The sequence below is a fragment of the Podarcis cretensis genome, assembly GCF_951804945.1.
Source record: "Podarcis cretensis genome assembly, chromosome: 10".
Taxonomy (NCBI): Eukaryota; Metazoa; Chordata; class Lepidosauria; order Squamata; family Lacertidae; genus Podarcis; species Podarcis cretensis.
Genome location: NC_137179.1, coordinates 34,551,305 through 34,662,307, shown reverse-complemented (window position 1 = coordinate 34,662,307; position 111,003 = coordinate 34,551,305). Strand labels below are relative to the sequence as shown.

Genomic DNA, 111,003 nt, shown 5'->3' with positions numbered 1-111,003 from the left:
CTTGAAGGCAGCACAAGGAATCTATATAGCTTGTTTCAAAGCCAAATAAACCATGTTTTATGCTTCCAGTTTCACCCCAGGAGAAAGCAAGAGTGAAGCAGTTTTATGTATTGTTTTATCCATAGATTCTAAAGTGAGATTGCATATGTGTCTGATAATCCTACATAAAAATATACATCTTGCATTTAGGCACCCACTTAATTCTCACTAAAGACTGAAATCTTACCTTGGAGTCAGCCCAGCCTTTCTGTTATGAGGAATATATTGTTTTATATCAGGATGGCATGCCCCATAGAGCATAGTTAGAGCTCTATAGGACATGCCACCATCATCCACCTCTAAGATGAGGGCTACCTCTAGTTATGGCAAAGTTTAAAGTTGGTATGTACTCACCGTGTGCAAATAAGATTTGCATATTGTGTGCCTTTTTGGGAAAAGTTAACATTTAAAACCCAGGCATTTCTGTTGTTTACATTTTTAATTTGGTCTACACAATTTATATACAGGAGGTCTAACTTTTGTAATGACATTCATTTTTATGAACATTTTTCTTGAATACAGTATTCTATTTCTGTGCATGTACAGTGTTGAATAGCACAGGCCAGAAGTTAAAGAAAGTCTGGTTCAGATCAGATTTTCAGCCACGAAACACTTTGTGTGGACTTAAAACAAGCTGTTAGGCATTAGCATCTGATTCCATCTTCTATAATGGGGATAATTCTCAAAGTTCTCAGCCTGTTGTAAAGACTACTGAGAATGTGTGAAGCATTTGGGCACTTAAAATTTGTGTGTGTGTGAATGTGCACATACAGTCTTTCCTATTCAAGCTTTGATAAAAGCTACTATCTATAAAATTAGCAAATATACTGGATATTCAAAGCAAGTTTTCTTTACATGAATTCCAAAACATTTTATCCAGTATGGTCACACTTATGCTTGCAGCCATAGAGCCATTGAAGATGCTTAGAAAAAGCCATGTAATCTTAGCTTACTAATGAACTAGCACTGAGAACAGAATTTAATAGAAAACCGAGTTTATATAAAATAATCCTTGCATAATGAATGCATAAGCATTTGATACATACTGTGTATAACAACTTCCATGTTTGTTTAGCTGTAGTTGATTTACACACCAATTGACTTGCTTGGTATTACCAGAATTATTATTTTTTGGCCCCTGCTTTTGTTTATTGCTTTATGCATAAATTTAGGATGTACATCTTCTCCGACTTTGATGCATATCTATATATAGATTTGAAAGGAATGGATGACACCCGTTTTAGTTCTCCTGTTCAGTTTACATTCTCTTCCTAACAATTATAGAAAGATGGTGGTACATCCGGTAGATGATGAATGGATTCTACATCACTCTGGAAAATATAGGTATTTAACCAAGTCCTACAATTCCACTTGTTGCTCACAATTCACGGTTTGGTACGAGTTGTTTTCTGGGTCCAGAGATTAAAAAGTAACCAAGTAAAATGTGTTAACATAAATGATAAACATTCTATTGCATTAATATAATGTGAATTTCAGAATTTCAAATTCTGTGTCTGAAAGGGTTGACATGCAGGGACCTATTCAGCTGTATCCTAGATAATTTTTGCTGCCTAAGGCAAATTCTTAGTCACTTTGTGTAGATGTGACTCCTCACAAAAGGTTGCTTCATGTGTTGTATATAGCTTGCATTCGGCAAATGTAGATAAGTTCCAAGTTGTAAGCACAACACAGCAAACATTGAGCGTTGTCAGTGCAAGCTTTGGCAGCCTCTACCTATTGAGATTAGAAAGACATGCTCCTTACTGAACTTCAGGCATGTAACAAAGACTTTCTTTTTACAGCGGGCATCATAAGTGTTCAGGTTTTTGCTGGTTGAATTTGTTTTGTGTATGGTTCATTTTCATGTGCACTGCTTAGGAATGCTAATGATTAAGCAGTATATAAAGTCTCAGGGATGATGGGAGTTGTTGTTCACCAACATCTAGAGGGTGATAATGTCCCCACCCCTTCTTTAGCAGATGATCTCAATAGGGACTTTCCTTGAGGATGTAGCAAGGTACCACGCTAATTCTTATACCAGTTACGTTTCTGCTTTTAGTGAAATGTCACTGGGCAACAGTCATTATTACCACTTTCTCCCAGTTGTCCTTGGTGCAGCAGAAACTAATCTGTCTGTGCGTCTTTTCCTGTCCCCATCTTATGACTTTGGGCCATAACAATTTGCCCTACATTTTCTCCTCCCCACCCTGTCACCTTTTATTTAAAATTCCCGCCTGAATAAGAGATCTGGAGAACTTGAAATACTGCTTGTGAGTTTGATATTTTGGTTGATCCTAAATAAGGTAGCTTCTGTGTCTTTTGGTTTTGCCTCCAATAGACCAACACAGCTATCTGGTTTTGTGCAAATTTGTAGACACCCCTCCCTGGTTTCTTTTTATGGTTTACTTGGCTAGTTATGTTGTTTTGCTGAGGGTGAGGAGAGGAAATCAATGACATGCCCCATTTTATGGGAGTATGGAATTACAAGGTTTGGCAGCGTTTTGGTATGTGCAATTCTCTTGTAGCACCCTTGAGCCCCAGTTTTTACATTCATTTTTGGGAGGAGGAAGGCAGAAGATAAAGTACTAATCAGTCTCAGAGTTCCCTTGGTGGTGACAATTCTGTGGGGCAGCCCAGGTGCTGATGCATATCTGCAGCAATGTTGTCAGGATCCCTAGGAGTGGCCTCACTTGTATGCGCCAGGTGAGACAACATAATCCCAGCATAATGTAAGTGACTATGAGAAGCCAGATATCAAAAGAAACTAGCAACTGAGGCGTAATAATACCACTTAACCTGTTGCTGGTCACAAATCTAAGAATGAGTATGTCTGAACTTAGACACATCTTGTGTTTGTCATATGGCTTGCAGTCACCGGTATTACTAAACCATCGAGTGGTATCAAGCTAAACAGGGCAGCTATAGTTTTTCACTTTTAACTATGCAACAGAATTGCCCCTCACTCTCCCATTTCCATTTGCCCCTTGTGTATCCCATAAATCCAGTCTCCAGTACAGTTGTACCTTGGATCCCAAATGCCTTGCGAGTTCACTGTTTGGGCTCCCAAATGCCACAAACCTGGAAGTGAGTCTTCCGGTTTGTGAACGTTCTTTGGAACCCGAACGTCCGACGCAGCTTCCAATTGGCTGCAGGAGCCAATGTTTTCCGAACGGAGTTCTGGAACAGATTCCATTCGACTTCCAAGGTACCACTGTACATATTTAGGAGGTACACAGGGGAAGGAGAAGAAGATGAACTTCCATTGCCCAGTCAGACGTGCTTGCACTAGGAGAAGTATTTAGTTGCATACTGCCCCGTGGTATTACTTCTCAATAAATCACTTTGTATAGGAATTCTGTAGATCTAGTCATGTATTCTGTGGAGAAATAACATTCAATCTGTTTCCTACTTCCTCAGTGAATAAGACTAGAGATGACATGAAAGGTTGTGGCTTTATTCTGTCAAGTTGTCCACCTGGCTACAGAAGAAACACTTTACTAAATAATAGTACTATGAACCTATGCCTTGAAATAAAATAAATGTTAAAACTCATTTTCCTTTTTAGAGCTCCCACTGTTACCTGAATAGATGGTACATTTTCAGTAGTATGTTTCAATTTTGAACAAGCAGCCTATATCATAGGGTTGCATGCTTCAGATTATACATGTTTTCTCTATTGTGTTTTACATAAACTGACCTATAATGACAGGTTTCATAAATGGGCTATGTATGCCATAAAAGAGCAAGAAGGCAGTTCCCACAAACTTCCATGAGTGCATTGCTGTTGGTTCATTACAAAGCGATTTATCTCGGATTCCAAAGTGCTGTCTTATTCAAAGGGTTCAGTCCTTCAGATCTTCTGTAATAAACAGAAGGCAAGGCTTGGGGGAGATTGCGATGGCAAGGTTTCACATTCAAGGGGGCGTCTCCTGGTTTCTGAAGCAAATGAACAAACATCGAGGCAGATGGGGCAGTTCCTGGCTTCAGAACAACCTGCGGGAAGATGTGGATTTCGGAGCATAAGCTTTGTGGTGCCCATTTCTGCAGATTCTCCTGGCTCCTATTAGAAATGGAACACAGTAAAAGAGATGGTGAGAGGTGTTGGGCAGTAATCAAAATCACTCTGAACAAAATGTTCTAAGACTAAAGGGCCACTGGAACATAATGATCATGCTTTTTGACATTATGAATTTCACTCTCTCCAGTCTGTGAAAGTGTCATTTGCTGCTTAGGAGGACATCTGAATCACCTGCTGTGTGGATCATAGAATTGTAGAGTTGGAAGGGACCCTGCGTATCATCTAGTCCTGCAATGCAGGAATATGCATCTGTCCCATATGAGAATCGAACCTGCCAGCTTGGTGTTTTCAGCACTGTGCTTTAGTCCTCCAGATGTTGGACTTCACCTTTCATCATCCCTCACCCTTGGCTGTACCAGCTGCGGCTGGTGGGAGTTGGAGTCCTACAACATCTGGAAGGATCCCCTTACTCTCATCTGGTGAATCCCTCCTACATATTCAAAACCTTGGTTAAGACATACAGAGAAGAGGATCAAGCCATGCCATATCCTAGATAGCTGCTTTTCCAGCTATGTAGCTCAAAATAAGAAGTGCTTTTAGTATTGGGAGCTTGGCATGATTTAACTGATTTTATATAATTTTAGCTGTGCCCCATTTGTTGATATTGTTGGTCTGTGTGCTGTGGGTAAACAGGGATCAACACTGTTCCCATAAGATTTCCTGGCTATTGTGCCAGGCACTCTCAAATCCTCCTGAGAGCACCCGTCTGTATAATAGGTCCCTCGCAATACAGCTGAACAGTGAATAGGTGAAATTACAAGAAAAGTAGCCTTCTACAATATAATTTGAGGGCTATGATAACTGAAGAACCCTCAGCAGTCATAGAAGGTTTAAGCCAATATGCTCCTCTTCATCTTCTGGGCAAGACTGAGACAGAACTTGTCTATCTGTCTTTCTGTGTCTATATGCTAGGAAATATTTCTTTCTCTTTTTTTTAAACAACCCTGAAATATTTAACAAATCTGGTTACAGTTTAGCATGCACTGAATTATGTCAAACATTAAAGAGTTGTTTCAGCTAGCAGTGCTCCAGCTGTGGACTAGTTACCAAACAACCCATCCTTTTAAGCAATGATTTCTTGGATAAGGCAAGAACAGTCACTTGGATTTAGATGGAAGAAGAATTTTCTTTGAGTTATACCAACCATGGTATAACTCAGAAAAGAAAGTCAAAGGCATAACTTGCTTCTGATAATTTGGAATAGAATTAAAGTAATAATATTCTCATTGATATCTCCCATGGAAGGATCTTAAATATTGGACAAAGACTAGGAAGAACACCTACTTTCAAGATCTTAATCCTATCACTTGATTCCTTCATGGTCAGTCTCTAGAATGAACAACTGCCGAAGATTGTTTTCTGAAATTTTAATTGGCACTTCTTTTCTACATCAATATGGTAATACAAGACAAGGTTTGAAAAACTTCAGCAGGTCAGATAGTTTAAACTTGTCTACTTGAGAAAATACAGTAGAGACAGGCCTGGGCTGAGTGAAGGAGTCCTTAGTAGATCCAAGAGGGGACTCTATTAGGATTGTAATGCTTTGTGGTGGATAAAGGAAGGGGAGTGAGTACAGCATCAATTGGTGATAGTAGCTTTCAACATGCAGAGCAGTTTCACTAATGCAGTGTAAGCTTCTAGGCAACACTTGTATATTACATCCCACCCCCCACTAAAATGAAATGCACTCCCACAAAAGTCAGCCAATGTTTGCACGAAATGTCCATGTGTGCACGCACAAGCACACTCCAGCTCACCATACTAGGAAAGCCTGGCTAGGCGACCTGTTTGTGCCCTGCTGTGTAGGGGCTGGATCCTGTCCTCCCTTCTTATGGTTCTTCATTCTTAAACCAGGTTGAGACCAGACAGCCCATCAGATGGTTTACTGCCAGCCCTCCAAATAGACAGCTGTGCTCTGTAAGTGGAGCCCGCGGCCACCCTAAGGGGGAGAATTGACTGCAGGGTACAGGCATGGAATACCTTTGGAATCCCTGGTTACTGCATCCTGCCAGAGCCCCAGGGTACGCGCAACTGTAGAGGGCAGAGGTGCGATATTGAAGCCTGCGATTGTGCTTCATTTTCCCCAAGCGAGTCCTGCTCTTCCCCATCTCCTGTTTAGCTGAGTTTCCTCTCCCAACTTTGAATTTCCTTCTCGGTCGTTGCCTGGAATATGAGAAAATGTGCTACATTTGTTCTAGTTTATCAAGGTATTCACTACGTTTACAATGGCAACATATATTTCAGGTCAGGAGAGGTTGCTGGATCAGGCCAGTGGCCCGTTTAGTCCAGCATCCTGTTCTTTCAGGTGCCTGTCCTGCAGATTCTAGCCCTTTCCTTCAGTTGGATATCAATACCATCACTGAAATGTTTTTCTTGTTAAAATGTCCTTTCCGGAAGAGTGAATAAATGAAAACAAAAGGTTTCCTTCCCTTTGCTATGATGTAATCAGGCTTCAGAGTCTATTTAACAACATTAAGCTCCTAAGAGGGGGTTTTGTGGTGGGACATTTAATTGGTTCTGGTTTTTCCCCCAAATGGATGCCTTCCTCTAGTGGTACATCTAAAATAGAAAAGTCCATGTGGGATATGAGGTATATCTTTATCACTTCTACTAAACCAGAGGAAGCTTGTGCAATCATCTACTAAAGCAGGGCTGATTTAACAATATCGCAACGTTTGCTGCACAAGAAAGTCCCTGGATGCCCTTTTTCAATACTACTTTAGTGTTTGCTTTCACAAAACGGCTAGTGAGATTTTTCTGCCCCGTAGAATTTGAACACACGCAGGCAAATGCAAAACTGCAATGCAGATGCCAAAAAATTACAATTAATTAGAAAGAAGTGATAGATTGGTGGGTGTAAACAACTGAGTTGTTGAACAAACAAACAAACAAACAAACAAACACCCCCATGTTTTCCCTTTAGGTGGGAAATGGCTTCCTTCAGGCCTTGCTATGAGTTCTATCAGCGAATGAGAAAGTATTTGGAGACCCCCAATTTATGAAATGTAGTAAAAACACAAAAGAAGTCTTTAAATCTATACCATGTCTGACAGCAAGTAGTTGGCGCTGCGTGCTTAGGCAACAGCATATTCCAGTCCTTCACTTTTACACAATTTCTGTCATGGAATCGTAGAGGTGGAAGGGATCCTAAGAGTCATCTAGCCCAGCCCTCTGCAATGCAGGAATCTCAACTAATGCATCCCTGACAGGTGGCCATCCATCTTCTGCTTGAAACCTCCAATGAAAGTGAGTCCACCATATTCTGAGAGAGTCTGTTTCACTGTTAAACAGCTCTTACTGTCAGAAAGTTCTTCCTGATGTTTAGTCATTCTGTATTCACGTATGTATTTTGGCGGGGGGGGGGTGTGGCTTTCACAGACCTCTCAGTGCGGGGATTATAGTTCGGAGTGTGTGGCTTTTGGTTTGCTCCTCTTGTGGTACAGGAAACAACAACATAAAGCTGAATTGTCTACCACCTGGCCCTGCCTTCACCTGCCTAGTGCCTACCTGCTGTTTTGGACCACATTTCCCATCAGCCCCTGCTAACCCATCTTCAAATTAGAGAAGGTTTTTGATTTGACCTCTTGGCCTGCAGATGGCAGCACTAGCTTAGTAATTTGCTCAGTAACTCAGAAGAAGTTTGATGCAGGAGAAATATACGATAAAATGCACCCTTCTCATGGTGTAACACTTTGCAATGCAAGAGAAAAGGAACCAGTGATTGAGAGTAGCAATGGAACTACAACAGAATCTAGAATTCTCCCAGGCTTACGGTCATATTCAATGCACTAAAGAGAACATTCCATCAGTGCAAAGTTTTCTCCTTGCACAAAGGAGATTTGAGGGCAGCGCAGACACTGGCAGAGGAAGAGGGGTGCGGGGGCAGCGCAATCCCGGTGGGGTGCCATTGCGGCTCCCCCCCCTGCACTGGGTGCCACGCCCCCGGGACACGCACCAGCCACACCCCCACCTGTTCTCCATCCCCCCACCTCCTCCACTGAGCGCAGAGTGTGTGCAGAGGAAGGAGAGCGGGGAATCTTGTGCTAGTGCAGAAAAAATATATTTGAATACTTCCCTTAGTGTTTTTAAGGCTGCTGAAATCATAGAATTGTAGAGTTGGAAGGGACCTCAAAGGTCATTTAGTACAACCCCCTGGAATACAGGATTCTCAGCTAAAGCATCCACGACAGAAAATAGAGCACAACATTCTTGCCATGACTCACGCTCTCTCTCTCTGTATATATATCCTTTGCAAATACCGCATTCTACCAGAGATGTGATGGGTTTGGTTAATATGAGACCCTTCTCTGTGAATACTAAAAACAAACTACAGGGAGGAACCAGAGGTGTTACACTGGCGCAGTGACTGAGTCTATTAGAGCATACATGCATAGTATTCAGGAAAAGGGTAAGCACTTGAATGGTATATTTTGATGGTTGTACATTTATATAGCTGTCTCATGGGGAACATATAACCAACAAGGACTATATATTTTTTCTCAGAAGGAAGTCCTACTGTACTTAGTGGGATTTATGCCCATAAAGGTGGGATAGGAAGCCAAGAGCAGTGTGGTGTTGCTCTAATACTCCTAATCCATATGGCAATTCCATATGGACTTAACCAGCAGAGGGAGCTTCATTCTATACGCGCCATAATACGCTGGACAAATGCTTAAATAAATGTCCTGCCGAAAGCCTATTGCACTGGATCCAACTTTGTTGGTTGCAGAAAGGGAACTTGATTTTCACAGCCTACCCAAAACCCAAAGATACGTGTTCTTGGATGAGGCCCAGCCCTGCTCCCTCCTCTCCCTAAGTCTGGAAAAAGTGTAGGAGGGGATGTGGGGCCCTTGCAACTGATCAAACTGCTTTGAATCACTGGAGTGGTAAAATAGCTCATGAAGCTGGACCTCAAAATGTAAGTGAGGGTGTAGCTCTGGAAACACCTGGTAGTTGGCTGCTGAATTCATCAGCCACCACCCTTGTGACTCCCTGCCACAAATATTGTTCTTGCCGAATGCACTGTTTTTCAAATAACCCAACAAGCCAATCTGATCCCCAGACTTGCTCCCTTTCCTGAGCTCCTATAGCTGCCAATGATTACTCAACCAAATTTCAGCCACCATCTTTCCTAATGTTCCCAGGCATTCCTGCCATGCCATGCCATGCCATTACATGTACATACACATAATGCTTACCCAATTTAAGTATGCAGCGCTTTCTTCTGGGGATATGCCAATGGAACGGGAAAGCAGTGGATTCCCTCAGAAGCAACAATCAAAGGGTGCAAGGGCACAATTAATGGGGGAGATATGGAAGAGGTGCCCCAGTCACTGTTGTGAGTATTGAATGGGAAAAGAGAGAACCATCTGTGCCAAATTTTCCTCCTTTGAGAGAGGAGGGGAGTTAATTTTAATAAACTATTGAGGATCAGGAGTTGGATGAATGAACCTAACCAGAGGTGTCCAAGAAAGCAATCAGAATATATATATATATATATATATATATATATATATATATATATGCACACCTGCCCCTGACAAATTTGTGTTTTCCTACTTAGAGAAACTGCAGGGCACAGATGAGAGGAAAATGGGTGGTGTAAGAATAGCTACTTCCCATCTTGCTGCTTTGGGGCCAAGAAAGAGCTATAATACTTATCTGAAGAAGTGTGCATGCACACGAAAGCTCATACCAAGAACTAACTTAGTTGGTCTTTAAGGTGCTACTGGAAGGAATTTTTTTATTTTGTTTTGACTATGGCAGACCAACACGGCTACCTATCTGTAACTGGAACTATAATACTTATTTATGCTTAACTCCTTATAACATTTCTACTAAAGCCATATAATTTCATTCCAACATTTTTCTAACACTCATTAATTTTACAATATTTCTATAAATAAACTTTAAACTTTTTCCAGTCTTCTTCCACCGTCTCTTCTCCCTGGTCTCGGATTCTGCCAGTCATTTCCGTCAATTCCATATAGTAGTGGTGGAGCCACTTCTCACTTGAGAGCCTAATTCTGGTGGTGAATGGGCCTGACTGAGGTTACAGGCGGAATCTATTCAATACTTACCCTCCTCTGGTGTCACTGCTTTGTTCATTTGCCCTCAACATCCTGTCTTGCAGGCAACAAACAGCAAAGGAGATTGACATGGTAACAATGATCACTCCACTGATGAGAGAGGCGATTACTGCCACCCGGAACCCTTTGTCCAGGGGCTTTGGGATCACTAAGGTGACAAAAACAAAGCATGCTTGTTATGAGTCACACGCTGCAAATGGCATTAACTAAAGGGCACCTGGAATATTGCCAGTTCACTCCTTAGATTTTCCATTTAGAATCTTTATTTTTGCAGAGAGATTGATCTGAAAAGATGCATACTTTCTTGATCCACATTTGAACAGTGCAATATTCTGTTCATACAAAGCCCAGCAATGCAGAAATAAGTTTAACCAGTAGCTTACCTTCACAGTGAGGTGGGGGTTGACTCCAGTAAAAGATGCTTCCTTCTAGCAAACAGGTCAGTTTTCGTTTGCCCACAAGCTGATAGCCATCTTTGCACCAGTATGTGACCACTGAACCCAGGGAGCTGCCAGAGCCCTCTTCGGTATAATAAAACCCATAGCTTGGAGGGAGGAGAGCTGTGCACTGAGCTGCAACAGACACAGGGAAACTAAATATGGGTTATCTGAAGAACACATCTGTACGAATCAATGGCGTTGGCAGCTCAGGTCTGCAAATGAGGTTCTGCAAAGTGACTTGTGCAGCAGCAGCTTTTGTCTGCGTGGGAGCTACTGTAATGTGATGGAATCACAAGAGGGTGAATTGATGGAGGATGAGGCTACCAGTGACCCCTAGTCATGATGGCTACATGCCCAGAACCAGCGTGCCTTGAATGCTGGTAGCTGGGGAACAACAGTGGGAGAGGGCTGTTGCCCTCTTGTGTACAGTGGTACCTCAGGTTAAGTACTTAATTCGTTCTGGAGGTCCGTTCTTAATCTGAAACTGTTTTTAACCTGAGGTACCAGGTTTAGCTAATGGGGCCTCCTGCTGCCGCCATGCCACCGGAGCACAATTTCTGTTCTTATCCTGAAGCAAAGTTCTTAACCTGAAGCGTATGTAACCTGAAGTGTATGTAACCTGAGGTACCACTGTATCTGATTGGCTGCTCTGGTAAACTTTATGCTGGGTTAGATAGGTTTTTGAATCAGACTAAGGAAAGTGGCTCTTATAACTTGGTGCTTCTCATATTGAACTGTATGTATGAAAGAAGGGTACTCCCTGAAAAAAGTGGGTGTTTTGTATTGTACAGCTGTGCAAACTGTCCATACTATGATAAGCAAAGCCAGATGTATTGCATTTGTGCATTCCATCTCTTCTCTCCATACGCCACATTTTAAAGCAAGGGAAGGAAATCAGGACACATGGTAAGGTCTGAAGTGTTCCCAGGAAAATGCTGGTTTTTCATTATTGTACTTGCTGCCTCTTGAGGGTAAGTATGGTTCAGCGCTCATAAGAGGGTTAGCAAATTCCTTCAGGCTGGAAACTAAGCAGTAAGTACAGATTTGGCATCCAGTGTAACTGGGACAACACAGTTCCCTGTGTCTACTCAGAAGTAAGTCCCACTAAGTTCAATAGAATTTGCTCCCAGGTAAGTGTGTGTAGGATTGCAGTCTAAAACAACGGAACTGGCTGGCTTTGAAAATGTAGTGGCAGCTCACCTAAGGCTAAATGTAAACCTAAATGTAAACAGCTCACCTAAGGCTAAATGCTTAGTTTCTCAAACTGACATCCTTTTGCTAGGCTACTTGTTTGTTTCTACTGAGAGGTCATGGTTAGTTTGGGAAAGAGACATAGACAGCCATATCTCTGAAGATGACCAGAAGAAAATTTGGCAAAGATATGCCATGAAGGTAAATTTGCCTAGAGTTCATCTCAGTCCACATTAAAATTAGTGCACCAGAAGCACCTGCCACTTCTAAGGTTTGTTTGTTTGTTTGTTTGTTTGTTAAATTTGTTTACTGCCCCATTCTCATAGATCCCAGGGAGACTCACAGCATAAACTTCCTTCACTTTGGAGTTGGAGAAAGCTTGGACCTCAAAGCTTGTGGTAGAGCAGTTTGATGGACTCAGGCATACAATATTAACAAAATAATACAGATAATTTGTCTCCCAATCACAAGCCTTTTCAACCAGACATACCTCATAACAGTAACTGCAACACTGGAGGCAGCAGGATTCAATAGGGTTTAGGGCTGTTCTCCAGTGGCATAAGTGAAGTACCATGACTGTGTGATCAATAGCTTCTCTAAATCAGGTATCTTTAACATGTAATGGTTTCCATTCATTGCATTCATTAACAACAATTCATCAATATAAATATACACCTCTCATCAATTTTGGACTGGACATGTTTCTACATTGTGCGTTGATTTCATTCTAATGTGGACAACATATTCGTGCCTACTCCTTTATAGTTTTTATGCCGTTCTATTATACTTTGCTGATCTTTAAAAATTCTCTAAAAACACTTCAATAAACAGTTTTTAAATAAATAAACATACTATGTATAGTGCAAGGGAGAGAGAGGGACCTGTTCACCAATTCCCCACTAAGTGCCCCCTTTCCCTGCAATTGCCTTACAGAGAAAACAACTAAAATCACGAATCCTAAGTTTTCCTCCTAAGATAATGTTATCCCCTTGGTACCAGCTCTGCTCCTCCCAAAAAGTTTATCAAACTACCAATATCCCCACCCACAGGAGGGGAGAAGATGTAATGATGCACAGTATAAAAGAAATATTTTTGCTCAAAAAAGAGAAGGAAATTCAAAGAACATCTAGAACATATGTGGATTAAGATCTTAGTTGAAGATGCCATAGTGTGCTTCCTAGTGAATTTGCACCATGCTTACAAAACAACACACTTGTACTTGACATTTACTAGCACAGAATAATCGCCACCACATCCCTCAACATTTATATGCACTAAAGTAGGTTAAATTCTTCATACCACTTATATGTGTGCATTGAGTCTGTGAGAAAAAATCCATAGCTTTGATCCTCAGTGATGCTTAAGAGTTAACGTTGTGGTTTTTGTAGCAGTTAATATGACCAAGTGGTTAAACTGGGATTCTAAGGGGCAAGTAATGAGTGACCTATTATATGCCCCTTGAGCGATGGTAGGAAGAATACCCTTTCAATAGCAAGTTGTACATATTAGACACACAAGATGTGACTTCTGGCTGAAGATCTGAAGACACAAACACACACTTAAACACAAGACGTTTCAGAGTACCTGAAAGGTTGCCTTGAACAATGGTCCCATTTCCAGCATCTCTAAGAAATTTCTTTACACCAGCTTCCTCTGCAGGGATGGTGGTCAAGGGTTCCAGAGCTTCACTCAAGGTAAACTCTAGGCAACTCCAGGCTAGTAGGCAGAGGGCTGCGTGTTCCTGGGATGGTTGCTTCTTCATATCTTGAGGCTTTGCTGTGGCATCCTGGAGTTCTCCCAAGAATATTGAATGTGTGTGTGCATGTTTTCCCCTTCTTCACTCAAAATCTGACCTGGCAGCAGTAAGCTGGATTTGAGGTCTTTAAGCCTTGAGGAGGAAAGCCTGTTTGTTCCCAGAGACCAGCTGCCATTTCACCAAATCTTACAAGACTGAAGGAACCTATTTCTCTCTCTCTCTCTCTCTCTCTCTCTCTCTCTCTCTCTCTCTCTCTCTCTCACACACACACACACACACAAATATCTCTTTGAATTGTTTTCCTCTGCCCTCACTATGCATGTACATTCATTTTTTCTTGCATGCTCCCCCCCCGAAGATAAAATACAATGATGTCCTGTTCCAGTGTTGGCTCAGTGACCAGTTTCTCCTATGGGGAAACCAGGGCTAATAAAAGTAAAGATGAATACAGTTTGCATGCAAAGCCTTTGGGAGGCCTCTTATACATGCTAAATAGTGCTGGTGCTCTTATTCAAGATAAGTCATCTGTAATGACTTCTCTGCATATAAGGAGTGTTAATGCCATAACTATAATTACTTCACTGTGGATTGCAGGGAGGCAAATGGATGGCCTTTCTGCAAGTATTTGCTTTGCTTCTTTCCTTTCTCTGTCAGTGTATCATGTGTGACCATTTGTTTGTTTGTTCTCTGGTGGTGTTTTTGTTTGTTCTCAAAAATTTCAATAAGCATAAATGTGTGTGTGTGTGTGTGTGTGAGAGAGAGAGAGAGAGAGAGAGAGAGAGAGAGAGAGAGAGAGAGAGAGGGATGCTCTTCTGACAAATAGCCAGGTTGCCATGCTACGCATGTTTGGGTGTGCTAGAAACCAGCCAGGTGAAGAAGCCATCGCTATTGCATTCTGTTGCTCCACAAGGTAGGGCCTGAATCAGTGGGTTCAAATTGCAAGTGGATTTCAGCTTAGCATTAGGAAGAACTTCCTTGCAGCTCAAGCTTGTTTGACAGTGGGACAGACGGCCTCAGGATGCATTGGACTCTATTTTTGTTAGAGGTTTTAAAGTGAAGACTGGATGGGCCCCCTGACATTTCAGGGGTGCAGTAGCAATGAGTATCCTTCATCAGCTGCAGGGGTGGTGGTTGGACTAGGTTACTCTCGAGGTCCCTTCCAATTCTACGATTCTATTATCCTGTTTTTCTAGGGCGCTTCCTTACATGCATAACATCTGGCTGTGATGGAGTGGAGCCTCCTGGCCTGTTCGAAGCTGCAGCTGGCTGCCACAATGAGCGTGCTGACGACTTTGCTCCCCCATGATTCACAGAGGTGGGGCAGCAGAAGGAGAAGGAAGTGAAGGGCACTATAAAAGCTGCTTCTTCCTCCACATAGCAGGGCAAAGTCTAATGTTGGATTCTCCCTGCCCTGAAGCTAATGGGAAGGATGACAGGCAGACAGTAGCAATTCCAGGAAGTTTTTGCTTAAAGTGAATCAAGGGTTTAGCACTGGGATCTGTTTTCTTCTAGGATTGAGACACGGCACTGAAGTGTGTGTCTGAGTGTGTAGTTTGTTAAGGAGGCCTTGCTTGTTGGAGAGTGCAACTTCCAGGCAGGATTGAGGACCAGTGTTTCAAATTTTTGAGATGAAGCATTGCTGTTTTCTAAGCCCCTTGGGTCTGACTGTTTCTCTGCCAAGGCTTGCTTTGGTGCTCCCACTGGGTTTTCACTTTTGGCCATGGGGAGGAGGAGAAAATAGGCTGGACACTCAGAATTTGCTAGAAAAAGAGGAAATGCACCACCTACAAAGAAGAGGAAAGTGTATTCAAATTGGGCTTGGAAGCTTGGGGCTAATCAGAGGTGGCCCATCCCGTTTCACCACCTGAGGTGAAACAGGAATGTACTGCTCCTGCCCTTCCCACTGTATTCCACCCCTCACTTGCCCCACCACTTCCACTGCCACCAAAATACTACCCCTCTACCCAATTCAGTGAGAGGGGGATGCATTCCAGCTGCAGAGGCTGTGGGGCAGGTGGTGCCTCTTGTTCTTCTGCTGCCTAAAGCATCTGCTCCACCTTGCCTCATGGGTGGGGCGACTGTGGGTCTAAAATAGTTCATCAGTCCTGATATTCTAGTTACAGACTCCGCTAACCCAGAAGTAGTACCTCGGGTTAAGAACTTTACCTCAGGATGAGAACAGAAATCGCACGGTGACTGCACAGCGGCAGTGGGAGGCCCCATTAGCTAAAGTGGTACCTCAGGTTAAGAACAGTTTCAGGTTAAGAACGGACCTCCAGAATGAATTAAGTTCATAACCAGAGATACCACAGTATGTTGAATAGTTAGGTCATGTCTGAACTGAGCCACAGAGTGAAGCCATTTTATACCCATAATAATCCTACTTTAAACAAAAACAACAACAACCTTGGACAGCCCACTTATTTCTTAATTTATAGTGCCAGAGACACAAACTGTCTGAGCAAGATGAGTCAGCACTTGTGACCCCTGTATAAATGTGGTTTTAAAAATCCCTCCCCCGTGTCTGCTGGGTGTTGCTCCCTGCCAGATGATGCCCCTGGCTGTAATCAGAATTTGGGAATTTCACTCCCTTCTGTTACCCAATCTTTACAGAAGCTCCGGCTTCAACCTGCCCGTCACATGTGCTTGTTGCGCTTGCTGATACCTTGCTTTCTGAGGATTAGTCAAGTGTGAACACAACAAGGACCAAGGGAGAAGCAGTCAGAGATGTGAAGCAATGGCACAGGAGGAAGTTGCTGTTTGGCACCTCACTGTACTAGGCGAGGCAAGTAAATACTGGCAGTGAAATGTCACCAAATCGTTTCACCGGCTGATGGCATCTCACTGCCAGCTAGGCTATGGGAGATAAAGTCCCCTGGCATTTAAGTTGCCAGAAAACAGAGCACATGTTTCAATTAAGGTCCGTGCTGCAGAGCCAAGGCTGAGTCGCATCACATGTTCAGAGAGTATCAGCCCAGCTAACATTGAGTGACTCCAGTTACTGTTTTAGGCTGTGAAGTTGTAGTATTTTAGGCTGAAAATGCTGATTGGATAATCAGTGTGCATTTCCCCCCTTTTAGAAACATTTTAAAGCAGCCAAGAGAATACAAAGGCTTGTTATTTTGGAATTAAGACTCAAAAGGCTCATGCCGGCAATTTGCTTTTAGATCCCTGTTTTATCAGCTCTGAGCCTAGTAAAATGTGGCTCAGAGATGTGGGTTCAGTTGGGGCCAGTTGGGGCGATCTGGCCTTGTATACAAAGCTTGGAATGGCAGTGGCAGTGGAGGGAGAGTTTTTATAGAGTCCTCCCACCTATCTGATGTACCGTATTTTTCGCTCTATAACACGCACCCGACCATAACACACACATAGTTTTTAGAGGAGGAAAATCCGTAGGCATGCCACCCGTAGGCATTCCCTCCATAACACACACAGACATTTCCCCTTACTTTCTAGGAGGAAAAAAGTGAGTGTTATGGTGCAAAAAATACGGTAATTTAACTGAATGACAGTGCAAAAAAGATGTGTATGGCTGGATAAGGAAAGTGGACTAACCAGTTGAACAATCACATTTGGATTAGATTTAACCACAGATATTTTAAAACTATTTTAACCCATGTATATTTATTAGATGGCCTCGTCACAGAATAAAGAAAACAAAATGGATGTATCTAATGAAGCAAACCTGGCCTCTTACATAACTTTTCCCAGTATACTTTCCCTTTCCTGCTAGCTAATGCTTCCCTTCCTATTTCCACATTTGACATCACATATCCTTTTATTGAAAGCCTATATTCCCTGAGCTCAGGTGTGAGTGCCGTTGCTTGTGTAGCCCTCAATGCACAAGAGAGAAGCAGTCCCAAGATCAGAAGAAGAAGTAGAAACTTTAGGGGGAAAGTATAAGGGGGTGAGACCCCTTCAAACAACCCAGTCATGACTGAGCATGCTCGGTGGTTGTGGAATGCTCCCATGGTTGTGGAATGCTCCCATGTCTATTTGCAGGGTGAGGCAGGTGGAGAGAAGATAGTTGGAGTATCATAGAAAAGGGAATAAATAGGTCATGAGTGGAATGCTGAACAGAAGCATTCCACGTGGCAACATTTTTGTTGCAGGTCCCACTCGTCCTTTCCTAAAAGCTTAATTGGTCATTGCTGCTCTTCCTCCATTCTGTGATGTCTTCACTTATTGGTTAGAATGCTATTCTCCATTAACAGACTTTTCCTGATTCAAGCATTCTCCCCCAGTGGGTTATATCTAACTGAGTTCTGCTCTAAGTAGCCCCATTGAAATGAATGGACTGAAGTTAGTCCTGCCTTTAATTTCAAGAGGTCTACCCTGAGTAAAATTCACATTAGATCCAACCCAGCAGCTCTTCTCCCGTCATGAGGCCATGCGCCCTTTGCTCTTCAACACTCTTTCCGCAAGTGCTGCTGCTGTTTAGTGACAAGCATGGAGCATGCACAGCAAGAGCACCCATTCCTTCCTATAATGCTCCCCTGTGCTCTTTCATTTCTGGAGAGAGAGGGGGGGGGGAAAGGAGCATAGCCTTGTGGTGGAGCCAAGTGGGACCCAAGTGATTTTGGGCAATGCCTGGACTTGAGGAAGACCCCTGCTAGAGAGTGCCATGGGAGCCTTTGGCAGAGCACACCATCCTGGACCAGTACAGACTTGAAGCCAAACTAGACAAGACGGCAGATGAGAGAGGGAAGAGGCAGTGAAGGTGAAGATGCATTAAGGAAGAGTTGTAGCCTGGTGGTAGAGCATTTGCCTTGCATGTAGAAGGTCCCAAGTTCAATCCCCTGGTGCTGGAGGAGACTCTTGAGAGTCCCATGGACTGCAAGAAGATCAAACCTCTCCATTCTTAAGGAAATCAGCCCTGAGTGCTCACTGGAAGGACAGATCCTGAAACTGAGACTCCAATACTTTGGCCACCTCATGAGAAGAGAAGACTCCCTGGAAAAGACCCTGATGTTGGGAAAGATGGAGGGCACAAGGAGAAGGGGACGACAGAGGACAAGATGGTTGGACAGTGTTCTTGAAGCTACCAGCATGAGTTTGACCAAACTGCAGGAAGTAGTGGAAGACAGGAGTGCCTGGTGTGCTCTGGTCCATGGGGTCACGAAGAGTCGGACATTACTAAACAACAACATCTCCAGGTAGGACTGAGAGAGACCCTCACCGGAAAGCCTAGAGTGTAGACAAAACTGAACAAGATGGACCAATGGGATGACTCGGTACAAGGCTTCCTATGTTTTCAAGAAGAATTGGGGGATTTTTTAACCCTTTCCTGCCTGTGCTTTCTGTGAAAATGGGTCCTTCCCCTAGCTGGATTATTAGGGGAAGCGTACATTCACACCTACTTACATTGGTGTGAAACAGTTTCATATGTGCTGCTGCTTCCATTTGACATTTCACTTTGCTGGTCCTTCCTGCTTTAGCTGAGCGCCTGCCTCCTAACTTGCATGGAATGTGTGACACGGGCAAGCCACAGAAAAATGTGGAGCAAGCTGCTTCCCTCTTTTATTGCAGGTTGAGTAGTATAGATATATCTTCCTCAGCCCATCCCATGTGTAAACAATCCAGAATCTTCTTTAATCTTCCATAGCGTTTTCCCACCTCCCCTCTTCCTTTTGTCCCCTCCTTTGTTGTATCGGTGCCACCTACACCCACGTACAAATCGCCTGGTGTTGACATCCTGGCAGCTCTTCAATTTATTCTTGTGCTCCAGCCCAGAGCAGTTTCAATGACGCCAAAAAGCATAAGCCCTGGAGGAGAGCAGCTACCTCTGTGACTCGCATCTCAGCGGACCAAGAACAGCTGGGCAGAGAACTGTCTGAAAAGCTCAGGTACCCTTTATTTAACTCTTCATAGACGGACAGATAGATAGATCATCCCAAGAGGAAATGCACAATCCTTCAGTCCCTGCTCCGAAGCTTTTCTGCCTGCTTGGCTGTCGTGAACTGACAGGTAGTGGGAATAGGTAGCACTAAGACAGGACAAAAGAGCCCTTTGAGGAATCTGGCTCCTGTTGCTGTAGAGGTGCAGGTCAAGCTGCTAAGCTATTATGACAAACCCAGGATGATTGATAGCACCTTCTGGGGTCTGGCCTAACAGGCAGAGGGACAAGTTAGCAACAAAGCCCAGTAGGAGAATAAAAGAATTGATGTTGCAGGTACTAAGTTAGAGTTGCCTTCTGCTTGCTTTTGTTGGTTTGCTACATTCCTTGAGTTTGATCAAAAGGATTTTGAGAGCTAGCTATGGAAATAGGCAGGTGGGAAAATAGGAATCCAAGGCAGTTTTACTTAAAACTAGGAATGGAGTGTAATGAAAGTACCCCATAGCAGATAAACACAAAAGTAGTACAAAGTTAACATGATCAAGTGTAGCACATAACTAGCTTTTCAGATGCTATGAAGTGAACTTCTTTGACTGAACTTCAGAATATGTGTGTGTGTGTGTGCGCGCACACACACACACACACACACAGTCAAACCAGAAAAGAGCTATTTATATATCTGCATTAGCATCATGATACCTTTGAAGCACACTGTGGCAGTCCCCCTTTAGACTGCTAACTCACGAATTAGTGGTGGAAGTGGGGGTAACTCAGCAACAAGGTAAAATCTCCTTATGGACCAACTTGAATTAGCATAAGCAGGATTTCAGATTTCCTTATCCCTGGCTAATTCAGCGTATAGCATTACACAAGTCTGCATTTTTGTTTTCTAGGAAGAGTTGGTCTGCTGATAGGTATATTAGGGGGAAAGCATTAAAAGTAATGAATTGCTGGTTTGTTTGTTTGGGGTTCTTTTATTTTTTAAAAAAGGCCTTCACCCTGCCCTCATTTGATTAATGGTATAGCCTGCCGAATTACATGCAATGTTGACATGAGATGGTCTGCTGATGTTCTTCCTAAGTGCCATGCACTTTACATGGTCAAACAACACCAAAGTAAAAAGGAACTCCAGCTAATTAAGCTTTCTTCACAAGCAGATGCTGGCAGGGTTGTGCTTTCATGACTCAGTCCACAGAGAAACACTAAAAAGTTTTGCACGTCGCACTGGTTAAATAATGCCCTTAAGACTTTAGCGATCCTTTTTAAAAAAGTATACCTTCTTGTTTTGGAATTTCAGATGCAAGAGTGCTTTGAAATATTAACTGCAGTGGGAAGGCAGGGAGCACTACATCGTTTACTTTCTTTCGGATGAGAGAGTATTGGCAACTTTCTAATACAGTTCCATCATTTTGAGTCAAAGCTGCAAATTGAGTATGAGAAAATTAAACCTAGTGGCTTTTGTCTAAGACGTCCATTTTATTCTGAGATAGGATGCAGTATCTTAGAGGATAAAGTTTTTGCCTTCTATTCAGTAGATCTGGTTTCACAATTTTGGTCTAGTATTAATGACACATTAGATGATCCTGGAGAAACCACAATATACTCTGTTTCCCATCTATAAAATGGGAAGAACAATTAAATAATGAGGCTGAGCAAGCAGTAATGAGGAAGAGCATAAGATAATAGCATATGAAGTGGTGTAAATACCAAAAGCAGTGAATGCACTGTTACTACTTTATTAAAGAAAATATAGTATAAAAAGACCCTGGGCAAACGTCTACAAATGCACCATTCAGGTAGCCAGAAATTTAAGGAAACTGCAGCAACTATTTTATATCATGCTATTTTTAATCTATTCTTTTTATAAATATCCTATAACAGTTCTAATAGGTTTTTTTTTACCTACTTGATCATCTATTGTGATGCTTAGCTCTTTCATTCATTTTCCTATTCCTTTTGTGACCTTTAATTTTCTCTAGAGTTAAATTCCATATGACTAAAGAATCTGTTCTATTCCCTGGATTACTCACTCATCTCTCTATGTGGGGTGACCACAACTTCACAGAGGTGCAAAGTTATCAGTGCATGATTGATTTATGCAATAATATTTAACTTTGGCCTTGTTGCTGGCAATAACTAACCTACCTCACAAGGTGTTTGTTCAGATATAATGTAAATGAAGTGGAAGATAAAAATGCAAGGAACTCTCTGTGTGTGTATTTGTCCATCTCTTCTTCCTAGTACTGAAGATCCTGTTTCTTTTTAGAGCTACAGTGCATCAGACTGATTTAAAATCAAATCAATTCCAGAGTGACTTAAGAACTCTTTGTTTGCATGTAACAGTTGATTTTGAATCTAATGTTGGGTGCACACAAATAAACAACATTTTCTTGGAAGGAAAAGGCAGTCTGCCATGTTTGTGTCTCTCAAGTGAATTACCTTTTATTCCTCTGCAAGAGAATTAATCTAGAGAAGCTGCAAAACTCGGTAGAGGCTGCAAAAAGAACGGTAGAGGGTCAACAACAGAAGGTGTAGGCTGAAGATTTATTGTAATGAAAGCATACAAATAATCACAAACAGATTTTATATAGGTATAGTTTTAATTCTATTAAAGTGTGTTCTCCTTCATGGAGAGCACGTGTTGCGGTGGGGGCTGCCAGGACACTCCAAAGTTGGGGGCGGGCTAATTGATTGTTGGCCACTGATGCGATTGGGGCTTCCCTTGTTGTTGGGAAGAAGTTAATGTTGCCATTTATTGATTGACAGCCAGAAATAGTAAAACTCCTTGCACGAGGCTAGGGCTTTCTCTTTTCGCCAGTGCATCGGATTGCCCATCCCCCCTCTCTATATTTAGGGTTGTTTGCTTTGACCTTGCTATGCCTGTCATGGGGTCGTCTGCTTTGGAGCGGGGGCCTGGTAGGAATTTTGTCCATCTGGCTGATTGGCTGGGGCCATTTGGTTTTTGCCTACTGCGTAGCAAATTGTCACAACTTGTAAGGTTCGCGGTTAGGCATTGGTTTATGGTTTGGTTGGTTGAGGGGCATGGATTGGCTGTGCCTGCCCCTCTAATGCTGCTGCTGCAAGGGATTCCGTTAAAGGAATTGGGAGCTAACTATTGCTTGTCAAGGGGGCTCGGGCCATAGCAATGAGCTCCTGGTTGCATTTGGGGTGAGGGCAGGTTCCCTGCTCCGCGTAACCCCCAAGTGTATTCCCCCATTCTGACTTTCGCATCGTGCGGAATGTCAGTCTGTCCCCCATGGTGGGGGCAGATAGTCGCAACCAATGCCTACGCAACCACTCACAAATTTGTATTTTAATAAAGTTGTAGCCAAAATTATGCCAAAAATCTTAAACAAAAATTTCTGTGTGATGTGTGAGTTATTGGGGTGGACCTGGGGACCTTGACACGCAAAGTTTAACTGTACTAAATTTTTCAAAATGTTTATAGCCAGTCTTTGTTTTTAGCTGTAAGCTGCCTTGAGTCCCAACAGGGAAAAAGGCAGGGTATAAATAAATATATAATAATATATATCAGATTGGACAGATGAGTTGGACTTGTAACAAAATGTTATTTGTGTGGAGTGCTCTTCTTCAGGTTTCTAGCTACTTCATTCTATTCCCTGCCACCCCCACTGCTGTTTCTTCCTCTCTAATAGTCATTCTGCATTCCATGCAAGCTGAGCATGCTCACTCCTCATGGGGCTGTTTTAGGGATCCTTCCCCTGTTAAATATTATTTTAATAGTAATAATAAATAATAATAATAATTGTATTTCTGTAAATCTTGCGACCCCCAAGGCTGCTGACATCTTCCTCTTGTGTGTGAATGGTGCCATTTGAATGACATGGCACTGATTTCAGAACACATGGAAACACTTTGGACCAGAGAGACTAGGAAGGCCATGTTACAGTTCAACCTAATACTTAGCACATATTTGAAGCTGGGCAAGCCTTGTGAAAATCCAATATAGTTATTAGATGAGCACCAGAGCATTATTTTTAGGCAGAGAGAGAGAGAGTTGGTTGGAAATGTCATCCACACATACAAAACAAAGTATGGTATTAACTTGGCCAGTGCTCACATCTGTGACTGATGTAATAATCTAAAATAGGTTAAAGCTAAAAACTTAATTGTTGCAGGCTGATCCAAATAATGCCCACATATAATGATGTCACCAAGCTAAGGTCTATTTCTCCTTCAGGTGCTGCAAATTTTGTCATGTCTTTTCTATCTGAGCTGGGTATTTTTCCTAGAACATTCATAGTTTTAGCCAACCAATATTAGGGGCGAGAGTGGAAGGGCATAGCTAACTCTGTTGAGATGGCTTCATAGTTGAGAAGCTCCTAAAGGAAAAGGGTTCAAATAGTGGGAAAATACAAATGACCTGGCATCAAAAGGCAACCAAATAAGGGGCAATTCACTGGAGACTGTTTCTGTGGAATTAGCAAGGATTTGGAGACATTTTCCTCCTTAGGACAGACAACTCATCAGGTAAGTCTGACTCTGGTGAGCCATCATGGTGAGAGGAGTAAGAAAACAGGATAAAGGCACTAAAGACCACTCTGATGAGGCAGTGGAGATAGGAGTGTAAAACATGGAGTCACTGCTGTGGACGTTATCAAGTTGAGGCAGAATTAACTTCCCAGTTTCAGATGACTATGCCACAGCCCAAATTCAATGTCCTCCAGGCATCGATAGAAACAAAATTCTGTTGATGAAAAGAGCAAAGGCAGCAATGTTAACATTCCTTTTTTTCTTTTGTAGGTGGCAATATTTTATTGTAGTCATTGGGCATTTCTTCCCCTAGTATTTCCTCTTTCATCCTTAACTTGATTTTCTGTCTGTGTGGGAAGGGATAAATACTGGCCATTTAGTCGATGGAAAGGAAGGGGATTCTATAGGTTGTGTAACTGGTTTGGGAGGGGTCATCCCATTACAGAAGTTCAACTTCATGCCTCCAGAAGGACACAAAGGTTAATGTGATACTTTAATGTGATACTGATTAATGTGCTTTCAGGTTCAAACATGTTTGCAAGGCACTTAAGAAATCATGAGCAAAATATCAGAGATTAATTCAACCTCTGATGGCTTTACTATATTTGTTTGACCAAAGGGAGAGGAGCATGTTGCACAGGTGAGGCTGTTTTTGGTAGCAGTGAGGATGGAAAAGCTGGAAAGGAAAGGGTGATGTGGGAGAATTGATAGATGCCTCTCAAAGAAGCTCATTAGCCATAGCAGATGGGTAAGAGAGATAATAAGATTGCATAATGTCATATGGATTTGGTTTTCATTTCTTGCACTGGTAAATAGAGGTGGGGAGTGCATCTATCAAAAATGAATAATAAGCTATTTTGAGAGGTCTAGAAATTAGTTAATAGCATGATCCAGGTGGCACTGAGTATCTGAACTTGCTCTCTGTATGTTATATAGACAAATGGAAATGAAAAAAAACCTCTATACCAGAGTTATTGCTTGGTTTTGTTATTTTTAAAATTGAAAATCCAAATAAAATATTTAAAAGATATATATTAGGGTGAAAACACTGGTCCAGTAAGCACTCTATTCTGTCTGGAATAGAATCTGCAATTAACACCAGTCTTGGCCTGGCAAACTACAGAGGAGAATCTTTTAAATTCTAAAATGAACTTCTGGTTCTTCTTCATGTTCTTATCTGATTGTTATTCAGGTTGTCATTATCATCTTGTCTTGGTCATTAAGTTTATTCACCTTACTGGAATAATCATAATGATTTGCCCTGTTCACTATTTGCACAAGAAATGTTATCTTTGTTATCATTAGTAATGATCTGCTTTTTCTCGTAATTGTGATCATTATGCTACAACATTGTCTGTAAACATCGTAAAACTTTAACTTCAACTTTTTTTCCGTGACCTATTGGGAAACTAGATTGACTGAGTGTTTAGAGACACACATATAAGCCAGGAAAACGGAAGCTGTCAGAGGCCTGAAGCCTCACATCTAACTGAAATTCATTTGTGACCATGTTATTGTTGGCATCTCTCTCTCTCTCTCTCTCTCTCTCTCTCTCTCTCTCTCTCAACAATAGAGCGCGCCTCTGGGGTGAAGTAAACTGCTGTGTTAGCAGCACTGAAGTGACCTCCTGGGGCACAAGCCTGGGGGTCCTGGGCTGCCCAGTTGACAACACCCCTCCCCTTAGCCCAAAGAAAGCAGAGTGATATGTTTGGCACCAGCTTGGCTGCAGGAAATGCTATAAGGAGGCATACAAGGCACCATCCAACTGTCTTATGGAACTGTACTCCAGATTTTTGTAGGGTTTACGAAGATATCCCGCAAGGCAGCAGAGGTTTAGGATCAGAGTTTTCCTTCTCCTAGATGGGCTACCTTCCCAGGTTGATGAGCCCCATCTGCCCCACACTTCCCTCTATGGCATGTGAAGAAACCAGCTTCTTGACTACTGAACCCACTCTTGGTCTCATCGGCTCAATCCACCAGTGCCTGTCTTCACATGCAGGCGAAATCCCTAACTCACAGAGAGTTTCAGACCCAGCGGCTACACTCACCTGGTTTAGCCAAGCAGCTGAAGCCATTTTCCAGGGTATGGCCACTGTTGCATGCAGGCAGCTTCTAGGAGCCACAGGTAAGGGCTGAATGTAAGGTGGGGACCAAAAGTTTACAAACTACCCCAGAAGAAGCACAACATGTTCCCCACCAGAGGTACTACCGCTGCCCTGACATACAGTGACACTGGTTCTAAAACTGCTGTACACTTGTTGTGTGTTATTGTTGTGTGTTAATGTTTGCAATGCTAAGCAGCAGCAAAATGTTTCTACAATTATTTCTGCCACCTGCATCCATGTGGTTTCTTCAGGCTTGAACCACTTCTATAGAAATTATGTAATCATCAGTTCTATAGTTTGTTTTGTGTAATCTGTTGCCCCAGCAAAGTCCATTGTTAGCAAAGGCATGTCTATCACACCCATATTCTCCATCCATCTAGTAGCAGGCAAGGTCCTGCTTCCCCTAGAACCTAGTTAGCATACACACAAACTGGACAACTTCTCGATCAGACTTGCCAGGCGAACTCTTGTTACTTGAATATTAATTTGAGTAGTTTTGTCAATGGTCAACACCAAGGAGGCTTGCAAGCTGCTTTATTAAGATAGCAGCATCTACACTGTTGTAGTTCTTTTTAGGCTTGTTATATTTGAAAATCAATAAAATGCAGTTTTTAAAAACCTGGAAAGGCTAGAAATGATATCTTAATGCATGTCCAGACTGTTGGTAGACTGGATAATGAGCTTGTGTGGTTTTCAGAAGCTGTCACACTGTTCATTTACGCAAAGAGGGCAGAAAATAATATCAGTAACAAAGGTTGGAGCATATTTTCTGAGGTAGCCATTGGTGGAGTTTGCAACCCGTCTGGCTGGTTCTACTATCAATTAGTTGGTTAAAAGTGCTGGCGCAAAGTTATTGCAGTTCTTGTTGGGTTTCTGGCCCTAGGCAATACCCATTGCTTCATTCAGTTCTCATCATCTATGTCTTTCACATTGTTCTTGGATGTTACAATAAACCATGATTGATCACCGGGGGTGGGGAATTTTTTCCTGGCTTTGCAGGCCCGATCCTTCCTTTTGTCCCCACCTCCGTGGGCCAACTTTGACAGGTGGTTGTCCTCCCCACCTGTCAAAGTCCTTGCATAGTGCTTTCCAAGTGCCCAACTGTCAGTAGGTTGCTGGCTGCTTGGGAATTGTAGCACAAGGGGCTTTGCCATCCCTGTGTTTGACGCTTATCAAGCACTGGCAGATTAGCTATGGCAGCAAAGCTGTTTTCTGCAAGGATTGACTTTGTGATCGAATTATCCATGGGGAAATTGGTTGCATAGCCAACATAGTCGTGTCTCATATATGCTTTCAGGCATGGGGCAGGTGGGTGTGGCTTTCAAAAATTACCTGGGCTAAATCGAACCCATGCCAGGCCAAATTTGGCCCATGGGTCGGAGGTTTCTCACCCCTGTTTATAATGAAAGGAGCAAGGCAACCCCACACCCACCACCTTGCATATTGCCCCCCTCCTCTCCTCTCCCCAGTCCTGTGGCAGTATAGCTGGCCAAGCATACCATAGCCACGTGATTTTATTTGGCAGTCTTTGGCTATTGGATTGTTAGTTAAATATTGAAACTTCATTCAGACCTAATATTTTGACCCTAATGCTCGAGGAATCTGCGGTACCGAGTGTGTGCCATGGTTCTACAAGGCCACAGGAAAATGAAGCAACTTGTGTTACTGAGTACGGAACTCTGTTTCCTATGAATCTTTGAGAATCTTTTGTTTTCTTGGAGAAGATTAGCTTCCAATCCTCAGAGCTGCAGAGAGACAATTGAAAGTGTTTGGATAATCCCGACTGAAATCTCTGAAGTATGAAAGAGATAGCTGAGTAAGATTTTCAGTCCATCTTGAAAACAGCATGTGATGTCTTAGGAAGTAGGGCACATTGTTCCAGTGCCTTGCTTCTTGTTGTTTTGATGCACCAAGAAAATAGTTACCTTACCACTAAAATTTGTCACTGAAGGCTAAGTTTCAGCATGAAACACAGTGAGTGTCAGGAGTGGCATCTCTCTTAAGCTGGTTAGCTCTTCTGCATGCTCAACCGCAGTCTGAGATAGCATGCCAGGGTTTTCTGAGTAACTATTGCAATAAGTCAGACAGCTCACCTTTCCCCGGTTTGCATTACTGAAAGAATAATTGGTGACCAATCGTGATGGGAATGTTCTCAAGCAAACTGTTCTAACCAAAAATCGCATTGTGGAATTCTATGTTGTTTTTAATTGCCTAATTGGCTACACTTCCCACATTCCTAATAACAGATGGATGTTATGGGGGGGGGGGAGTGGTGGTAGAGCCTTCTAGTACCAAGCAACATAAGAGGGGAGCCCTGCTGGAACAGACCAAACACCCATCCGTAATCTCCTCTTTTGCTACACCTTTTACTTCCTTGCCATCAGAATCCAACTGCATTCTAAAACTGATCCGTAATCTAACATTTAAAACATGTATATTGGCTTCCCACTATCAAGCCTTCAAGGTAGGCTCATTATCATGAAACGCTTAAAAACTATATGGATGCATGTGTGTGTGTGTGTGTGTGTGTGTGTACATGCATGTATATATGTATGTATGTATATTTCTTGTTGTGGGTAGCATCTTGGGATCCTGTATCTGTGGGGATAGAACGTATGAAAGCAGACTTGCCGGAACTGGTTCCTTTGTCAAGGTAATGGCTTTCGCTGGCTAGTCAAGTACCATGATTTAGCCTATGCAAAGAAATTGCTCTGTGCCACAGACTCAGATGGGTGGGCTCTTCTCCACCCCACTCACCTAGCTGTTACATAGGAGAAGAATAGCCTTGGTCCAGGCTAGAACTAAAGGAGCAAGATCTGTTGGGGTGTCAATTCTGCGAGACCCTCTTTCCTCATCTAAGGTTTCCTATGCTAAGGTTATATTTATGTGTAAATGAAACCATATATCTTCACTGACCTTCATTCCAAAGAAACCAAATCCTGGGTAAGTGTGGAGTCTATCACCTCTTGGAGATTGGGGTGATGTGTAACACACACACACACACACACACACACACACACACACACACACATACGTATATATATAATATGTAAAGTTACCAAATAGTTATATTCTTCAGGTGACAGGTATATCTGTATGGTTTTTGAGTTTCATTTCTCTGTTTCACGGTAAACAACTGCAGATGTTTTCTTAAATATTGCTCAGTCTGAAAAAACAAATCTGTTACTCAACACGAAAATATGCATTAACTTAGGAAGGGTACTCAGTAAATTTTAATGAATTATCTGCGATGCCCATGAAAACTGACACTGCCCTGTGTGTCAGGCAGGGCAATCTCAAAGATTTAGAAACGTAACCATCCTGTGTAATTGAGTGGAAAGAGAGGGAGAGTTATTTCAGCAAGCCAGTGAAAAGGGAAATTCCTTTGCAGTAATTCTCACATGAATGCCTGGAAAAGAATTTGGACTCCTACAAGTCAGGCTCATTCAGCTTCTCTGTTGCTGCTTGTTCAGAGCTTGAAGCATGAAGTTTTTATGGGAAATCTCATCTTCTCTTCTGTCTTGTTTTTTCAAAGAAGGTGCTGAAGAAACCTTGAAATGGAGATGACTCCCTCAAACAAAGATCCAAATGGACTAGACAACCCCATATTTATAGTAAGTTCTATATTTGTATTTTAAATCAGATGCCTGCATAGTGAGCTTGAATAAAACCAAACAACAAGAAAATAAAAATAAAAAAGTGGGGAAAGAGAGAAATGGGTAGAGTAAGCCAGGGGATAGGAACTTGGGGCTTCAGCACCCAACATCCTTGACCATTGGGCATGCTGGCTAGGTCTCCTGGGAAGTGGAATCTGGGGTGGGGGTGGGCATGGGTCAACACCCCTGAACTTAGCAATGTTAGGCTGTGTTTATAATGGCCAAAACGTATTTATTTCTTGTAAAACTCTTTCCCCCCCCTTATGTGTGGTGGAACTATGTTGAATACACTTCTGTTTCTGAGTAAATTGTAACAATTCGTTACTTGTATAGTCCTTTAAATTTGACAAATAAGAGAGGAAGAATGGATTATTTTTTATTACATGACAGTTCACTCCCTATCATTTCCTTCTCTGCTTAAAAAGAAAGATAATCTCTTGCTTTTCTGCTGCAACTCTAGATTAAGGCAGGCCAGAACAAAGAAATATTGTTAGCATTTTAAAAACTTTAGGATAGTGAACGTTCCTAAAGTTTACGCACCCCTATCCTGCATCATGGTATGCCTTAGGTGGGTTCTGAGGCTGCAATTTTTGTTAACGCTTGCTTAGAAGCATGGGCGTAGCCAGGATTTTCGTGGGGGGGGTACTTTGTTAGACCTTTGTTAGGGGGGTCAGAACCAATGTGTTTGGTCAGTTAGTTAAGTATTTCTATAGTTTTACTTGATCTGGGGGGGGCAGTTGCCCTCCCCCTCCCCCAGCTATGCCTATGCTTAGAAGTAATTCCTTTATATTCTCCGGAGCTTACAACTGAGTAAACTTTCATAGAATTAGACTGCACGCCTAGGAGAAAAAAAAAGAACACAAATGTGTGTACATGCACAAATACATGGCTAAAAGAGAACTGCACCTGCCCGACTACCTTTGTAAACAATGTAGATAATATCTAGCAGCACAGCAGTGAAAAGTGTTATGCTTTCATATAGCCTCAAAGAGGGGATCAGTAGGCAGAGCTTGCAAAAGGGTCCACGATCCATCTCTAGTTAAAGGACCACAGCTGCTAAGAAAGATCTATTCCAGAGACACTAGAAAGCCACTACTGGTTAGACAACATGCTAGCTGGACCACTGGAAATTCAGTATTCTTCTTTTGTTCTCTGTGCTGGAGGATACCTTTGCTGTTTAGACTTCCAGGGCTAAATTGCTTTGCCATCAGCAAGTCTGGTAAATCAAGTCCTCGTGCTGTTTGGAAAGAGTCCAAGCCACATGCAAATAACTTCATAGCAGAAGTTTGAGTGAAAATGCACAGCTTGTGTTGTATAAATGAATAGCAATGTTGTTGTTGTTGTTGTTGTTGTTGTTGTTGTTGTTGTTGTTGTTGTTTTTGTTGTTGTTACACCCTACTTTTTCCTCTAAGGCTCTTTGGATGGTCCGTACATAGGGTTACTTAAAACAACTATTAATTTTTACTATTAGTATCAGCAAGTAGGGACTGCAACAAAATTAAGTGCTCCTGTGTGGGGTTCCAGGCAGCAATGCCCCCTTCTCAGATGCTTTGTAATATTTCCTCCTGTTTTTCTTCTTTCCCTCCCCACTCTAATGACTGATACTCAGCATTTTATTGGCCACTTAAATGACCAGTCTCCACATGTCTGTTGGGTCCTCTCTCTTTTTGCCACCTTAATCATCCCTTCTTTCCAGAAGCATTTCTTGTACTTCTGCAAATCTTGGAATTCCTACCGCCTTATTTTCTCAGTGACCCAATTTTGGTTACATAGCTACCTGCACTCAGCACCTGAGTTTCCTATTAGATGGTGTGTTTCTGGACCACCTTCAGCAAATGGAATGCTCAATGGTCTTTCTTTTCTCCCTCATAGCAACTAAGTGGAACAGATCACTAAGCTTCTCTCTTCCTCAAAAAGGGAGCCTGATGATAACAGACTTGAGATGGATAACTAGGCCAATGTCCAAGCTCGTTCTAGCTTTCAAATCTGCTGCAGATTTTATTACCTGCCTCTTATTCTCTTTACGTTGTGTGTCATTGCTGCTTTCAAGTCTCCTCCCCCCCTCTCCCCCTTGACTGATACAGTTACATGAGAAATAAAAAGTTGTCCTCTTTAGCAAGAGTGAAATCAGCTCAACCTCATTATGTCTTTCCTATTTATGATGCATGTGATACATGTGACAAACCATGCTGCAGAGAAAGAGCAGGGTATATGAAACATTTGTAGTGTATTATTGTCTTTTTTTAAAGTAAAGCCAGAGGTGGTTTTCAGTAACTTTTCTGAATGAAACTGGAGTGAGCTTGTTTAAGAAGGAACGGATTAGAAAATACAGGAGCCAGCTCTGAAGATTTACTATTGAAATAGATTCACAGATAACTTTGTTTTCCCCCTTCCCAATCCATCCACATTTTTTAATACTTTATTAATTTTGCAAAAATAAAAATAAAAATCGACACAATCCAAGATCAATACATATTACAAAAAGAAAAAAAATAGATTCATACATAACAGATACCATTATGACTTCCAATCACCCCAACATGGTTCCTGAGTTGCATTTTTCCGACTGCACACTTTCCATTGTCTCTCATAAATTGTCTCAATTGTCTTGGTTTTGTAAAGTTTCCTACTGTCATACAAGGGTTCATCAAGACCTGCCAAAGAATTTAGATGTTTACAATGCTCTTTTAGGTATCCTCTGTAAGTGTCCCAGTCTCTATTAAATCTTTGTTCTAGGTCATCTCTAATTCTCCCTGTCATTTTTGCTAACTGCGTATTCTGGCATTTTCTTCTGCCAGTCCAAGTCCAAGTCCATTCCATTCCAACCCATCCATATTGAGACAGGTAGCAAGACAGGCACCCAGAGGACCCAAAGAGGTGCCAGTAACTTTGTAAAACACATTTCAGAGAAGCAAATGCTGGTGCCCTCCGGTTCAAGCCCTAACTGAAATGTTCTCCTTTGTTCCTGCAGACTGATGATGGAGGGCATTACTGCAACTTCCCTGAAGCTGGTGCCACAGTTCCAGAGTGTGAAGAAAGGCAGAAAGGCAAAGACTCCAGCCGTCTCGCTTACACCGTCACAGATATCCCCCCTTGGTACCTCTGCATCTTCTTGGGAATTCAGGTGAGGATTGGAAGGAAAAGTTAGGTGGAGGGCCTTCTGTGACCAGTTGAACAAAACTATGGCTGAGGTTAATAATAAATTCTAACAGATTTAAAGTCAGTCAGTATGTGATAAATAGGCAAAGGAGCCAAAACGTGTACTGATTATATTGTAGCAAAAATGCTCTGGGTGGTGTATATATGGGGGAGATTATGTCTCTCAAGGGAGAATTATATCCCTCCAAAGAATTCAGGATTACTTATTTGGGGGTAATTCCATTTATTCTGTGAGGCAAGTGAGTCTGAGGGAGAGAGAGTGACTGGTGGCCACTCAGATCACTAGAATCGGTATCAGGGGTTGGTAATGTTGTGTTTGCAAAGGCTCATATCACAGGGTCCGGAATTTACCGGACATATCTGGAATACTGCAACCGCAAGCAGTGTCTGGGCAGAAATTGGGTAAATGTCTGGGAAAATCCAGATGTATAGCAGGCGATGTTGGCAGTGTCATTTTTTCCAATTTTCCCCAGAAAAAGCTCCAACCTACCAGAAACCTATCTCAGCACAGCCCCTGGTCCTGTTGTTGCTCCACTTGCCTAGGCGATCTATTCATCCTTTTTCTTTACCCTGTGGCCCAGAGGGAGAGTGCTAGGAATCAGTGTTGCCTAGTGGTTGGAACTTGGCCCAGAGGCAGACCAAGGGAATGACTGAAGGGAAGAAATATGCCCACGACAGGTATCTTGCTGAAAGACCTCATAAAACATGGAGCCAGCACTGCAAGTCCAGCTTTATGACTCAATGGGGATTTCAGTCACCCACGTCTGCCCAGGGCTCTATTGCACAACACCCCACACTGGTTCTGACAACCCTAGTTCAGCCTTTCCTTTTTCAGCTGATGGTGTGGTTTGAAGCCTTGATTGTTGGGACTTTGAAGCATAGCATGGAGTGTTGGGTCCCAAACAATTGGGAGCTCACTTTAAGTATCCAATTGTTCCTTTGAAGCCCCACCCTTACCTACCCCACACATTCTTAAAGCTGGAAAGTACAGACATCCAGCTACATTAAAGTAATGGGAGCAGACCTGAAGCTTCAAAGAGTGGGAGCCAACTTCACCTCTCTTGGGAGGAAGGAAGTTCTGTACTCTGGGTACCACCACAAAAAAGGCCCTGTCTTCTCCGCTATTATACACAAAGCTCTTTCTCTTAACTCTTTTTTTCTCTCTCTCTTTGGTTCTTAGCACTACCTCACTGCTCTTGGAGGTCTTGTTGCTATCCCTCTCATCCTGTCCAAATCTCTTTGCTTGGAGCATGATACCCTGACACAGAGTCACCTGATCAGCACCATCTTCTTCGTCTCGGGAATCTGTACCCTTCTTCAAGTCATCTTTGGAGTCAGGTAGGCATGTACCTCTAGGAGCGCAACATTACATTACATTTGCATGTGGCTGAGATGAATGCAGTGTATTATTATTAGTTAAACTACTAACAGCTCACTAAGAAAGAGAATTTTTTAAACAGTTTGACTGGAAAACCTCACTTAAAGCATAATAAACTCAGCAGCATCTAATTTAAGTGAGTTAGATCAGGATCCCAGGAAGCAGAGGATAAGATAAAAGTGGAGAATGCATATTAGCGTGTAAATATTGCATGTCCCTCCTTTTATGTTTGCGCAATGGAACAATATAGTGTTACAAACTGGTTTTAGTGACTTCCTTTTGAAATAAGTGAAGCAAAATGATTTAGGAACCAGGAATCTTTTTTTAAAAGCCGCAGTAGGGAGCCTCCAGCTGACAGACCTATTAATTTGGCCTGTGAGGTGGTTTTTCCCCAAACTATGCTGTTGGTATATGAAACATCAGGTGTGGGGCATGCAAAAATGCAGCTGCAAAGGAACAAATGGGGGCTCAAGAATGTGTTCTCAATTGCTATTTGGTACATAGAGCTCACTAACTGACAGCAAGTCCCTTTAATGTTGTCTGTTTGCAGGCACAGTTTAGATTCAAACCACACCTGCAAATGGACATTTTAGAACAAAAATGTTCATGCGCAGTTGTGGTTTAAATCCACACTTTGTCTGTAAGCAGACCAAGTGAAGTTCACTGTTGGCGTCAATCAGCTATCTGATGCTGTCAGGGCGTGGGGGGGGGCTCTTCTAACATTGTCACATCAATGTCTGTTGGCTGACAGGTGGGTGTTCTCTTCCACTTGTCAAAGTGGCCTGCAAGGGTGGCCGAGGCCTTGAACCAGTCCACTGGTCAGATTTGGTTCCCCGCCCCTGTATTAAATACAGATAGTAAAATGTAAGTTGGTTTTGTACAAAAATAAAAAGTTTTCTTCTCCATAGTTACCGTAACTATAAAATTCTGGAGTTAGATTTTGTGGAATGTTATCTGTTTCCAAAATCTTCAGATACTGTGTTCCATTTTTGTGTATGTGGGCATTGATATAAAGAAACCAGGAAATTGCTCACTAGCTGACATCTTCTGAGAATGCGTGGAATCTTGTTCTTAATTCATGCAGTGCTGTTGAGCGTTGCATTGTGGAAGCAGCGTGCTTTCATCTTTCTAGCAATCATTAAGAGCTGTATCACCAACCTTAAGGAACATTGGAATCATTTGCAGATGATCTTGTAAGCAGGCTGGATGGTATTGATGGTGTGTAGGTTCTTTAGTCATCTCCCATTTCTGGTACTTGTATTCTCCCCATAAGTAGACATAATTAGATCTCTGATCCCATAAAGGATTGCCTAATGTCTGTGAAATGTTTTATTTGCCTTGATGTTTTAAGCTGACTGTGATTTGCTCCTGATGCAAATCCTAAAATGGGTTAGGATGGAAAAGAAAGAGCTTGGTTGTATAGTTAGGAAAACATTTCTGCCTCTTACATGTGCAGCAAGACTAGTGTGTGGCATAATATGTTCTAGCTTCTGTGCCACTATTAACACCCTGACAATGGTGGCTGGGTTTATATGCTACCAAGGGAGCCAACTTGGGCCCCAGGTTATGGGTGCCCAGTGTACATGACGTCATGACGTTATGCAGGGCCCCCAGTCTTGAAACCTGACTTCTGGCGGCACCAAAAATCAGGTTCTGAGACCTCACAAGACCTCAGAAAGGCCTTGTGATACCTCAGAAGTTGCATGGGGGCCCTGTGGTGTGGGTGCTGAGCACCCACAACAAAAAAAATTCTGGGTGCTCAGGCACTCAGAGCCCCCTATAGTTGGTACCCCTGTATGCTACATTTTCTTCTTTTTCTTTCATTATGCAGGAGAAGTTAAACAAGGGGTTGGCAAGATTTACCTCACCTGGGCTGATTCACTCCAGTGGAGATCCCTCCGTGGGCCAGATCGCGAGCACGCATGCCCGCAGTTTCTGGCGTCTGTGCAGATGCAATTTCCGGCGTCTGTGCAGATGCAATTTCTGGTGCTGCAGAAGTGAGTCCCCGTGCTGCGCTGCACCACTTTAGCACAGTGCACGGGGACTCACCGAGTGGCCGGCTCGGTTTGGGGGTGGCTTGTGGGCCGGTTAAACGACCCCCATAGGCTACTTGTGGCCCATGGGCCTTAGGTTGCCGACCCCTGAGTTAAACCCTGAACAAGTTAACACAGGCAGTATGTATTTAAATAGAACTGACACATGAACTTTCCCACAGTTAGAACAGACAAATGTTTTTTCAATGTCTCTTCCACATTATTGTCGTACCCCTCTTCCTTCATTATGAGTCGTTTTTCTCCCCTGACACTGACTAGGGGCGGGAGAGACAAGGGCCAATTCATTCCCTTTATGCAGCAATCATATTTGCTGTACATGCACCACTGTTTCTTGCAACAAGTACAAATATACATATCCTTAAAACAGCTGTGTAGCTCAAGCAAAGTGTAGCTTTCACTCAGCTGTGGCTCCCTGAAAACCAAGATGGTTACAAACTTCTAAAGAAGTGTATCTATCTATATTCTCTTGTTATGAATTTGTTATGAGAAGGACCAGTGTGCCTCTGGCAGATGCTGTTGTCATGTGATGTGTACATTAATCCTTATTGGGATGTTGGGGTGCAGCTGTGCAAATTCAACACTATTTTTTGTGGGGGGGGGGTGGAGGATAATGACCGCTCCCCGCCTAAAACGGGGGGCGCCCTTTGCGTGGACACGTGCAGCCCCTAGATCTGGAGCGGCTCCAACAGCATAGGCTTGGCTTTGCCTTCCCTCAGGTGGGATACCTGGAGGTCTCCGCCTACCTCAGTCAGTTGTCCAATCCCACCTGGGGGAAGCGTTGCCAAGGAGACCAGGCCAGGTAGGGGAGGGATTACCTGCCCACACAATAGAGGGAGGATCTTACCTGGGAATCCTCACTCGGCTCCAGAGCCAATTTTTTGCAGGGGGTGGTGGAGGATAATGACCCCGATCCTACAGTCCTGGGAGAAGGAAGCTTGTGTTGCATAGGAAGTTTGCAGGGATTACTGCTGAGTCATGAAAAGAAACAAAATTTGACACGGAGCTTTATAGTGCAGATCAGCTTCGTGAAATGAAGCAGTTCCAGGGTCCAGCTTTGACAAGGGTTCATATGAGCAGCCTTTCTAGACTATCATGAGACTCTCTTGAAAGAATAGCCATGCGCCGTTTTGTATGTGCCTTTGTTCTTCTAAGCCAGCCAGCAGGAGAGGAAGCAAAACAAACCATTATTCAAAGACACGGTGTTTCTTTTCTCAAAAACAAACTCTCAGCACAGGGCACAGATAATCTTTGTTCAGAGTCTACTTCAGAGTTCATCACACCGCCCCGCCCCCCGCCCTGCACTCCTGCAACTTCACAATTGCTCTTTTGATTCGGCAGAGGTTTGGGCAAATAGCTTTGAGAGCTGCTGAGTTGAATCTCCTAAGACAGCATTCCCCAACTTTTTTGAGGATGAGGACCCCCTTTTAACCCCAATTTTTAAAAAATGTGAACCCCCATGTGCAAAGGCTTTAAGAGATGCTCTTTCAGTTCTGTTTGAGCCTCCAGAGGCACAAATGGGAGTGAGGGGCTGCTTCAAAGAGCACTGTTCAGAAGCAGTCTTTGAAGCAGCCTCTACCTTCTGGAGGCTCAGAGTGCTCTCTTAAAGCCTTTGCAAGTCTTTGCATGTTAGGGTCCACAGAACATTTTGGGGTTCAAAATGTGTTTAACTGATCAGATGGTCCCTGAGGTATCCTGCACCCAAGCTGTTAAGAGCCTTGTAAATTAACAAAGAACTACGAACCTAGTCCAGTAGTGTATGGGCAGCCAGTAAAAATATTTTTAGCCTCGTCAACTCTCCATCTGCAGCATTTTGCTTGAGCCTCTGAACCAGACCCAAGGGTAGCCCCACGTAGTGTTGTTGGACTCAAATTCCCATCAGTCTCAGCAAACATGAACAATTGTCAGGAATTATGGGAGTTGTAGTGTAACATCTGCACCACATTGGTTACTCCCGCTACATGAGTTGGTCCCAAAAGGTTGAGGTAAGTTTACAGGTGGCTCCTACTTTTTAATAATAATAATAATAATAATAATAATAATAATAATAATAATAGAGCAGTACTGCGAGTACTGTCCTAAAAGCTGTGTTGCCATATCACTGTGTTATCATATCACTGGGACAAAGGAGCAACTGGATGAAGGGCCACAGTTCATTGGGTAGCTCATGCTTTGGACTGGTAAGGCCACTGTTTCAATCCTGGACATTTCCAGGTAGGGCTGGAGAAAGCCCTGTCTGAAACCCTGGAGAGCTGCCGCATGTCAGCGTGTAGACAATACAGACCTAGATGATTAATTGGTCTGACTCTGTATAAAGCAGCTGCCTTCAGTTCCAGCAGGAGCTGCACTGTGAGTACTGATAAGCTCTGGAGGCAAATAGATCTGTCCCTTCCTGCCTTCTAACAAATCACTTGACATTGTTTCCCAATCTGGTGCTTTCTAGATGATGGCTGGGGCTGATGGGGGTCCAAAATATCTGGAGGCCACCAAGTTGGAGAATACTACTCTCCAGGCACTGTGGCATCATAGCCCTTGAAGACTTGTGGATCAGTCAGGGATGAAGATTATTCAGGGATGAAGTCAGCTCAGTCCAGATGGTTCCACCCACCCTCAAGCAGAGGCTGCTGCTGCTGCTGCTGTCAGCACTGATATAGTAGGTAGGGCAGGGAGATTATCCTCTCTAGATTTATGAGCTCTTTTTTTTGGCAGGCCTAACACTGATGGCTCACTTCATTGGAAAACTAGACAGTTCACTAAACAGCCAAGTAGAAACCTTTTAAATTAGAATTAAGGTCAGGGATGGGGGACCTGTTGCCCTCCAGATGATGTTGGGTTCCATCAGGGATGATAGGAGTTGTAATCTGACAATGTCTGGAGGACCACAAGTTCACCGTCTCTGATTTAGGCACAGTAAATATCGCCAATACTGCAAGGTCAGCTGCAACTTAAGTCACTTCGACCTGGTCTAAAGCTCTTCATTTCAATAGGGATTTTATTGTTTTGTTTTTTAAAAAATTGTATTTATATCCTGGCCTTTCTCCAAGGAGCTGAGATTGGTAGTTCCACACAGTGGTTACTCATTTTAAACTTGTAAGGTAGGTTAAGCTAGGAAATGGTCAGCCAGGGAACTTGATAGCTAAGCTAAATTACGCCACATATTGGCATTTGTTGTAATTAAAGAAGAAAGAACTCCCAGTTCCAGAAGGTTCTGAAGCCATGATTTACAGCTCTAAAACACACAAAGCAAGGCGCCATCCTGTAGGCTTCAGTTGTCTTAGCCCACTGACATTTTTTAGACATAATAATGATATCTTTCAATATAATGGAAGGTTACCAATGAAACAGGAGCTTTTAAGGAATCTGTTTCCTCCACACCCAGATCACCTCTAGGAATGCCTCTGATGTAACCTCTGATCTGTGCAAGTAATTCTCTGATACAGTGAGCTCAGGGGCATAATGGATGTCATGAATTCCTCAGGTAGCAATATGCCTGTTACTATTTCCAGAAGAAATTAGTGAGCTGTGGCTCATAAAATAAAATATTAAAACGCCTTTGAAGTCTTGGGTACATACAGTGCAGTTACACTCCTTTATATACTTTGCCGAGGCTTATTTAAATTGTGATGTTGTTGTGGGAAGGCCCACAGGCACTCCCAGGATGGCAAATATTAAATAACTTACCTCATAGAGCAGTGAAACAGCGGTAAATGACAATTAAGATGAAGGAGAAGCAGGCATGTCTTTTTAGTTAATGCGTTTCTGCATTGCTGGATGTGCAGGAAAAGGCAATGTAAATATGGAAGGTGATGATAAAGGATTGTCTTGAAAAATCTGGTCATGCTTAGAGTCACCATGTTTGCCTTGGTCTTAGCTTCTCCTACAAAGTGGAGGATGTACTTTTTGGATGGGATTTCTTTGCAACATTTCAAATACTGGCTGCACTGGGGACGAGTTATTACTGTCCCTGCACACCTATGCAAATATGGGGGCCAAAATACTTTATAGTCTTATAATTCAAATTTACTAGTGAGGTTAATGCTGGGTCTAAGGAAAGGCAAGAAATCGCCAAAACTTTGGATGCCACAGATCTCTGCCTCCATTCTCTGTACAAGCTCTTGAACTGTTCCTAGGTTAAAAGCATAGCCAGCGAACCACTGCAATGATTGAGAAACCAAAATAGAGGAAGGTGTGAGAGGGAGCAGCTTATGACACCTGTGTAGCCCTGTTTCATGCTATACTTGGGGAAACAAATCATTGTTCCCCCAAAACAAAATATATTGGCTTGTGACTAGCAGTGGGAAAATGTGATAACTCCCTATCGAAAGTGCTGCTGTTAGGGAAATATTGGAGTTCAGTACCAAGTAGGTTCAGCCTGGACGGCCGGTAAAATCCAGGCTCAAATTGTGTCAGTTAACAAGATGTTTATTTAAGTGTCGCAAAGAAAGCACAGCAAAACCTCAACCAGCAAGTAGTTGATGGGTGGCACCACCAACATGAAACAAGCACAATCATTTATACACTTCTATGCAAAGGGAAGGGACGCGGGTGGCGCTGTGGGTAAAACCTCAGCGCCTAGGACTTGCCGATCGTCAGGTCGGCGGTTCAAATCCCCGCGGCGGGGTACGCTCCCGTTGCTCGGTCTCAGCGCCTGCCAACCTAGCAGTTCGAAAGCACCCCCGGGTGCAAGTAGATAAATAGGGACCGCTTACTAGCGGGAAGGTAAACGGCGTTTCCGTGTGCTGCGCTGGCTCGCCAGATGCAGCTTGTCACGCTGGCCACATGACCCGGAAGTGTCTTCGGACAGCGCTGGCCCCCGGCCTCTTAAGCGAGATGGGCGCGCAACCCCAGAGTCAGACACGACTGGCCCGTACGGGCAGGGGTACCTTTACCTTTACCTTTAAGCAAAGGGAAGCAAAGCAGCAGTGATGGCCATATATGACAGTACTTCCTTCTACTTGTTTAATCACAAGGCATAGCAACCTTCTTATCTTTCCCTTCTTCCTTTGCCCTTCATGGTTAAAGCAATAGCTCCTGTGGTACACGTCGTTCTGTCCTTCTCTCATGATTTTCTTGCAGACACGGCCGTCACATTTCAACCTTCACTCACCCAGCCCTCCTCACACACAGTTCCAAAGTTTAATTTTACTATATCTGTAATTCCCATGACACTGTCTTGAAGGGAGACCAGTGGATACAGTTCAACAGCAATCAGCTGTACAAGTTACCGTGCTCTAAGTGGCTAGTACAGGAAGACTCCTGTTCTTGCCATACTAAAGATCTGGAAGAAAGAGAAAAGCATGGAACCAGTTTTCTACCTTGGTTTCCAAGGTATTGGCATTTGCATAGAAGAAGGAAGGGAATGTTTGGTCCTTTGTCGGCTAATCATCACTTTTTCTTCTGAAACTTCCTTCCTCAGCTGCTTTTGCAGCCCAAGATACTCTATATGTATGTGTTTGAGTTGAAGGGTGATACGGGTGAAAGGGGATTTTTTTTAGGGGAAAGCCGCTGGGAAGTGAAGGCTTAAGCCAGGGGTCAGCAAACTTTTTCAGCAGGGGGCCGGTCCACTGTCCCTCAGACCTTGTGGGGGGCCAGACTATATTTTGAAGAAAAAATGAACAAATTCCTATGCCCCACAAATAACCCAGAGATGCATTTTAAATAAAAACACACATTCTACTCATGTAAAAACATGCTGATTCCCAGACCGTCCGTGGGCCGGATTTAGAAGGTGATTGGGCTGGATCCAGCCCCCAGGCCTTAGTTTGCCTACCCATGGCTTAAGCACTGTGCAAATGGCCTTCTCCCTAAGGGTGCTTTAAATGGCAGAACTGACTGCCAAGGCTTTACTGCACATGGCTGTTGTTGGGTAACATGTAATCTGCCCCTCATAACTGGAGTTTACCCCGACATAAGCAAGTGTAAGTACCTGCTGCCTGCCTGCAAACTCCAAAGCCACCTGCAGGGCGGGGCATAAGGGGAGCCTGCAAGTATAATTGCAGCCATTGCTACCTGCAGGAGTACTTTGTGGCACCTGTTTGTGTTGCAAAATGAACACGTGTGTGTTATTTTTCATGTGATAATGTATATTCCCTCCCACCCCACTTTTCTTTTGCATTGATGTTTTTTGTTAGGGCATCGATCCTGTTTGTTTCAATACAAATATGATCCTCTTGGTTTCAATACAATACGTAGGAACTGAGCAGCAAAGGAATGTCCTGAGGAACAGGTAGTACGGGAGCACCCTCTCCTGAAGAGCTCATGGATTGCATATCTCTTGTTGTTGTCATCTAGGCTGGAGTCCTTATGGACCCCACTTTCTTCCACCTTGCATCATATTTTTCTTTACAGTATAGCCTTTCTATGTTTTTCTTTACTACTATGGAAATCTGGCCTTCTTTTCCTGCTCCTCATTCATTCATTTGTCTCTTCTCTTTCTCCTTCCCTTTCTCAGTTTCTCTCTAGTAGACAACTGTGGTGTTTGCTGGTGTGATCTTCCTTAGGTAAGGTCAACACACTGGTTGAGAGCCAATGATCTATTTGAGAACTGCTTTGGATCTGTGGGCACAGCAGGAATTTTGAGAGAGTGCAGCGGATTCCAGTCACAAAATGGCTGCTGAGAGATGTGTGGCATAACACAAAATGGCTCCCATAGGGGACATGGCACAATACAAAATGACTGCCACATATAAAAATAGGGAGGGCTACAAAATGGCGCAGGCATGCCACCCCATCAGCCCTCCCCACAATCAATGAATAAAAAGGCTCCTATATCAACCATTGCTGCACTCTCTCGTTGCACCTCCCCTCTGCTCAGAATGGAAGAAAGAGTGGGTGCCCAAAGAAATGTAGGCCTGTTCAATACAGAACAGGTTGAGCTAGGACAAGCATTAGCTGAACAAGAAGGTGGAACAGTCTTTGGTCCATTATGAATATTTATACTGAATCATTTACAAGGCTCCACTGGCAATACAGGCAGGCACACCGGCGCCTGCAAAGACCATGTTGACAAGCCTCTTCCATTTCTATGACAGTAGAGTTAGCTAAAGGTCTTCAAATGTATTTTCTGTGGTTGTATTTGCATTGTTTAGTCTGTTTTATCTACAAAAAACCTACAAAGTGCAACCCCCTCATCAGTGCCATTCTTACCTCCAATCCCGAACACAGGCTACCTATCCTGCAAGGAGGGACTTTTGCCTTCTTAACTCCAACGCTGGCTATGCTCTCTCTCCCCCAATGGAAGTGCCCAGAGTGGACCCAAAATTCCAGCTCATTGGATACTTCTTCTCCAGACTTTGTTGAGACCTGGCAAGAACGAATGCGAGAGGTAACCCACTGGGCATTCCATATATATGTGGGGGAATATCTTGAAGTTTGGTTCTGAATAGTAGGATATCCTACAAGTTTATGTAGCTTCTCCAATAGCTATGGAGAGGTTGATTTCACTTTTGCTTTCAATTCTTCTCTTGATCAGCCACAGGGAGATTATACTTTACTTGCTCTTTGACTGGGTCCGTATGTTAGAGGACCAGCATGGTTTCTATTCCCCATAGTTTCTTTCCATGGTCTTCCAACAGGGCCAGTGCCAAAGGTCAGCATGGTTGGGCATCTGCCAGTGGTCCACATCCTAGCAGGACTTGCTGCAGTGAGGAGGTAGATTCATTGAGTTGGGCATGCATGAAGGGTATCTTGCCCAAGGGCCCTCCAAAACCTGGAGATCTCCCTGTTCTCCAGTAATAATTAAAGTCTACAGTACCATGGGAGATGTTGAGGACATGATTATGTCTCACATATCTAAAACTAACCAAGATGGCAGCTTAAATACTTAAACATTTTGTTATGGTAGAAATTTCAATGTCACTATTAAAAGCTGATGTGCAGGGAAAGAATCTACATTAAAATAAAATCAATGGAAAGTAAGAACATAAGAAGAGCCTGCTGGATCAGGCCAATAGTCCATCTATTCCAGCATCCTCTTCTCACAGTGGCTTCCCAGATGCCCACGGAAACCTCCAGCAACTGGTATTTAGCAGCATTACTGCCTCCAACCATGAAGGCAGGAGGAAGATAATCTAAAACTAACTTTTGCAGGAGGGGAATTTGAGGAACTGAGGCAGATCGTGGTGGTGAGAGATGAAGTTATAGGCCTAATAGACTGAGTAACAGCTGACAAATTGCTGGGTTCAGATAACAACCACCTGAGAACTATCAAAGAACACAAATGTGCAATTGCTGATCCTCTAATATATGTAACTTGTGTCTCAGATCAGTCTCTGTACTTGAGGACTGGAAAGTAGCAATGCAACATCAATTTTAAAAAAAGATTGGCAAGGGGGCAGTCCTGGAAATTACAAGTCAGTTAGCTTAACACCTGTCCTGGGAAAACTGGTTGGAAGTATTATTAAAGATACAATAACCAAGCATATTGAAGGACAAAGCTTGCAGAAGTTTATTTGTGAAATGTTTATTTTTTCTTTCTCTGTTTCAGTTGCAGGGAGCAATCATGGTAGCTTCCTGCTTCCAAATCTTTATTGGTTTTTCTGGTCTTATTGGATTTCTGTTGAGGTTCATTGGCCCTTTGACAATTGCCCCAACCATTTCCTTGGTGGCACTGCCTCTCTTTGTCTCTGCAGGAGAAGAGGCAGGACAACACTGGGGTATAGCAGCCGTGTAAGTTTTACCTCCCTTTAATACCAAGATGAATGGGATGCAAACAGAGAACATACACCCAGTGCTTTTTTCTGGGGATATGCAGGGGTACGCATATCCCCAAACATTTTGTGAATCTTTGTACTTTTGTCTATTTCTATTTCTATTTCTATTTCTATTTCTATTTCTATTTCTATTTCTATTTCTATTTCTATTTCTATTTCTATTTCTATTTCTATTTCTATTTCTATTTCTATTTCTATTATTATTATTATTATTATTATTAGGCCATCAGTTAGATTCCACCCTATCTGTATCAACCAGCAAATGTAAAATAATCCATACCTGGGACGAAGTCAGTTACTTGGAAACAATGCATCTTTACTGGGCAAAATAATGAAATTCCCAATTTCTCTTGTTAGTTCCATGCCTCGTTTCAGTCACACTCCTATCATGGCATGTGCTTTATGCCCACATGTAGATATATTCTTCAAGGCATTGAATAGGCTTGATCCTATGATTTTTACAATGAGCTTTTCATCTGTTTCTAAGTGTGGAATACTAATAAGTGCACACTGCTTGGAACAAAGCTGCTTGAATCAACTGTTGTTGTTTTGTTTTGTTTTTTTACCCTGCTTTTCTGTCACAGGACACAAAGTGGCTTATAAGATTTACAAACACAATAAAACTAATGAAACACAACAATGCACAATAATCAGAAAATACAAATGCATGACATACACAACAGCAGATTAACAGTGCAATCCACTGCTTTGCATATCAGCTCAGAACGAAGTAAATTACTGTGAATTAAGTAAGGTCTGCTTGCATGTAAATATTAGGATCCCAGCCCAAAATAGGTATTTTGGAAAACACAAAAATCCAGTCATGAGAACTTTGATATCAGATGCTTGTCTCTGTTTGTAACTTGCACTACGGTGTGTGGAATTTTGTAAGATGATTCAGGACAGTTGGTATCTCAGTAAATGAAGACTGTGTAATAAACATGGTTGTGAAAAGTCAGTGTAGTAGGAACATTGTGCCCCAATATCTGAATAAGTGCAATGCGAGCTTACAAGTGGCACCAATGTTTGTATTTGTTCCTGTATAAATACTCCCTTAAGTTCTGAATCAGGACCTCCAAGTCAACATAAAACATAAACAACATTTTCTTAACTTTCTTTTCCACCTCAGAACCATATTCTTCATAGTTCTGTTCTCTCAGTACCTGAAAAACGTCCCTGTTCCAGTGCCATCTTACAGCACAAGCAAGAGATGCCATTTCTCCAAGATCTACCTCTTCCAGATTTTCCCTGTGAGTTAACCCCTTTGAACTTTTGGTGACCAGATAGACCACAGCAGGTAGACTGAAATAAAACTAAAGCGTGCTTCATTTCAGTCACCTAACGAATTGCATTGACTTCCACTTGTTCGTTGGCAATGAAATAAGCCAGCTGTAGAGGGAGATTGCCAATTGTTTCGTGCTGTGTCTTACCAACTTGCCTTTATTTGAGTGGGGATTTGGTGGTTTTTGTTATGATTGAGTAGCTATACCACAACTACATTTCTTTGATGCTCTTTGCAAATGTAGTGGGAAATACTGTTGAACTATACAACTTCTAGTCTGTAGGAGCGAGCCCTGCCACTAACAGAGATCCATTGTCTTCTGTAACTCATTAGGTGCTGTTTGGCCTCACACTTACTTGGCTTCTCTGTTTTATACTTACCATCACCAATGTGTTCCCTTCGGACCCACTTGCTTATGGCTACAAAGCTCGGACTGACAGCAAAGGGGATGTTCTTTCACAAGCTCCCTGGTTTCGGTTTCCTTACCCAGGTATTGTCATGCCGTGATGTTGCTGATTTTTTGCCTCCCCATTGGGAGTGAAAACATTAATCAACTTCTTGGTTCTCTTTATTAGTTGATTTCAGATTAATGTTAATATGGTCTTCTTCAGACAAAAGGGCTTCATTGTTAACAGTACAGTGGTACCTCAGGTTACATACGCTTCAGGTTACATACGCTTCAGGTTACAGACTCTGCTAACCCAGAAATAGTACCTCGGGTTAAGAACTTTGCTTCAGGATGAGAACAGAAATCGTGTTCCAGCGGTGCGGCGGCAGCAGGAGGCTCCATTAGCTAAAGTGGTGTTTCAGGTTAAGAACAGTTTCAGGTTAAGTATGGACCTCCGGAACGAATTAAGTACTTAACCCGAGGTACCACTGTACTGGTAACAGTCTATGTATATCTGTTGATTCTGCCAATGTGTTTAAGACTATGTTTCAAACAATAATTGGGTATTTATTACAGTGTGTGGGCATAGCCAAGAGGAATCAGCTGTCCCCCTCCCCCAATCAAGTTAATAAATAAATAAAAATACTTAACTAAAAGTAGAAATTGTAGAAAGATTTGACAGATTTTTCTGAGCACTTGAGGTCAAAAGAAAGTAATTTAAAACAACAGTTGTGGAGACATTTCGTTCTGAATCTGCTAGACAGAGCCAGAGAGAGGATGATGACAGGTGGGTGTCTTGCCCCCGCCCCAACATAAATCCTGGCTACACCCATGTTACAGTGGCATAGCTGCCCATCCTATACAGGGATGCAACCTTTTTTTGGGTAAAATTTTGGAGCAGCAAGATTGTCTAGGAGTTGACTTGGAAGCAGGTAGAGGTGGATATGCAAGAACACAAGTGACAGGACTGATCCCCGTTCCAGGCACTTCTGATTTAGGCAACAGCCACTCTTCCATAGTGAGACATTGCACACAAATAGTCCATCCTTGGCGACAGCTTCCACTTGGGAAAATGTGAGGGACAACATGTTCAAGTTCGTACTTGAATGATTCACCATGTAATGACTGATATGTCGAGCAAGTTAAAGTAGCTTCCCATGTGGTGGTTATCGCCTGCAAAACAGTCCTAATTGTTGTCCTGTTAATAATTGTAATCGGCAAAATAACAGTTCCTTTGGCTCCAACATTCGACAACATCTCAAGAAGTTTTAGCTACTTATGCTGGTGAGCTTCACCAGCCTCAGATCCACAGCCTCAACATGGACACTTTGTTTTTGTGTTTGCGACACACAGGTCAATGGGGAGTTCCAACCATTAGCTTGGCCGGGATTTTTGGCATCATAGCTGGGGTGATCTCCTCCATGGTGGAGTCGGTAGGAGATTACTATGCCTGTGCTCGTTTATCTGGTGCTCCTCCTCCTCCCAAGCACGCAATCAACCGTGGAATTGGAGTGGAGGGGATTGGCTGCCTTCTGGCGGGAGCCTGGGGGACAGGAAATGGCACCACTTCGTACAGTGAAAACGTGGGTGCTTTGGGGATCACTCGGGTAAGTCTGATTTCAGTATGATAAATTGAATTCCACTGCAGCAAAGTGCCAGCATTTTTGCAGAAGAGGCAGCCACACATATGCTCTGAAAACAGGCACCCCCAACCTTCGGCCCTCCAGATGTTTTGGACTACAATTCCTATCATCCCTGACCCCTGGTCCTGTTAGCTAGGATTCATGGAAGTTGTAGGCCAAAACATCTGGAGGGCTGCAGGTTGGGGGTGCCTGTCTTAAAACAAACATGGGCTATGCATGGATAGTATTTTCCCAACTGTTCTAACGCCAGGGAACCCTTTCCACATTAGGTTTTCTGCTGAGCAACAATGAGGGCATCTGCTGTGGAAATCCTGTGCTTTGCCACACACACCATTGGCACATCCGAACTGAGAGCATAGCCTGAGAATCCCCCAATACTCCCCTGGATCTGCACACTGCAGGAGGAGATCAGCAGCGGTGGGCAGGCTCAGCGCTCACATTGTGGTCTTCGTAAAAAGTGTAGCAAAGGGAAATGGAAGAAAAAGTTAATGGGGTTAGGCGCCATCTTGCTGCCCTATGCTTGAGGCACTAGCACAAGCTCTGCTAAGCTTCTAAATGAGCATGTTTGCTGGATTGCTGTGCTGAAGAGTCCTTCCAAGCAGCCTGTTGCTCCATGTAGACTTACCTCATTCAGAGGGTTAGCTTTTCTCTCTAATGAGCCACAACATTTTAGTCCTTTCCGTGGCAGTATATTATCAGGAATCAAGTTGTGCAGTAATATGATTACCTTCAGAAAGTTTATTAATGTTCTATAGGTTATAGAAAGAACAAGGGTGAGGGGAATCTCTGCCCTGCAGGTCTGTTTCCCACAAACTATGCCCACCTGATGCTATGTTTAATATCTGCTATTGTCATTTAGGGCATTTAAAGGGAATATTGTTAACACCTCTTATAAGTATTTATTAATAGAACATGGAACACTATAAAAACAAAGCATCTTTAACAGGAAAATCCATGGAACAACCAGAAAGCCTGTATTTCCATTGGTATAAAAAACACCTGGCTTGGCTATTGAGTCTTACTGTAATCTTATCTTATAATATGGCTATTATTATTAGTTATTACATTTATCAGAACATTTACTCAGTAAAAAGTCACAAAGCGGCTTGACATGGTAAAATACAACATGTAAAAGCCATTTAAGACCCGGAAAAAATAAAACAGTGAACAATACTTAATAGTATGCTTATTCAGCAACATATTAATAAGGGCAAGGTTCTACCTTCCACCCTAAAAGATGAGCACCGCTGTAGGAGGCAACATGAGCTAATTAACCAAAGCCCTATTGTCAGAACTTGAAACATATCCATATCATTTTCTTTGTCCTTTTGTGGGGGCTTTTAATTTTCTTCTGTTCTTCTCAACACAGGTCGGGAGCAGAATGGTCATTGTGGCTGGGGGCTGCGTTATGCTTTTGACTGGCATGTTTGGCAAGGTTGGAGCTATATTTGCCAGCATTCCAACTCCCATCATTGGAGGAATGTTTTTTGTGATGTTTGGCATCATCACGGCTGTGGGAGTTTCCAATTTACAGGTGAGAGTTTTGCTTCAAAAATCAATTTAATTCTGCATAGGTGAGGAGGAGCCATTTGTGCACAGTTTCAGTTTCTCTGGATATCCTCAGAACTCAAATGCCAACCTGACATCCACAGCAAACATTTTAAAGCACATGGATCACCCCCCCACCCCACCTACAAATCCTGGGAACTGTAGTTTGTTAAGGCTGCTTAGGACTGTAGCTCTGTGAGGGGGAAACTACAGTTCCCACAATTCTTTGTGGGGTACGTGCTTTAAATGTATGGTGTGGGTGAGTTATTGTATCCTGCCTCTTAGCCTAAATATACTCCATCAAGGCATCTTACATTAAAGAAAAGCATAATCTGTGACAGCTAAGAAACTATTGAATAGCACAAATTTCATATTAAATGTGTTTCAGGTAAGAAAGTTATCAAGGACCATTGCAGATGGGTAACAAGATGTAATAAGTAGTTCTTCCTATTTTGCATGGTTGGTGTGTCTACAGCTGAGATGATAGGCAAGGATTACAAATTGTTAAGACTGCTAGTTGCACTGATGAGATAGTTACAATTTATGAAAGACAATGAATTGGGTTGTTATTGAGGGGATGGGAATTCACAAAATTTCAATTTTCGGTGAGATATATGCCAAGGATGGTTTTTCACTGTAAGTAGAGAAGCATTTCAGAAAGTTGAAGGAACCTGGTAACATGACCTTAAGATGAAGATGATTTGAGATCATTAACAAATCCAAAAGTGTCAATGAACTATGAGTTAACTTCTTTTAAAAAGTACAGGTGTGTTCAAACTACAATATTTAATAGAAATAAAACAAAACTATTAAGTTTAAACATTAACTCTGCTTTTAAAAAATGGGATAAATCAGCAGGTTGAAATGTGTCCTAAAACCAAGGTGACATCTTTCTAACAGAATAGATTGCCTTTATCAACATCATTATCTGATAGAAAAGATTACAAGAGATTTTCCGAGCTGATAAAAGGTGAAGATTTTGTTGTTAGATAAAATTGCTATCATAAAAAAGCGTTATCAAAGGCTTTATCTTTGTTTGAAAATTATTCATTTTCTTTTTCATCAAGGATACTTACATATCTTATATGGAAAAGTAAACACCCTAGTGTGGCATTAATTGCTTTATAGAAACCCAAAGAGAGCAGCTTGACTGCTTGCCCAAACTTGTCTATTATCAGATTAAAATAAGTCTAGAACAAATTAAAGCATTCTTCTTAGAACAGCACTGAAGCAATATCCAACTACTTCACTTATCATTGTCTTAGGTACCATAAAAGCATAAGTGTACCATATTTCAGTTCTTTCATACCATCAACTTTCGAGTTGTGGAAAATATTCAAGACTATATTGCCCTGAAATATTTATTATTACTATGGTATACAAATAGGCATGCACGGGGTGTACTGGACACATCCTAATGTTTTTTTTTAAAAAAAACCTGAGGGTTCTGGTGAGGAGAGAGTACAGAGTAGCAACCCTGCTCCCATGTCCTGCCACTTCCAGAGACAGATGTAAGCAGAAACAGAAGCTGCAGATCTATTCCAGCCATTTTCTTCTGCCTGCGTCTGTCACTGTCTCATGGCTCTTTCTCTGTCTGAGCTCAGAGTCTGTGACACCTGCTCAGGGACACTGATGAAAACCTTCAAGGGCACCATGGTGCCTGTGGGCACCCGGTTGGCAATTCCTGCCCTACTGTAACTCAGCGTGTAGCTAAGCCTAAGCATGTGCAACTGAAACCACCACATATTGCTTACCCGTTTTCCCTGGGCTCTCCTTATTCTTTTCCCCTTGTGTTGAATTTTAGAGTATAAGCCCTTTGGTGCATGGACTTGCCCTCTTATACTCAGTAAAGCATTATGCACACAGATGGAATAATAAAGAATCAACAATGCTGCATTGTCTACATGCCAAAAATAGCTGGTGAAATTAATGGATATTCTGGTGTCCATTTGTTTTCCCTCTAAAGACCATCTCCTCTTTATTCAGTATACAGATATGAACTCTTCAAGAAACCTTTTCATTTTTGGATTTTCTATATTTGCGGGTCTGACGGTTCCATTCTGGGTGCAGAAAAATTCAGAATTGGTGGAAACAGGTGAATGTTGTTTTATTATATATATTTTTTGCCTGATGTCAACAGAAAATGAATTAGAAATGTAACCCACAAAAATTGGGATGTGGTTCCCATAATTAACTTCTGCCCACACTGTGGTTTCAGTTACATTGCTTCTGCCAACCCAGGAGTTCGAAAGCACACCAGTGCAAGTAGATAAATAGGTACTGCTGTGGCGGGAAGGTAAACGGCATTTCCATATGCTCTGGTTTCTGTCACGGTGTTCTGATGCACCAGAAGCTGTTTAGCCATCCTGGCCACATGACCTGGAAAGCTGTCTGTGGTCAAACACCAGCTCCCTCAGCCTGAAGCAAGATGAGTGACGCACCCCATATTTGCCTTAACTGTCCAGGGGTCCCTTACCTTACCTTACCTTACCTTACCTTACCTTACCTTACCTTAGATTTCATGTATTTGAATGACTGGAGTTTGACAGATACAGTGCTCATGCTAAGAAGCTGCCGTAGATGGTTTCTCATCTGCTGCAAGTGGTTTCAGCCTTAAGATGCCAGATGATAACTGTTCCAGTCACATGTTTGTAGCTGTCATACTCCAAAATCACTTAACAGCATTATCAAAGCTGACTATGCCAACCACCTTTTTTGGGTGGAGACATGCAGGCAAATCCATGTTTGTGCAGCCAGTTAACGTGTATGGAATCTGTAGATTGGGTCAAATGCAGTGGCGTAGCGTGGGTTGTCAGCACCCGGGGCAAGGCAAGTAATTTGTGCCCCCTAACCCTATCCCTAACCCTAACCCCCAGATGTTGCGCCCGGTGCGGCCGGCCCCCCCTGCACCCCCCACGCTACGCCACTGGTCAAATGGGTTAAAATATGAAGACTGTTGTTTTAGCTTATTTTAATTTAATTTATACATTCCTTTCCCACAGTGTACCATGCCCAAAGCAACTTACAATAGATATCAGAACAATAGATATCAGGTATCTAATAGATATCAGGTATCTAAAAGAAGAGGGACGTGGGTGGCGCCATGGGTTAAACCACTGTGCCGCTTGGGCTTGCCGATTGAAAGGTCGCGGTTCGAATCCCTGTGATGGGGTGAGCTCCCATTGTTTGGTCTCAGCTCCTGCCAACCTAACAGTTCGAAAGCAGGTCAAAGTGGTACCGCTCTGGCGGGAAGGTAAATGGCATTTCCGTGTGCTGCTCTGGTTTCACCAGAAGCAGCTTAGTTATGCTGGCCACATGACCCAGAAAAACTGTCTGTGGACAAACACCGGCTCCCTTGAAACCCCAGAGTTCCAATACTTATTCCAATAATGGCGAAAGGACAATGCCTTCCACTCCACTTGAGGGCAGTAGGCTAGCATAGGGGGTGCAGGGCAGGCCACACGCCACTCACAGCTCTGGCCACTCCCCCTACTTCAGCAGCTGCCACCTGAAGAAGCTGTGTCACTATGCCTCATCGTAGGGGTGGACCTGGAACCTGTTCTAATTGTGTAGGTTCCTCACATGATGTGAAACCCTGAAAATTCACAAATCTTAAAAGCAAGAGGAGCTCCCTGTTGCACAGTTTATCCTTCCAACCCGTGGACAGGAATGCCAACAGGAGGACAGGGTAACATGCTCATCCCTCACCCCATGATGGGTTTAGAGCACCTGAACTAGGTTTATGACAGCATTCTATCTTGTGTTTATAGTTAGTATCACTATTAGAGTTTCTGAAGAGAAAGCTGGACAAGTATCTTCTTAGATATGGTTAGTTGTGTTGATTCTATACAGTGAGGATACTTGGATCAATGACTGCTGTTTGGGTAATTTGCATTGTACAACGAAAGGCCGTAGTTCAAAGCACAGTCTTTATATTATCAGATATGGGAGATTTAGCAACATGAGATGGATATCTCTATTTTGAGGGCTGATATGCTAGTAGTTTGAAAGCACGTCAAAGTGCAAGTAGATAAATAGGTACCGCGCTCTGGCGGGAAGGTAAACGGCATTTCCTTGCGCTGCTCTGGTTTGCCAAAAGTAGCTTAGTCATGCTGGCCACATGACCTGGAAGCTGTACGCTGGCTCCCTTGGCCAATAAAGTGAGATGAGCGCCGCAACCCCAGAGTTGGCCATGACTGGACCTAATGGTCAGGGGTCCCTTTACCTTTATGCTTGAGTTGCAGAGTTGAGAATGTGGATGGAGTGCAGGGTGATGTTTGCAATTATGTGATAGCTTCCCTGTTGTGTCCAGTTCCAGGGCATCTGTCTGTTAAACAGAATATTGTTTGTTGGACAGAATATTGAGGTAAATATACACTTTTGAACTCTGAACGAAAACAACACTTTTAAAAAAAGACTTCCATCATGAGCTGTAGGGACTTGTTGGGGTTTCTCATTTGTTTGGCTTGTTTGTTTGACAAGTGGATTTTGTTTCTAGGAATTCAACAACTGGACCAAGTAATCAATGTGCTGCTCACCACAGGCATGTTTGTTGGGGGATTCCTGGGCTTTATCCTCGATAACACTATTCCAGGTAGGAATTACAATAATATCCCAGCTTCCTTGACTATATTCTAGTGTTCGTTGCTAATGCACATTTCACAGGTATGGCTGCCTTTGGTTGCCAGAGTTTTGGGCCCCAGGTCATTTTCAGAATAAATCTGAGATCCAGTCCTGATGGCCTTAAAAACACAGAGATCTTTAGCTTTCTAGCCACTGCCTCTGAATCAGCAACGCTGGAGCTCTTAAAACATTAGCTTAACAGAGGAGAACCTGTTTTTCCATGAGAGGCTCTGGCGTGGCTAGGTCATGTTTAAACCACATGCAGGCATAGGCCCTGACCACTGAGTCAACAACACATTGGGAGCAGAGTGCTAATTCCTTGGGGGAAACTAATCATGCAGTTGGCTTCCCAATGCTTGGTTGGGTCATTTAAAAGTTACCCTACAAGAGAGCAGCTCTCAACACAGCTGGAGTAAAATTTAGGGAGTCAACTCCAGGTTTGAGGGGGGGGGACTTTTGTGTGGTCATGGGGCGTCCATCGTTAGGGCAGTCAATCCCTGTCCTCTGGCCCCTGGATGAACAATATTCCGCAGATTTCAAGCTTTCATATATATTTTTAAGAGCAAGTTTCTGACATTTGTAGAACATGAGAGAGGAGGCAAAATGGGAAGGTATTTTTGTGACCAACTAACCTGCTTTCGGGACGCGTGTGGCGCTGTGGGTAAAACCTCAGTGCCTAGGACTTGCCGATCGTATGGTCGGCGGTTCGAATCCCCGTGGCGGGGTGAGCTCCCGTCTTTCGGTCCCAGCTCCTACCCACCTAGCAGTTCGAAAGCACCCCTAAGTGCAAGTGCAAGTAGATAAATAGGTACTTCTTTATAGCGGGAATGGCATTTCCGTGTGCTGCACTGGTGTTGGCTCGCCAGAGTAGCTTCGTCACGCTGGCCACGTGACCCGGAAGTGTCTTCGGACAGTGCTGGCTCCTGGCCTCTTAAGTGAGATGAGCACACAACCCTAGAGTCAGACATGACTGGCCCGTACGGGCAGGGGTACCTTTTAACCTGCTTTCAGCATCTTATTTAGCCACTGCCACCCCACCCAGATAACTTTCTGTAGTGGATCATGAATGTCAACAGTAGCCGTGAGGGTGGGGAGTATCCTAGAGCAATGCTATGACAGGAGCATTGTGGGAAATTTAAATGGCAGCTATACTCAGCCACCTGGTGCCTCTCAGATCACTAGTCTGGGGAGAAAATGTTACAGGGGGCCCATGGCGGGAAACATTGGCAGGCCTTGCCAGGCTTTTGCAGCTGTGTAGCTGCACCTGTGTCAGGTGCTGTGCTGTCCCTGAAAGCACTCTGCTGATGCAGTACAATTGTCCTCAGCGTTTTGATTTGAGGAGGCCGAGGGTGTGGACGCTACACAGATTGGGATCAGGGAGGTTTCTTTTTAGAGCAAGCCTTGTGGGTTCTGAGGGCAAAACTGCACCCAAGTTTTGCTTTTTGTAGCAGAAAGTCACAGTCAAAACCACTTTACAGGTTTATAGTGGCAATTAGCATGACAGAGCTGTGTTCATAACATATTCAGTGTACTTCAGTCATTACACCGTGCATTGCATTTTGCCCATATACAAAAAGAGTCTGAGAGTTACATTCCTGACGCTTTTCATATTTTTGTTGTAACTGGGAAGTTGTCTTGCAAGAACTGATGCTTATTGTGAATGGCTTCTATTTTTTTCTTATACTCTAAAATGACTGTCATGTTTGTGTTTATGTGAGATTCATACTTTTTGTGGCACGAGAGGCTGATGCTTACCGATGACACGAAATCACTTTGTTATTCTATAGGATGCCTTTTTCTACTAGTCTCTGCTAACTATTCTGTTTTCCTTTGGTAGGGAGCTTGGAAGAGCGGGGACTCCTGGCATGGAAAGAGGGTTATAAGGAGGAATCTGACGATAGTGTGAACACCTCGGACGTCTATGATCTACCCTTTGGAATAGGTTCTAAGTTCTGTGCTGCTGACTGGTTTCAGTACCTCCCAATGTGCCCAAAGCGGCCAGCCAGAAACAATGCAAAGGAGCGCAATAATTATGCACAGGAGAATAAAAGCAAATTTAATTCAGAAAAAGACACAGAAATAAACATCGACACGAGAATATAAGACTGCATCAGTAAACAAAGTTGACTTGCTAAGCCACTGAAGCAACATCTTCCTTTTTCTGTTTTCTTATCAACGAGATTGTGGCTGTAGCAAGAGACTAAGTTCTGGCAAACGACTCCATAATTTGCTATCAATGCAAATTGGCCATGTGTGCCAATTTCTCTGCTGCGAGAATACAGTGCCAGTTTGAGGGACAGCCTGGCTAGGGAGCCCAGCAGCACCCAAGACAAGAATTTGTTCTCCTTTCTACCGTGGGAAACTCTTTTCCTGAAAGTTGAATCCGTGGTTCTTGAGTTTCTGAGTAACTAGACAAGCTAGTTCCAAGGAGAAAAGCTGCTGTCCTAGGCCTCCTTAAATCCAGCCTCAGCTTTTGTCTCTGATCATGTGCAGTTGGCCAGACTGCTTAATGTGTGTGTCACAATACTTTGTTGCTCCCACACCTTTTCGTCTTCGGCTTTGTTGAGTCCATAAGTATGGGGAAGCTGTGGGCCGTCAAATGTTGTTGGACTCCATTAGCCTTTGCTCAACATGGCCAGTGGTCAGTAACATCGGGAGTTGTAGCTCAACAACACCTGTGCTGTTTGCTACAACAGGCTCCTGAGTTAAACTGGGGCTTCCAAAGTCTATAAAATAGTTCTAAGCTGCTTTTAGGCTTTCATGGAAGTCAGTGACTTCCATGTGAGAAGCCACACAGAACAAGATATGCTTGTTCTTGATTATATTCATAAAATGTTGTACTTTGTATTTTAAATTTATCCTAAAGGAAGGATTCAATAAACTTTCCTCAGGGATGGACTCTTGATCATCTTCCTGTGTGTATATAACAAGAGACCTCTTAGGTTTACTGTTGGCATTATCCCAAAGGGCCTTCTGTCTAAGATAAACAAAGCTTTAATTGTGGTAGACTAAGACTAGGGCATTCACATTCACCTTTTTTGAAAAAAACTTTTGGAAAGCCAAGTTTCATTCTGGTGACTGCTGGGATGACTCTCCTATACAGTGCTGATGCACAAATAAAACTGTGTGCCTCTGCCAAATTCTTAGGGCCGTTCTCTATTTCTGTTTTTGTAGAAATTCTCCTTGCTCAAAATATGCCCCAAATACATATCGGGTATTTTTAGGCCAGACAGGATGAATTTCCTTTACACTTGTGTGTTGTTTCTTTCCATTTCTGCCTATCTATTCATACTACAGAGCTCTTTTGCCGTTGCCTCCTATCTGTGCACAGCTCTCCGTTTCCACTTTGCTGATCCTTCCTAAATTTCTCCCCATGTCCCAGCTTTCACAATCCCACCTACACTCACTTGGTATTTACCTGAAAACACTTGTGCATTTTACTGAGCAAGAGCTGTACACAAATTATCCTACTACACCTGAGCCGCAGACAAAAGTATCTTAATTGCTCTTTTGACAAGTTTGTTTGTGTTAGTCACAAGGCTGCACAGTGCGTGCCCCATTCTTCTCCCACTGTGTGGTGGTGTCTGATAAGCGATAACATCAGCATGGGCTGTGACTGAGTATGTTTCCTGCCTACCTTTCTATCCTTTGCTCTTACATGGGTGTTTTTATGTGGTTTCTCAGTATCAGCCACTTAAGATGCCCTACACAAGGTCTTGCATAAGATTGTATTTGTAATGATATACGCTTGCTCCATGTGTTCAGTTGTCCTGACTCTGCCATGGGATTTTGCTTACATATGCTTAGTTCAGGGGTGGCTGAATTTGTGGCCCTCCAATTGTTATTGAACCACGACGCCTATCAACCATTGGCTGATGGGAAACTGCAGGTGTGGATTTTGTGGTCTGCTCCAGGAACAGCAGATGCAATCTGTCAGCTCAGCTGGAGGATGGAAGAAAGGATTCCGTTCTACCACATGCAGAACAGATACATGAAGTCCCTACTGCTTACAAGGCTAGCTGTTGCATGTGTGCACTTTTGAATGAGGGCCACCAGTCACATATGGATCAGAAGCTCCCATTCTACACAGTAAGCTAGTTGGTTACATGCAGGTATTTTTAAATTACTGTACCTCTTAAAAGTTCAAAATGTGCTGCTGGGTTGATTTTATTTTTTAATAGAAGTATTTGCAAAACACCTTGGGTGGCACATAAAAGCATCTTGGGTACAGCACTCATCCTCTCTCGCACACAAGACAAATCCTTTCTTTTAAGGGGGTGGGAGAGGGTGGTTTCTGTCAAAGCTGCCTCCGTTGACAGCCCTCTGCACCAAAGTCCAGGCCATTTTCAAGGGTCTATCAATCCTAAGGAGCAGATCTTGGGGGGGGGGGCAGATGCAGGAAAGTATGGGGGGTGCAGGAGGGCAGCTGCCCCCGTAATTAAAATCAATACAAATCAGAGGTTCTGCCCCTTCAACAAAAGCCTGCCTCCCCCACAAAAATTCTGGCTATGCCCATGCAGGAAAGCCTTGTTCTGTGAACATGAACTCTGTTCTATTCTTGGGAAGCTAGGACTCAAGCCATCATCTCTCCTAAGATGGCATCTGCTGTGCACATTATCTAAATTTTGAAGACGAGCATTTTTCTTCAAAGCGATTATTTTATCCTCATGCTAGTGTGCAGATTTAACCAACCGTGTAATTAAGAGATTAAAACTTAGTTGGGTGACACTTTTTACCACTTCAAACCACTTTTTGTATACAGCACTGTGGGTGAAGTGTTAACCCTGTATTAACAAGCTCTACCCCACCCAATTTGTGTGCTTTTAATTTCACCTTCTCAATGTGCCATTAAAACGGATTATCCTATATTGTGGATTTGACAATCTTGTATGAAAAAAAAAAAATGCTCTGTACACAAGCAAACTCTGTACTGAAAAATAAATAAATCATGATTTTTTTCTTTGTTAAGTGTTTTTACTTGGCAGAAAACTATCCCATATTTTGCTATCTTCCTAATGAAGATCCCAGACTAGTGCCCTTTGGATGTCACTGAACTATCACCATCCCTGACATTTGCAGATATTGATAGCAGCTGGTTTTCAAATATTGCGTCTTTGCTGAAATCAGGCATATTCACTGCAGCCTGCATACATGTGTAGGAACTTTGCTGCCTCCCTGAGGCTGTGTTCACACACCTGCTTACTGCATATGTATCCTATACTTGGCTGTAAGATGCTGCAGTTTAATGTGTTGCCTAATTTGTCTATACTCAACATGTGGACACCTTTGGGTAGACATCCCCAGCCGTCAACACACCTGGTGTGTGCACTAGCAAAAACAAACTGAAGTTGCATTGATGTAAGAGCTAAGAGCACTCTCCCCTTCTGTGGTTTCCAGAAACTGGTATTACTGCCTCTGTGGAGGCACAGCACAGCCATCATGGCTAGTAGCCATCCATAGCAGATCCTCCACGAATTAAAGTCATCTGAGTTGGTGGCCATCCCTGCTTGCTGTGGGAATGAGTTCCATGGTTTTGCTATGCACTGTGCGAAGAAGTGCTTTCTTTTATCTGTTCTGAATCTTCCAATATTGGATGTCCCCAAGTTCCAGTGTTTCAAGGAGAAAAACTTTTCTCTAACCACTTTCTCCATGCCTCCCACAATCTTACCAGCTTCTGTCATGCTCCCTGTTTTCTCTAAACTAAAAAGTTCCAAATGCTGCAACCTTTCTCCAGAGGGGAGTTGTTCCATCGCACTATATGCTATGAGTAGAAATGGTGGCTATTTCTTCCCAACGTGTCTTGTTTTGCACTTCTCAGCACCAAATTTCAGACGTACTTCTTTTTTTAAAAATTCAACTTTATAAATATCAAACTGCAATACATGTAAAAAGTACAAATAATTTAACCGATGAAGAATTATGTAGTAGAAACAAACAGAACTCGTTTAAACATGATGAACACCAAGGAATTGAAGCAGCATCTCTTCTCATGGTGGCATAGGCTGAGGGGTGTCATTAAGTAACAATTAGGACCCCGCCCCGCACATGCTTAATAGAACCATCTTAATTTACAAATCTTCGTCATCAAATGTCTCTGTGCATCTCAGCATCACAGTCTCATAATCCAGCTGGAGAACCTCTTCCTGTCAAACATATGCAGGGGGAGAGAGATAAAGCTCTTATTAGCAGTGAATGGCATTGGCAAAACAGGTAAATGAATATTCTTTCTCTAGAACAGGGGTAGCTGGCTTGGGCCCTCCAGATGGGGTCAGGATCCAATCCTCATCCGGCCCGGACCAGCTGATGGAAGCTGGGTGTCCAATAACATTGGAAGGTCTGCAGATCTCCCATCCCTATCCTAGCAAAATAGAAGGGTCTGGTGACTTCTGTTTCAGTGTATCTGAAGAAGTGTGCATGCACACGAAAGCTCATACCAAGAACTAACTTAGTTGGTCTTTAAGGTGCTACTGGAAGGAATTTTTTTATTTTGTTTTGACTAGCAAAATCTAGTCACTCAATTCCGACGGGGTGCCCCCTTCCCACATACCAATGGAGTTTAAATGTTCCCGTTATTTGATTTTAAAAAAGTGAGCTCTGGGACAAACTGATTCATTGGATGGAGCAGCTCAAAGTCTGGCACTCAGCAAAATGTCTATAATTGTTGATTTTGATGGGCACACCTGTCATTAATTCATTTCTACCCACACATGGCAGCTTTGTGGAGGTGAAGTAAATGTTAAGTTAGCTGGGCTTTCAAGGAGAAAGAACAAGAGCTCTGCTAGCCATTTCTTGCTTTAAACGGAACAATACCTTTTCCTTCAAAAGTAGAAAGGGTGCCACAAAAGCAGAAAGAAAAAGGATGCAGTTCAAACTGCTTGGAAGGATAAGAGCAAATGTCCATTTAACACAGCAAAGTACAACAGAAATAGCCAAACCTTGTTAATCTGAACCATACTAACTCTAGACATGGAATGCCTAGGCAATGGGTGCTAAAGCAATTTTGGTGAATGGCCCCAAGTTCTAGTATTTTGAGAACGAGTATTTTTTACTCTGTTTGCTCTCCCTCGACGATTCATAGTTCTGTAAAGTTTCATCACGGTGTGCCACATCATGACAGCCACCTTTCAACATTCTAGAGTTTCAGCCTCTTTCTTAAAAACAAAAAGCAGTTCTAAGTCTTTTGATCATTGCAGTTGGGCCTTCTCTACCTGCTCCACACTGATGGAAAACTGTGTGATTTGTTGCTGTCGTAAGTATAGGATACACACAGTATTATTACAAGCAGCCCTTCTTATATTGTTCAGAGATAATAGTGTCACAGACTTTAATGCATGTGCCCAGCCCTGAAGAACTTTGTGTTGACACCGCATCCTGGTCTCTAGGGATAATGTGAAGCATTTAATGGATATGTCATTAAGCAAGGACAAAAGCTGTGGCTGAAACCAGTTATCCTAGCTGCACATTTCTCTTCATTGATGCGTATTCTCCTGCAGTTATGTAAAAAAGAAACTGGGCGCCACTGCCTCTTTAAAAAAAAAAGGAAACAAGTCCTCCTACTTCTTCCTGTTCAGCTCAACATCTCTCAACTAAAGGTAAAGGTAAAGGTACCCCTGCCCGTACGGGCCAGTCTTGACAGACTCTGGGGTTGTGCGCCCATCTCACTTAAGAGGCCAGGGGCCAGCGCTGTCCGGAGACACTTCCGGGTCACGTGGCCAGCGTGACATCGCTGCTCTGGCCAGAGCCAGAGCCGCACACGGAAACGCCGTTTACCTTCCCGCTGGTAAGCGGTCCCTATTTATCTACTTGCACCCGGAGGTGCTTTCGAACTGCTAGGTTGGCAGGCGCTGGGACCGAGCAGCGGGAGCGCACCCCGCCGCAGGGATTCGAACCGCCGACCTTTCGATCGGCAAGCCCTAGGCGCTGAGGCTTTAACCCACAGCGCCACCTGCGTCCCCTAGAAACTGTGTCAACTAGAAACCTGCTATTCCTGCCCAATTAAACTTTGCAGTTATCTCTCTCTTGCTGTTATGAATGAGTTGGACTGGGATGGACAGTCTTAGTCATCATCAGCCTGCAGGTGAGTCACATAATTTTAGTCTGTTGAGGGTGCTGAGATTTACTCAGGATCCCCAGGCCCCCTTTACAGAACTACAGCTCCCAGGATCTCCTGTCCAGAGGAGATGGCTTTTATCATCCATCTGTACTGCTTCTATGCTCTAATCCAGGGCTTTTCAAACTTGGGACTTCAGCTGTATTTGGACTATAAATCCCATCATCCCCAACCGCTGGTCCTGCTAGCTACTGGTGATGGGAGTTGTAGTCCAAAAACATCTAGAGACCCATAATCATTAATCTCACTGCACAGGGCATTTGCTCCTAACAGCTTCTTTTCTCTTCCCTTCTCACCCTTATGAATATTTTGTCCCACTACTTCCTGCACCCCCAAGCTGCTGCTTCTCCCTGGGGTACTTGGAAGTATCTTTGCAAAGCTAGTGCTGGCTTCTGCCTCCTCTTTGGTTCCTGCTGCATTAAGCCAGATAGAAAAGAAGGATTCACAGCAAGGACACAAAATGTTATAGTGTATACAGTGCAGCTGCTCAGAGTACCAGCCAGCGGTGCTCCTCTCCAGGATTCTCTGTTCTATTCTCCCTTCCCCCTTTTCTGTTTTCCTTCATCAGCAGGCTCAGTCTTAAATGAACTGTCTTGTGCATAAATGCTGCTGTTTGGGCTATACTGTATAGAAGATCTACATCCAGATTATATGAGTCTGCTATTGATGTATCAAACACAGACAGTTTGGACTTCCACAACAACAAGCACACTACAGGCAAATGCTGCACCCTGGGGATAGTAGTTCTGTAATAGGGCACCTGCCCCTGTGAAAGCCCTGTTCACCCATGACCTGAATCGCCAAGAGCAGTTCGGTATACCCTCATGTTACAATTGAAAAACTGCCTGAAAGACAAACAGGCAAATGTGAAGTGAAAATTGTTGTTGCACCCGATTAGCTTTGAAATATATGCAAGACATTCTGAAAAAGGCCTTCAAATGGTGCATTAATTTAACCTACTTGCAGTGAACACAACAGGTGGTCCTAACATTACCTGCAAGTTTATATTTGGGGTGTGGAGGTGGGGTGGGCAGCCTTATAACAAGCACTTTGCAAAGTCCTACCTGGGATGGTTGTGTGTTAGCAAAAAACAGGCTCTTCAAGAAGCTGATGATCTGCAGGTAGAGGTGATGGTAATCCTCTTGGCTTTCTGAAGTACAGCCTGTGAATGCTGAGCTACAAAGAGAAGAAGGGATTCTAGTGAGACCGCTATCTACCCTGGAGAAAGAAAGGCAAAATTAAGAAAAATCAATGGTTTCCTTTCAATATGGACACTGAATTTGATGATCACCAAGTGTCATAAGTAAAGGTAAAGGGACCCCTGACCATTAGGTCCAGTTGTGGCTGACTCTGGGGTTGCGGCGCTCATCTCGCTTTACTGGCTTTACAGCTTCCGGGTCATTTGGCCAGCATGACTAAGCTGCTTCTGGAGCGGTACCAATTTATCTACTTGCACTCTGACGTGCTTTCAAACTGCTAGTTGGCAGGAGCAGGGATCTGATCGGCAAGTCCTAGGGTCAGTGGTTTAACCCAGAGCGCCACCCGCGTCCCGTTAGGTGTCATAGTGGGAAGTATAACCTACAGAAACCTACCTTGTGTTTCTGCTGTCATGCCAATTAAAGGGAGTCTACCTTACTAACACAATCCACATCCATACATAATCATTAGCAGCAGAGCTAACTATATATTTACACAATGGATGATCAGGAAATGTTTTAGTTTCAAACTAATGAATAAATTGGCCAGTCACACCAACTAATGCTTCAGGCGCTAACAAAATAGGGTTCTCTCTCTCACCCAACCATTCATTCATTCATTTAAAACATTTGTATTGTGCGTTTCCCTACTAGAGGTTGGCAGCTAACAACAGAAATAAAGCCATGAGCTAGCATTTTTAAAACATCACTTAAAAATAACACTAAAACAGCAGCCAAAAAGAAAAGACATCCCAGAATACAGCAGCAATAGGATGATATACAGAGACAGCTACTAACCATTTCAATAAAACAACCATTTATAATCCAGAGCCGCCTTTAAAAAGGAAGATTTTCCACCAACCTACAAAGCATTGTTAAGGAGAGGTGGTGGTTGTGGAGTGAAATAGTGATTTATGCTATGATCTTGGCCAGGGGTCAGCAAACATTTTCCGCAGGGGGCCGGTCCACTGTCCCTCAGACCTTGTGGGGGGCTGGACTATATTTTGGAAACCCCCCCAACTCTCCCCTCCCTTCTCCACAGCCCCAGTGGCTGCTTACCTGAGCCTTCCTCCTCTAGGCAGGACAGGGATAAGCCAGGAGGAGGGAGGGAGGAGGCGCCGCAGCGGTGTGTGTGGGGGGGGAATGGCGCAGCCCGAACAATCAGAATCTCCACACCAATCCACACAGCGATTCCCGGGCCGGATCCAGAAGGCAACTGGGCCAGATTCGGCCCCCGGGCCTTAGTTTGCCGACCCATGATCTTGGCAGTTCACAGAACTGAGCCTATTACCTTTGGCTGGACATTTCTTGGGTTTCATTTCTATCCAGGAAGCTAGTTGCCACATCGAATGCATCTTCAAAGAGGATCTAAAAAAAGAGAGAGATGGCATTTTGGATACTAGCTCGCAGCTAGATATGGTGTTAGTGTCTTGTTTGAACACTATGCCACTCACAACAACAACAACATAGGAAGGTATTCTGCGAAGCACTATATCTAACAAAAGCACACACCTCGCAATTCTGCATGACAAAGGAATGCAGATGGACAAACATGGAAGGAAGGAACTTGGAATTCATGAGCAATAAAGCTTTTAGTGTCAATCATCTCTTTAAAAATCTAGTTTTTATCTCTTAGAAAACCACAGGCTATTATTAGGGTAGGTCGTGTTTTGTTTCCTGGTTTTATAAGAGTTGGCCATAATTAATAAAAAGTGTGGGACAGAAGCCAGCTAGTTTCACTGTGAGCGTCACTTTTTAATTCTCTGTAACCCTTGAATCTGGGTCAGTTATTCACAACAGCTTCAGTGAAAGGTAGGGATCGTGCTGGTGGCTCCATCCTTTTCTAGCATTGTGCTAAACTGCATCATCTGGATTCCAGATCCAACTTGGCTGTGTGCACATAACTGGGTTTAAACCACCTTTCTATAACACAGTGAATGTATCTGCAGCATGTGAATCGTATCTGTGTTTTATGTTTCTGTTTTAGCCTAGTTGTAACCAAGATTCCTCAAGTGTGAAGGCGAGGAGGGATGGGGAACCTGTTGCCCTCCAGATGTTGACGGACTCCAACTCCCATCATTCCTGAATACTGACTAGGGGTGATGAGAAGTGGGAGTCCAGGAACATCTGAAGGGCCGCAGGTTCCTCATCCCTGGCCTTCTTCATGGCTCAAGGAATATTGAGTTAATCACAACAACTAATGTCTCAGACGCTAACATAACATAGATCTCTCTCTCCCACTGATTTATTTATTTAAAACATTTATATTCCACCTTTCCTCAGTCACAATCCCAGGCTTGGATGGCACACTAAACTAACCTATTACCTTAGCTAAGCCTAGCACAGCAAAACATTGGGGGAAGAGCAAAACAGCTAATCTCTCTTCCTTGGGAGGCTGCACATTCCTGTTTCTACTAAGCCATGGTTTGGCTTAGCATAACGGATCAACCAAGCCACTGTCGCAACCTGAGATGTGCTTTTACACTTTCAGTAGCAACACTGCATAGAGAACTCCCACAGGGTATGGTTATTCTCTTTATATGAAGGGAGATTTTGCAAAGCAATGATATTGCCCAAGCAGAACTGATTAAGTGGCAGTGCATGAAGTTTTGCTGCTTGATTAGACTGACTAGTTGGTTAGCCATGATGGTTGAAATCAAGCCAATAGATAAAATATGAGGAATATGATTGGTAGATTGGCTAGTAACATCACAAAGTCTCATGAACTGTACCTCTGCACGGAATTTGTACATTTACTCTATGGAAGCACAGAGATACACAAACACACGGTATTCATTTCATTCATATAAATCAGGGGTTGGCAAGGTTTACTGGCCATGGGCTGGATCACTCCCACAGAGATCGTCCGTGGGCTGGACTGGCGCAGCGCGACACCGGAAGTCGCACCTGCGCAGAAGCGATTTTTGGAGTCTAGACATGCGCAGACGCAATTATGGGCACCACTCGGCGAGTTCCCACACTGCGCCGGTTTAGCGCAGTGCGCGGGGGACTCACCGAGTGGGCAGTTCGGTTCAGGGGCGGCTTGTGGGCTGGTAAAACGGTCTTTGTGGGCCGCACCTGGCTCATGGGCTGCACGTTGCCGACCCCTGATATAAATATTAACCTTAATTATTCATATTGGCAGCTCAACCTTGTCGAGATTTAATTCTGCAATCTTTTGTATTTTTGCTAACACATGTGTCTCTTGTTGCTTGTTATTTTATTCATTTATTTCATAAAATTTATATTTGTAAACCCACCCACCCATTCAAATTACATGGGGCTGATGCTACTGCTTGCTTTGATTGCTGACCTCCATGAGTGAGTTTTGCCTGCCTGCCGAGTCACTGTTCTGTTTATGTCTGGAGGGGCTCAACATTTTTCTTCCTTCATTTCAAGATGGTCACTTTAGCTGAGAACCTCAAGTTTACAACTTTTGTTGGAAACAGGTGCTGCCTTACCTGTAATTTTTCCTCACCCGTCTAATGACTCCTGCCATTTATTCCCAGGACCTGAGTTCTGAGTTTATAATTCATCCTAGTGATTTTAAAATAGGTCATTACACCCCCCCCTACACTTTTGGGGTGTGTGCCAGCATTCTTGAAGATTAGGAGCCAGGGCAAGTGTCAGAACCTAGAATCTTTTAACACCCCATCAGGGCCCACTGCTGATGCCTGTCCTCCCCAATTTCCGTTTCATGAGATTTATTTATTTATTAATCCAAGTCAAATGCTCCCCGTAGCATTGAGCAGCTCAGTCAAGCTGCAATTTTAATTTACCACAATGTATTCATTTATTTATTATTCGTAAAACTGCCTGTCATAGCAGGATGATACATAGAATGAAAAAAGCAACAAAAGAGGACAATAAAAATGGTGTCAGTAAAACACTGAAAGTGATTTGCTAGACTGATCCTTCTTTGGAGGCGCTGTGCTCCAGCATTTGGGAGTGGGCTGAGGATTTTAACAAGCCATTCGCCTGAAATTGTTTATTGCCTGCTTTGGTATTGTTTTGACACTGTTTATTTTATTGACTATTTACTTATGTATTGTGTGATTCAGGGCCGTCTTAAGCATATCCGGCACCATGGTGCAAACATCCCTCTGGCTCCCCCGCCTTTGCCTTTTTTAGGGCTGGAGAAAGCGGGCAGCGGCTGGAGGGCGGCTCCTCCGGCAGGGAAGAGGTAGAGGCTGGATGCAGCACCTCCTGGCTCAGCTGGCCACTCGCTTCGTGCCACGGTGGCCGCGGCAGGCAGCACACCAAGCGCACAGACCTGCACCGAGCACGCTTTGCGCTACTCCCAAGCGTTGGCTTGGTTTTTCCCCTTTTAGCCTTCTGGCATCTTATTTAACTACCTTATCTGTGGTGATGCACAGGTATGCCTTTATAAAGGCTAGATTCAATGTTTTCCCATCAAATGTGTTGGGTAACAGACTCTCCAACGGACAGATCTCACTCCTCTGTGACTGTAAAAGTGGATCTATAGAATCGTTATATCATATAATCTTCTGTTGTCCTATACATTCGGCTTCACGGTCCAAGTTTCTGGCCCCATATCTATCGAGAATAGCTGACAGACCTCAGGAAGCCCAAATAATATACTTATTAAACGACGAAGACTCAAGTAGATCCCTTGCAGTCGCTAGATACCTGATTAATGTCTTATTTCATAAGAGGAGAAATGGATCACTGTATGACTCGGACAGCTTAGCCAAACTTAAGAACCATCAATAAGTGCCAGAACTAAGACGCATATCCCCCAAAATCTGAGGGATTTGAATTGCGGTTGACATAGAGGGAGCTTATTGTGTATAGTTTACTTAATTGAAGTAAAATTGGTTTTATAGGGGTGTTTTAACTTGGAACTGTTTAAATTGTATTGTTTATGGATAAATTTTGATGTATTGTTTTTAGATATGGGCCAATGGCCGTAATAAACCAATCAATCAATCAAAAGCCTTCTGGCACCCCGCAGAATTCGGCACCTGCAGGCTAAAAGGGAAAAAACCGAGCTGATGCTTGGGGGGAGTGGCGCACGCACCCTCGCTCACTCATTCCGTGTTCCCCGGACTCTCGCCTGGCACCCTCCAGAAACTGGCGCCCCGAGCCTCTACGGGTAAGGTGTGCCTGGTGTGATTGTTGTTTCATTGATAAGCAATGCCCTGGGACATTATGGTGCAAGACTGGCTATAAATCCCATGCAGCGAAATAAAACAGTCAGTTGGATCAGCTGCCTGCCCTTTTTAGAGCACACTGGTTAAGACACTACTATCTGCTGTCAAAGGGAGGCCCTGCTTCTTGCAGACGCTACAGGTGGAGAATAAAAAGGTAAAGGGACCCCTGACCATTAGGTCCAGTCATGGCCGACTCTGGGGTTGCGGCGCTCATCTTGCTAAATTGGCCGAGGGAGCCGGTGTACAGCTTCTGGGTCATGTGGCCAGTATGACTAAGCCGCTTCTGGCAAACCAGAGCAGCGCACGGAAACGCCGTTTACCTTCCTTTGACATGCTTTCGAACTGCTAGGTTGGCAGGAGCAGGGACCGAGCAATGAGAGCTCACCCCATCGCGGGGATTCAAACCGCTGACCTTCTGATCAGCAAGTCCTAGGCTCTGTGGTTTAACCCACAGTGCCAAAGGCGCTTTGTCTGGGGCCACTTCAACCTTAGAGCCAGTCCTGGTTAGAACTCTGAAGCTTGAATCCTACCTTAAGAGTGATTCATTCTCACCTCCTCTGGTGTGGATACTAGCGAACCGCTGGCTTCCTGACTAGCTCCGCTGTCCCTCACACTGCCCTCAGTACAAGGAGGCTCTTGGGAAGCCATCTTGACCTCAGTGATGAAATTCTGCCTCTGATTACAGTACTGCAGGACACCGTCCCTCCTCTCTTCAGGGAGGCCCTGCCACAGGTGGGAAATGGCTGTGGACACCACAGGAAGAGTAACGTCTTCGGGGCTCACAACCCCATTATCTACCAGCAGGTCTACTGTCTGTTTGTAAAAATGTAAGTATCTAGATAAAAGAGGAAAGGAGATGGCTTTTAGAATGTGGTCTGGATGGCATCCAATAGCGCAGAGACCAACCGGCTGGTCCCTCTTGTGACTCATATATTCAGTAGTAGCCATGAGAAGGTGGCACAATTTAGGAAGCTGCCTTGTCCAAGGGCAGATTATTGTCTGTTCTAATGGTTAATAGATTTCCAGGAGGATCAAGCAGAGAGTGCTCTTTCCTGCTACCTGAAGCCTTTTCTTCTTCTTTTAAATGGAGTTAACCAAGGTCTGAACCTGGGACAGACGTTCTGCATGCACAAGTGAACCACCAACATAGCAATGGGCCCTTCTCTTTGTACACCAAAGTATCAAGCCAGGGAATCACCCTGCATTTCTCCTGGTGACTGAACATATATGGTCTTGTTTTCAGCTGTGTTAAACATGTCACCCTATTCAGTAGTCTATTATGCCTGTTAACTCACTGGAAGTTCCCCTAAATTATGATTTAGGGTAGGTGGGTGGATGGGGGGGGAGAGAATGAGTTGATTTCTTGTGTTGCCCAACTATCTAGCCATAGTACATAGAACCATAGTTGGAAGGGATCCCAAGGGTCATCTAGTCCAACCCCCAGGAATCTTTCGCACAATGTGGGGCTCGAACTCATGACCCACAGATTAAGTTTCTCATGCTCTACCAGCTGAGCTATCCAACCACTAAAAGGGAAGGTGACAACTGTGTCACATCTGATTAAAGAACCAATTACTGGAGGAGAATCAGTAACATAAAGAAGACACATGTGCTTGCCCTATTATTGCACAGCAACAGCCAATTATTCACTGTTGTCATGACAGACCTGGTCAGACTTGCTCTAAGGAGTATCACTGATGGTGGGAAGGGAGGGAGCAGAAACCACAAAAGGAGTAGTATAGGTTTTGTGAGGAGCAAAGTACTTATTTTGCTGGCTAAAACTTTTGCGGACAGTCAAAGAACTCAGTATCTGTTAATTAGAAAATGCCACAATAAAGTGTATGAGAGAAGCAGGCTTGTGCCACCTGCTGGCCAAGCTGGATTGATACCTCTATTTCAGCCTGACCCTCAAAAGAGAATTGCAGAATTATAACATTATGTTATGTGGTGGGCATATAATATTTAAGAAAAGCAGTAATAGAAGATAAGTCATCACAAAGCTAGGTCTTAGCTTGTCATTTGTATCAACAAAACATTATCCCAAGCTTGTACAGGATAGAGATAGATATCTAGATATCTATATCTATATCTATGTGGGTGGGTGTGTTCTACAGTGCTCAAGCCATTTAAGCTATTCTGTTGACTATGACAGATGTGAGCAAACATTTCCTCTATTTCACAGGGGAAAAGAATTTTCTAAAAGCTGCAAAGCTCTGTGACAAATGGAGCTGCTTTCCTGTGGCCTTCCTATGTTACGTATGCCAGTGCAAAAGTGTCAGGGACTATATTATTACCATTATTAATTAAACTTGTATACCGCCCTATACCTATAGATCTCAGGGTGGCTAACAGCATAAAATATAACAATGACAATATAAAAAATGCAAAATAAATAATAAAAACAAAGACAACCCAATAATTTCCCCTATACAAAGGTAACCGATCACTCCAGCAGAATTTCCACAGGGTACAGTTTCTCACGTTAGGGAGTCCTATGAGGGCAGAAGTCAGACCCACAGAAATCACCCTATCCTGCAGCTATTGGTGCCTTTCTTGTATCAGGCAAGGACTCCGTCCTCTGTAACGTTAGCCGGTGGGTTGTTCCAAAGGGAATAACAATGGAAAAGCTTCACATACCGCTCAAACTCCATGAGGTCAGGAGAAGAGGCAGCTGGCGACTGCGTCAGCCTCAAAGTCACATCCTCCCCTACCGAGGTTTTTTCGTGTTCCTGAATCACGTACCAGACAGTAGTGCCACTCTGACTCGCAGAATTTGAAGGAGGGGATGCAGCAGCACTAGAAGCAAGAAAAGGAAAGCTAGAAAATATTTAGGGGATGAGAGATTGACTGGCTGTGGATTTTATCCAGTCACAGTGGACCCACTGAAATGAATCACCCTAGCTAATTTTAGTTTGTTAACTTCAATAGGTCTGCTCTGAGTAAAACTTAATTGGACACAAGCTTTTATTACGAGCAGCTACTTTTTTTCCAAATAACTTGCTAGGCTACCCAAATCATGTTAAGAAAAGAACTACATTGGCAGAGAGAAGCAAATGTAAGAGGAATTTGGGTCTGGGACTGATACGATGCTACAAAATGAGCTGCTTTTAAGGGATGGCTCAGCCTGCTCTGCAATAATTTTGCTTCTTGTATGTTTCTATAGCCTGAAACTTTGTGTACACACACAACTCACAAGGCAGAAGCAGTTTATACTCCTGAAGCTTGCAAAAAAGTTTTCTGAGTTGCTTAAAGGGGACAAATTCAGTACATCTACATTTTTTGGTGACTTACCTGTGATTGTTGAAGTACATTTTGACATATTCTTCCTTTACTTCCTCCAAGCTCGATGGATGGCCATCCTCCAGATTTAAAACTTCTGTTGCCAGAAGAATGAGCACCCATCAACAAAGGCACATTTTGAAGCTCTCTCACACCAGGCCCATTTCAAGGAAATGGTGTGGGTAAATGGCTTCATAAGTTACCAACAAGATACCGGTATATATTTTTTAAATCCTCATCCTATTTTTTTTATGCTCAAAACACCTTACAATAAAAAAACACACTATATATCACAATGTAAAAACCAAGGGGAAAGCAGAGAAAAACGAAATAAGCACTAGAACTGTAAATTCCAGAAGGAAATACAATCAAGTTAGCAAGCCAGAGAAGACAGGGCCTATGAGGGATCACAGAAAAATCCCGCAACTTTATTTTGGAAGGGGCCATGCAGAAGGCTCAGTCCCCAGCATGAAAGGAGCAGGTAGCACAGGGGATGAGAAAGGAACTCTGCCCAAGCCTCCGGAGAGCCACTACCAGTGGGTCAGATGGGGGGAAAGGAAGGGGCAAGATAGCCTGGGGGGAAAGTGACATCACCAAAGGATAATTTGTAATCTTCAAGCCTGAGCAAAGATTAAAATTGAGGTCTCTCCAGTCCAAATCTAGCACGCATTCTGCATTTACTGAAACACACTGAGGGACAGAATACATATGACTTAATCACATACTGTAGTTCATCTTTGAGTGCAAGCTCCTCCCCCATAATAAATTTCAGGGGGCAGGAGGTGTGAGCTAGAATGAGACCCTGGCATGGAATAATTAATGATGGAATCCTTCCTAGGCCATTCATTTCAATGTAAAGGAAAAGTCAGAACAATGTTTAAAATTAGGTCATTAATTAGGTATCAGTTGCCGACTAAAAAGAAGTGAATACCAATTGTAATTGCTGGATTGATTTCTGCTTCTGTTTCCATTAGAATTCTCCAACATCCCTAGTTGAAGACGTAGGTTTACCACCTCACCTACTATTTGTAAGAAGAACCAGGCTCAGGATGGTATGTCAGAAGGAACAAGAACCTCAGCCATCTGCAGGGACAGTTTACCTCTTTAGTCATGTCTGCCTAGTACATTTTCCTACTGAAAAAGTCAGGGGAAAGGTTTTGCATATTTAAACGAGGTCTCATGGTGCTGGTACGATACCTTTCATCTTCAGCAAGTTTTCCAAGGTTTTCTCCAGCTCCTGGATATAATTCTTAGCCTTGCATAAAACCTGACACTAAACAAAAACAGAGAACAGGCCCAATCTATCTGTGTTCTGAGCAGATTAACATTTTAATATGCCTTAGATTTTTCTGATCGTCTTCTTGTTGCTGGCTAAACATCCATCTGAAGACTTCAAAAACTGTACAATGGATTATGAAAAGCAAGGGAAGACAGCACAGTAAATAAATACCCACCATGTCAGCAAATGAATGGCCTTTCGTGCAGATTGTTTCGACCCTTCGTTGTATTCCTCAAAACACATAAACAAAAGATGGATTCAGAAGCCAACATTCTCCTCCAAGAGCTATCATTCTCAGAGTGGCTTAACAGACAACCTCTCTTCCCAGAAACTGTAGTTCTATGAGGAGAACTGGAGTCTAACAATTCACAGCACTCCTGGAAACAAACTAGTTCCCAGGAGTCCTTGGGGAAAGCCATGACTGTTTAAAGAGGAACAACAGTGTTTTAAAAACAGTGCAGATGGGCCCATAGGTGCTGATTCTGAATTATTTCTATACCTTTGATGTGGAGTTATCTTGCTGAGAATATACTGTTTCTCGCAGGTTGTTGAAAAGTCCTGCCAAGGTAGCTCTGTTGCGTGCCTGAGACAACCGTCTTTTCCCCCCTTGCAACTTTGGATCCTGCAGATGTGTACGATACTTAGAAGTCACTCTAGCATATGGGGTGCTACAATTTCCAGATGTCTCCATCAAAAGCTGTAAGGCAATATCATTCCACTGCTTAAAAAACAGCTTAATATCAGCAGTGGCGAGTGCAACAAAGCAAACTGATTTTAAACAACATGAGCCCCAGCACCCCTTACCTTGTTAATGCCTGCTAAATGTTAAAACGATCAGAAAGTCACTGTAGGTAATCTATATCCATGTAATAAAGAAAAGAAGACCCAGCCAGAAAAATAAAATACAATAGGAAGTGCAAAGAGTATCCGGAGTAAAGCCCAAAATAGGAATGCATGTCAAGACAAAATGTGGGTTTTATTTTTAAAGCAGCCCATTTCAAAGCATTTTCAAACCAGCAAATTCAGGTTGTGTAATTAAATATGATTTCGAGCTCTTGTGCAACAAACCTGTTTTCCTCCCACAACTGGACTTTTGTGATAAGGAAATTGTAAACGCACTGGAAAGTGTGGGATGTTGTATAACCTCCCCACAACAAATCAGAACAAATGCTTGATAAATAGCCCCCTGCAAACCTGTAAAAACAAATCAAGATTAATGCTCAATCTGGAAGTGACTGTCATTTTAACTTGGGTTGACCAAACCAATGGTCTCTTGCTAGCCTCTGTTAAGCCTTAAAGACAGCTCTGAGTCCTAGTTATCCATTAGCGTTCCTAGGCCCTGTTCATGTCCTCTGAAAAAAAAAAACCTGACACAAATAAATTTAGCAGATGACACTTTTCCCAGCACAGAAGCCCAGTTATTAAAAACAGTAGATAAGGTGGTAAACTTGTATGTCTGCATTTCACCATGTCAGCCTGCAGGTGGAGTTCACCTATGGGGAAAACAACAACACAATCTTTTACAGCGGTACCTTGGGTTAAGAACTTAATTTGTTCTGGAGGTCCGTTCTTAACCTGAAACTGTTCTTAATCTGAGGTACCACTTTAGCTAATGGGGCCTCCCGCTGCCAGAGCACGATTTCTGTTATCCTGAAGGAAAGTTCTTAACCTGAGGTACTATTTCTGGGTTAGTGGAGTCTGTAACCTGAAGCGTCTGTAACCCAAGGTACCACTGTACATATACTGAAAACCAGCAAGTCTGGGAGTAGAAGAGACAATACCTAATTTTTTATGTTCATGAATTTTTAATATTTTTGCAGAGCATTCAGTCACACAAAACTCTAGCTGACGAAATTCAGCCAGCACAGCTTTACCAACCTAGCTGCTGTTTCAGAGAAGTTAATTACACTTACAAGTTAGCAACATGCCTACACAGGGATTTGTACTTAGTCTGGCATTCTTAACCACTACATCAAATTGGTTCAGGAAACACCAGGGCCGGGCCAGAGGTAAACTGACAAGAAAACTTTTGTGTGGTTTGACAATGTACCGTATTTTTCGCACTATAAGACGCACCAGACCACAAGACGCACCTAGTTTTTGGAGGAGGAAAACAAGAAAAAAAATATTCTGAATTTCAGAAGCCAGAACAGAAAGAGGGATCGCTGCGCAGTGAAAGCAGCAATCCCTCTTGCTCTTCTGGCTTCTGGGATAGCTGCGCAGCCTGCATTCGCTCCATAAGACGCACACACATTTCCCCTTACTTTTTAGGAGAGAAAAAGTGAGTCTTATAGAGCAAAAAATACGGTATGTCAAGCTGCTGTTGAAGAAACAGAATTGTGGTCAGGTAGAAAATGGTTACCCTATTACCCACAAGTAATAGGTCCACTGTTTTAGTCAGACATCCTCTTGACAAATCTCTGCCAGATCCTTTAAGGCTGAAATTCTGCATGTTTATGTCTGACTGGACATCTGATTTGATTCAGTGGGACTTACTTAGTTCCAAATAAATATGCTTGGGATTGGGGTGCACATTTATTTTGCATTCAAGAACAGTGCAAGAGGCTTGCACAGACCCTTTTTGCAACACAGAGCATATATTACATCCCTCCAATCCTACTGAGATCCTAGGATAAAACCAGCTGTAACTGAGGTGTGACTCATGGCTTATTCCTTCCTTTGCCGCCAAAAATATTTAGTTCTGTAAATATATATAGAAAGGAATAAGGCCTGTGCTCCAAACAGCACTTAGAGATTTTATACAACATAAGCAAATAATTCATTTTTGATATTTTGAATTAAACAGTGCTGCAGACTCCTGCCAAGTTCTGCAAATCTTGAGTGGAAAGGCTCTTGATATTTACATAGCAGTCTGGTATCACCTGTTAATTACGTGTCAGTGCATTTCTTATTCTCCTCCACAGCAATATATAGTTGACAATGAGTGACCACAGGATTGATCCCTCCCACTTGGTATTTTCAAGAGCACATTTAAACCCACTGTGACATTTTTCAAATACAGACTTACATCTGAGTAAACTGGTATTTAGAAGAAAAGTGTTTTTAAGATTTGGGGAAGGCCGTAGCTCAGTGGTAGCAGACCACCTGCCTTACTTCAAAAGCTCCCAGGATTCCTGGCATCAACCAGCGGGCACTGGGAATTTTTCTAAAACCCTGGAGAGCTGCAGTTCATATAGACAGAATACTGACAGCAAATTTCAACTAGATCGTTGCTGTCTCAAACCAGCCTTTCCATTATTTTAAAAAACCCACTTTCCCAACTGACTTAAAGGGGGGGGATTTGCTGTCTCTCTAACCACGGCGCTGCTGCTGAATAATATCTACAACCCCCCCCTACCTGCCCCGCCCGTTTCTCCACTACATTTCACCGCCTTCCCCCCTAGACATTGCTCTGCTTTAGGGGAGCCAGCTCCTTTCCCTATTTTATGCCCCCAGCCTCCCTCTGCCCCTTTGCAGGCTCGGCCCTGGGATACGAGAGGAAGACGCTGCACGCCTCTTTGCAGAAGATGCCTCACGCGAAGGATGCTTTTCAGGCGGCGCCTACTCCTCCAGCTCACCTTGCGCCAAGCTAGCAGCCAGCAGCGCAGCTTTCGCAGCACGCGCCCCTCCGCACGCCTTCCCGCTCTATCCCCTCGCCCTAGCGCTAGCCGAGAGGCGCATAGCCAATCAGAGCGCAGGAGGCATCTCCAGCAGCCAATAGTAAAGCTCCGGTGTCGAGCCGGCCGTTCTGGTAGCGGGGCTGGAAAAGGGCAACAAAAACGCGGGAAAGAAAAACGGGGGAGCGGCAGAAAAGGGGAAAGAGGCGAAGCGGGGACGGAGATTTGGGAAAGTGGGTGAAGCTGAGTGAGGGGGTATTAAAGTACCGGGCAGCAAACAGTATTTACTCGTGTGTCGCTTAACATAGGTATAGGTTAGAATATAGTACTGTACATGGAACGGAAGTTGTTTACTCTTGATACACCCATAGTTAAGTACCGCCTGCATTTGTGTTTCTGGTGCAGCGCTGTGTTCACACGGCCATGAGGCAGGTGGCCGTCCCTTTCAGTATCTCCGTGTAAACGCAACCCAATTTAGACCGGAAGAAAGCGTTTGTACGCGCTGGGTGTCTCCTTTAAACCGGGTCACTTCCTCTGCACGTGCCTAGCGGATGAAACACCTGACACGTGTAGCTTGCGCGCAGTCCACCCAAGATAGGGCTTAAGTTGCATTTGGGAGGGAAAAGGCGAGTGGTGGATCCACATGTAAGCAGATTACAGTACTATGCCGGAGAGTTTGTAAGGCGCCCTCTTGAGTGAAGACTTTCAAATACCAGCTTGCAGTGGAGCAACGTGGTCTGACCCCGAAGTAGTATTTTGGGGTATACAAGCTACCACCTTTTCCCCAAAGACCGAGCTGCTTTAGAACTGCTTTGGCCATCTTGAGCAGTTACTACACTACACGTAGCACGTCCCTGGCAGCAAAGAAATAAATGCTGAGGAAGAACAATTCTCCCTTGCTGCTTTACTATAGAAAACAAATAGAATTTAAAACGTAAAAATAATGAATATGATTTATGGGTGACCACGAAGCACGCCTCGCTAACGTTCAATAGGATGCACGCATACAAAAAAATGTGTAGCAATTTTACAAGGAAAGCAATGACAGCTGCTGTTGTGCTGTTTCACAGACGTCTTAAGATGTTGCTTTGCTGTCATTTCAGTTTAAAATTCCAGGAGTGGACAGACACACATGGATGCTGACTTAGAAACCCCTTGCACCTGTGCGACTGATGTTATTTTTCTGGCCTTGAGGGCGGGTGGGGAAAGCTATACTCATATAACAATGGAATATATCGGTGGGCGTGAAGAAAGAGGATCGTACTACAAGGCAGGAAAGTACATTCTCCCAGAGAGCGAGCAAACTGGCTAATAATAATAATAAAGTAACAACGATTAGAGTCCATAGAGTGCCTGCTGACAGATCTGGATGAAGTATTAACACCATGTGTGCTAATGGCAGGTAAATCCTTGGCTGGGTGGTCGGCAAGTTTGTTGCGGCATCTGGGATCCTTACAATCTCGAAACGTGTGCTTAAAACGACGCGTTTCCCCTTAACAGTAAGGAAGGTTCCAACTCGCGGTTGCAGAGAAGCGCCCGCCTTGATGCTCAGGCCCGAGCCTTCAACCCAACAAAACCACGCAGTCTCCTCTCTTTCAAAGCGAAACAAAAGCCAACGGGATCCCGCCGTCCGCCAACCGCCGATTCTAGCAAAGAGCGGCGCTGGGGGAACCGAGGGCGGCGGCCGGGCGCCTGGGCAAGGGGCGGAGCGTGGCGGCGAGGGCGGCGCGCGGAGCTCGGAGCGTCCCTCCCTGTTCCCCGTGACCCGGCGGCGCGATGGCGGCTGCGGCGGAGCGCACCGATGAGCTGGTGCGGGAATATCTGCTCTTCCGCGGCTTCACGGCCACCTTGAAGCAGTTCGACGCGGAGATCAAGGCGGACAAAGAGAAGGGCTTCCGGGTGAGGGTTGCCCGGGAGGGAAGCCGGCAGGACCCGCGGGTGGCTGGAGGGAAGGAAGGGCTGGAGGAGGAGGAATTGGGGTTAGCAGGTCCCGCCCGCCCCTCCTCTTTCCTTTTCCAATTTAGCTCACGAACCTGCAAGGAGCAGCATTGCATTACGTGTGAAATGCTCCGCGCCTGGGATTTTGAGCGCCCTTGCCAGTGCTGCGTTGACACTTGCTGCCGCGGGCTAGATGGGCCTGGTGTTGCGGGCGGGTTGGTTTAGATGGCCTTTGGGTTCCTTAGCATCTAGTCCAGCGTCCCCCTAATGGCTGCCTCATGCAGCCCCTTGTAGCGGCACCCGTGCCTAAATTTAAGCAGGCCTCCCCGACAGGAGCCTGTGCAGGCTAGCAAGGAAGAGGAGAGAGCCCGAGTAGGAGCAGAGTACTTCCCTTTTCCTCAGCTGAGTAACTGCAGTACTGTAGTCCTTACGCATCTGGAATTAGGAACAGGGCATCAACGAAAATATATTTGGCATTAGAAGTAATACACAGTGTGTTTCCCTTTACACAAAGCTCTTGAATGGGGTTTCAGTAAATTCAGATATGTATAAAGCAGTACCCAACACATTGCACTTGTTAAACAGAGCCTAGATAATTTGAATTATATTCTCTTGAATTCCACAGAGGAGAGTTCTAACTGGTCTTTCTCTCCCCTCTTCAGCTATACTGAATATAGACAGTGCAAGTCAGCAGCAAAATTTAAATTAGCCCAGGTTGGTCAGAAGACTCAGACTGTTAAATTTTGCTGCTGACTTGCACTGTCTATATTCAGTATAGCTGAAGGCTAAGGGATGTTGGCATGTGATAATGAGCACACTTGGAAGTTTTTCACACTGAAAGGGATGCATGTGATTCAGCTGATGGGCGATGCTTTCTGCAGGGCTTGGCTGTGTGCTGAGTTCACCAAAGGGAACTCAGATTCACTTCTGAGCCTGCTGTGTGTCTGCCTCACATATGACTTCAGGTATAGGACATGTGAGTTTGGTGTGAAGGAAATGGCCTTGTGCTCAAAATTTGCCTAGGGGCTAGTGGTTGCTCATCCCGAAAATAGAAAACAGTCCTGTCTGAAACCAGTCCCAAACTGATTGGAGCAAGCCCCACACCCCACACTTCATTTTTTTTCAGCTGCAACTCTATATAATGGGAATAATAGTCCCCTGCCTTATAAGATTGGGAATGTAAATGATAAAAGGATTGCATGTGAAGGCCTAGTATCAACACAGATTGTTTTCCATTCCAATGCAGTGTTTGAAACCATAATTTCATATGTGATTAAAATTATGCATATACTGTATATGAATCATTACGTTGCATTATGACCCTTCTGTGAGGGTATATTAAGAACTGCCAGATTTTATTGCCAAGTCCTTCCTTCCATTTTTTTGGTGAGGGGGTCTTTTGCCAATTCCTCCAGAACATGAAATCCCATCACCTCACCTATTCATATAATGCTTTAGTTTTGATGTTAGAACTGCCTGTCACATTGGTATACTTCCAGTTAAGCTTGTTGGAAAGTGCCATCTCTACATTTGGTTTTTGGCAGTTTTCTTCATCTTTCTGTCTTCTTCATTCTGTTCCCCCTGATTCAAGCAACCTGAGTAACAAGCCAATCTCATTTAGAGTTTTGCCTTGTGGAAGCAATAAACTGGGAAGATAGAACATTGACCCAGATTAGCCTCTCCAACCTGGTGCCCTCTAGGCATTCTTGGACTTCAATTCCCATCATCCCCAGCCAGCATCACTGGGGGTTAGGGATTATGGGAGGTGTAGTCCAGTGACACCTGCAGAGCAGCAGGTTGAGGGAGGCTGTGTTAGATAGACAATGGGATGCAGCACAATAATTCTTACTGGGCCTGCTGAGAAATTACAGTGCCAAGGATGACTTTAGCCTGGTTTTGAAATAAGTTACCCATGTTTTGTTGAAACCAGCTTCCTTGTTTTCAGTGAGTCTCCCAAAACTGAGTGATAAAAGTTCCATTTGGATGTGACAAAACTGGAAATATCAAACATAACATTTATAGCCTCTTTTCAAGCCTAGCTGCTGTAACAGAAGGGAACATCTGCCTGGAAAATCTTGGCAAAGAAAGCAAGACTTTGATTCTTTCTTCTTTCCTTGCACACCCCCCCCCCCGCATGTCAGTACACAATATCATAGAAGCTATGCTTTGTTTATATCAGAGGTGGGGGACATGTGGCCCTCCAGATATTGTTGGATTCCAGCTGGCTAGGGCTGATGTTGTTGTCCAAAATATTTGGAGGGCATTGAGTTGGTGAGGGCTAAGAGGCTGTTCTACAAGCGGGTTGACAGACTTACTGCTTTGGAATGATGTTACTAGGTCCTTCAGCACTGCCAGTGACTCAGAGGCACTAAGGTGCCTCAGCCCCAAAGGGAAAACTGAAAGGTATTGCTAGTGGCTCTTGGAATTCCCCACTTGAGGCTCATAACTGATGCAGGTTGTGTAACCTGACCTTGTCTGCAGCATTTATGTGTGGTTTTTGTTATGGCTTTTGGTGACAGAAGCTGACAGTTAACGTGGGCAAGAACTAACTGGGTTTTTGGGGTTCTGTGCTGTCTCTTCAGGTAGATAAGATAGTGGACCAGTTTCTGCAGTTTGTTCATAGCTATGATCTGGCTGCCCTTCGGGATTATTGGAGCTACCTCGACAGACGCCTTTTCAGTCGATTGGAAGATATGTACCGACCTACCGTGAACAAGCTGAAAATTAGTTTATACCGCTACTACCTCGTTCATACTGTGCAGGTTTGTGTCAAGCAGATAGCTTTTCTTCAAAATACAATTGGTTTGTTTTAAGAGTGAATATGTTGCCTTATCTAACAAAATGTTGTACGCATCCTTCTTCTCTAGAAGGTGTGCAGTTAGGTGGGGAAAAGTACTATCACCCTGCTGGGTCCAGAACAGAAACCAATATTTGCAGCTGCCGGAGCAGCATTGAAATTTGTAATCTGAACTCCTTTTCTGTTTTCTGTGTTTTAGACAAACAGGAATGACAAGACACAGGAATTCTTTCTCAAACAAGCCTCTGAACTTCAGAACCAAGCTGAGTGGAAGGACTGGTTTGTTCTACCTTTCATCACCAATCCAGATGCAAATCCTACTTTTGCAACATATTTTTCCCGCCAGTGGGCAGACACTTTCATCGTTTCTCTGCACAACTTCCTCAGTGTCTTATTTCAGTGTATGCATATCCTTTCTAGATGTGAAAAATTAGTTTTAATTATGAAACAGCTTCATCCTTTGTTCTCTCTCCCTTTCTCTTGCTGTCTTTTTAGAGAGTGGTAATCAGCTTTCTGCCATGTTTGTTACAGAGCAATGGTGTGGCTTGTTAGTCTGGTCCATCTATATCATCTACAACTTATGGATTTATATCTTTTGTTCTTTCAGCAGATCACCGTCCTCATCCCCACTTTATCAAAATTGCTTACTAAGGAAACCAAGGCCAAACATAATGCTAGAATATTTTATTCTGGACTGTAGCCCACAAAACTGGCATGTCACAACTAGACCAACTGGGCAAGAGACCTGCAGTCATTTGTCAGCATTATGTTACTTCTTTGCAGCTCAAGCATTTTCTCGATAGTGTTTCAAGCCACAGACAGGTGATGGTAGCAGCCAGTTGTGTTTTTTTCCTGTTTTGTATAATATATATTCCTCCATCTTCTTCCACCCAAATATATAATAAATATAAATCCCTGAGTAGTGGGGATGCCAAGTGAGGAGTGAGATAAATATGATCTCACAAACTACCATGTTTCTAGGACACTCTTAAGACCTGTTTGGTGCTGCCTTTGGTGGGCAAGGTGTTAAGAAATGGATTGATTTAAATTGCCTTTTCTATTGTTGAAAATCAAAACAGCTGTAAAAGTGGCATCAATCTCCAGATGGCTAGCTCTGTTAGTCTGTTGCAGTGGAATTTATTTATTTATTTATTTATGTTATTAAATTTATATACTGCTTGGAACAACAACAAAAAAATCAGTAAAAATAGCTACTTTAAACATTAAAAAATAGTTAAAATCAATGATATGCTACAAAGTAAAATATATGCCAACATTCTATATATCTAGGTAGGTTTGACATAATGTTATCCCATAAAAGGTGTTTTAGTCTTCAAGGTGCCACAAAACAACCTGGTACCCTTCGAAACATCTAGAGAGCATTCGGTAGGCAAAGTCTGCTTTAGAGGAAGGACTTCCATTCTTGCTTTAAGTTTTTCACCCTTAGCCTTTCTTACCTGTACCAGTAATCTTGAACTTTGAGACAGAATGTCAGAGAAGTTGTTTCCTGCAAGAAGAAAATGAAATTCTGCGTCAAAAGGTGAGAATGTCCGTTCTCGAATTCTCTTATGTACAAAAACTGGAGAACACATGTTTAAACTTCAAATTGAGCTATTGACTCAGAGCCAATAAATAGTGTACGATATAAACTGTTGCATGATATAAAGCAGGGGTCGGCAAGGCTTACCTCACCTGGGCAGGTTCACTCCAGTGGAGATCCCTTTGTGGGCTGGATCGTGCGTGCATGCCCATGATTTCCGGCGCCTGCGCAGACACGATTTCTGGCACTGCGGAAGCGAGTCCCCGTGCCGCACTGCACTGGTTTAGTGCAGCAAACGGGGACTCGCCGAGCGGGCGGCTCAGTTTGGGGGCGGCTTGTGGGCTGGTTAAACGCCCCCCGTGGGCTGCTTGTGGCCCATGGTCCTTAGGTTGCCGCCCCCTGATATAATCTTTGCATGGAACCTGCAATTCATCTCTCTGTAACCCCACTTTTTTTCAGCTGTTTGCCTTGCAAGCAGAGTACTTCCGAATAAAGAAAGAGGAGCAGCAGCAGCAGGAAGAGGAGGAAGAGCTGATTCTCCACCACAAGCTTCCTTCCTATGTGACCAACATGGACCATCTGGGGGACTCAGAGCTGTGAGTCTGTGTGTGAGAGGCCAGGACAAACGGCTGCATGATTGGATGGTAGAGGCAGATCTTGGCCCTTTTGCCGTTGTTCACTTGCTGGCAAACTTGGACAAGCAGCTTTGGAGAAGTGCATGTTCATTCAGAAAGGTCCACAAAGATTTGAGAACGGTTGGGTGTTTTCTCTCTCCCCTGCTCCCTGGTCTTGCAGAACCAATTGGCTGGCCTCTCCCTTTAAAAAACCCAACCACACTTAACGGAACAGGAATAGGAGTTTTCTATCAGAGCTTCATAACTTTAAGTTACTTTTAAATGTCCTTTTGTTTAAAATGTGGGAAATCTCATCCTGCGGTTGAGCATCATGCATCTTCCTGAATCTATGGAGCTCCCTTAATGGCTTTATTTAGTTTATTTGCCTTAGTGGGACTGTCCACTAAGGTTTGCTGCAGGTTCTGTTCCCTTGCAGCCATTCCTAACATAGCTGTATAGTCCAGGAGCTGCAATTAATTCAGAGGTGACTTCTTGTTTAACTCTAGCAAATGGAAGTTCCCTTATGGCCCCAGTCCTGAGCTGGGGAGGAAGACGTACAGAAATCCCTGCTGTTATCTCCGTGACACACAGCATCATGATGATGATGATGATGATGATAGCGGGACTTTTTTTGAACATGCCTCTGTCTAATGGACCTGATGCTGAGGTTTTTGTTTTCTGCCTTTTTTTTCTAGTGACATGACATGCAACCAAAGAAGCCCTGCTCACTCTCTGCAGACCCGAGGGGGATTCCTGTCTTCTCTGCTGTCTCAGAGCAAAAAGGGCTCCTCTAGAACAACAGGATCCAGCTCGGCACAGACTGGCGTGGCGTCGGTGGGCAAGAAAGAGCAATCAAACCACCAGGTGAGGTACCTTAAGAGCAGCCAGGCTAACACCTGTGTTTAGAGTCAGGCTGGATGTCTGCTGTGTTGATCTTAGGACTGATCTACAGGTTGCTCTTTTGCATTTACATGAAGGTAATGTGCTTATTTAATTTTTTAACACCTTTCATCAAGGAAGATCCCAGGGTAGTTGATTAAATAGCTGATTGAAGCAATAACATTTACTATGTCATCAATACAACCATTAACAAATGCTAAAGGTTTAAATAAGTATGGCAGTGGGCATCGCAGTTACAGCTGGCCTTGAGAACATCAGTTTTCCCCAAAGACCTGGGCAAAAAGAATAATCTGTTAAGATACCTCTGAAAACCCAGCAGTGAAGGTGGTGGCTGTACCTCTAGGGGGAAGGAATGGCACAAGTGTCCATTTGCCAACTGTCCTCCATATTAATCTGCATGTTGATGGTAACCTGCTCCTGGCAGGTTCTTGTATTTTGCACCTTATCCAAGGATGGTGACTGGGATATACTGAGGACCTACATACAACAGCCACTTCTCAATAACCTTTATTGAAAGCTGAAGTTAAATACAGCAACCCTAAGAGGTGCACAGGCTCCTAGATCAACTGAAATAAGTCACAGCTGGTGCTTCTAGGTGGCATGGTGGTGTTCCCCTTCTCAAATCACTGAATTCTTCTGCTGTTTCCAAGTTGGGTGGTGGGGTAATGCGCAAGGGACACAGAACCAATCGCATGAAAGGATTCTCACAAATGATGTTCCTAGATGTGTTACGTACCAGAAATTTCAGCTTAGGCACAGTATCTGGGAGAGCCAAAACTTGAGAAGTCTTCTCTTTGCCTTCCAGAGCACCAAAGGAAAGGAGGCAGCCACTGCCTGCAAGGAATTAAAAAGTCACTTCAGTAGCCCAGTGGCAGCAGAGTCCAACTTCCTACAGCAGCGTCAGAGGCGTCTGCAGGATCATGGGAAGGAAAGGAAAGAACTTTTAACTAAAACAGCTTCCCAGGTATGGACTGGTGTGTCTCTGATGGGTTAGAGAATGGGATAAAGTCTTCTCTGTATTTCTGTGTGCAGCAAATCACATGCAGGCAGTCTAGTAATAGTCAGGCTGATGATTTGTCTAAGCAATGCAGATCCATGTGTGCCTGAGCAGATAATTACTTACTGTTCTGATTTTTTAAAATGGGAGTCTCATGTTTGGATCAAGCAGGGAATGAAGAATCAGAATTGTTTGCTTTACTTAGTGACATCCTCACGTGTGAACTAAGTTGGGGACAAAGGGTTCTCCTTAACCCCCATCCCCTCCTCCTGAATAAACTTCAACACTGTCTTGAATGGAGTTCTTCCCTTCGGCATGTCAGCTGCTGTTCTCTGGTTTGTGGCTCTTGCACGTGGGAGTGAATCTTTGGCACAACCTTTCTTGCCGTTGACGCTAGGAAGCATGAGGCTAGAAAGAACTTTGTCCGTTCTCTCTACCTGTTTGCTAGGGAGAAATGACACAAATGTGCACAGAGATGTATCCCTGGCTCGTCCAAATGAAAGCTCCTGTGGGCTGGAATGCGCCCCAGTCCTTCAGTTGCCTATAGAAGCAGGAGGGAGCTTGCTTGCAATCATACATCTTACCTCCGAACCTCTTGGCTGTCTGAATGGAGCGGGTACCAATTTGAAGGCATTTTCATTCAGAGCATTGACCTCTAATGGCAGTGGCTGTGCATAAGCAAGAGGCATGTAGGTGTCTTGTGTCTAGGAGAGAGGTCCCACTGTGCCAGCAGCACAGAAATGAAATACCCTTCAAACTGAAACTCTTTTAAGAATCCTTAGCTGCCATTTTCAGGAAGCTTTCCGCTGGGACCCTAAGATTTATTTCCTGGGTCGTTAAGAGTTACTTTAGACCCCACTTTTTTTGTAACCGAATGCAGGGCATATACTTTTTGTTTCAGTGGACATGAATGACTGAATCTAATTGCCCATTCTCTTGCAAAGAAACCACATTTGAAGAGACTTGTTTGGAGGGTGTTTTTTTTATATATAAATTTTTTATTAAGAATTTTGTTAATACAATAAAGAAAAAAAGACAGAATAAACAAAGAACAAACAGAGAATAAAACAAACATAAAGTTATACATCTTGTAATAACCATCTTTTCTTCATTTTTTTCCTTTTGGACTTCCTCACGTCTCTCGCTCCTACTTTCCAAGTTAATACAACTTTAGCCAGCAACTTATCACCTTATTTTCATTCTTATTGTACAGAATTCCAATATTTTATCCGTATCTTTGAATATTTTTATCAAAATCCTTAATACCTAGTTTTAACATGATATTCATTCAAAATTTATCTTTCTCATGAAATTCACTCATTCTCATAATCTTTTCAGCTAACTTTATGGTGCCCTGTTGTTTTCAAATCTCTCATCCTTCTTAACACTCATATAATTTACAGTGTTTTTGAAGATAGTTTTGGAGTTCCTTGGTCTGCTCTCACGATCTTGAATAATTTTGTGTTGCAAACTATCTCGACTGCAGATTATTTGATAAGGTTAAAGAACACTGGCCCCAGCACAGTTCTCACTGCATGCTTCCTCCCATATTGGAAACCATCTGATCAGTCCTGCCTTCTGTTTCCTTCATCGGTTGCTGCTCTGTAAACAGGCCCAGCCTGCTTCATTTCCTGTTTGGATTTCTTTGTGTGCTAACTTTGCTGAAAAGGGAAAATGTCTGCTTCTGCTTGGCATTTTCCACTTTCTGTGTGTTGCTTTGTATGTGTATTAATATTGCTGAGGAGCCTCTGGGCACCAACCAAAAGTTAAAAGATGCAGCCTTTGTGTTGCATTTTGTGTTTGCCTGCCTCTCTTAACGCCCCAGCTAATGGCAGGGATACATGGAGAGCTTTTTCAGGTATGGCAAACTATCCAGGTGTATTAGTGTGAACTCCATGGACTGATGCCCCTCTGCTTTCCACGATAGTGTGGAGAAGGATACTAGATTGAAAGCTCCAGGCTGTTGGTGATAGATGCTGCCCTCCCCTGCATTTCATAGGCAGGGCCTTTCCCCCAAGGCTGGTTTCTCTGCAAGCGGGTGGAACATGCAGAAAGTGAACAACGATGCCCATCTATGGAAGGTGGTTACTGCTACTTACAACATGCCTGGATGCATTTTAGCTGCTGGCATGATGCAAAGCTCTGCCTTGGTTACCTAAAACTCTGTACTCACTGAGATGGACAAGAGTAGCTTAACTGATTTTCCTGGCTTGCTGTACTATATGCAGGGTCCTTCTCTTGGTTTAGGGGCAGAATGTTGACAGGAAGATGGAGGCTATTGCCACTGAAACAGACCCTCCCCCTGAGCTGCATGCTGAGCAAGCAGAAACCCTGACCAAAGCTTTCGGGTCCAGCATAGATGCTGGAGGCATCAGGCAAGAGCAGCCATTCATTGTCCTGAGCCAGGAGGAATATGGAGAACACCACTCATCCATCATGCATTGCCGGTAAGGGGTACTCCCCCTTGGGGGAAGGAGAGGATGGCTGTCAGGGAGCCACCGCGGTTCAGTGGACTTGCAATTGTGGGGTCTGAGCTTGGCTATGGCCTTGGCATTCCCCAGCCCCTCAGCTTCTGTTCCTTATCTGCAATATGTAAACTGTGACTTTGACTTTTTGTAAGGATTGCAAAGGGCTCTGCATGTTTAAAAGGTAAAGGTAAAGGTACCCCTGCCCGTACGGGCCAGTCTTGACAGACTCTGGGGTTGTGCGCCCATCTCACTTAAGAGGCCAGGGGCCAGCGCTGTCCGGAGACACTTCCGGGTCACGTGGCCAGCGTGACATCGCTGCTCTGGCCAGAGCCAGAGCCAGAGCCGCACACGGAAACGCCGTTTACCTTCCTGCTGGTAAGCGGTCCCTATTTATCTACTTGCACCCGGAGGTGCTTTCGAACTGCTAGGTTGGCAGGCGCTGGGACCGAGCAGCGGGAGCGCACCCCGCCGCAGGGATTCGAACCGCCAAACTTTCGATCGGCAAGCCCTAGGCGCTGAGGCTTTAACCCACAGCGCCACCTGCGTCCCCTATTCTGCATGTTTAAAGTACTATTTTAATGATAGTGCCGGCATAGTTTGTATGAAACGTGACAGAAGAAAATCTTGAGGAAGCTGTAATCGTGGGGGTTGGAAAGGACCATTGCATAACTTCCTTCTGTGCTTAGGGTTGACTGCTCTGGTCGAAGAGTGGCCAGTTTGGACGTGGACGGAGTCATCAAGGTGTGGTCTTTCAACCCCATCATGCAAACGAAAGCATCTTCCATTTCCAAGTCTCCCCTGCTTTCCCTAGAATGGGCGACCAAACGGGACAGGCTGGTGAGTAGCTGGGCTTGGTGCAACAGGGAACATCTGGAACTGCTGCTGAAGCATCTGTAACTACCGTATCCTAGATTCAACCTCTGACTAGTCTTAGATGTCCCAAGGCCTAAACTGTATTGCATGGTACTTCCTGAGGGCAATATATCCCTTCCCATGAATGCTCAGCACAGTTGATCATTCTTCTATGAACAAAGTAGGTTTCCCATGGCTCTTTCCAGATTCTGTTTGATGCAAAGACTTCATAGCCTGATTGACCACAGGATGAGAGATTGTACAAAGGAGAACAACAATCTTTACTAATTTCCTAATCGGGTCACCAGGGCCTCAGCCATTTCCACACACTGCATCCTTGTAATCTGTTCCTTCCAATTTGATGCTCTGTCTTTTTTCCTTTTTGGTCTTTTTGTTGGCTGCCCTTTCTTTCCCCCTGGAGAAAAATGGAGCAGACCAAGTCCTGGGTGGAGAGAGATGCGAGACTTTTAGACTTTGGTCATTGCTGTCTCCCTTGAAGCATATCCCTCATTTATGCTCATGGGGTTGTAGGTGCAATGGATGATGGAAGGGTAGCAGTGACAGGGTGGAGGTGGGGACAGCGAAAGACTAAACAGAAATGGCTGCAAAGGTTTTGGGCAAGGTGGCTAGAACAGGAAGTCGCCACCACCCAGCCCTTGATTAACGTTCTCCTTGGTGCTGTGTTCCAGTTGTTGCTGGGTAGCGGAGTTGGGACTGTTCGTCTTTACGACACTGAAGCCAAGAAGAATCTTTGTGAAATCAGCATTGATGAAGACATGCCCAGGTAACCCTCCATGTATAGCATGCCCAGGTAACCCCTCCATGTACAGCACCACCCTGATGGAAGAACAGGCCAGGCAGAGGGATTGCTAGTTCTTGATTAATCCTTCCCTTCTGCTCATGTTTGGCCATGACTATCAAAAGCTACTCTTCTTCGTTTGCACTCCTCACTTAGAAACACCTCTCTGCCTCTTAACATCCAGAGGCCAAAGGAATAGAGAATAAAAGAAAGGGAACCGCCCATAGCTCCAATGCAGTGAGAGGCTTGTTTGGATGCATGGTTTTTACGGTGTTGGAGTAGGGGCTGAAGAAAAGTCGGATCAAAGCCAGAAACGGCTGCTTTCCAGCTTGGCAGCTCATGGACTTCCTGTGCAGAGCGCCAGGGCTGACCGTGTCTGTCTCTGTTTCAGGATCCTCTCCCTTGCGTGCAGCCCAAGTGGTGCTTCTTTTGTGTGTTCAGCTGCTGCGTCTGGCCTTGGCAACCAGCTCGATCATGGAGCTCAAGATTCCGGAGGGAAAGGCATGAATCAAGTTCCAGGGAAACTGCTTCTATGGGACACTAAAACCATGAAGCAGCAGGTATGGTTGTGTTGTTTCCTTGAGCCCAAAGAGCAAAGGGGAGCATTTACAGATGGGGAATTTGTGGCCCTCCAGCTTTTTGTTGGTCTACAACTCCCTGAGCCCTGGGAATGCTGGCCGGGTCTGATTAATGTTGCATCCCAGTTGCTTTAATATTGATCTGTGCCAGTTATGAACAGTCTAGTGAATGTTTGTTGTTGCCACCTTATTATAATGTCATAAAACACTGGCTGAATTTTTAGGCTTTTCTCTGAACTTGTCAGGAGTGTTCTGAATTGTGTCCCCACCCTACCCCACTCCCCATTTTTATAGTTCCACAGTCTGTCCTCCTTTCCATTCATGTGACTTTCCTAACTTGCCATCGGCTTGGTTGTGTTTTTCTCTTCTGGGCTCTGCTGCTTCCCCTACTCTGCCCGCCCCCCCCCCCCCGTAGCATCTGCCCTTCCTTCCATCTCCTTGTGGTTTAGGCCGAGTTCCCTCTCCAGTTTGGTCTTATTCACCCATTCCCTATGTTTCAGGCAATTTTTTAAATCCTGGAACACAACCAAAGAGGACCTCAGTTTCTCAAGAGCGTGGCTTCACTAGTGGAAGCAAAATAAACTAATGACACTCTCAGAATGGATCCAGTCTTCTTGCATTCCTGTGTGCTAAGTCGTGATGGGTTGTGGCAGCCCATGGGTTGTGGGAGAGTCAGTGCCCACACAGGATTTTGCGGCAGAATTTTTAAGTTATTTTTCATGTAAAGGAGACATGCCTGAAGAAAGTTATGCATCTCTCTCCCAGGAGCATAAGAAAGGATATCCTTCCTTGTTTACCCAGAGTTATATTTAAGCTTCTCTCTGGTGAGAAACAGTTCTCAGACTTCTGTGGTGAGAGGCAACAGTACAAGAAAGCCTCTGAGGGCAAGATGGACCGGATTGGTCAAAATGTCCCCAATTCCCTCTGGTGCAGAACTGAGCAGGAGAGGGGAAACCCAGATGGAGTGAGTGTCCATTTGGTTGAGCAACCCAAGAGCTCTGAGTAATTGTTCCCCTGTGTGTCTGCTGTACAAGCAAAGTTTCTAGGGCAAAGGACATCTAACTAAGTTCTCTTTAACATTTTGTTTTGTTGTCTTTCTCAGCTCCAGTTTTCTCTTGAACCTGAGCCCATTGCTATAAACTGCACAGCCTTCAACCACAATGGGAATCTGCTGGTCACTGGAGCAGCGGATGGCATAATCCGTCTCTTTGGTAAATTGCCAGCCAGGAATACAACTTAGATTCCTGTAACACAGAGAATAGGGCGCCTGAGGCTGGACTGTGGCTCACAGCACCCCTGCCTATTGGCCGTGCTGGCTGGCGCTCATGAGAGTGCAACATCTGGAGGGCCAGAGGTTCCCTATCCCTGCCTGTAATGTCATAGCTTGGTGTATTCATCCTAAACTCTTTTGGTCTGAGGATTTCAAATGGGGGGGGGGGCACCCACTGTGAACGAAGAATGAGAGGTATCAAGACACCTGCTTCAGGCAGAAGTGGTGATATTATGCTGAGAGCAATTGAAAGATGGGATTCTTTCCATGCTCAAAGCATTCTCAACACCTCCGGTTCTCCACACCACCTTCAGAGAGCCCTCATTCAGGGAGATGTGGGGCAGAGTGAGACAGAAGAGTGTCCTTGCTGCTGTATCTTTAGCACCCCTTTACCCTTCTTTGCAGATCACTGTGTGCAGCAAGAAATGCACACACGCAGAATGTTCTGTGCAGCTTTCAATATGCTCCTTTGCCAACTAGATGGTCAGCCCTTCTTCTCTGTGGAGACAGTGACTGGCCCAAGATCACCCAGTGAGATTCATGGGCCTAGTGGGGATTTGAGCCCCTGGTCTCCCAAGTCCTAGTCTACCACTGTAATCACCCAACTACACAGACATGGGGAAGAAACACTGTCCTTTTACAGTTTGGGGAGCCTTTCCCCTGCTTCTTCTTTAGAATTCTGTGAAGATTTGTTGTTAATTTTAAAAAAGCACACTTAAAAATAACTCCCCACCCCACCCCTTTTATGTACCCTTTCAGACATGCAGCAGCATGAATGTGCTATGAGTTGGAAGGCCCATGATGGGGAAGTCTACTCTGTTGAATTCAGTTATGACGAGAATGCTGTTTACAGCATTGGAGAAGATGGGAAGGTAGGTTCTAGGGAGACGTGGGGTTGTATCAATCTATTTTTGCGTTTATCAGCGTACTGCTTCTTTGACCGCACACGGGGCTCTCAAAGCAGCTTACCATGAATGTGAAATAGCCAAATAAAGTCAATAACCACATATTCAGGTAAAAGCATTAAGAATCCATTAATGGCAGTGACATCTGATTTGCATAATTCCACCCAGAAAGGATCCGGCGGCATACTGCACCTTCTCAAGCAAGGTGGTGCACAAACCCAATGGACGGGAAATGCTGGTGTCCTGAAGGCAGGAGCTGCAGTGGTTGTGTTTTTCCTGGGTTTTTTGCCAGCTGTCATTTCTGTCTCCACAGCTGCAGATGCCACTGCACAGCAGAATGAAGAAGATCAAGTGTTTTCCTTCTGGCATCTAACGTAGAGTCTCTTGTTCCCCATCCTAGTTTATTCAGTGGAACATTCACAAAAGCGGCTCCAAAGTGTCCGAATATGCTCTTCCCAGAGATGCCACCGGCCCCTTTGTGTTGTCTGGCTACAGCGGATACAAGCAGGTCCAGTTCCCACGTGGAAGGCTCTTTGCATTTGACTCGGAAGGAAACTACATGCTGACTTGTTCTTCCAACGGGGGTGTCATCTACAAGGTACTGGCTGCTAGTCACGAAAATTATCTGCTACATCCAGGATCAGAGGTAGCATTATACCTCCTGGGGAACAATAGCTGGAGAGTGCTACTGCGGTCACATCCTGCTTATAGTTTTCGCCAAGGCGTGTGACTGGACATTGCTGCTGACATTTCTGCCTTCATGTTTAGTGGGTGGGAGGTGGAGTTCTGCACCAATGGAGTGATGCTTATATTTATTTATTTATTTCATAACGTTATTTATTTATTTATATTTATTTATTTCATAACGTTTCTATGCCGCTTGATTTTTTTTTAAAAAACACACCTTCAAAACAGTTTACAAAAAACCCCAAACCCAATGAAATTACCACTGAGAAAAATTAACAACAGTAATTTAAATCTTTCAAAAAGTTAGAACAACTTGCAACAACTTTCTAAACATCTGAGTAGGCTTGTCTAACCAAGATTGCTTTTAGCAGGCATTAGAAAGAGTGCAGTGAAGGTGTCTGCCTGATATCAATAGGCAGGGAGTTCCAAAGGGTAGGTGCAGCCGCACTAAAAGATTGAGTTCCTACAAATTCAGAACAGGTATTATGTGGCACCAATTCTGCCTCTTGCATATGGAGCAAGGTGATCTCAAATGTAAACTGATCCCAAGCTGTTAGGGACTTTTACGAATAGTATGGTACCGCGCTGCAGGCAGCAGGAGGCAGGCGGCCAGTGGAGGCTGGCAGGGCTGAGCAGAGGGGCATGTCTGCCTAATTCAACTCCCCAGTCCCAGCAAAGGGGATTTGGGTTGCCTTGCCAGTATCTGACCTCTTGGTTTCCTCGCCTTAAATATAGCTGCGTTGTTATGGTCCCCTGCAAGCTTTGACAAGGCTAGTTCAAGATTTCTATACTGCCCTTCAGGGCTCCTTCCCATATTAGCCATTATGCCCTCAAGTTTAGCCACTGCCTTTTGAGAACCAGCACAGCCCAATATTTGACTTGGGACAGAGACCTCAGAAACCTCAAATCCCACTTCTGCCTGGCCTTGCTTGGTAGCCTAGGCAAAAGTCCTTTATTTGGGCCCAGATCCTAATATGTGTATAATATAGATGTGGCGCTGTGGGTAAAAGCCTCAGCGCCTAGGGCTTGCCGATCGAAAGGTCAGCGGTTCGAATCCCCGCGGCGGGGTGCGCTCCTGCTGCTTGGTCCCAGCGCCTGCCAACCTAGCAGTTCGAAAGCACCCCTGGGTGCAAGTAGATAAATAGGGACCGCTTACTGGCAGGAAGGTAAACGGCGTTTCCGTGTGCTGCACTGGCTCGCCAGATGCAGCTTTGTCACGCTGGCCACGTGACCCGGAAGTGTCTCCGGACAGCGCTGGCCCCTGGCCTCTTGAGTGAGATGGGCGCACTAACCCCAGAGTCTGTCAAGACTGGCCCGTACGGGCAGGGGTACCTTTACCTTTACTATAGATGGTTGTGGCCTGGATCATAAGCTGCTAATCAGGTAGGTGAAAAAGATGATGGGAAAATGCTAGTGGCATCCATCACAGCCCTCAAGGTGTCCAGCTCAAGTGATTTGGCTATGCTAAATCTCACTACCTCCTTCATAGAACTACAGAGCACTATTCTGGTAAAATGAGTGTGGTTTGTGCAGCTAGACTTCTTAGCAATCCCTGGCCCCAGTTTGAAATCTATCACAGAAGCTTGCTAAGTGTTGATTGAGAGCCAGTGTGGTGTAGTGGTTAAGAGGGGTGGACTAGTAATCTGGTGAACCGAGTTCGCTTCCCCGCTCCTCCACATGCAGCTGCTGGGTGACCTTGGGCTAGTCACACTTCTCTGAAGTCTCTCAGCCTCACTCACCTCACGGAGTGTTTGTTGTGGGGGAGGAGGGGAAAGGAGATTGTTAGCCGCTTTAAGACTCCTTAGGGTAATGATAAAGTGGGATATCAGATCCAAACTCCTCCTCCTCCTCCTCCTCCTCCTCCTCCTCCTCCTCCTCCTCTTCTTCTTCTTCTTCATGTTTGCCTGCCTTTCTTCTCTTTCAGCTGAACAGTAACAACAAGGTCCTGGAGAGCTGCCTCTCTCTGGGAGGACACAGGGCCCCGGTGGTCACAGTGGACTGGTGCACAGCGATGGATTGTGGGACCTGCCTCACTGCCTCCATGGATGGAAAGATCAAACTAACCACTTTACTTGCACAGAAGTCATAGAGGAAACTGTGCTAATAGGAAAGCACAAACTGTTGACTTTTTGGAGGGAGAAATCAGTATTAGCCATCTAGATTCAGACTATTTTGGGCAGGAGAGGCTGTTTAAACCACTCGTCTTAATGTTGCTTTCTCCTCTAAGGTTGGAAACTTTTTTAAAGCTGATGCCAAACCACTGCCAGATAGGAGTTTCAGTTACAGCCGTTCCCCCTAAATTAAATGATGCTCTTAGCAGGCATGCACTGATCTACAAGCTCTTTACAGTGACGACCAGCCCTGTTTCCCCCTCCTGGGTCCTCAACAGCACATGGCCATAAACCTCCAGGATTGTGCCAAGGTATGCGATACAGACTTGTAAAGATCCCAACGGAAAACAGGGCCTGTGTGAAACCTTAACAGTATTCTGTGTCTGCTCCTGTGTTTCTTATTAAAAGCAAATGTTTTCATTGCATTTTTCCGGTGTGTGTTGCTTCTGCGGCTTTAAAAGAAACTTCAGGGACCACGAGAATCATTTAGCCTAACCCCTTTGCAGTGCATGGGAAGAGTAACACAGGTCTTCATCACAGGGTGATGCGGAGGGGAAACTCTTTAAGTTTCTGGAAAGCATTTTACACTGAGGAAGCCTTTGGGTGAAGATCTTAGGGTGAAGGGGTGGAATACAGAATTAATAAATTTGAAGAACTGTACCTCTTCTCCTAGGGACGCGGGTGGTGCTGTGGGTTAAACCACAGAGCCTAGGGCTTGCCGATCAGAAGGTCAGTGGTTCGAATCCCCGTGACGGGGTGAGCTCCCGTTGCTCGGTCCCTGCTCCTGCCAACCTAGCAGTTCGAAAGCACGTCAAAGTGCAAGTAGATAAATAGGTACCGCTCTGGCAGGAAGGTAAACGGCGTTTCCGTGTGCTGCTCTGGTTTGCCAGAAGCGGCTTAGTCATGCTGGCCACATGACCCGGAAGCTGTATGCCGGCTCCCTCAGCCAATAAAGCGAGGTGAGCACCGCAACCCCAGAGTCGGCCACGACTGGACGTAATGGTCAGGGGTCCCTTTACCTTTACCTTTACCTCTTCTCCTCTCAAAGAGCTGTTTACTCTAGCAGTAAAGTATTTCACTTAAGCAGATGCAGCTGCCATAAGATAAACAGGAGTGGTTTGTTGTTGGCACTGCAGAGACTATATATATATATATATTTACCACGGTTGAAGTTAAGCTGCGGTAACTCAGCGGATGCGCAACCCGCTTTTGCTGTCTTTTGGAAACGCAGCTTCGGGCTGGAGGCGGAGCCCGGGAGGGCGGCTGCAGGGAGGGAGTTGTCAGCCAATGGAAGGAGAGGGAGGTGGAGCCGGTGGGTCACGTGCAGCGGAAGAGGCGCTTGCTCCCGGGCGGCGCGCGCCTCTCCAGCCTCCGCTCCTGGGAAGCTGCAGTTCCTGGCGGGGAGTCGCGAAGTTTGCGCGCGCGCGGTGGGGGAAGCCGCTTGTCTAGCTCTTGAAGGCGGGAGTCCTTCCCGGCTGCAGTTCTTGGCGTCGGGTGCAAGGATGAGCGAGCAAGAGGAAGAAGCGTGATCTACGGAGGAGGTGAGCAACCCCCGGGGCCCGGCTTGAATGTTGAATGTTTGTTGTTTGCAAAAGTTAAAAAGAGCGGCTTACGCGCGCCCCTGGGAATTGTGATGAAGCAGGTTGAGGGTGCAGCCCGCGCGGCGTTGCTTAGCTGGGAGTAAGCATTGTTAAACATGCAAGTCAACATCCTTAGTAAAAAGTTGCCGGCCGCATACCTCTGGAAAGCTCTACGTTGTAGAGGCCACAGCGTGGTAGCACAGGATTTGCCATCCCCTTTTCCTCCAACCTAAGCAACCTGAGAACCGTCTCTGAGGCCTGAATATACGAACTGTGACTGTAGACTGATCTCTCTCTGATAGTAACTGAGCGCTTGGACATCTGAGCAAATAAGGGGTGAATGAAAAGACATTTTATTTGCCCTGGAATCATGTCTGCATTGGGTGTTTTACATTGGCGAGGGGCCACATTGCTTAATTCTTTTGCTTTTGTGTTTCTATCCTGTGGCACCTGCGCTGAAGCACAATTAGAAACAGCAGGCCTGTATAGGTAGCAGTGTCTCCACCACTCTCTCTTCAGGCCTGCAACATGGTGCCATTGCATGTACTTCATATTTATAACTAAAATTTATCTGCTGCTAGATTACCTTTCATGGGAATTGGCGCTCTGGTGGCAAGAGTCTAGACCAGGGATGGAGAACCCCTTTCAGCCCGAGGGCCACATTCCCTTTTGGACATCTTTCCAGGGGCCGCAGGCCAGCTGTGGGCAGAGATGGAGGCAAAAGTGGGCAGAGCAAGGGATGTCACATTTGCCATAGGCTAGTTTCTACACTTATTCACACACCTCTTTGTCCCCAATTCATACAAGCAAGAGGCATTATTGGAGTTCAAGGACACCTTCCAGCCAGCCCTGAAAGGTGTGTGTGAAGTGATGGGTTTGACTTAGGAGAAACAGGTGTTGCCTGTGAAGAGATCCAAGCGCCAGACAGGCCTGGAGGGCCAGCTTCAGCCCCCGGGCTTGAGTTTCCTCACCCCCTGGTCCAGAGGTATCTCTTGCCAGGACAACGATCTATGCAGGAAGTTCAGAGGAGGTGAGAGATCAGCTCTTCCCCTTTCCCAGAGAACTTGCGGGAGTTGATTGAATGCCACTCCAGGCAAACTTTCCATGTGCTCCTTGAGCAAATGGACTAGTGGCACAACCCCTGACAGGATTTGATAGGCCTGATGCTTGCTAAGCATGTTCAGTGCTTTACTTCTCATTCTCCCTACCACTGCAACAATCCTCTACCCACTTTCTTGGGAGTAAGCACCATTCAACCCTCTGGGATGGACTTCTGCATAGACATGTATGTTGTCAGTCCTGCTTTGCAGGCAAGTTTCCCTAGCTGGACATTCTTGGGCTGGAGATGGCTGTTGCAATTGATTGGGTTGTTTTTAATAGTTGCCTGCACTGTATTGTACAGTTGGTTTGATCAGGGATGTTAACAAAAAATGTAACAGTGAGTGTATTGTAAGCAGTGTTGAGAGCTTATTACAGGGTTATAAATTTTAGCAAACCATGAATAGCTGTGTCTTGCTTCTGTCTCTTTTTACATAAAACTAGTGCTCCTCTTTGTGCCCTGTCCTGAGCAACAGCTGCTGGACTTTCATAATCCAGGCTCTTCCGTGTCTCCAAGGTTTGCTTGTCTCTCATCCTGTTGATGTCATTAAATTAGTATGAGTAGACTACTGAAATGAGCCATGATATAACTTATTCTGTGAGAATCAGAAAGCTCACTCCCCTTTCTTGTAGACGGATCAATCACTATTCCCTAATAAATAATATTAACTCTGCTGCAAAGGGATTCTCAGTTCCCATGGTGTGAAAGCTGTTCCCTGTCTTCTGGAACAGAAGGAAATGGGGTCTCCTGAAGTAGCTAAGAGGATCCTCCCAGCGTGGATGACAAAGAGGGTGACTGAGCCAGCACAGCAAGCAGGGATGAAGCCAAAGAGAAGGAAGAAGGCAGCTTTGGCAAAGTAAGTTGCTTTTGTGTTGTTTCTTTTAACCCAAGGAAGGAAGGTTGGGTTTCGCTTTGGCCTCTACTTAGAAGTTTCTGTGGGGCTCAAACCCATGACTCTGAGGTTAAGAGCCTTGTGCTCTACCAACTGAGCTATCCCAGTCTCCCATCTATATGTTTGACTTTGTCTGCATGTCGATGCTAAAGGCTGTAGCTCTGTGGTATGGCAGAAGGTCCCAGGTTCGCTCCCTGGCATGTTGAGTTAGGGCTAGGAGAACTCCAAAACCATGGAGATTTTGCTGCTAGCTAATGTAGACGACACTACGCTAGATGGTCTGATGTAGTTTAAGGCAGTTTCCTCTATAAAACATGGACTATCTTTTATGTTGGTGGCTCCCAAAAAAGGCATAATAACTGGCACGTTGGCAGTCTTTGTTCCCTCCATCATTAATGGGTTTAGAAAGCATTGCCTTATACACTTTGAACACATTCAAGTTGTTGGTAGCATTAAATAGAGGTGGCAGGGAGGGGAGGGAGTGCACCACAAAATAGAACCTATTGCAGATTTTGGTGCCAGTGTTGCTATGCCAATAGCACTGATCATGCAGATTCAGCTAGAAGCTTGCCTGCAGTCTTGTGTGAATTTGTGGGCGTCGGCTGTGCTGCTTGTGTTCCAGTTGCTCATAAATGTTTCGGTGCAGAAGCAGTCTGGCCCAGTCCCATCTCACCTGCTCCATTCTAGGTTTTCGTTCGTTAAGTTTGTAAGCTCCCCTCACCACCCAATGCACACACATTTCCTTTCTAAAATCTGTTACCAAACAATAGCGCTACTGTGCATCTATGGTTGATTTCAGCCTTATTATCTCTAAATGGCTGGTTGCAGAAAATAAAGTTTTGGTGTGTATGAGCATGTACTTTCCAAACTATCTTCTGTCTGGTTGATTTTAGATTTCATGAATTTTATTTATTTATTTTTTGCTGTTGTTGCAGGTTTGAGACTATCTATTGTATGAATGAAGCTGAGCTAGTAGATGCAGCTCTTTGCATTATGGCCGAGGTGAGCACTTAGGGGCATGTTATCCCAGTTGTGGGTATTTGCACCTTCACGCCATCTGATGATTTTTGGTTGACCCTCTCCTGTTAATCCCTCTCTCAGTAGAACTGGCTGAGGACAGAGAATTACATTGTGACTGAAACGTAGTTTATATTTGCTGTGTCCCCTTCTCCGAGAAACACAGCAGTGATTCCAGCGTGTTTCTTTGGACATGGAGAATCACTTGCAATTTTGAAGAGAGGGACCAGGATTTTGAATGGACTCTCATCATTCACAATGAGCATGTATTCCTACTTCCCTGGGCTGGGCATAATATTACATTCTTGGCAACTATGTACCCTGAAGGTGGGAGTGAGTAAACTTTTTTGACCTCCATTTTTAGCTCCCTGCCCTTTTGCAAGCCAACTATGACAGAAGAGTGTGGCCATCCACCTGTCACCATTATTTTAAAAAATATTTGTAATGACATATTGCCCACGTCAGTGGGGTGAGATATTGACCAACACAGATTGGCACTCCCCATGCATCAGTTGATGCTCAGGGAAGGTCAGTTTTGCTTTCTGTAGAGATTAAGTATGCAATAGTTCCCTGCTGGTAACACTTTAGCACACCTGAACTAAACAAGATTGAACGCCCACATGTATCAATTGTTGTGCAGGAAGGTCAATCCTGGTTTCAGCCGCAAAAGCAGCTGATCCAGCTGCGACTCCAACTCCCCCACACTGGACATCAAATGTGGTTTAGGGGAAATGGTCTGATGGTCCAAATTTGGTCCACGTGAAGAGATTGCTACCTAACATGCAGAAATGTTTACTTAACAGTATTCTTTTATTTGCTAGAATTGCAAGGCAAAGGAAGCCAAGATGACTTCGTCAGAAGATGAGTCCCAAGGGCCTCAGCAAGTGCTGGAAAATCCTCTCTGCAGTTCAGTTAGTGGTAGCCACCAAGGCAGAAGAACCCCCAGTATTGGATCCAAACCCCCAAAGGAGTTGGAGGCTTTAGGCTGCCTTGAGAAGACCAAATCTGAGGAAGAGGAGGAGGAGGATGCCTTAAAATATGTCCGGGAGATCTTCTTTACTTAACTTTAAACCATGAGCAGATAATGCCTTATTTGAGACACTGGCAATTTGGACACATGAAGGTCAGACAATCTGTTGTCCATCCCTGTTGTGTAAAGGATTGCTAAGCTAATGTTGGTGAAGCACTTAAAAAAGGTGTTTTTTTCAAAGGGGCACAGAACTGGTAGATAAGATAAAATGTTTCCAATGGATATTTGTTCTGTTTTTAATCAGTCACACCGAGTAGTGTTTAACAAACCTTTAATTTCAGTATCTCTTGTATAAGTAACAAAGACTTGGGTTTGGCCACAAGACACTTGAAAAAATATTCTTTGGCTACAATTGTATAATGTTAAGCTTCCCAAAATGCTTTGTTTACACTTGGAACTGAAGGAAAAGTAAAACCTCCCAGCATCACATAGCAATATGGCTACGCATCAGCCTATATAATTAGAGAACGCTCCCACTTTTATCAGTCACTATCAGTATTCTCATGATAGCAGCAGCAGCTAGGTGTCTGCAATGTGTGTTCAACCATACTTAAATGAATTTTTTTGCAAACAACTAAATACAAAGGAAACCAGGAATCTTGCACATGGCAGAGATGGGAGGCTGTGACCCTGCAGTAAGATTCCTGTAGTCCCTCCTATTAACCATGCTGTGCGCTGGCAGTCCCAACAGCACCAGGAGGGCTGCAGGGTTCCCACCCCAAGCATAAAAGAAGCAGCAGCCCCCTGCACCGTTGCTTTTGATTGATGGCATGAATAAATGGAATATTAGCAGCCATCTATACACAGGGAAGTGAAGTAATCCTGGCTCCTGTTCATTGAACCCGTCTTTGGTTGAAAGCTAGAAAATACACAACCACGTCCAACTTTAAACGTCTTTGATCAATACAAAAGTTGTAAAAGAACACTGTATATCACTTTTTCTTTTCTTTTCTTTTTTTTTGAAAAAACAAAACCCCAAATTTGTGCAACTTGAGCATGGTAGTAGTAGAACAGCATGAGGATCACTCCATCCTCAAGTTTTTGCTTGCATTACAAGTTTGGAGAAAAGCAGCAGCAGGATAAGTCTCTTCAAAGCAGTGAGTGACTCATGCTGTACTTTACTTTCTCTAAACCTCAACACAGATGAGAAAACTGCCCCTCTGCATGTGCCAGAGGATGGGGCAATTGATGACCACAAATGATAACTAGGCTTGTAAGTCAAACCATGACTTGTGAGATACCTGTATTACTAGCTTATCTTCTAGCGATAATTTGTTCTAAACAGTTTGGATGCCCAGCAAAATTCCAATACTGCCAAGCAGCAGTTAGCTACTGCTGACTTTTAAAGAGCCATGTACTGATCACACCTAAATGAGTGCTTGATTGAAGAGGGCAGCAATCATTGCAATCTCTCCCTCCCTCCCCCGGCACTTAAGATAGAAAGAGAAATATCTGTGTGCTAGGAGTGCCAACTCTTCCCCCCAACATGCTCATCATTCATGTGAGGGTTTGGAAAGGCACTGGGGTCACTGGATCCACTTATCTTTTAAATCCACTACAGCATTTGGTATCCCAGGCAGGAACTTCACATATTTACACAGGAAAGATTTGTTCTTTGGGTAGAGCATCCTTGCAATGTGCAAGGAACAGGACAAGAAAGATCAAGTGGAGTAGCATCAAAATGTGAGCCCCAGCCAGGGCTACAAAAACCTCTCCAAATTCAGAGACCCTTATCCATGGCTCAGTGTGGAAGATGAACAAAGCGAGACCAACGGGCAACATCAAGCTGCCAATGGCCAAAAGGATGCAGGCCAGTTTGAATCCATCTCTGTCTTTCAAGCACAGGGCTTGCAAAACTGTAGTGGCAACAAAGAGACACAAGACTGGTGTAGAATACACACAGATCCTTGACAACACCAGCGCAACACTGTTGATGCCCACCTTCTCCAAGTTCTTGAAGCATTCAAGTTTTTCTGCTTCCTGGTCCCACCAGCAGAAGTTGTAGAAGCCAATTTTTTTGGTGGAAGAGTCCACAATATTCCCAGCTTTCCAGATGAGGGCATAAAGCAGCAGAGCTACATAGCCAATTGCCAAGAGGAGATTATTCAGGTAGAAAAGGCATGGGCTAAACCTTTGCCTCTGCAGACCAGTGCTGGGCTTAGCATTGTCTTTCGAGCATTTCGGTTGTATTTTCATCTTGGCAACCTGGTAGGAGAAAAATCACACTTCAGTTTCAAGGGGTCAAATCCCTGCTTAGCCTAGCCCCAAAGCCCATTTGGTGATATTGGGCCAGTCATACTCTCAGCCCGAGAGGATAAACAGTAGGGAAAGGTTGAAAGAGACCATGTATGCCACCCAGAGATTTTTAGAAGATAAAACTGGTTAATAGATATGTATAGGCACAGTCTGGATTGACAAGTGTATGAAGGTTGGCTAATTGGCTAGACTGTAAAAACCATAGGAGTAGGAAAAACAGGGAGCAGCTTTATAGTCACATCCTCCCAGCCAGTCACCCCCCAACAAAAGAGGTGAGTCTCAAGGGAGTGGGTGTCCCGGAAAATTTTGGCAATCCCATCCACCACTGACCCAAATGTGTTTTTAAGTATACACAATTTTGGCTTTGCATGCTATCCCTACAATCATCTGTATTTGATAACTCAGGATGCAACATCAAGAGAGGTTCTGTGCACAGCTTATCTTTAAAGCGCTCAGCAGCAACTCGTGGTGGAGGGGTGGTGGTTGTTGTTGTTGTATGATGGGAACATCAGCTGGTGATTTAGCTTTCAAACAGCTACAAAAAGGCTACTACTGCAAGGAGTTCTCTGTCATTAACACTGGGAGTGGTGGGGAGAGATGTGCAACATTCAAATGTTGTTCCTGTTGCCACTAATGACATGGGCATCATTGAATAGGAATGCAAAAAAATTTGCAGCCATATTCCACTGCTACAGTAATGGATGCGCCATCAAATGGCCTTTTCCCAGCACTAAGATTAATGTGGTTTAAATGGGAAGGGCGAGGTGAGCAGCGTGGGTGCAAAATCCTGCAAGAAGTACCACCACCTTGAACTATGTGTGGTTCCTATGCAACCAAAGGGTAAAGAATGTGGTAACAACTCTTAACTGCAAAGTTATTCATGGGGATTGATGCAAAATGATGCTTTTACTTTCAGTTGCAACACATAAGTGACATTTGGTACGTAAGGTACCGGAATAATTTAGGAGTGCTGTGACTAAGAAAAGGATTACGAAATCGAACTCATTGGCCTCGTTTGCATGCAAGAGTCTCTTGGAATTTTGAGAACGTGTCATGGGTATCAGTAATAGGGCAGCTGCTGTGGGGGCATGACACATCACAAAACGCCTGTTGTGGGAGCATGACTTACTATAAACTGGCCATTACATCTAAAAGAATGTACAAAGACAGGACCAGAAAATGGTACAGGTATGTCCCGTCTATCAATGGGAAACAGACATCTATATCAGCCACCACAGTGAAAAGCTTACAGTGGTACCTCAGGTTACAGACACCGCTAACCCAGAAGTAGTACCTCGGGTTAAGAACTTTGCTTCAGGATGAGAACAGAAATCGTACGGCGGCAGCAGGAGGCCCCATTAGCTAAAGTGGTGCCTTAGAACAGTTTCAGGTTAAGAATGGACCCCTCCAGAACGAACTAAGTTCTTAACCAGAGGTACCACTGTATTTGTATCTCCTCTGATCAGAACAGAAGGGGTGGTAGGTGTCCAGTCCTATCATCCAGTGAAAATGGGGCCACGTGTAAAGAGGAACTGCTGGAAATACTGGTGCCTGCGAATGCAATGCTGATGACCCATCTGTGAAGCAATGGTTTGTTTAACTGAGTTGCCCTGCAGATGACTGAACAAACCATGGCTTGTTTCTTCAAAGGTTGGCTTATTTTTAGCTGCCTCTGCCTTGTGCCTTTAAAGCTTGGTGCACACCTGGTATAGGGTAGCCAAACAACCCATGGTTAAAGCAAGGTGCTGGCTTCCCACACAATGCCGAGTCATAGCTAATGTTTAATACACCATAGTTTAACAAACCATGGCTTAGCATTATACAAATCAGGCTAATGTGTACTTGTCTCTTACTACCTATGCTTTTGCAACATCCTTTCTAAGGTTTCACTCCAGGCTAACATGTGGATGAAATTTTGAAAACCAACACACATCAGGCTTCACTGTGGAAGAAAATCAAGAGTAACTATTGTCCTGTTGCTCCAGATTTTTTTCCTCAGGTACTCATTTATGCTGGGTGAAGAAGTCATAATCTCTATTACTTAGAACTGTCACAGAGCACAATTTTTCTCTTTGGGCCAACTCAACAGGATAAAATTGACTAAGCTTTTGAATATCATGATTCAGTTTTTTAGTAAATTGTCTATCACTTGATAAGGCACCTTTCTCTGTGACTGTTGTACAAGCCAATTTGGTACCCCAAATACAAAAGCTAAAATGTGGATTTTAAATGATACCCTATCCTGTGGTATTGGTACCATTTTATGCTATGCTGTGGTAAAATATACATTATATATCTGGAAATTTGATACTCTTCAGGTCTCTGTCTTCTGCTTGCTGATAGAGGCAGCACTGGTTGCAACTTCTACACAATTGACAGGATACTAAGTTCTGGCAGCTATATTCTAGTAAAGTGTTGCTCATACTAGTTGTCAATGTGATGCTACCAGATGCTTGCCTCCCTCCCCCTACTAAAATGGAGAGTACTTTACACAGACCATCTAATCTATGCATTACAACATCAAACTGTGCAAGACCATGCAAGGCTGGAGGAATCACTAGATAAAGATTGAAGTGGAGGAGGAAACAAGAGGATGACCAATACTCACCTTTTATAAAAGACTCAACTAGTTCTAACCAGTACACAGCAACCAGCAGATCAAGGCCTCCTCAATGCCCGGAATGCATCATTGTGCCACCTATGGAAAACAAGATTTCACCATGTCATCATCTGCTCAAAGTGTGAGTTGGCCACAACATTTAATGATGCTACTACTGCTGCGCTGGCAGCCAGAATGATGCCACTATGGCAAGGTAAATTCCAAATAACACCCCTCCTGTAGGCATATAGTAGTGTGACAGGAAAGCAACATATTTTAATTGACACAGTAAAATAAGGGCAGGATCCAGGCAATACAAAGCAATTTGAGGTTTCACTGGTTTCCATGGGCGATATTTAATGTGCTTCACATTCCCATTTAAATAAATGGGACTTCAGAGAGTCCCAGCTGGCTGGATTGCATGATTGGAACTGAGCTAGAAGGATGGATGCACCCTCCCAAGTTCCTCCTAATACCTAAGAGAAAACTCCATGTTCAGAGGCAGTACATCTTTGATGTTCAGATTCTGGGAGGGTAAGATGCCCAACGTGGGCTGGCCAATGTTGGAAACAGGATACTGTACTTAATTAAACCAAACACTTAATCTGATTCAGCAAGGCTCTTGTGCATATACACTTTTTTGTTTTGTTTTGGGGGGAGGGAACAAACTCATCAGTCTTAGCCAATACAAACACACACTTGTGCTATAGACTAACTAGTAGCTTTTTATTTGTCTGTATGATTCCTGCCAAAGAATTATTTGATTTTTGGCTATCATCCAAATGCCCTTTAATGCCACCACCTTGTTGCAGAGGAAATTAGGAAATTTTCAAAAACTGCGTCATTACTACTTAGAAGTTACTCATTTCCATTTTCAACTCCTTTCCCACAAGTTAACTTGCTTTCTTCCTTATCAGCAAGAAAAATGAGTGAGCAATATTTGCTTCCCTTTCCTTTGCAGAAGCCAAACAGATGCCAGTTAAGCCTGGATGTATACAAAAATATGTTTTTATTTTGGTTGGTGCTTAAGACTGCGACATTATGTGGCTCACTTTTCCTTTGGATTCTGTGTTTAAAGCTGGAATGTGTTTTTTGTCCCCAACTCGTTAAGTTTCTTTGTAATTGCTGAACTATAAGGTTTTAAAAAATTGACAGCAGAGTTGTAGAGCTTGAAGGGATCTCAAGGGTCCTCTAGTCCAATCCCTGCAATGCTGGAATCTCAACTAAATTATACATGATTTAAAAAGCAAGATCTGCAGAAGTCTCTGTAAGCAAGAGAACCTTTGATTTACACTATAGAATTTAGAATTTTCAATTCCCTAGGACACCCTGACATCAGAAAGGACAGCAGATAGAGAAGATGGAGGGGAGCAGATGCAAAAGAGGACTTTTACCTACATTGGCACTAGCAGAGTTAATTATTTTAAGGTGATTCATTAATTTAAGGTGATTCATTAAGTTACAAAACAGAACATGATTTAAACACTAATATCAAACAAACATCTCATGTTAACAAACACAGAAACAATACCTAACAATAAAATACAAAACATCCAAATGGCAAGAATAATAACCCTCCAGGCAGGAGGCAGGTGAAAGCAAGTGTTGAAATTCTGAATATCTGAACTGTTTTCTACAGGGCAACAGCAATCATCCTTCAGGGAGCACAAACAGTCTTAAAATAAGACGGAAACAGTAATTTCCAACGCCTGTACTGTACTGTACTGTAGACTCCGTTTTTGTCCAATTGGCTAGATGCTTTCCCACCTAAATGTCAATCATTGCTACCACTTCGCTTATTGGCTAAAAACAGGAAAGATAGGACCCAAACAAACCAGATTTTGCCCAATAGGTATCTCCAGCTCTACAAAGGTTATAATAAACCATTTTTCAGCATTGAAATCTCGGCGTTCTGCCATTAAGGGGTGGGAGGACTGACCCCCCCCCCTTGCGGACGCCAGTGGGTTGGACGAGACCAAGCCCCTAGGGAGACTGCGTGCATTTTTCCCAAAGACGGAGAGAGGGAGGAGAAATAAACAGAAATAACGAGGAGATCGCGCGGCCAAGGGGCTTTGAAGACGAGAGCCGCCTGCAGGAGCAATCATCCCCTAAAATAGTTAATGTTTACTCACTTCGCAAGCTTTCAGATTCACCGACGCGATTCGAGAGAGGCTGAATGTTCAGCAAAATAAGAAGAAGCGGGCCGGGTTGCACCAAGGGGAGGTGGGGGGAAAAGCTTAGAAGGAAAAGTTTGCTGGGGGGAGGAGGCAGGGAAAATTAAAAGGAGGGCAAGCAAGAGAGATTTCCAAACTGACCTCCGGGAGGCGCTGCTCTCTGACCCGCCTCTCTCTTCCCCACCTCAAAAATGAGCGGCTAAATGCCTCCCCCAAACTCGGCCTTCACCCCTCCTTTTCACCTCGGGGGGAGCAATTCGTGCCGGATATGGCCGGACACCCTTTGCCCCGACCCCCAAGTGTATGGGAATGGGTGCGCCATGCCCCTCCCAACCCTCGTCGCTCTTCAGGCCTTCCAGACGTGCCATGGGAGTAAGCCTAAGGCGGGTTGGGTTTAACACGCCGAGCGTGTTTCAGAAGTAGCGTTGTCACACGCTGCCAGAAAATAGCCGGACATGCTGCAAGCCAGCTCCCCCCAAAACAAACAAACAAACAAACTGTATTTGCTGTCTTTTTATTATTCCCAATGCTTGGAAAAACCTGCCCACCCGCGTTGGAGAAAAGCGAGACCATCACTAAGCGAAAATCGACAGCAAATGCACTCGTTGCTTCTCTTCCTCCAGAGCTGCGGTGAAACCTGCGCAAAGTGATTTAGCACCGAGTTGCCCAAAGTCGGAACGACGAGCAAACTGGTTGCCGTGAAATATCGGAGTGAATCTCCGCGTCCCTAACCCCAAATTATTCCCTTAAAAGTTCTCTATGCGTTATAAAAAGAAAAGCGCAAGCAAGCGGGGAGTAAATGGGAAGAATATTTACTTGCTTGCGGAGCTCGGCGGTGGCGAGACGCGCTGCCCTCCAGCGCAGAAGTCGATCTAAGCGCTTGTTTACTTGCTTGTTTGAGAAAGCAGAGCCATCCGTCACGTGCCGCACTCTCAGCAGATTTCTCTTTCGTTTTCGGTCTGATTGGCCTTTTACTGTCGCCCTCCAAGCTGCATGATCTATTTTTTTGTGAAAGTTGACTTGACGTTTTACCTAGTGCTTGCTTCTCTACCTCCCAGCTCATCTAATCAGGTGTGACCAATGAGCTTCATTTTAAGTTGATCAGGGATGCAAAACAAAACTCCCCGCAGGGGGGTAAGGCTTCTTTTCTTTTCTTTTTAACGCAGCTGCACAACAGGCGGCGATAAGAGGTGATTTTCCCCCCCCTGGAAATGGGTGTGTTTATCATGCGGTTTCTTAAATGCAACAAGAGCCTTTCCAGGAAACAAAACGGAAAACTTTCTGTAGAGATACACCATGACATGGGCGTAGCCAGGGTTTTTGTTGGGAGGGAAGGCTTTTGTTAGCGGGGGCAGAACCTCATATGCACTGTGATAGAAAAGGGATGCACGCTTCACTAGAGTACAGTAGTAGTGCGTCCAAGTGCATGCGCAGAAATAGTATGCAAGTAGAACTCTGACGTCGTCCCAGGGCTTTTATCCCCGGGCTGCTTCTTGTAGGGCACTTGAAACTGCCTCTGCAAGGCAGGCATAAAGTTACTTAGCAGCTGAGTATTGCTCAACTATAATATGGCCTGGTGATGTGGATTGTTGCTAGAGTCATAATTTGGCCACTTTCACATGGAAACATTATGCTGGTGCTCTGAAATTTATCCCAGTAATTCCAGACTCTTTGGGTGGTAACTAATTTATAATCAATATGGATTTTTATGTGCTTAAAACCCCCCACAAATACTCATCACATTGCACCTTCTTGTCATTTCATGTTGCACACTCCTGGGTGTGGGATCTCATGATGGTATCATGAGTTGGCTCTTTTGAATTCATTGGTTTCATCAATGAAAATTTCAAAAAGTTTATTGTAGCAATCTAAAAAGAACAATCTACAGGTGTACCCAGGTTTATTTGCTGAGATCTGCAGTAAGAGGACTGCAGCAAGGTGCTAAAATGCAGGGAGTAGGGGCATATCCTGTAAGAAGACTGGACCAGCACAGCTAACCACAGCATTGCCGTGCCCTGTAGCACTATGATGCACAACTGAATATGAAGCCCCTCACAGTGCAGCACCAGCCTGTCCAATATGCACAGGTAAACAGTTTTTCAAAGCTTCTTAGAATTGTGCAGCGTTAGCCTGTTAGTCTGGGGATTGTGATGAATTCTCTTAAGATGGCTGGATGGCACCTGTACACCTCTTTCTTGCAACTCCTGCAGCCAAGCTGGTGCCAAACTGCTTTCCTTTGGACCACATCAGCGATGCTGAGTGGACTCTTGTCATCTAGGTAGCTGAGGACCTCCATGTTGAATTTGCAGTGCCCCAAGCACAGCGGAATGATGAGGAGTACGTGCCACATACTCTATATTACTTTATTTACACTTCAAAGCTGGTAGATTACAGAAAAACATCTTGCCTCTGCCGGAGCAGAGAAAGCATCCTCTCTCCTCTAAAGCATGGAGAGAACTCTGTGAAAAACAGGAAACCAGTGTACGTCACATCCAGTCTCCTTTCCCGTGGGAAAACCCAACAGCAACTCTGACTGGAATGTAAACATTGTCTTGTGACAAGCATTTCGCTGCACAGTGAAGAGAGCAGAAACCAACATCCTCCCCCTTTCTGTGAACATCACTGGGCAGCGTGTTCGTACACTGCACATAGGTACAGTGTTGATCCCTTGATACAATCTTGGACAATACATCAGCAGGAATTTCATTACCTGGCATATAGGACACCGTTACGAGTCCCTTCTGAATACGTTCCCTAGCATGTTGCAACTTCAATTGC

The 111,003-nt window shown here is 44.0% G+C and overlaps 6 protein-coding genes across 20 annotated transcripts; 3 read left to right on the top strand and 3 right to left on the bottom strand.

Annotated features, from left to right (window-relative positions):
* Nucleotides 1–3,472: 3,472 nt before the first annotated feature.
* LOC307224802 (uncharacterized protein) lies at nucleotides 3,473–13,830 on the bottom strand. Of its 2 annotated transcripts, XM_079991945.1 has the most exons (5): nucleotides 13,422–13,826; nucleotides 10,590–10,778; nucleotides 10,198–10,354; nucleotides 6,098–6,280; nucleotides 3,473–4,099 (listed from the first exon to the last, which is right to left on the bottom strand). In XM_079991945.1, the coding sequence occupies exons 1-5, from the start codon at nucleotides 13,597–13,599 to the stop codon at nucleotides 3,844–3,846; spliced, it is 963 nt and encodes a 320-aa protein (XP_079848071.1). In that variant the 5' UTR covers nucleotides 13,600–13,826; the 3' UTR covers nucleotides 3,473–3,843. The 2 variants fall into 2 exon arrangements, with proteins under 2 accessions (XP_079848071.1, XP_079848072.1); XM_079991946.1 differs by lacking the exon at nucleotides 6,098–6,280 and having other exon boundaries at nucleotides 13,422–13,830.
* A 5,491-nt stretch (nucleotides 13,831–19,321) lies between these two features.
* LOC307224790 (solute carrier family 23 member 1-like) lies at nucleotides 19,322–59,424 on the top strand. 2 transcript variants are annotated; one of them, XM_079991919.1, is made up of 13 exons: nucleotides 19,322–19,439; nucleotides 29,567–29,642; nucleotides 32,656–32,808; nucleotides 34,024–34,181; nucleotides 43,437–43,596; nucleotides 44,758–44,939; nucleotides 46,113–46,233; nucleotides 46,599–46,755; nucleotides 48,007–48,260; nucleotides 49,666–49,830; nucleotides 51,831–51,939; nucleotides 54,343–54,438; nucleotides 56,305–59,424. In XM_079991919.1, exons 2-13 carry the CDS (start codon nucleotides 29,586–29,588, stop codon nucleotides 56,568–56,570), a joined length of 1,878 nt encoding a protein of 625 aa, XP_079848045.1. In that variant the 5' UTR covers nucleotides 19,322–19,439; nucleotides 29,567–29,585; the 3' UTR covers nucleotides 56,571–59,424. The 2 variants fall into 2 exon arrangements, with proteins under 2 accessions (XP_079848045.1, XP_079848044.1); XM_079991918.1 differs by having other exon boundaries at nucleotides 29,564–29,642.
* An 899-nt stretch (nucleotides 59,425–60,323) lies between these two features.
* On the bottom strand, nucleotides 60,324–78,681 carry STRA8 (stimulated by retinoic acid 8). Of its 8 annotated transcripts, XM_079993977.1 has the most exons (10): nucleotides 77,042–77,056; nucleotides 76,126–76,206; nucleotides 74,005–74,202; nucleotides 73,424–73,499; nucleotides 72,239–72,323; nucleotides 71,585–71,743; nucleotides 69,500–69,782; nucleotides 65,065–65,141; nucleotides 63,642–63,753; nucleotides 60,324–60,610 (listed from the first exon to the last, which is right to left on the bottom strand). In XM_079993977.1, exons 3-10 carry the CDS (start codon nucleotides 74,194–74,196, stop codon nucleotides 60,536–60,538), a joined length of 1,059 nt encoding a protein of 352 aa, XP_079850103.1. In that variant the 5' UTR covers nucleotides 74,197–74,202; nucleotides 76,126–76,206; nucleotides 77,042–77,056; the 3' UTR covers nucleotides 60,324–60,535. The 8 variants fall into 8 exon arrangements, with proteins under 8 accessions (XP_079850103.1, XP_079850107.1, XP_079850100.1 ...); XM_079993981.1 differs by lacking the exons at nucleotides 76,126–76,206; nucleotides 77,042–77,056 and adding an exon at nucleotides 78,579–78,681; XM_079993974.1 differs by lacking the exons at nucleotides 76,126–76,206; nucleotides 77,042–77,056 and adding an exon at nucleotides 77,502–77,845.
* A 181-nt stretch (nucleotides 78,682–78,862) lies between these two features.
* On the top strand, nucleotides 78,863–96,003 carry WDR91 (WD repeat domain 91). 2 transcript variants are annotated; one of them, XM_079993972.1, is made up of 15 exons: nucleotides 78,863–79,021; nucleotides 81,643–81,822; nucleotides 82,057–82,264; nucleotides 83,315–83,397; nucleotides 83,857–83,993; nucleotides 84,707–84,875; nucleotides 85,717–85,875; nucleotides 88,156–88,355; nucleotides 89,063–89,213; nucleotides 89,918–90,012; nucleotides 90,419–90,587; nucleotides 91,708–91,816; nucleotides 92,635–92,747; nucleotides 93,181–93,378; nucleotides 95,392–96,003. In XM_079993972.1, the coding sequence occupies exons 1-15, from the start codon at nucleotides 78,899–78,901 to the stop codon at nucleotides 95,554–95,556; spliced, it is 2,259 nt and encodes a 752-aa protein (XP_079850098.1). In that variant the 5' UTR covers nucleotides 78,863–78,898; the 3' UTR covers nucleotides 95,557–96,003. The 2 variants fall into 2 exon arrangements, with proteins under 2 accessions (XP_079850098.1, XP_079850099.1); XM_079993973.1 differs by having other exon boundaries at nucleotides 78,893–79,021; nucleotides 81,647–81,822.
* Nucleotides 96,004–96,965: 962 nt separating this feature from the next.
* CYREN (cell cycle regulator of NHEJ) lies at nucleotides 96,966–101,418 on the top strand. Of its 2 annotated transcripts, XM_079993880.1 has the most exons (5): nucleotides 96,968–97,119; nucleotides 97,461–97,494; nucleotides 98,989–99,113; nucleotides 100,085–100,151; nucleotides 100,988–101,418. In XM_079993880.1, the coding sequence occupies exons 3-5, from the start codon at nucleotides 98,995–98,997 to the stop codon at nucleotides 101,228–101,230; spliced, it is 429 nt and encodes a 142-aa protein (XP_079850006.1). In that variant the 5' UTR covers nucleotides 96,968–97,119; nucleotides 97,461–97,494; nucleotides 98,989–98,994; the 3' UTR covers nucleotides 101,231–101,418. The 2 variants fall into 2 exon arrangements, with proteins under 2 accessions (XP_079850005.1, XP_079850006.1); XM_079993879.1 differs by lacking the exon at nucleotides 97,461–97,494 and having other exon boundaries at nucleotides 96,966–97,119.
* Nucleotides 101,419–101,450: 32 nt separating this feature from the next.
* On the bottom strand, nucleotides 101,451–109,370 carry TMEM140 (transmembrane protein 140). 4 transcript variants are annotated; one of them, XM_079993878.1, is made up of 3 exons: nucleotides 109,042–109,370; nucleotides 106,051–106,150; nucleotides 101,451–103,392 (listed from the first exon to the last, which is right to left on the bottom strand). In XM_079993878.1, exon 3 carries the CDS (start codon nucleotides 103,390–103,392, stop codon nucleotides 102,790–102,792), a length of 603 nt encoding a protein of 200 aa, XP_079850004.1. In that variant the 5' UTR covers nucleotides 106,051–106,150; nucleotides 109,042–109,370; the 3' UTR covers nucleotides 101,451–102,789. The 4 variants fall into 4 exon arrangements, with proteins under 4 accessions (XP_079850004.1, XP_079850001.1, XP_079850002.1 ...); XM_079993875.1 differs by having other exon boundaries at nucleotides 101,451–103,401; nucleotides 106,061–106,150; nucleotides 109,042–109,196; XM_079993876.1 differs by lacking the exon at nucleotides 109,042–109,370 and adding an exon at nucleotides 108,184–108,240 and having other exon boundaries at nucleotides 101,451–103,401; nucleotides 106,061–106,150.
* Between the last annotated feature and the right edge of the window lie 1,633 nt (nucleotides 109,371–111,003).

What these genes read in the sequence shown, in the direction of transcription:
- LOC307224802 (XM_079991945.1), bottom strand. Translation starts at nt 13,599, where the DNA reads ATGAAGAAGCAACCATCCCAGGAACACGCAGCCCTCTGCCTACTAGCC. An exon ending in TGTTCAAGGCAACCTTTCAG is followed by an intron (nt 10,779 to 13,421) that starts GTACTCTGAAAC and finishes TGTCTGTTGCAG; the next exon opens with CTCAGTGCACAGCTCTCCTC. An exon ending in ACCCCCACCTCACTGTGAAG is followed by an intron (nt 10,355 to 10,589) that starts GTAAGCTACTGG and finishes TTGTCACCTTAG; the next exon opens with TGATCCCAAAGCCCCTGGAC.
- CYREN (XM_079993879.1), top strand. Translation starts at nt 98,995, where the DNA reads ATGGGGTCTCCTGAAGTAGCTAAGAGGATCCTCCCAGCGTGGATGACA. An exon ending in AAGAAGGCAGCTTTGGCAAA is followed by an intron (nt 99,114 to 100,084) that starts GTAAGTTGCTTT and finishes CTGTTGTTGCAG; the next exon opens with GTTTGAGACTATCTATTGTA. An exon ending in CTCTTTGCATTATGGCCGAG is followed by an intron (nt 100,152 to 100,987) that starts GTGAGCACTTAG and finishes TTTATTTGCTAG; the next exon opens with AATTGCAAGGCAAAGGAAGC.
- WDR91 (XM_079993972.1), top strand. Translation starts at nt 78,899, where the DNA reads ATGGCGGCTGCGGCGGAGCGCACCGATGAGCTGGTGCGGGAATATCTG. An exon ending in CATCTGGGGGACTCAGAGCT is followed by an intron (nt 83,994 to 84,706) that starts GTGAGTCTGTGT and finishes TTTTTTTTCTAG; the next exon opens with TGACATGACATGCAACCAAA. An exon ending in TCATCCATCATGCATTGCCG is followed by an intron (nt 88,356 to 89,062) that starts GTAAGGGGTACT and finishes TTCTGTGCTTAG; the next exon opens with GGTTGACTGCTCTGGTCGAA.
- LOC307224790 (XM_079991919.1), top strand. Translation starts at nt 29,586, where the DNA reads ATGGAGATGACTCCCTCAAACAAAGATCCAAATGGACTAGACAACCCC. An exon ending in GCATCTTCTTGGGAATTCAG is followed by an intron (nt 32,809 to 34,023) that starts GTGAGGATTGGA and finishes TTTGGTTCTTAG; the next exon opens with CACTACCTCACTGCTCTTGG. An exon ending in TTCAGAATTGGTGGAAACAG is followed by an intron (nt 51,940 to 54,342) that starts GTGAATGTTGTT and finishes TTTTGTTTCTAG; the next exon opens with GAATTCAACAACTGGACCAA.
- TMEM140 (XM_079993878.1), bottom strand. Translation starts at nt 103,392, where the DNA reads ATGAAAATACAACCGAAATGCTCGAAAGACAATGCTAAGCCCAGCACT.
- STRA8 (XM_079993974.1), bottom strand. An exon ending in AAACTTGCTGAAGATGAAAG is followed by an intron (nt 72,324 to 73,423) that starts GTATCGTACCAG and finishes TTCTGGCAACAG; the next exon opens with AAGTTTTAAATCTGGAGGAT. An exon ending in ATGTACTTCAACAATCACAG is followed by an intron (nt 71,744 to 72,238) that starts GTAAGTCACCAA and finishes TCTTGCTTCTAG; the next exon opens with TGCTGCTGCATCCCCTCCTT.